Source organism: Ahaetulla prasina, chromosome 1 (assembly GCF_028640845.1).
Source record: "Ahaetulla prasina isolate Xishuangbanna chromosome 1, ASM2864084v1, whole genome shotgun sequence".
Lineage (NCBI taxonomy): Eukaryota > Metazoa > Chordata > Lepidosauria > Squamata > Colubridae > Ahaetulla > Ahaetulla prasina.
The window spans coordinates 376,946,441-377,090,132 of NC_080539.1; the positions used below are offsets into that span (position 1 = coordinate 376,946,441).

At 45.1% G+C, this 143,692-nt stretch overlaps 3 protein-coding genes across 3 annotated transcripts; 2 read left to right on the top strand and 1 right to left on the bottom strand.

Moving 5' to 3' along the window:
* Positions 1-6,374: 6,374 nt before the first annotated feature.
* On the bottom strand, positions 6,375-30,873 carry LOC131188450 (radial spoke head protein 3 homolog). The gene is made up of 9 exons (XM_058163728.1): positions 30,707-30,873; positions 29,252-29,339; positions 26,295-26,436; positions 23,842-23,987; positions 21,602-21,805; positions 19,604-19,766; positions 17,520-17,606; positions 14,292-14,593; positions 6,375-7,243 (listed from the first exon to the last, which is right to left on the bottom strand). Exons 1-8 carry the CDS (start codon positions 30,838-30,840, stop codon positions 14,295-14,297), a joined length of 1,263 nt encoding a protein of 420 aa, XP_058019711.1. The 5' UTR covers positions 30,841-30,873; the 3' UTR covers positions 6,375-7,243; positions 14,292-14,294.
* Positions 30,874-38,700: 7,827 nt separating this feature from the next.
* On the top strand, positions 38,701-92,799 carry ATCAY (ATCAY kinesin light chain interacting caytaxin). Its single transcript, XM_058163733.1, has 13 exons — positions 38,701-38,957; positions 40,982-41,085; positions 60,472-60,530; positions 64,580-64,804; positions 69,238-69,423; positions 69,585-69,687; positions 71,944-72,075; positions 73,289-73,375; positions 76,814-76,912; positions 79,600-79,635; positions 79,765-79,803; positions 83,875-83,907; positions 88,877-92,799. Exons 2-13 carry the CDS (start codon positions 41,009-41,011, stop codon positions 88,884-88,886), a joined length of 1,086 nt encoding a protein of 361 aa, XP_058019716.1. The 5' UTR covers positions 38,701-38,957; positions 40,982-41,008; the 3' UTR covers positions 88,887-92,799.
* A 10,134-nt stretch (positions 92,800-102,933) lies between these two features.
* Positions 102,934-128,953, top strand: NMRK2 (nicotinamide riboside kinase 2). Its single transcript, XM_058163732.1, has 8 exons — positions 102,934-103,088; positions 109,566-109,656; positions 115,325-115,373; positions 115,628-115,799; positions 122,637-122,708; positions 125,087-125,193; positions 128,243-128,328; positions 128,460-128,953. The coding sequence occupies exons 1-7, from the start codon at positions 103,063-103,065 to the stop codon at positions 128,326-128,328; spliced, it is 603 nt and encodes a 200-aa protein (XP_058019715.1). The 5' UTR covers positions 102,934-103,062; the 3' UTR covers positions 128,460-128,953.
* The last annotated feature ends 14,739 nt before the right edge of the window (positions 128,954-143,692 follow it).

The following is a 143,692-nucleotide window of genomic DNA, read 5'->3' on the forward strand; positions in this document are numbered from 1 at the left end:
TGGACTGCCATCTGTCAGAAATGGTGTAGGGTCTGCTGCTTGAGCAGGGGGTTGGACTAGATGACCTACAAGGTCCCTTCCAAATGTGTTATTCTAATTCTTACAAAGAAGAAGGAGAAGAAGAAGTAGTGAAGAATGGAAACTAATCAAGGAGAGAAGCAACCTTGAATTAAATGGAAACTTCCTAACAGTGACAACAATTAACTGGTGGAACTACTTGCCACCAGAAGTTGTGGGTGCTTCGTCACTGGCGGTTTTTAAGACGAAACCGGCCATTTCAGTCTTTTCAGTCACTTGTCTGAAATGCGATAGGAATGCGATAGGGTCTCCTGCTTGAGCAGGGGGTTGGACTAGAAGACCTCCAAGGTCCCTTCCAACGCCATTATTCTTCATCTGTATTCTGCTGGTCGGTGGTAGAAGCGACGAGACACAGAGGGACGGGTGTAAAGTAAGAAGGGCTTGTTGGCCGATCCATCTTCTGCCTGCCTTTTTCCTCGCCAGTTTTTTGGCAGGGCCATTTCGATACCCCCCCCCCTCCCATCCTCCCCACCCATTAGCAGGACCTCAGAGTTGCTATTAATAATCTTGTCAAGGAGATTTAATGCCAGCTTAAAGTACTGGGAAGCCTGCCCCCCCCCCCCGCCCTCCTGCCCTTCATGGGATTGGAGTGGCAGCTGCGGGATGCAATGGCCACCCATTAAGAACTACGCCATCCGTAAACTCGCATTTTGCTCCCAAATACGAGGGGGAAGGGGAGACCCACTCCATTTCCCTTCCTACTCCACCCCCCACCCGCCTCCAGCCTTTGGCTGCTTTCTGCTGGGACGAACCAGCCACGAGGCCAGCGAAGTTTGAAAAATTCATTTTGATTGGCAGCCGGGCATGGAAAAATTCACAATGCGAAGAAGAGCACGCAACTTGGAAAAGATGCGACTGGCTGGGGTGGGGTGGTTTCTTTTGTTGTTGTTTGGAGTGTGTGTGTGTGTGTCTTAAAGCTCTCGCAAACTGGCTGGCCGCTTTGCAAACCGAGGCCGAAGAAAGTGCATGGCGTTTCCCCGGTTCTTGGATTCCAATTCTCTGTCCAAGCAATGAGGGAGCCAAAAATTTGGAATTATCTGCGGTAGAGCGAATTCAGAAAGATGGGTTAGCTCCCGTCTTTGGCCAAGCTTATTTATTGGGTCTAGACTTAGACTTAGAATAACTTTATTGTCGCTTTGAATGTAGACTAATCGGCACGCATTAAAATGAAATTTCGGTGCATTCAGCTCTCAAAGGGGTCCCCACCTCCAATAGACACTAGATAAACATGACAAAAATTCAAATAAATACAACATTATGCATATAGCCACATATATTATATGGCACAGAGACACAACCCTGTCAAGTTCGGATGTCTACATGTACATGGTGAGAAAAACGCATCTTGCAAGTTTGCCAGATGGCTGGCCTAGGGAACAAAGCCGTTACAGAGTCTGGTAGTCCTGCTTGAAATACTTTGAAACCCCCTCCCAGAGGGGAGCGACAGAAACAGACCCTGGAGTGGGTGTGTGGGGTCTCTAACAATGCTTTAGAGCTCTAAGAACGCAGCGCTTATAAGCAGCATCCTGAAAAACGGGAAGCGACCTTCTTATAATCTTCTCTGCTGTCCTCACCACTCTCTGTAGGGACTTTCTGTCTGAGGCACTATGGGCCACCAAACCAAACAGGGATGCAGTTTGTTAAAATGGTCTCGATTGTGCCTCCGTAAAAATGTTATCTGCATCCCCAAATACTTAATACTGTTGACCAGCTCCATGGCTCCTTCCTTGATACCAAGTGGAGAATGACCATGCTGGCTCTTTCTAAAATCTACAATGATCTCCTTTGTTTTTATTATTATTATTATTATTATTATTATTATTATTATTATTATTATTATTATTATTATTATTATTATTATTATTATTATTAATTTATTCATACTTTTATACCGCCCTATCTCCCTAGGGACTCAGGGCGGTGTACAGCCATATAAAAACAACATAAATATACAAAGTAAAACATTAATCTAAAAAACTTATTAAATAGGCCGAATATTTAAAATAGACATATAAATAATAAAACCCAATTTAAAACCAAATCTAAAATTTAACCAATTAAAATTTAAAATTTAAAATTATTAACATTATTAACAGTTTTATTAACATTTAGAACCAGATTGCTTTTATAGCACCAGTCCACCTCTTCTCTTCTCTTCTCTTCACCTCTAGAAAGATTTCACTCCAGGTTTGGAGAGCCACAGATCTGCAGGGCGATTGTTTCGTTTAGTGACCGTTCAAAGTTACGACGACACTGAAAAAAGCGACTTAGGACTCATTTCCGCACGTAAAAACCATCGCAGCATCTCTGGGGGCCAATTGATTCAAATCTAGATGCTTGGCAACTGAGTTTATGACGGTTCCCAAGTGCCCGGTGTGTGTGTGTTGTCACGTGATTCTGTTTTGCAGCCTTCCGACAAGCAATGTCCATGGGGAAACCTGATTCACTTAACAACCGTGTGACCAATTTATTAACTGCAGGGATTCACTTAACAAGGGTGGGAAGGAAGGCCGTAAAACGGGTCAAAACTCACTTAACAAATGTCTCCTTTAACAACAGAAACGTTGGGCCCGATTGTGGTCGTAAGTCAAGAACTGCCTGTATCTTCTCAGGAACTATTATTATTATTTACAGACCACAAGTTTCCATTTCCAAGCAAGACAATTGTAACGGGGGGTTCTGGTGACCAGTCCCCACAAAATCTAACTCAAATGAGGGTCCATAAGAAACTTGGATGTTTGACCGATTGGGCGGTGGTGGTTCCGAAGTTACCAAATTAGCCCCCAAATAAAATGTTTTGGGAAAGAGGGGGGAGGAGGTAGAATAGAATAAAATTGGAAGGGACCTTGGAGGTCTTCTAGTCCAGCCCCCTGTTCAACCAGGAGAACCTATATACCATTTCAGACAAGCGATTGTCCAGTCTCTTCTTAAAAACCTCCACTGATGGAGCACTCACAACTTCTGGTGGCAAGCTGTTCCACTGGTTAATTGTCCTCACTGTTAGGAAGTTTCTCCTTAATTCCAGGTTGCTTCTCTCCTTGATTAGTGTCAATCTGTTCTTTCTTGTCCTGCCTTCTGGTGCTTTGGAGAATAAATTGACCCCCTCTTCTTCTTTGTGGCAGCCCCTCAACTATTGGAAGAATACTGCTATCATGTTCCCACTAGTCCTTCTTTTCATTAAACTAAAAAAGGTAAAGGTTCCCCTCGCACATACGTGCTAGGCGTTCCTGACTCTAGGGGGCGGTGCTCATCTCCGTTTCAAAGCCGAAGAGCCAGCGCTGTCCGAAGACGTCTCCGTGGTCATGTGGCCGGCATGACTCAACGCCAAAGGCGCACGGAACGCTGTTACCTTCCCACCAAAGGTGGTCCCTATTTTTTCTACTTGTATTTTTTACCTGCTTTCGAACTGCTAGGTTGGTAAAAGCTGGGACAAGTAACGGGAGCTCACCCTGTTACACGGCAGCACTAGGGATTCGAACCGCTGAGCTGCCATCCTTTCGATCGACAAGCTCAACGTCCTAGCCCCTGAGCCACCACGTCCCTAGTTCATTAAATTAGACATGCCCAATTTCTGCAACCATTCTTCATATATTTTCATACGACCGGGGGTGAAATCTACTTACCTACTCTACCGGTTCAGAACTGTGCGTCATGTGCACTTTTGGACCCTCTGCGCATGCGCGAAGCCTTCTGCTCATGCGCAGAAGATCAAAAACAGGTTATGTCCTGGTTAAAACCAGGAAGTATCGAGGTCTGGGTAGCTGGGCGGAGCCTTGCACTGCCGCCGCTACAGGTTCTCCAAACCATGTGCTGCTGTTGCTATTGGTTCTCCGAACCATGCGCCACTGCCGCAACCAGTTCAGCCGAACAGGTCCAAACTGGTAGCATTTCACCCCTGCATATGACCCATGAGTCTCTGCCAGAATAAGCCTGATGCCCCCAGAATCCATGAGCCCTTATCTGTTCGTTCCCACGGGAAGGCGAGCAGGCTGGGCACATTCTTATAACTCAGGTGGTAAACAATAAAGTTGCTTTTTCTTAGCTATTTAACATAACGTAACATAACAACAGAGTTGGAAGGGACCTTGGAGGCCTTCTAGTCCAACCCCCTGCCCAGGCAGGAAACCCTACACCATCTCAGTCAGATGGTTATCCAACATTTTCTTAAAAATTTCCAGTGTTGGAGCATTCACAACTTCTGCAGACAAGTTGTTCCACTTATTAATTGTTCTAACTGTCAGGAAATTTCTCCTTAGTTCTAAGTTGCTTCTCTCCTTGATGAGTTTCCACCCATTGCTTCTTGTTCTACCCTCAGGTGCTTTGGAGAACAGCCCAACTCCCTCTTTGTGGCAGCCCCTGAGATATTGGAACACTGCTATCATGTCTCCCCTAGTCCTTCTTTTCATTAAACTAGACATACCCAGTTCCTGCAACTGTTCTTCATATGTTTTAGCCTCCAGTCCTCTAATCATCTTTATTGCTCTTCTCTGCACTCTTTCTAGAGTCTCAACATCTTTTTTACATCGTGGCAACCAAAACTGGATGCAATATTCCAAGTGTGGCCTTACCAAGGCATTATAAAGTGGTATTAACACATCACGTGATCTTGATTCTATCCCTCTGTTTATGCAGCCCAGAACTGTGTTGGCTTTTTTAACAGCTGCTGTTTGAGAGCGGCTGGTACCTAACATCCAAATGTGTTCCCTGCCCCATGGTTCTGCTCCCTCCTCCTTCTCTTAGAGGCAGGCAGTGCAGAGGAGAAGGATGAAGGTCTAGGGGGGAAAGTGAGGGGAGAAGATGACCTGATCTGTCTCTAGAAGGGGGTAGAAATGCTGAGCAACCGAGGGCTACTTCTACACATGAGACATCAATCCATCAGAATAGAGCAGGAAGGGACCTTGGAGATCTTCTAGTCCAGCCCCTTGCTCAAGCAGGAGACTCTATACCATTTCAGACAGGCGGCTGTCCAGTCTCTTCTTAAAATCCTATGACGGAGCACCCACAACCTCTAGTGGCAAGCAGTTCCACTGGGTTAATTGTTAATTTAATTCTAAGTTGCTTCTCTCCTTGATTACTTTCCATCCGTTATTTCTTGTCCTGCCTTCTGGTGCTTTGGGGGATAATTTGTCCCCCTCTTCTTTGAGGCAGCCCCTCAAATATTGAATTCCGGCTATCATGTCGCCCCTAGTCCTTCTTTTCTCTAGACTGGCCGTACCCGATTCTTGTAACCGTTCTTTGTAAGTTTTAATTTCTCCAGGCCTTTAATCAATACTTCAATATTGTTCCTGAAGGCAGAACAAGAAGCAACAGATGGAAGATAATCAAGGAGAGACGCAGAACTAAGAAGAAAGTTCCTGACGGGAGAACAATTAACCGCTGTACCGGAAGTTGCGGTTGCTCCATCACATGAGGTGTTTAAGAATAGATTGGACAATCATTTGTCTGGAATGGAGTAGGGTCTCCTGCTTGAAGAGGGGGATGGTTGTTTTTTTTAATTTGCATTTATATCCCGCCCTTCTCCGAAGACTCAGGGCGGCTTACACTTTGTCAAGCAATAGTCTTCATCTATTTGTATATTATATACAAAGTCAACTTTTATTGCCCCCAACAATCTGGGTCCTCATTTTACCTACCTTATAAAGGATGGAAGGCTGAGTCAACCTTGGGCCTGGTGGGACTTGAACCTGCAGTAATTGCAAGCAGCTGCTGTTAATAACAGACTGTCTTACCAGTCTCAGCCACAGAAGCCCCCATGTTCTGTTAATGACCAGGGGAGACATGTCATGATAGCAATCTTCCACTATTTGAGGGGCTGCCCCAAAGAAGAGGGGGTCAAACTATTTTCCAAGGCACCTGAAGGCCAGACAAGAAATAATGGATGGAAACTGACCAAGGAGAGATTCAACCTGGAAATAAGGAGAAATTTTCTGACAGTGAGAACAATCAACCCACGGAACAGAACTTTGCCTTCGGAAGTTGTGGGAGCTTCATCCCTGGAAACTTTCAAGAAGAGACTGGACTGCCATCGGTCAGAAATGGTGAGTAGGATCTCCTCCTTGGGTGGGGTGGGGGGGGTTGGGCTAGATGACCTACAAGGTCCCTTCTGACTCTGTATGAGATCGAAAAGCAGAGTGCTGAAAGCAAAGGAGGAATCCAAAGATCACTCTAGTCATTTGGTTTCTCTCTTCAATGATTTTTTATATAAAAGAAAACAGAAAATACAGACAATACATCTTGCCAGAGTCGGGCGTAAAATACAGTGCAACTCAGCAAATTCAGTATTATCCTAACATTTGTACAAGGGCTATTATTTATAGATGGGCGTGAGTACACACTCCCCCCCCCATCACTCCTCGAAGATAAACAGAAACAGAACAAGGTGAACTGTAATTCACTATCTAACAACACAACCAGTAACTACGGGCAACCTTCTTCCAACCCAGCGTAAAGAAAACCATTTGGAAAGCGGAAAAAAAAAGGAACGTTGAAAATGAAGTTGTTTTAAGTCGTTCATCTCCTCCTCCCTCCGTGATTAAAAGTTTTAGCAAGAGAAAAAGAACGATTTCAAAATTGCAGGATTCCTTCTTGCTGAAGTCATAAAAAAACAATTCAGAACTTAGAAGGAAAACCACATATACAAACGACATTTTCGTAACGTGTTTTTTTTTTCCCTTCCCTTATCCCGGGTCAACTCCAGCAAGTATCAATACAAAACGAAAATAACTTATTTAACTATGGTTAACTCTTTGCAACAACAATAACAAGAAGAAACAGAATCTAGTTGAATATTATCTGAATCCTCTTAAAATGAAGAACCGTTCGAAGCTCAACTGAAGTCCTATTTTTTTTCTCCCAGTGTTTCCAAATTGACTTAAATAACAAAATAAGGCCCATCAGGTTTTATCCAGGACCACAACCTTTTAAATTTCTGATGAAACGTTTTATACAATAAAGGCAAATATAGAGAGTTAAAAGAGAACCGTTAAGAGGAAGGAAGCTTCCTTTGACTGGAGCTAATAAGCACATAGATATTTTTTTTGAAAAAAAAAAATATCCCTACAGCTTTCCATTTATTGCTTTGTCCATCGCAGTAAAATAAATTTGATAATTTGCCAATTTTCACAGGCTCGTTTAGCGGCTCTGGTCTTCTTCCTGCAACCATTTCCTGAAAAGATATAGGAAAAATAAATGATTATTAACAGTACGTTGAACGCGTATTTTAAGACCTGGGGGTGCTGATTTTAACCCACCAACTTACCAAGGAAACTAAATTCCCTTATCCGGTTTCTGGTTTACCATTGAAGAAGAATTGATTCAGTTCTGGATGCAAATCGGTCTGTTAGACCGGTGAGCAAACTGGGTTTGCCTTGGTTCCTTAATGGGGGCAGAGCTGGAAGGGACCTTCTGGGTCATCTAATCTAACCCTCCCTACCCAAGCAGGAGACCTTACACCATTTCTGACAAGAGGGCAGCCCAGTCTCTTCTTGAAAACTACCATGGATGAAGCTCCCACAGCTTCTGAAGGCAACTTCTGTTCCATTGGTTGATGGTTCTCAATGTCAGAAAATTCTTCCTTATTTCCAGGTTGAATCTCTCCTGGATCAGTTTCCATCTATTATTCCTTGTCTGGCCTTCGGGTGCTTTGGAAAACAGCTTGACCCCCTTCCTCCTCTCTGGGGCAGCCCCTCAAATATCAGAAGACTGCTATCCTGTCTCCCTTCTTCTTCTCTTCACAATTCCTGTAATTGTTCTTCATATGTTTTAGCCTCCAGTCCCCTCATCATCCTAGTTGCTCTTCTCTGCACTCTTTCTAGAGTCTTCCTTGTTGAGTTCGGCGATTGAGGAGACACGAGACCAAGTGAGTGACCACAGCTCTCTTATGTAGTGTGAGACACTTCAGCGACTGTGCCAGGGCGAGTGGCCCTTATATACCCATTTGGCTGGGGCACCAGCCAATGGGCAACGTTTGTTTTTCCCGCCAAAAAAAATCCCACAAATAGCTTCACACGCAACATTCCTAGCTCAGATCCAGTGGTGGGTTGTTCCCGGTTCGGTCTGTGTTGTGCCTCGTCCTCCTCAGCCGGCCCCTCCCGTCTCCTCCCGGGCTTCTTATCAGACTCCGAGTCTGATAATGAAGATGAACAGCATGTCATGCCTCCAGCCCCCGGCCCTGGCTACAGCTCACTCATACAGTGTGTGTTCCTTCGACGCAGCCGTCAGAGCAGGAAGTCAGCCAAGTGGTGCAATTGCCGGGACCTGCTCCCTCTGACCCCTCCCTTTCCCAGATGCCGACAGTAGAGAAGCTGAAGACAATTCAGAGTGGGAGGATCCTCGCTTCCGGAGATCTGAGAGGCGACGCCAGCGGAAGGAAGGGAGGGGCAGGCCTGGATAAATGCTGAGTCATGGAGCCACACCCCACAGCCTATATAAAGGACCTGCTTTTGGCATTCCAACCTTGAGTCAAGCAAAGTCTCATTTAGTTTGCTGAAGTTACAACTTGGACTCCTGCCTGCCCTGAGAAACCTGGAAGGAATTTGGCAAAGCTGCAGAGGCTTCGTTGCCACGCTTGATACGGGCTTTCTAGACCCGGTTGTTGGAGGGGGAGGGTGACACGACCGTTCGGTTCTTGTGAACCGTAGTAAAAGTGGCGGGAGGCTCTGCCTACCGGGCCGGACATCATTATGGACACTCTGCGCATGTGAGTGAAGCAAGCGCACGTGCGTGCGTGCTCCCATTCCAAACCGGTAGTTAAAGGTAAGTAGAAGCCACCCCTGCTCAGATCTGGGGTGCTTTGGGCTGATTGGCAACCACTAAAGGCCTAACACCCCTTCTCCAGCCAAGACGCACAGGAGAGACACACCCATCAAGCTTTGCCGAGGGCTGCAGGTTGGGCGAGCGGAATATGGTTCAGGGCACCTGCCATCAGCTCTCGCAAAAGAAAGGGAGATCTTTGACAAAGTGGGAGATCCGTTTTGGTTTCCCAGGGCTGCTAGTGACATCTAGTGGCCGAGGCAGATATTCGCCTATTCTTTGTCCAAAATAACAGACAAGCGTCTGTCCAGTCTCCTTTTTGAAAACCTGGAGCATCCGCGACTTATGGAGGCAAGCTGTTCCGCTGATTCATTGGTCTCACTGTCAGGAAATTCCTCCTTAATTCCAGGCTGAACCTCTCTTTGATCAGAATAGGATAAAATAGAATAGAGTAGAGCAGGTTGTGTAGAGTAGCATAGCGTAGCGTAGGATAGGAAGGGAGCTTGGAGATCTTCTTATCAAGCCCCCTGCTCAAGCAGGAGACCCTGTACCATTTCAGACTAACGGTAGCCCAATCTCTTCTTGAAAATCTCCAGGGATGAAGCTGCCACAACTTCTGAAGGTAAGTTTTTCCACTGGTTAATTTTTCTCAGGGTCAGGAAATTTTTCCTTAGTTCTAGGTTGGATTTAATATAATATAACAACAGAGTTGGAAGGGACCTTGGAGGCCTTCTAGTCCAACCCCCTGCCCAGGCAGGAAACCCTACACCATCTCATTACTCTTTGTTTAGAATAGTGGTGGGTTGCTACTGGTTTGTCCCGGATCGTGTGAACCGGTAGCGGCAGCAGTGGGAGGCTTCGCCCGCCCAGCCGGACACTTCTGTGTATGCGCAGAAGTGTTGCGCACATGTGCGAGCATGCACATGCCCATGAGCAAACCGGTGACGATGGGTTTTGCAACCCACTACTGGCTGGAAGGGACCAGTAGAGGTAACATAGAACATAGAATGACAGAGTTGAAAGGGACCCTGGAGGTCTTCTAGTCCAACCCCCTGCTGTTGGACCACTTCAGACTAATAATAACAATAACAATAACAATAACAACAACAACAACAACAACAACAACTATTATTATTATTATTATTATTATTATTATTATTATTATTATTATTATTATTATTATTATTATTATTATTTAATTTTTATACCGCCCTTCTCCCGAAGGACTCAGGGCGGTGAACAGGCAAAATAAAAACAACAATCAAATACATACAGTAGAATAAAATATTAATTAAAAAACTTATTTAAATTAGCCCAATCTAAAAATACTTTTAAAATCCCAAAACCTAATTTAAAAATTTAAAACCCTAAAAACAACTAAAAGTTCTATGCCAGTCAGGCACGGATAAATAAGTAGGTCTTAAGCTCGCGGCGAAAGGTCCGAAGGTCCGGAAGTTGGCGAAGTCCAGGGGGAAGCTCGTTCCATAGGGTAGGAGCCCCCACAGAGAAGGCCCTTCCCCTGGGGGCTGCCAGCCGACATTGCTTGGCTGACGGCACCCTAAGGAGTCCCTCTCTGTGAGAGCGCACGGGTCGGTGGGAGGCAAATGGTTATCCAACATCTTCTTTAAGAGCATTTCCAACTTCTGGAGGCAAGTCGTTCCACTGATTAATTGTTCTAACTGTCAAGAAATTTCTCCTTAGTTCTAGGTTGCTTCTCTCCTTGATTAGTTTCCACCCGTTGCTTCTTGTTCTACCCTCAGATGCTTTGGAGGTCATCTAGTCCAACCCCCCCTATCAAGCAGGAGACCCTATATCATTTCAGATAATTAACTGTCCAGTCTCTTCTTAAAAGCCTCCAGTGATGAAGCACCCATAACTTCTGGTGGCAAGTTGTTCCACTGGTTGATTGTCCTCACTGTCAGGAAGTTTCTCCACAGTTCCAGGTTGCTTCTCTCCTTGATTAGTTTCCATCCATTGTTTCTTGTCCTGCCTTCAGGTGCTTTGGAGAATAATGTGAGAAGGACAATCTGATCCAGATTTCAGCGGATGGAAAGGGAAGGAAAACGCTGGCGCTACTTGAAAAGCAGAAAATTTTATTCCCAAGAGTCAAAGCCCACGGAAGGTGGACTATAACAGGGGTCTCCAACCTTGGTCCCTTTAAGACTTGTGGACTTCAACTCCCAGAGCTTTGCTGGCTGAGGGACTCTGGGAGTTGAAGTCCACAAGTCTTAAAGGGACCAAGGTCAGAGACCCAAGGACTATAAAATACGAGACATTCTAGCAACAATATTTACAGTGCTCTACACCAGTTTCTCAATTGGTTTTCCTTGTTTATTTTTTTGGCATTCTTATTCACGGGGAAAAAGAACTGATTAAATCAAGGGATGATTGAATCTTTTCCGTTCAACTACAAGTCTTGTAATTAAGTTTACGGAGTGAAAATTAAGTCTTGTGTGTTGGCTTGTATATAGCTTTTTTTAAATAATTTGTAACAAGTATTTAATTAATTCCCATGTTTGCTTATGAGTTTAAAGGATTTTCCTTTATATTATTGTCTGTCGGCTTCCCCCCCCCTCCCCTCCCCTCCTTATTATCATTAGCAACTTTCTCTCATTGATCGGAAACTTCGTCAATTTGTGATTTCTTATGCAACATTTCTGATACAATTTATATAAATTTATAGATCCTTCCCACAATTCGTTGATCCCCCTCTTTGTGGCAGCCCATTAGATATTGGAAGACTGCTATCATGTCTCCCCTGGTCCTTTTGTTCTTTTAAAGTAGAATAGCAGAGAGCTGGAAGGGACCTTGGAGGTCTTCTAGTCCAGTCCCCTGCTCAAGCAGGAGATCCTATATATGGATTATTACTAGGTTATAGAACAATTAACCAGTGGAACAACTTGCCTCCAGAACGGTTGCAGGAACTGGGTATGTCTAGTTTAATGAAAAGAAGGACTAGGGGAGACATGATAGCAGTGTTCCAATATCTCAGGGGCTGCCACAAAGAAGAGGGTGTCAAGCTATTCTCCAGAGCACCTGAGGGCAGGACAAGAAGCAATGGGTGGAAACTGATCAAGGAGAGAAGCAACTTAGAACTAAGGAGAAATTTCCTGACAGTTAGAACAATTAACCAGTGGAACGACTTGCCTGCAGAAGTTGTGAATACTCCAACACTGGAAATTTTTAAGAAAATGTTGGATAGCCATTTGTCTGAAATGGTGTAGGGTTTCCTGCCTAGGCAGGGGGTTGGACTAGAAGACCTCCAAGGTCCCTTCCAACTCTGTTGTTATGTTATGTTATGTTAAGTTGTGAATTCTCCAACACTGGAAGTCTTTAGGATGAGATTGGACAACCATTTGTCTGAAATGGGATGGGGTTTCCTGCCTGAGCAGGGGGTTGGACTAGAAGACCTCCAAGGTCCCTTCTAACTGTTATTCTATTCTATTCTATTCTATTCTATTCTATTCTATTCTATATTCTGTATTCTATTCTATTCTATTCTATTCTATTCTATTCTATTCTATTCTACTCTATATTCTGTATTCTATTCTATTCTATTCTATTCTATTCTATTCTATTCTATTCTATTCTATTCTATTCTATTCTATTCTATTCTATTCTACTCTACTCTACTCTACTCTACTCTATTCTATATTCTGTTCTATTCTATTCTATTCTATTCTGTATTCTATTCTATTCTATTCTATTCTATTCTATTCTATTCTATTCTATTCTATTCTATATTCTGTATTCTACTCTACTCTACTCTATTCTATATTCTGTTCTATTCTATTCTATTCTATTCTATTCTATTCTATTCTATTCTATTCTATTCTATTCTATTCTACTCTACTCTATTCTATATTCTGTTCTATTCTATTCTGTTCTGTTCTGTTCTGTTTTATTCTATTCTGTATTCTGTATTCTATTCTATTCTGTTCTATTCTGTTCTGTTCTGTTCTATTCTACTCTGCTCTATTCTATATTCTGTTCTGTTCTGTTCTATTCTATTCTATTCTGTATTCTATCTCTATTCTATTCTGTTCTATTCTATTCTACTCTACTCTACTCTATATTCTGTATTCTGTTCTATTCTATTCTGTTCTGTTCTATTTTATATTCTGTATCTATTCTATTCTATTCTATTCTGTTCTATTCTGTTCTGTATTCTACTCTGCTCTATTCTATTCTATATTCTGTTCTCATTCTGTTCTATTCTATTCTATTCTATTCTATTCTACTCTACTCTATTCTATATTCTGTTCTATTCTATTCTATTCTATTCTATTCTATTCTATTCTATTCTATTCTGTTCTGTTCTGTTTTATTCTATTCTATATTCTGTATTCTATTCTATTCTATTCTATTCTATTCTATTCTATTCTACTCTACTCTATTCTATATTCTGTATTCTATTCTATTCTATTCTATTCTGTTCTGTTCTATTCTATTCTATATTCTGTATTCTATTCTATTCTATTCTATTCTATTCTATTCTACTCTACTCTACTCTATTCTATATTCTGTTCTATTCTATTCTGTTCTATTCTATTTTATATTCTGTATTCTATTCTATTCTATTCTATTCTATTCTATATTCTGTATTCTACTCTACTCTACTCTACTCTATATTCTGTATTCTATTCTATTCTATTCTATTCTATTCTATTCTATTCTATTCTATTCTATTCTATTCTATTCTATTCTATTCTATTCTATTCTATTCTATTCACAAAGGGATACAATCAATATCAAGTGAGGTACTACTACCACTCTATAAAGCCCTAGTAAGACCAAATCTAGAATCCTGCATCCAGTTTTGGTCACCACACTATAAAAGAGAGGTTGAGACTCTGGAAAGAGTGCAGAGAAGAGCAACCAGGATGATGAGGGGACTGGAGGCTAAAACATACAATGAACGGTTGCAGAAACTGGGCCTGACTAGTCTGGTGAAGAGAAGGACCAGGGGAGACATGAGATCAGTCTTCCAATATTTGAGGGGCTGTCCCAGAGAGGAGGAAGGGGGTCAAGCTGTTTTCCAAAGCACCTGAAGGCCAGACAAGAAAGAATGGATGGAAACTGACCAAGGAGAGATTCAACCTAGAAATAAGGAGAAATTTTCTGACTGTGAGAACAATCAACTGATGGAACAGAAGTTGCCTTCAGAAGCTGTGGGAGCTTCATCCCTGGAAGCTTTCAAGAAGAGACTGGACTGCCCTCTGTCAGGAATGGTGTAGAGTCTCCTGCTTCGGCGGGGTGTGGGTTGGGTTGGACTAGATGACCTGCAAGGTCCCTTCCGACTCTGTTAATCTGTTAAGACCTCCGAAATCCCTTCTGTTGTTCTGATAGAAAGCGGTGAGGCTTCAACGGCAGAGCTATGGACGCCATCTCGGCCTTTCTGAGACCCCACCCCACCCCACCCCAATTCCTGGGGCCCATTTGTATTTCACAGGCTCACTCACCATTCACTGGGGCTCAGACCCCACGTTCTCCGGCGGCTCGGCTTGACCTTGAACGTCTTCTGGTTGGCTTGGGACTGAGCTTTCGGCTTCGCCGGGAATGTCTGCCTGACTCACCGGAGCCTCTGCTGGGCCTGAGTCTTCAGGCTGGTCGGGAACCCCCAGCAGCCCCGAGAGCTCGGTCGGCAGGAAGGCAGCTGGATCCTCTGCTTCCTCGTCATACAGCTCAGGAAGTTCGGATGGTGGAGGCCAAGCACCCGCTTCGAAGGCCTGCAGCCTCATTTCCATCACATTGCGAATTAAGCCTAGAGGAGGGTTGAGGTCGGGCTGAGGAGGGGTAGCGGTAGCCGTAGCCATAGCTCTACTATGCCGCTTCAACCCTCTCTCAGCGGTTTACAGAGTCAACGTGTTGCCTCCAACAATCTGGCTCCTCATTTTACCCACCTCGGAAGGAAGGAAGGAAGGAAGGAAGGAAGGAAGGAAGGAAGGAAGGAAGGAAGGAAGGAAGGATGGAAGGCCGAGTCAACCTTCTGAGGCCCTTACATGGCCTCCAAAGGATGGAAGGCCGAGTCAACCTTCTGAGGCCCTTACATGGACTCCAAAGGCTGTTTTAGCTTTGCTTCGACTCTTGAAGCAATAGCAAAAGCCCTTCACAGTGTTTTACAGCCCTCTCTGTGTGGTTTACAGAGTCAGCCTATTGCCCACAACAATCTCTGTCCTCATTTTACTGACCATGGAAGGATGGAAGGCTGAGTCAATCGGTCGAACACCTGGCAGTTGGCAGAGTTAGCCTGCAAACCTTCCTTCCTTCCTTCCTTCCTTCCTTCCTTCCTTCCTTCCTTCCTTCCTTCCTTCCTTCCTTCCCAAGCATTAGCCCTTAAACTTATATACCGCTTCACAGTGTTTTACAGCCCTCTCTGAGCGGTTTACAGAGTCAGCCTCTTGCCCCCCAACCATCTGGGTTCTCCTTTTACCGACCTCAAAAGGAAGGATGGAAGGATGAGTCAACATTAAGCCGTTCAGGATCGAACTGTTGGCAAGTGAGCAGAATTAGCCTGCAATACCGCATTCTAACCACTGCGCCACTATGGCTCTTATAATAAATGAATAAGTAAAGAGATAAACAATAAAGCATTTTTCCCTTCAAGGGATCCTGCAAAGGCTTTGGGGATGACCGTAGCCAAACCACGACCTCTCCCCATCTCCTAAGGCAGCCATTTTGCCAAGGAACAAGAGGGCACTTTCTCCCATCCCGGAGCCCTAGAGGCAGGGGTGGGATCCTACCGGTTCGGACGAACCGGTAGCTCCAATGATCAGGTCAGCCCAGCCACCCACCCACACCTGTGCGTTACTTACCTTTATCTTCTCAGCTGATTGGCGAGGGAGAGCGGATTGCCGCACCTCAGCTGTGCTACTCCCAAGTGGTAACACAGAAGGTTAGTATTTGTAAAACTGCGCGTGCGCGCAAGTGCGCAACCACCGAACCAGTTGTTAAACTGGCAGCATCCCACCACTGCCTAGTGACCCTGGAGTAAGAGCCCTTGGGCAGTGAAAACCACGACGGGAGGAGCCTACAAGTAGCCCTCATCTTACAATGGAGCCCAAAATTTCTGTTGCTAAGCGAGACCATTGTTGAGTGAGTTTCATCCCATTTTATGACCTTCCTTGGCCAAGGTTGTTAAGCAAATCTGGCTTCCCCATGGACTTTGCTTGTCAGAAGGCCACCAAAGGAGATCACGTGACCCCGGGGACATTGCAACCGTCATAAATACGAGTCAGTGGCCAAGTGTCCGGATGTAAATCCGCGGCTGACCATTGGTGGCGAGTCACTGGCCCCGATGGAGAGGGTCCGCAACTTAGGCGTCCTCCTGGATGAACGGCTGTCTCTAGAAGATCATCTGATGGCCGTCTCCAGGAGAGCGTTCTACCAGGTTCGCCTGGTACGCCAGTTGCGCCCCTTTCTGGACCGGGATGCCCTATGCACGGTCACTCACGCACTCGTGACGTCTCGCCTGGATTACTGCAATGCTCTCTACATGGGGCTCCCCTTGAAGGGCATCCGGAGGCTACAGTTAGTCCAGAATGCGGCTGCGTGGGTGATAGATGGAGCCCCTCGTGGCTCCCGCATGACACCCATCCTGCGCAGACTGCACTGGCTACCTGTGGCCTTCCGGGTGTGCTTCAAGGTTTTGGTGACCACCTTTAAAGCGCTCCATGGCATAGGGCCGGGTTATCTACGGGACCGCCTACTGTTACCGAATACCTCTCACCGACCCGTGCGCTCTCACAGAGAGGGACTCCTCAGGGTGCCGTCAGCGAGGCAATGTCGTCTGGCGACGCCCAGGGCAAGGGCCTTCTCTGTGGGGGCCCCCACCCTTTGGAACGAACTACCCCCCGGACTCCGTCAGCTTCCGGACCTTCGGACCTTCCGCCGCGGGCTTAAAACATACTTATTTAATTGTGCAGGACTGAGCTAGATTTTAAATTTATGGGTTTTAATTGGGTTTTATTTGTATGTTTTAATTAACGGGCTTTTTGAATAAGTTTTTTAATTGTTTTTATACTGTATTTATGTGTTTTTTAAGTGCCTGTAAACCGCCCTGAGTCCTTCGGGAGATAGGGCGGTATATAAATATGATTAAATAAATAAATAAAATAAAATAAATCACCTGTGACCACGGACAAAACCGGTCAACAAGTCATTGGCTTCAGGGCCATTATGACTTCGAATGGCCACTAAATGAACGATTGTAAGTCAAGGTAGGTGATACTACCTGTATCTTGATTTAGTTGCGTTAGGGGAGCCAGGTTTTGGCCACGACCCTCCAGTGGTCAACCTAAGAGATTCGCCATCCAAGAGACGCCACCCCAGCCCAGTTCTGTATTTACAAGGCTCCTTAGTGGGGAGCAGAGATGGTGCTCAGCTGGTTCAGACCAGTTCGGGTGAACCAGTAGCGGTGACTGCGGGTGGGGGATGGCCCCCCCCCAGCTTAATGCCATCCTATTTATGCCACATTTTTGAGGCCAGGCACATGTGCAGAATGCACGCAGGTGAGCAAAGCCAGGAGCATGCATGGAAGCCCCACAACGTGGTGCAAACTCGTAGTAAGGTGTGAAACCCACCGCAAGTGGGGAGGGATGGGTCAGTTAAGGGGAAGGGTCCTTGTTTCCTTTGGACAACATGGGATGACCCCTCACTGCCCAACGGTTGGGGAATGGACGCCTACTTACTATCAGCAATGATTCGCCCAAGGGCTCGTCTCTCCAGCAAGTGCTCCATCTTATCCATGATCCACGGGACGAAGCCCGTCTCGATGTCTGGGGAGTAAAAGAGAAGACATCACCATTGCAAAGTCTCAGGGATGAAATGCTCCCGGTTCGGACCAGATCGGCCAATCTGGTAGCGATGGCGGCGGGTGGTTCGGAGAACCGGTAGCAAAAATCCCTGCCCCCCCCATCCATGCCCAGCTGAGCCCCGCAATCATCTTCTTCGGCTGAAAAAATGCTTTTAAAAGTAAAAAAAGAGGCTCTGATGAACCTGCACCTCAGCTGGGATGGTCAGAGCTTTTTAAAAGCATTTTTTCTAGAACCTCTTTGGCCGAAGAGGTTGGAGAAAAAAAATGCTTTTAAAGGGATCGGGCAACTCAGCTGGGATCGCCAGAGGAGCCTTTTAAAAGAATTTTTTTTACAACCTCTTGTAGAAAAAATGCTTTTAAAAGGCTCCTCTGGCGAGCACAATTGAGTTGCCTGATCATCAGAGGCTTTTAAAAGAATTTTTTCTACAACCTATTCAGCCAAAGAGGTTATAGAAAAAATGCTTTTAAAAGTTTTTTTTTTTAAAAAAGTTGGCCACGCCCACCCAGTCACATTACCCCCCCAAGCCACACCCACAGAACTGGTAGTAACAAATTTTACATTTCACCCCTGCAAGGTCTCCATTTGCCAAGGGATGGAGCACAAGGCCCATCGTCCCTGGCCACTGTGGCATAGGGCTTGCATAGTACCCTTCCTCTCTGAACTATAGAGAGCTATTCAAGCCACCAAGGAGCTCAACCCTGGGTCAAAACCCAGCAGCAGTAGCTGAGATGACGTCATCCATGTTGTGATGTAATTTCTATAGTGATGTCACGAATCATGTGACATCCATCACCCACATGGTCACATAAGGACAAAGGAGTGTCAACAGAATAACATCTGCATTTCCTGCATCGGAGGAAAGAGGAGAGCACCTCTTTCTCCTTCTGTCCCACCTACAGAGGCATGATCAAGAGCTATTTAACAAACTGCATCCCTGTTTGATTTGGTGGCTGCAGCGCTTCAGATAGAAAGTCCCTACAGAGAGTGGTGAGGACAATGGAGAAGATTATAGGAAGGTCGCTTCCTGTTATTCAGGATGCTGCTTATAAACGCTATGGGCCAGGGGTGAAATCCTACCAGTTCAGACCAGTTCGGGTGAACTGCTAGTGATAATGGGCATCAGTTTGCTGAACCGATAGTAATTACCCCTCCTTGGCCCCACCCACGCCCGGCCAGGTACCGCTCACCTCTTCCAGCCGCTCGATATTCCACAGAATTCAATGTTAAATGCAGCAGAGAGAATGCTAACTCTTCTCCCTCCATTCAGAGCGGAGCTGCTGCAGCCTGTCCCTTTAAGGTAGTCCCCAGGAGGGACGGGGGGAGCAGCTGGAATGGAACCCTTTTTGTGAAAGGCAGGAAAATGGGGAAGGGGATTTTCCTGCCGGTCATCCATTCCTCAATCTCAGCACAGATTGAGGGAAGGAGGGTAGGCAGGAATATTCCCCTCCTCATTTTCCTGCCATTTGCGACAAGGAGTGGCTGGGAGGGGAGGGGCTGGTGAGGAGCCCCTCGATGTGAGTGATGTCGAGTTGGCCACACCCACCCAGTCACATGACACCCTCAACAAGCCACGCCCACAGAACCAGTAGGGGAATTTTTTTAATTTCACCCCTGCTGTGGGCTTAGAACTCAAAGCATTGTTAAAGACCCCAAACACTTTTTTTTATCTGCCTCCCCGTAGACACCCTTAGTGCAAGCCTTTAAAAAAAAAAAATCACTTATAGGAATTGGGATGAACTGAATTTACACGTGGACAAATGAGAAAAATGTTGAATTCTGCAACAGGAAAAGGTTGAAACTGACTGGTGCCTCCGCCTGTGCTAGCACTGAGGATTAAATCAGGATATCAAAGCACAAAAGACCTCAAACGGGGTCTTTTCCAGTTCTTCCTCAGTGCAGGCAATTCCCAGTACTGAGCAGGGAAACCCACTCCCTCCACCACCACACCCCACCGGCACCTCTTTCCACCGGATCGTAGAAGTAGCCGCTGTCCCGCAGGCTGCCGAAGACGGATGGGATGAGATCGGAGAGGTAGCGCTGGGCGAAAGCTCGAGCGGCGATCTTCTCTGCTGTTTCTTTCTCCTTCTGCAACATTTCCATCTGCTGCTTTTTACGGCGTTCCTGCAAAGGAAGAGAGATGGATGACCCAGCCGGGGTTCCTTCGGGGTGTGTCGGGCTGTCCCTTCGGCCTTCCCTGTCCACAGTCAACTGACCGTTGACGCTTGTCTTTGGCTCGATCTGATAATCCCAGGAGTGTCCTCCCCTGTTTTCATGTTTAATCTCTGTAATTCCCAGACCTCAAAAGAAGGAGGGGTGGGTGGGGAGGGGAGGGCATCCAAGACCTCTCCCCAAGGCATCACCTGGTCAGCTTTCTATACATGCTTGCCCTGCACAGTGGAAGCCCCTGGCATACCTGTGTTGTGACCCAGGCCCAAGTAGGTAGTAGGAAACTCAAGTCAGTGAAAAAACAAACAAACTTTATTCGAACCTCTGAGAATTACTTCATTTCCCAGTGTAGTTCAACTAAATTAAAGCAGATTCCTCCCAACACAAATTCCCTCAATCCTATCACCAACCTTGATCCAATTAGGCAAACTGCCAAAGGCCTTTCTTGACAAACGTTCAGAAGACACCGATACGAAATAAATGCAAGAAGACGAAGCTATCACCGTTGTTTTTCAGCAAAGCCCAAACGCTGTTGCTGGTCTTTTAAGCTTTATGGGAGGGGCCAATCATCTCTTGGCCCTACTCCTGAGTCATCCTCTTTGCTTGAGCTGCTTTTGCCTTCTGGCAGCTCTTCTCATGCGTGCATTAGGAACAGGCTCCTCCTGTTCCTCTGCCTTATTACTATCAGCCTCTGGAGGCTCTGGAGTCCGCACATCACTCCCCGATGGCCCTGGCCCCACCTCTGCCTCTGATGCAGAGCCCTCATCCGGGCCTTCCCCAGCCTCCAGGACTGGCCCACGCTCTTCCTCAGCCTCATCGCTGTCTGACTCCGTTGCCAACTCTGCAGGCTGCTGGCGGACCACAACAGTTGGTCACTTTCAGACGGCAGGACTTCAACGCCCAGAATTCCCCATTGCCAACCCCACTGCTGGCTGGGGAATTCTGGGAATTGAAGCCCAGCCGTCTGAAAGTTGAGACACACAGGTCTGCAGTAACCTAGGAGCATTTGTGTTTGGAAGTGTCCTGGGTGTTGAGAGGGCCACGTCTCCTGCAGGACCTGGTGCCAACCCTCAGCAAGGCTTGATGGGTGTGTCTCCCCCATGCATCTTGGTTGGAGAAGGGTGTGTTAGGCCTTCAGTGGTTGCCAAGCAACCCAAAGCACCTTAAAGATGCTGTGGAGTTCACCAGTCTCTCGGATAGTGTCTGTAAGTGGACACCAGAATTGGAAGGAGGAGGAGGAAGGAGAAGGAGAGAAAAAAGAAGAGGAAGGAGAAAAGCAGGAGAAGCAGAAGCAGAGGGAGGGGAAGAGGGAGGAGGAGGAGGAGGAAGAATAAGAAGAAGAGGAAGAGGAGGAAGAAGAAGGAGGAGGAGAAGGAGAAGGAGAAGAAGAGGAGGAAGAAGAAGGAGAAGGAGAAGAAGAGGAGGAAGAAGAAAGGAGAAGGAGGAGAAGAAGAAAAAGAAGAAGAGGAGAGGGAGAAGAAGGAGAAGGAGAAGAGGAGGAGAAGGAAGTGGAAGAAGAGGAGGAGGAGGAAGAAGAAGAAGAAGAAGAAGAAGAAGAAGAAGAAGAAGAAGAAGAAGAAGAAGAAGGAGAAGAAGAAACACTGCAACCGTCATAAATACGAGTCCTGAATTTTGATCAGGTGACCGACCATGAGGATACGGCAATGACCGTAAGTCACTTCTTCGGGTGCCATTGCAACTTTGAATATTCACTTAAATGAACTGTCATAAGTCGAGGACTTAGCTTTAAAAAGAATCCGCTTTCTTTCCCCCCCTGCCCTTGTGGGTACCTTTTCTTCTCGGTGTCTCCTCTCCTGCTCTTCAAGGCGCTGGACCTCAGCGAGTTCCGCCGCCCGCATTTCAAGGAAGGCGTACTGATGTGCCCGCAGATTGGCCAGTTCCTCTTCTTCCATCACCTCCAGCAAAGCCTGTTCGATCGTTTTGCCCACCAAGACCTCCAGCATGGGCCGGACTTCGATATCAAAATCAAAAAGCTGAAATCAAAAAGCGGGAAACATTTATTCTTTTTTTAATTGAAAAAGTTTTAAGAAACAAAAACATTTCCCCCCCTTTCCCCCCCCCTCCCAGAAAACCCCCTCCCCCCCTCCCCCCGGCTTCCCGGGTCAATCACAAGGTATTGTTATACATAAACCAAACATAGAGTAAAATTTTCCCTTCTAATCCAATTAACCTCATCCAAATCTTTTCATCTCCCAACCCCCTCCCCATTACATAAAATAATACTTCCTAATTATTCAAAGGCAATCTGATATTTCTTAATCTGATATCTGTTTTGTAGATAATCAATCCATTTTTTCCATTCAATTAAATATCTTTCCTGCGTATTGTCTTTTAAAAAAGCTGAGATTTTAGCCATCTCAGCCAAATTAATGACTTTCAGTATCCATTCTTCTATTGTAGGTACCTCTTCTTTCTTCCAGTATTGTCCAATCAACAGTCTTGCTGCTGTTATTAAATTCAGAATCAATTTAGTCTCAATCCCTGTACAATCCGTTATAATTCCCAAAAGGAAAAATTGCGGCAGGAACTTTATCTTCTTCTTCAGTACATTTTGAATAATCCACCAAATCCAAAAGGCCTTAATTTTCTTGCAAGTCCACCAAATATGAAAATATGTAGCGTCATCACAATCACACCTCCAACATTTCGCTTGGATATCAGGATACATACATGATAATTTTTTGGGATCTAAGTGCCATCTATAAAACATCTTATAAAAATTTTCCCTTAAGTTCTGTGCTTGTGTAAACTTAACATTTCTAACCCAGATTTTCTCCCATGTTTCCAACATTATTGGTTCCTGAATATTCTGCGCCCATTTTATCATACAGTCCTTTACCAAAGGATCATTTTGCCCACCAAGACCTCCAGCATGGGCCGGACTTCGATATCAAAATCAAAAAGCTGAAATCAAAGAGACCCGAAGCGGGAAACATTTATTCGATTTAAGAGAAGAGGACTTCTGGCGGATCGTTTTCGGCAAATTTCTCAAAAGTTCCTGGGGAAATTTCGAGAGAACCTCGAAATCACAAGGGAAAGCATCTTCCCCTTAACGGCCACCATCGGGTCCAGAACCTTGATCGTTGAACAAAATGTGATCGTTAAGCGAGACACCTTGTGATTGCTTCGCTCGACGACCGTAATCCTGGTTTTTTCCAGCTGCGGTCGTTAAGCGACCCCCATGGGTCTTTAAGTGGAGCTCCGGGGAGAGGGGTCTGGGCCTCCTGGCATTGTGGGGTGGGGAGACCTTCTCCCCACCCCACCACAGCCCACTCCCCATTCTACAGGGGAGAAGGGATTTGAGAACAAGAGCCGTTGTGTGGCGCATGGTCAGAATGCGGTATTGCAGGCTAACTCTGCCCACCCGCCAGCAGTTCGATCCTGAAAACATCTTACGCGGACTTGGTTACAATGGGGGGTGGGCAGCGAGGGACAGTTTAGGTGGGGGGTAAAAGTAGAACTTAGGGATTTTGGCGCGCGACGATCAGTTCTGCCGTTGTGACTTCTCCTAAAACTATTACGGTTCCTGCAACCGTTCTTCATATGTTTTATCCTCCAGTCCCCTAATCATCTTTGCTGCTCTTCTCTGCACTCTTTCTAGAGTCTCAACATCTTTTTTACATCGTGGCGACCAAAACTGGATGCAATATTCCAAGTGTGGCCTTACCAAGGCATTATAAAGTGGCACTAACACTTCACGTGATCTTGATTCTATCCCTCTGTTTATGCAGCCCAGAACTGTGTTGGCTTTTTTAGCAGCTGCTGCACACTGCTGGCTCATATCTAAATGGTTGTCCACTAGGACTCCAAGATCCCTCTCACAGGTACTACTATTGAGCAAGGTACCACATATACGGTACTGGTGCATTTTGTTTTTTTGGCCTAAATGTAGAACCTTACTTATGTTATGTTATGTTATTATCTTTCCCAACAAATGGAACTAAGGATCATTTCTACTTAGAGGTTTTAAACAGTGGCTGGTCTGACGGCAGTTTCCTGAAACCCGTACTTCTCCTTCCCATATCTGCGTTTCCACGTCTCTGCCGGTTTTCGCAGGTATGAAGAGTGGGGTGGCCGGCCGGTCCAGAAAGGCGTCCGTCTGACACTCCACATCCACCTCGATGATGCGGTCTGACAGTTCTTCCAGGTACAATTCTGAAATTGCATTTGGAGAGCTATTATGCCCGGTCTTTAACGTTCAATGAATATCCATTCCTGTTTTAAGCTCTGCGAAGAAGAAGGGGAGGTGTGTATGTATGTCAAACTATTCTCCAAAGCACCTGAGGGCAGGACAAGAAACAATGGATGGAAACTAATCTAGGAGAGAAGCAACCTAGAACTGTGGAGAAACTTCCTGACGGTGGGAACAATCAACCAGTGGAACAGCTTGCCACCAGAAGTCTTGGGTACTTCATCGCTGGAGGTTTTTAAGAAGAGACCGGACAGCCATTTGTCAGAAATGGTCTAGGGCCTTCTGCTTGAGCAATGAGGGCTGGATTAGATGACCTCCAAGGTCCTTTCCAGCTCTATTCTGATTGATTGATTGATTGGTTGATTGATTGATTGAAATGTGTCTCCTGCTTGAGTAGGGAGTTGGACTAGAAGACCTCAAAGGTCCCTTCCAGCTCTATTCTGGGGGATTCATTGATTGATTCATTGATTGATTGATTGATTGAAATGTGTCTCCTGCTTGAGTAGGGGGTTGGACTAGAAGACCTCAAAGGTCCCTTCCAGCTCTATTCTGGGGGATTCATTGACTTACTGACTGACTGACTGACTGATTGATTGATTGATTGAAATGTGTCTCCTGCTTGAGTAGGGGGTTGGACTAGAAGACCTCAAAGGTCCCTTCCAGCTCTATTCTGGGGGATTCATTGATTGATTGAAATGGTCTAGGGTCTCCTGCTTGAGCAGGGGGTTGACTAGAAGACCTCCATGGTCCCTTCCCAGTCTGTTATTCTGTTAAGCCGCTTTTCTGCCTCAGAGGAACTTCACAGGAAAAAATCGGAATGGGAATGCAATTGGCAGGATTGACTAGTCCAGGGGTCTCCAACCTTGGCCACTTTAAGACTTGTGGACTTCAACTCCCAGAACTCTGGGAGTTGAAGTCCACAAGTCTTAAAGTGGCCAAGGTTGGAGACCCCTGGACTAGAGCGGCTTGTTCCCCTTTGCGGATCACAACTCACTGCATCGCACACGCGCTGCCCTGCGGGGGAGGGGGAGATGCATCATCCAGCTTTTGCTGGGGTGGGGAAAGAAGGAAGTGGATGGTACAAGCGCATACACACACACACAAACACAAACACATACACACACACACACACAAACACACCTCCTTCCACTAGGAACTATGAATGAATGAATGAATGAATGAATGAATGAATGAACAGAAGCAGGTGGATTTCAACTGCCAGAACTGTCTCATATCTTAAAGTGGCCCGAATGACAGAGTGGGAAGAGATCTTGGAGGTCTTCTAGTCCAACCCCCTTCTTCAAGAAGGAGATCCTATACCAATGTACACAAAGGACTGTCCAGTCTCTTCTTAAAAACCTCCGATGTTGGAGCGCCCACAACTTCTGATTGCAAGCTGTTCCACTGGTTAGTTGTCCTCACTGTTGCAAATTTTCTCCTTAGTTCTAAGTTGCTTCTTCTCCTTGATTAGTTTCCATCTGTTGCTTCTTGTTCTACCCTCAGGTGCTTTGGAGAACAGCCCGACTCCCTCCTCTTCTTTGGGGCAGCCCCTCAAATACCGGTAAACTAGTTATTAAGTCTGCATTACTATTAATCTTCTCGTCGTTCCTATCACCCAACTCCTCCCACTTGTGACCGTATGACAGTGACCTTGTTGCTGCTATCCTTATAAGAGTTATACTGACTGTTTGAAAGTTTCCCTATGACTGCCACTAAGTGTTGAGCCTTATGATTCTTGACGAATGTATCTTGTCTTTTTAGGTACACTGAGAGCATATGCACCAAAGACAAATTCCTTGTGTGTCCAATCACATTTGGCCACTAAAGAATTCTATTCTATTCTATTCTATTCTATTCTATTCTATTCTATTCTATTCTATTCTATTCTATTCTATATTCTATGACTATCATTAAGTGTTGTACCTTATGATTCTTGACCAACATATGTTGTCTTTTAGGTACACTGAGAGCTTATGCACCAAAGACAAATTCCTTGTGTGTCCAATCACACTTGGCCAATAAAGAATTCTATTCTATTCTATTCTAAACTGCTATCATGTCTCCCCTAGTCCTTCTTCTCATTAAAGTAGACATGCCCAGTTCCTGCAACCGTCCATCGTATATTTTAGCCTCCAGTCCCCTAATCCTCTTGGTTGCTCTTCTCTGCACTCTTTCTGTTTTAAAAACAGTTTCTGCCTGATTGGGAAAAAGATCCTTGATTCCCTCCCCCCATGAGTTAGAGGGTGGCATTTTACTGAAGTCTACTTTACCCGTCTGCACATCTACGTGGCGTCTGCCCTCCAGGGGTTCTGGGGTTCTGGTCCGCAGCTGCTCCTTCGCTCTCTTCCTCGCCAGCATCTTCCGATGGGCTTCACGCTGGCGTTGTAGCTCCAGCGGATCCGGCTCACTGCTCTGGAATGCAAACCCACAACCGTATTGTCAAGTTTCAGGGAGTTCCAAAGACATTTCCTAAGCTGGAGATGGAATGCTGAGGCTCTGGAACAGCCCGATTTCCTCCCCCTCTTTTTTTTTTTTTTAAAAAAAAGAATATCTTAAGAGACTCTCAGTGATGTGGACAGCGCCCACCCCAACTGCGCCCAGAATCTTGATCGTCGAGCGAAAACGTGGTCGTTCCATGAGACACCTTGGGGTTGTTTTGCTTAACGACCGCAATACTGGGCTTTCCATACTTCCACCTCTCACAATACTTGACAACACAGTATCAACAGTAGAAACCTTCAAATTTCTGGGTTCTATCATATCGCAAGATCTCAAATGGACAGCTAACATCAAAAATGTCATTAAAAAAGGACAACAAAGAATATTCTTTCTGCGCCAACCCAGTAAGCTCAAACTGCCCAAGGAGCTGCTGATCCAATTCTACAGAGGAATGATTGAGTCTGTCATTTGCACCTCTATAACTTGTCTGGTTCGGTTCTGCAACCCAACAAGAAAAACACAGACTTCAGAGGATAATTAGAACTGCAGAAAAAACAATGGCTACCAACCTGCCTTCCATTGAGGACCTGAATACTACACGAATCAAGAAGAGGGCCGTGAAAATATTTGCAGACCCCTCGCATCCTGGACATAAACTGTTTCAACTCCTACCCTCAAAACGACGCTATAGAGCACTGCACACCAGAACAACTAGACACAAGAACAGTTTTTTCCCGAAGGCCATCACTCTGCTAAACAAATAATTCCCTCAACACTGTCAGACTATTTACTGAATCTGCACTACTATTAATCGTTTCATAGTTCCCATCACCAATCTCTTTCCACTTATGACTGTATGACTATAACTTGTTGCTGGCAATCCTTATGATTTATATTGATATATTGACCATCAATTGTGTTGTAAATGTTGTACCTTGATGAAGGTATCTTTTCTTTATGTACACTGAGAGCATATGCACCAAGACAAATTCCTTGTGTGTCCAATCACACTTGGCCAATGAAAATTCTATTCTATTCTATTCTATTCTATTCTATTCTATTCTATTCTATTCTATTCTATTCTATTCTATTCTATTCTATTCTATTCTATTCTATTCTATTCCTCTCCTATATTCCTATTCTATTCTATTCTATTCTATATTTATGACTATCATTAAGTGTTGTACCTTATGATTCTTGACCAGCATATGTTGTCTTTTATGTACACTGAGAGCTTATGCACCAAAGACAAATTCCTTGTGTGTCCAATCACACTTGGCCAATAAAAATTCTATTCTATTCTATTCTATTTCCAGGTTGCAGTTGTTGAGCGACTGCATGCTTAACATAATTTCCTTGGGTGGATGGAAGGAGCACGCTGGCTTCCAATGGACAAGCCGGGATCCGTGGCCAAAGAAGAACGTGGAAAGGGCTAATGTGGATGGCTGGGAAGGGTTGGGCTAGATGCCCTCTAGGTCATTCTCCAATTGCTTTTAAGGACAACATATTCCTCACCCTCACAGCAAAACCTCTTCCCCAAACCCCTGTCTTGTAAAAAAAAAAAGGCCAGGCTGAGGTAGATTTGAATTCAGATCTCCCCATGCCAGTCCAATCCCACCCAGCTATGCCGCCCGGACCCCTTAGTTAACATAACATAACATAATAACAGAGTTGGAAGGGACCTTGGAGGCCTTCTAGTCCAACCCCCTGCCGAGGCAGGAAACCCTACACCACTTCAGACAAATGGTTATCCAACATTTTCTTAAAAATTTCCAGTGTTGGAGCATTCACAACTTCTGTAGGCAAGTTGTTCCACTTATTAATTGTTCTGTCAGGAAATTTCTCCTTAGTTCTAGGTTGCTTCTTTCTTTGATCAGTTTCCACCCATTTCTTCTTGTTCTACCCTCAGGTGCTTTAGAGAATAGTTTGACTCCCTCTTCTTTGTGGCAACCCCTGAGATATTGGAACACAGCTATCATGTCTCCCCTAGTCCTTCTTTTCATTAAACTAGACATACCCAGTTCCTGCAACCGTTCTTCATATGTTTTAGCCTCCAGTCCCCTCATCATCTTGGTTGCTCTTCTCTGCACTTTTTCTAGAGCCTCAACATCTTTTTTACATCGTGGCGACCAAAACTGAATGCAATATTCCAAGTGTGGCCTTACCAAGGCATTATAAAGTGGCACTAACACTTCACATGATCTTGATTCTATCCCTCTGTTTATGCAGCCCAGAACTGTGTTGGCTTTTTTAACAGCTGCTGCACACTGCTGGCTCATATCTAAATGATTGTCCACTTGGACTCCAAGATCCCTCTCATAGGTACTACTATTGAGCAAGGTACCACATATCCGGTACCTGTGCATTTTGGGGTTTTTTTGGCCTAAATGTAGAACCTGACTTTTTTCACTGTTGAATTTCATTTTGTTAGTTAGCGCCCAATGTTCAAGTCTGTCAAGATCCTTCTGTATCTTGAGCCTATGGAATCCTTCCCAGATCTAGGGCTGTGTCTCCTCCACCTCTCTCCTCCTAGCAGTATTGGGGCTTGTGTAGCTCTGAGAGGCATGGAGGATGCTGCAAACTCAGCTCCCAAAGTTGGCATCTTCTTGGGCATCCCTGATCAAAAGCAGAAGCGGAGCTGGCTCACATTTTCCCACTTAAGGACGCAGTGCCACCTTGTTCCAAACATTTCCTAAACGATCTTCTGAGCAGGCCTATTTTAAAAATGGACACCTCCCCTCCCTGCCCTTGCAAAGTAAAAGACAAGCTTTAGGGAAGAAAGACCCACCCAAGGTAACACGTGGAGGGCATACGTGTTGCCACGGACCACTCTCCTCTCGTACATGAGGTTGGCATAGCGAACAGGTTCCTCTTCCCTGCAGTGGTAAAATTAAAGAGAATGTTAACGAGGAGGTTGAAAAATGGTGAAGGCAAAGGGTGGGGGGGGGGTCTTTGCTCTCCTGCAAATGGTTTGACCGAGTGGGCATCTCCTGCCTTCCAAAGTAATGCTGGACAGCCCCCTCCCCTCAGAAGGCTCCCTGGTGCCCCCATCTTGCACTTTTTTTTTTTTATAAAAAAGTTTTATTTTTACAATCATATCAAATAATTCATCCAATGTACAATTATATACAATTAGTCGGGCTTGCCCAGTCACCCCCCTCCTTTTTAACTCTCTTCCCTCTTCTACCTTCTTCTACCTTCTTTCCAAACCTTCCTCTCCTTCTCTTATCTACATCCTTTCCTCCCTCCACCCTCCACTCCTTCTCCCTCTTCTACCCCTCTTCCTTCCTCTTCTCCTCTTTCCTACCTCCTACTCTCTCTTTTCTCCCTCACCACCGTTCTAAAATGGTAACTGGGCAGACCCGACCCTACATTAATTCTTCAATAATCCCTGTACATTAACCATCACTCCATCTCTACCTCAAACCCCCAGTTCCCTCCCCTTACCCCCACCCCCACCCCGACTTCCCAGAACAAAATGCAGGGTATCAAAACTAACAATCATAATCCAAAATAATTCCTAAATTATAATCTCTAGTCACTCCACACTTAATCACACTCTCAATTCCCCTCTCCTTCAGAAATATATCTAATACAAAATATTTCCTAAATTTACTCATATGCTATTTGATATTTTTTTATCTGATACTTATTTTGAATATAATCAATCCACATTTTCCATTCTAAAATAAATTTTTCTTGTGTATCGTCTTTCAAATAAGCAGAGATTTTAGCCATTTCTGCCAGATTTGATACTTTGAGTGTCCATTCTTCAATTGTAGGTAATTCTTCTTTCTTCCAATATTGAGCAATCAAAACCCATCTTGCACTTTTAACAGAATAACAGAGGCGGAAGGGACCTGGTAGGTCATCTAGTCCAACCCCCCTCCATCCAAGCAGAAAACCCGACTCCATTTAACAGAATAACAGAGTCGGGAGGGACCTTGTAGGTCATCTAGTCCAACCCCCCTCCATCCAAGCAGAAGACCCTACGCCATTTCTGTCAAGACCCCAAGAGAGAAGAGGCTCTCTGGATTTTGAAAACCCCTGATCTGGAGCTGAGTAGTGGGAGGGAGGAGAGAGAGAGCAAAGCTGGAGGGTTTGGGTAGCAATGCCAAGGGGGCACCCCCTTACCCGCAGAGAAGGGCAACACCCCACCCTCTTTGCCTGCCAGCCAGCCGAAAAGCCTTGGGGGAAACTGGAGACCCTCCTCAGCTGCCCCTTCTGCCTGGCTGGTACTCACAGCTCATTGGCCTCCAGGGTCGTCCGGTACCGCTGTCGGTTGGGCACGGCCCGAGGCTGGCTGCAGTACGAGTAGGTGCCCGTGGCCACCCCGCCCGCCTCCTCCCGGTTGACCAACACCGAAGTGGACGCCATGCTGACCCGCAGCCGCCTCCTGGCTCAGAGAGGCCTGGCTGGCTGGCTGGCCGGCTGGCAGGCCTGGGCAACACTCCTCCTTGGCAACCGTTGCCCGGCGACCCGGGCAGGCTCCTAAGCAACGGTCGCCAAGGTAAACTGAGCCCGGTAGCACCGCGCCCCTCCCATCCCTCCCAGCAAACAGACAACGGGAGCCAGGCAGGCAGAGGGCAAGCGGGCACCCGGGTGGCGAAGGGTGGGGGGGACGATAGGGGAGGGAATGCCAAACTGGGCACCCCTGTTCTGCCAGGGGACGGATCCTTTTGGGTTCGACTGGCAGCCCAGCCGAAAGGGAGTGGGTTGGGTGTGCTGATCTGCACCTGTTGAACAGGAGGCTGCAGGATTCTGCTTTGACGCACACACAAACAGTCACACCCACCTCCTCTGGATTGTCACATTTCCCTTCCAGGAAGAAAGGATTCTAGTCCTCATGGAGAAGGGCAATCTCAAGAGGAATCCACCTCTTCCCCCCCCCCCCGCTATTTCTTCAAAATGGGCTGTGATTTAACATCTGTAGGCATGACCTGTGTTTAACTCACAGAATCATCTGTTACAGCGTCCTTCCTGTCGAAGACGACTTCAGCTTCAATCGCAACAATACACGAGCACACATTAGATTTAAGCTTAATGCGAACCGCTCCAATCTTGATTGCAGAAAATATGACTTCAGTAACAGAGTTGTTAATGCCTGGAACGCACTACCTGACTCTGTGGTCTCTTCCCAAAATCCCCAAAGCTTTAACCAAAGACTAGAGGGAGTCGGGCTGTTCACCAAAGCACCTGAGGGTAGAACAAGAAGCAATGGGTGGAAACTGATCAAAGAAGGAAGCAACTTAGAACTAAGGAGAAATTTCCTGACAGTTAGAACAATTAATAAGTGGAACGACTTGCCTGCAGAAGTTCTGAATGCTCCAACACTGGAAACTTTTAAGAAAATGTTGGATAACCATCTGACTGAGATGGTGTAGGGTTTCCTGCCTTTGCAGGGGGTTGGACTAGAAGGCCTCCAAGGTCCCTTCCAACTCTGTTGTTATATTATATTATTATTATCTACTGTTGACCTCACCCCATTCCTAAGAGGTCTGTAAGGGGCGTGCATAAGAACACCAGCGTGCCCACCATTCCTGTCCTAATGTTCCCTTTGATTGTATCCAATTCGTATAGTTATTTCATGCTTATACTTATATATACTGTTGTGTTGGACAAATAAAAATAAATAAAAATAAATATTATAGATATGTGTGCGTGTGTGTGTGATATGTATATGCAGGTCGTTCTCGACTTACAACCGTTCACTTAGTGACCATTGGAAGTTATAGCGGCACTGAAAAAAAAAAGTGACTCAGGACCGTTTTTCACACTTAACGACCGTCGCAGCGTCCCCACGGTCACGGGATTGAAATTTGGACACTTGGCAGCCGACACGTTTATGACGGTCACAGTGTCCTGGGGGGTGGGGGGTGGGGTGGGGGGTGGGGTGTCACGTGACCCCCCTCTTGTGACCTCCTGACAAGCAAAGTCACCGAGCCGGGTGTCTTAATGTCTTAAAGAACTGCCGTGAATCACTTTTAACAACGGTGGCAGAAGAAAAGTCGTAAAACGGGTCAAAAATAAATCAATTCATTTCCACGCTGCCCATTCTTTTTTTTTTTTTTAATTTGCATTTATATGCCGCCCTTCTCCGAAGACTCAGGGCGGCCTACACTATGTCAAGCAATAGTCTTCATCCTATTTGTATATTTCTATACAAAGTCAACTTTTATTGCCCCCCCAACAATCTGGGTCCTCATTTTACCTCCCTTATAAAGGATGGAAGGCTGAGTCAACCTTGGGCCTGGTGGGGCTTGAACCTGCAGTAATTGCAAGCAGCTGCTGTTAATAACAGACAGACTTACCAGTCTGAGCCACCAGACGCCCACCTTGTTCTCCTTTACAAGGTGATTCTGGGTGATTCTGGGCACCTTACAAATGATAGAAACAAGAGAATTTCAACTGAACCCCACAGTCGTCGTCCTCCACTCTGCAAACCCACTCCCTTCTAGTACTGATGGTGTTACCTAGTTGGCTAATGAAACGTCAAAAAGAAAACAAGCAAGCTCAGGGAATGCCAAGGATCCCACAGTCGCTGTCCTTCCCTTCCTCTTCTTCCTCTTCCTCCTCCTTCTCTTCCTCCTCCTCTCCACAAGACCCCTTCCCTTCTTGTACTGATGGTGTTACCTAGTTGGGGAATGAAATGTTTTTAAAAAACCCACCAAGCTCAGAGAACGCCAAGGGCCCACAGTCCTCCTTCCCCTCCCCCTCTTCCTGCCTCACCCCCTCCCCCTCTTCCTCTCTCTCCCCCTCTTCCTCTTCCTCCTCCTCTTCCCCATCTCCTCCTCAGAGCACACCAAGGACCCCACAGTCGCTGTCCTCCTCCTCCTCTTCTTCCTCTTCCTCTTCCTCTTCCTTTTCCTCTTCCTCTTCTTCCTCCTCCTCCTCTTCCCCATCTCCTCCTCAGAGCACACCAAGGACCCCACAGTCGCTGTCCTCCCCCTCCTCCTCTTCCTCCCGCTCTTCCTCCCTCCTCCTCTCCACCCCTTCCCTTCTAGCACTGATGATGTTACCTAGTTGGGTGATGAAACGTCTGGTGAACTGGTAGTAAAAAAAAAAAAACAGCTACCAGTTCATCTGAACCGGTATTTCCGACAATCCGCTGTGCTACGCGATTAAAAACTGCTAGAAAGCAGGAAATCCTGCTTTTGGTGCAACCTGTGCGTGCAGCACGTATTTGGCGCTCACTGTGGAAATGAGTACACCGCACATTTCCCATGCACCATGCATGGGCGGGCAGCAAACTGGTGGCAATCCACGGAGGATTTCACCACTGGATCAAATGCCCCTTGCTGGACTGGGAAATTCCTCCATGCCTCCGGCTAGCCTTGATGGGCCACCGAAGGCTGAACTACATCTTGAGAACAGTTCTAGCCTGAAAGCATTTTTTGGATGTTTGAATTCATGCTTTCATGAACCAATCTTATTACAGGTTAACAGAGTCGGAAGGGACCTCGTAGGTCATTTGGTCCAACCCTCCCTACCCAAGCAGGAGACCCTACACTGTTTCTGACCGATGGCAGTCCAGTCTCTTCTTGAAAGATGATGAAGTTCACATAACCTCTGAAGGCAACTCCTGTTCCATGGGTTGATCGTTCTCCCTGTCAGGAAATTTCTCCTTATTTCCATGTTGAATCTCTCCTTGGTCAGTTTCCATCCATCAATCTTTGTTTGCCTTCAGGTGCTTTGGAAAACAGCTTGACCCCCTTCCTCCTCTCTGGGGCAGCCCCTCAAATACTGGAAGACTGCCCTCAATTGTGTTGTAAATGTACCTTGATGAACGTATCTTTTCTTTTATGTACACTGAGAGCATATGCACCAAGACAAATTCCTTGTGTGTCCAATCACACTTGGCCAATAAAATAGAAATTCTATTCTATTCTATTCTATTCTCATGTCTCCCCTGGTCCTTCTCTTCCCTAGACTAGCCAGGCCCAGTTCCTGCAACTGTTCATCATATGTTTTAGCCTCCAGTCCCCTCATCATCCTGGTTGCTTTTCTCTGCATTCTTTCTAGAGTCTATTTTTTATAGTGGAGTGACCAAAACTGGATGCAGGATTCTAGGTGTGGTCTTACTAGGGCTTTATAGAGTGGTAGTAGTACCTCCCTTGATCTTGATTGTATCCCTCTGATAATGCAATTTAGGATTGCATTGGCTTTTTTGTCTGCCACCGCACACAGCTGGCTCATAAGACTCCAAGATCCCTTCACAGTTGCTGCTAATAACTTCCCCCAGGACTCCGCCAACTTCCTGACCTTCGAACCTTTTGCCGCGAGCTTAAGACACATCTATTTATTTGCACAGGCCTGGACTAGAATTTCAAATTTCAAATTTGGTTTTAACGGGGTTTTATTATCTTATTGTAATTTTTTAATATTCGGCCTTATTTAATAAGTTTTTTAATTGGTGTTTTATTTTGTATTTATATGTATGTTTTTATTAGGCTGTAAACCGCCCTGAGTCCCTTGGGAGATAGGGCGGTATACAAATGCGATTAAATAAATAAATAAAATAAGTAAATTAAGCCTGGTTTCACCCAGTTTATATGTGTCCTTTTGATTTTCCTTCCCTAAGTGTAAGACTTGATTTTTCTCTATATTGAATTTCATTAGTTAAATAGGGCCCTGGGTTCAGGTTTGGAGGGAAGGGAGACTCATTTAATAGGAAAAACAATCTAGACCTGGTACCACCAGATGTAGCAGCCTCATCCAGTAGTGAAATCCAATTTTTTTTACTACCAGTTCCGTGGGCGTGGCTTGGTAGGCGTGGTATGGGAAGGATACTACAAAATCCCCATTCCTTCCTCACTCCTGGGGAAAGGATATTGCAAGATCTCCATTCCCACCCCACTCCTGGGGGAAGGATATTGCAAGATCTCCATTCCCACCCCACTCCTGGGGCCAGCCAGATGTGGTATTTGCCGGTTCTCCGAACTGCTCAAAATTTCCGCTACCGGTTCTCCAGAACCTGTCACAACCTGCTGGATTTCACCCCGGCTTCATTCTCCTAGAGAATGCCACACTGCATGAAATTTATTTTTGATGAAGAGGCACCATTCCAGGGTCAGTTTATAAGCTGAGACCTCCGGAGGAGCTTGGGGTACATGCAGTGGTGGGATTCAAGTCATTTAACAACCGGTTCTCTGCCCTAATGATTTCTTCCAACAACCAGTTTGCCAAACTGCTCAGAAAGTTAACAACCGGTTCTCCCCAAGTGGTGCGAACTGGCTGAATCCCACCATTGGGTACATGTGCTGAGTCACAGACTTTATTTAAAGGCAGAAGTTTCAGCCCCCACCCAAAAAAACAGGTTTACAGGACTCCTGATTTTTGACCACCGTGGACTAACCTGGTGCTAAGAAAGATTAGGCCACCGCTCCAATATCTCAAGGGCTGCCACAAAGAAGAGGGGGTCAGATTGTTCTCCAGAGCACCAGAAGGCAGGACAAGAAACAACGGATGGAAACTCATCAAGCAGAGAAGCAACCTGGAACTAAGGAGAAATTTCCTGACAGTAAGAGCAATCAACCAGTGGAACTGCTTGCCACCAGAAGTTGTAGGTGCTTCATAACTGGAGTTTTTAAAGAAGAGATTGGACAGTCATTTGTTTTGAATAGAATAGAACAGAGCAGAACAGAACAGAACAGAACAGAACAGAACAGAACAGAACAGAATAGAATGACAGCGTTGGCAGGATCTTGGAGGTCTTCTGTTGTGCCTCGCTCGCCCCCCTCTCCTCAGCCGGGCCCTTCTCATCTCCTGCCAGACACTGATAGTACAGGAGAATGTCCTGGCATGCCTCCAACCCCCAGTCCTGGCACCATGCCCAGACAGTCCGAGCAAGACGAATGGCCTGACATGCCTCCAGCCCCCAGTCCTGGCACCATGCCCGGACAAACAGAGCAAACAGAGCAACTAAACCCCTCCCCCACAGCATGTGAGCCTGAGGAATATGAAGCCAGTCATGAGCTGGTATTACCGACAGCTGGAGGCTGGAGAGATCCCCGCTTCCGGAGAACGGAGAGGCGACGTCAGCAAAAGGAAGGGAGGGGCAGGCCTGGATAAGTGCTGAGTCACAGAGCCACACCCCATGGCCTATATAAAGGATCTGCTTTCTGGCATTCTCTGAGTCAGGCAAAGTCTAATCTGGATTGCTGAAGTCACACCTTGGATTCCTGCCTGCCCTGAGGACTCTAACAGGACTTTGGCAGAGCTGCAGAGGCACGCCTGATTCGGATTTCCCTGACCCGGCCATCAGAGGAGGAGTGGGACACAACATCTTCTAGTCCAGGCAGGAAACCTTATACCATTTCAGTTATGGGTGCTACAACACTGGAGCTTTCCAAGAAAAGATTGGACAGGTCTCGTGCCATAGCAGGGGGTTGGACTAGAAGACCTCCAAGGTCCCTCCCACTTCCGTCATTTGCTATTCTTAACCAGGGCCATTTTAAGATGTGGGAGAATCCTGGGAGTTGGAATCCACCCAGTCTGTCCTCCTATAATGTGAGGGGGGTGGTGGTGGCTCTCCCTCCCCCCTGCTCTCTAGCTCCTAAGCTCTGCATCCTGTGTTTTGGCAGAAGGAAATGCCCCTTAAGGACACACCTTCCTCCATGCAGGAAATCCTCTCAAGGCCAGACCCCTGACCCAGGGGGGCTGGCCTTTATTTATTTATATATTAAACACCATTTATATGGCTTACACAGAGAATGTCCCTGGGCCATGTTCCACATTTGAAATCCACATTAAAAACCGCACATCACCCCTCCCCCCATGGCAGCAGCATCACAATCCAAACCCCAGAAGTCTCTCTTATGCCCAGGAAGCCTGGCATCGAGGCCGTTGCCTGAGTCAGGGGTGCCAGCTCAGCAGTGCCAAGGCCAGACTGGCATAGCCTCATCCTCATGTCTCCAGAGGGGGTCTTCGTGCTCATCCTTGGTCTGAATGGCAGGTGGCATCCTGAGACAACCCACTCCTGGGGTTGCCAGCCTCCCATCTCCCCCTTGCCCATCTGGCGGCCAGCAGCCGCTGCCAAGTCTAAGCTGGGTCTAAGACAATTCGCCACAGCCAGCTCACCGCAGCCAACTTGCAACGGCCAAGATGCCACAGGCAAATCGCCATGGCCAACTTGCCATGACCATCTCATAATGGCCAACCTGCAAAAGCAAACTTGCCATGGCCAACTCACCATGGTCATCTCATCATGGCCAAATTGCCATGGACAACTCATCATGATCATTTTATCATGGCCAACTTACCATGACCAACTCATCATGGTCATCTCATCATGGCCAACTTGCCCTGGCCAACTCATCACGGTCATCTCATCCTGGCCAACTTGCCCTGGCCAACTCATCATGGTCATCTCATCATGGCCAACTTGCCCTGGCCAACTCATCACGGTCATCTCATCATGGCCAACTTGCCCTGGCCAACTCATCACGGTCATCTCATCCTGGCCAACTTGCCATGGCCAACTCATCATGGTCACCTATCTCATCATGGCCAACTCATCATGGTCATTTCATCATGGCCAACTTGCCATGGCCAACTCATCATGGTCATCTCATCCTGGCCAACTTACCATGACCAACTTACCATGACAACCTCATCATGGTCATTTCATCATGGCCAAATTGCCATGGCCAACTCATCATGGTCATTTCATCATGGCCAACTTACCATGACCAACTCATCACGGTCATCTCATCATGGCCAACTTGCCATGGCCAACTCATCACGGTCATCTCATGATGGCCAACTTACCATGACCAACTCATCACGGTCATCTCATCATGGCCAACCTGCCCTGGCCAACTCATCACGGTCATCTCATCCTGGCCAACCTGCCCTGGCCAACTCATCACGGTCACCTATCTCATCATGGCCAACTTGCCGCGGCCGACTCAGCGCAGGACAAGCGGGACGCCAATCTCAAAGACTCCGTGGAATAGCGCCCTTAAAGAAAGGATGCCGAAGGAGGGACAGAATGACACGTTGAATGGAAAAAAAATCACCATATGTGGGTTTTTTTAAACATGTATTTGAAAGAAGGACATAGCCTTGTTCCATTGTCCCATTCCGCTGGGGGGGGGGGGAGTGTTGGGGCGGAGGGGGGAGAGCTGTGGGGAGGAGGAGGGGTCTTTGTGCCTCCGCTGCCCGGCTGCGCTCGTCCTCCTGCAGATGTTGCTCAGCCCCTCGGCTGGCTTGGCAGGGCGGGGACGCGGCGGCGGATCGCGCACGGGGACGCGCCTGGGGCTGCCTGCTTGCCGCGACCGGGCTGGGCGCGGAGCATCCTCGGCGTCGGGAGCAACGGGACCGGTCGGAGGGCTCGTCCCGGGACGGCTTCCTTCCAGCGGGGCACTCCGAAGAGCCCGGGCAGGCCCAGCCGCAGCCAAGGGGGCATGGAGGCCGCCGGGCCGGAGGGGCAGCCGCGCCTGCCGGGCAACGCCGCCTGAAGACGCCCGCGGGGAGAAGCGCAGCCCGGCTCGGTAAGGCGCGCTCCGTCCGCAGCAGGATCTGCTCCCCCCGCATCCCGCGGAGGAGGGCCCGGAGGGCGGGGAGAAGGGCTGGCGGGCTCCGGCCTCACCTGGGCAGGCCTGGCCGCGCATCTGCCCAGCTGTTCAGAGACGCTGGCTGGCTCGGCCTGCCTCCCTGCCTCCTTCCCTTTTCTTCCTCCCTCCCTCCTTCTCTTCTTCCTTTTTCCTTCCTTCCTTTTCCCCCTCCTTCCCTCCCTCTTTCCTCCCTCCCTCCTTCCCTTCTTCCTTTTTCCTTCCCTTCCCTTCCCCTCCCTCCCTTTTCCTTCCTTCCTTTCTCCCTCCCTTCCTCCTTCCCTTCTTCCTTTTTCCTTCCCTTCCCTTCCTCTCCATCCCTTTTCCTTCCTTCCTTCCTCCCTCATTCCCTGCTTCCTTTTTCCTTCTTCCCCCTCCCTCCTTTCCTCCTCCCCGTCCCTCCCTCCCTTTTTCCTCCCTCCTTTCTTCCTTTCATTTTTCCCTCTCTCCCTCCCTTTTTCCTTCCTTCCCCTCCTCCCTCCTCTCTTCTTCCTTTTTGCTTCCTTCCCCTCCTCCCTTTTCCTCCCTTTTCCTTCCTTCCTTCCCCTCCCTCCTCCCCGTCCCTCCCTCCTTCCCTTCCTTTTTCCCTCTCTCCCTTTTTCCTTCCTTCTTCTCTCCCTCCCTCCCTCCCTCCCTCCGTCCACTGAGCCTTGCTTCTTCCACAGCCCCTCTGCATCCCAGGGTAGCCCCCCTCTCCCCCGCACGCTGGCCATTCAGCCCAAACGCCAAAGTAGCCTAATGCAGTGCCCGCTGACTTAGCATCGCCCCCGGAGCTCATCCCTGCTGGGCGTTTTCCATTCAGGAAGCTACCTGCTCTGACTCAGCCCCAGCCGGCCCCCCCCCTTCCCCCCCTTTCTCATCAGTGTCTGTTATATTCTCCCCCCAGCCCCAAAGCTGGGTGATGAGATGCTTGTTTAAAGATGTCCGTGATGAAAAAGGAGGAAAGATATCTCTGGGAGGGGGGGAAAACCCGATTACAGAGCAGGGGGTGGACTAGAAGACCTCCGAGGTCCCTCGCAAGGCTTCTGTCTTCTGCCTGACCAAACGCTTTTGAGTCCCACCCACAAGAGGCAGCAATGAAAGAAAAAATAAAAAAATAAAGGTGAGGCCCCTGCATAAAAAAACCGACCAAGTCAAGCAGATCCTGGACAGCCATCAAAGTCGGCCAAGACCTGAAACTCTCCAATTCGTGTTTCTCAGAGAGCTGCTTATTCATTCATGGCTCCCTTCTCTTCCTTCCTACCAAAGAATCTATGGGGAATGCCTCGGCCGCAAGGCCACTCTCTGCGTGGCCTTCTTGGCCCCACCACCAGCCTGATGAAACCAGAACCAGCCCCCACCCACTTCCTTGGGGTCTTAATTCCGCCCCAAAGCACATTGCATCCAAGTCCCTGCATGAGGAAGTCGCTCCTTCGGCCCTTGCAGGCTGGACTTGGATCATCATCATCTTCATTTAATGACGGGAGGGAGTCTGGGCCCCTGAGTGGAGCAAGCAGAGTATTTTACTGGCCGGATGCCCTTCCTGTCACCAATGCGGAGTTTTGTTTAATGGATATATTCTCATCGTGGCCAGAGAGAGAAATATCTGCCTCTACCTAGGACCGAGCTCACAGCCTCCGGATTGTAAGGCGAGAGCTCCACCTCTAGACCACTCTTGCAGTCCAGACTTAGATGATGCTAGCATTTTTTTGGTGGGGGGAGTTTCCAGGAAGCCTCTGTGTGGATGGGATAGGACGGGTGAGGGGCATTTCCTCTTGAGTCCTTTGATTCCAGAAGGAAGGATCAACTGCAGGGGAAATAACCCAGAAATCGGAGAGATTTTCTTGGGCTTCGGAGCGTGTGATCCTTCGGGCGCGGGAAAGGGTCCAAGAAATCCGGGAAGAAAGTCGAAAGTTTTGGGGTAAATGGAGGAGTTTTTTCGGGTCTGTGTTGTTCTCTCAAGGTCTGGCGCCTCCTTTCCACAGGTGAGGGGACTTTCCAGCGAAGGCAACATGGGCACCACTGAAGCCACGCTGAGGATGGACAACGTGGAGGTCAAGGAAGAGTGGCAGGACGAAGACTTCCCCAGGTTGGTGCTCGCTCGGGGGTGGGGGTGGGGAATTGTTGGCCCCCCCTCTTCCCAGAGAAGGAAAACCTGGTAGTGCCATCCCAAAGCAGGGGTGAGGTTGAGGGGAGGGTGTCATTCCAGGCAGTGAGCGTTCCAACTGGGACACCCGTCACTCGGGGGCCCACGAGGCATTTTCTTCATCCTTGCGAGTTTCTGTGGGCCACGGAAGTTTTTCTCCCTCGCTTTTGAGTTGGTCTTGAACTCAGTGCTCTGGGAAAAGGAGCATCCTGCACTCCCTCCCTCGGGACCACGAGGATTGGAAACCTGGATGGGAAAAATAATGTTTCTTGAGATGCTGAATTGCTACCGGTGCTTGGTCATTGGACAAACTGCGTGGACACTGCGAGGAATGTTTTGGCCTGGGTGCTGGTCTGGCCACTGGAGGTTCAGATAGATAGATAGACAGATAGATAGATAGATGATAGATAGATGATGGATAGTTAGATAGATAGATGATAGATGATAGATAGATAGATAGATAGATAGATAGACAGACAGACAGACAGACAGACAGACAGACAGACAGACAGACAGACAGACAGACAGACAGACAGAGACAGAAAGACACAGATGATATAGATAGTAGATAGATGATAGAAAGATGGTGGATAGACTGACAGATAGACACAGATGATAGATAGATAGTAGATAGATGATAGATAGATAGACAGATAAATAGATAGGCACAGATGATAGATATAGATAATAGACAGATGATAGCTAGATAGAGATAGACATCATAGATAGACAGATACTGGTAGATAGACAGATAGATAGACATAGACACAGATGATAGAGATAGATAGATAGACAGACAGACAGATAGATACACAGATGATATAGATAGAAAGACATAGATAGATAGATAGATAGATAGATAGATAGATAGATAGATAGATAGATAGACAGACAGACAGACAGACAGACATACAGACAGAGGCAGACAGACAGACATAAATAGACACAGAGATAGATGATGGGATAGGATAGGATAGATAGATCAATAGATCGATAGATTCAAAGAGATTTCAATAGATAGTTATAGATGATGGATGGATGGATAAGGGAGAGAGAGAGAGAGAGAGAGGAAAATAGGAGGGAGGAGCACTGCAGATGTTCGCATTGAGTTATTTGTAAAAATAATAAAAGGGGGATACAGATGAATGAACGAACGAACCAATGAACGAATGAATGAACAAACGAATGAATGAATTTCATTCATTTCAAATGAATTTCGCTTACCGCTTTGGCTAGAGACTTCCGACAATAATCTCCAAAACAGTGGTTCCCAACCTTTTCTTGTTTGAGGCACCCTTGGAAAGCCTTTCAAAAGTTCCCGGCACCCTTATAAGGAAATAGATATTTAAAATCTCCGTAGCTCAAAAGTTCCCGGCACCCTCAAAAGATCTCACGGCACCCCTTAGTGCCGCGGCACACTGGTTGGGAACCACTGCTCCAAAACCATAATTCACACCTGGAGTTCAGGCCAAATATCCAGAGGTTGATCTGCAGACATCCTGGCAGGGAAATTGCTGATTGCAGGCAGGAAGTTTGATGTTCACGTTGTTTGTGCAGCTGGGGAATTTTTTTTCCATGTCTTTTTCACTGCTGGGATTGAAGGCCTTCCATTTGGGAATCTAGTTGACGGCTGTGTTTGTTTGTTTTTTTTGTTGAGAAGGAAATCTTTGATTAATAACGAGGCCGGAAACAAATTGATTGCAGGTCAGAAATGTTCTTTCTGATGAATGTGGGACTCCAGCTAGAATTGTTACACCCTGGTCAGGCTGCCTGTTACGGATAGTCCTCGACTTATAACAGTTCATTTAGCGACCGTTTGAAGTGACAACGACACTTGAAAAAGGAACCAATGACCGGTATTCACACGACCGCTGCAGCGTGGTGGCTTGATCAAAATTTGGGCTGCCTCACATTTATGATGGTGGCAGTGTCCTGCGGTCACTATTTGTAGCCTTCCCTAGCCGGCTTCCGACAAGCCGTTAATAGGGGAAGCTGGATTCGGTTTAACGACCATGCGATTCGCTTAACGATTGCAGGGAGCCACTGGAGCAAAATGGGTCACAAACGAGGCAAAACTACTCCTTGAACAACTGCCGTGCGTAGGAGTGGACTTTTTGGGCTCAGTTGCGGGTTGTGAGTCAAGGACTACCTATATCCGTGATGGCGAACCTTTGGCATGCGTGCCACAGGTGGCACGTGGAACCATATTGGTGGGCACGCGAGCTCAGCTCCGGCCAGTTGATTTTTGGACCTTCTGGGCCCAACAGAAGTCATCAAACGAGCCATTTCTGGCCTCTGGAGGGCCTCCTGGGGGTGGGGAAGGCCGTTTTCGCTCTCCCCAGGCTCCTAGAAAGGCTCTGGAGCCTGCGGAGAGTGAAAAACAGGCCTACCAGGCCCACCATGCCTTTGTGTGCCAAAAGCAGGGGCCGCGGGAGTGGGTGGGTGTGTCGCACGCACGTGCAGGGGCGGGATGCATAGGATTATGGGTGTGGGCATGCATGCGTGCGACCCCTCCCCCACGCTCCCCCCCCCTGCTTTTGGCACAAGATGGCAAAAAGTTTAGCCATCACTGACCTATATTGTTGATGCTTTCTTGTTTATTACCAAGAGTGTTTGCACAATCGTCGTTCGGCTATCGTAACGGGGATATGATCCTCGGTTGGAATTCCGGGAAATTCAGAATTCGGGCACCTTGATAGGGGAAAAATAAATAAATTAAGGAGCATCATACAATGAAACAGGCCCCCATTGTCCGCCTAGTTGGCTGTTGGGCAACCTGGACTGTATCAAAAAGGACTTTTTTCAGTTTTGGCAGGATTCTTGCAAAGGATCCACAGGGAGCTTCTGTTCTCTAGACAGTAGATTCTCTGTCCAGGGCAGCTGCCGGAGCGGACTGGCGGTTGAATCAATCTGTGTGGGTTCCCCCCCCCCCACTGTACGCCCCCCCCCGGATTTGAACACTGTCTCTGGGAGTCACAGCTGCAGAGAAGGTTGGTCTGATAAAGGACTCAGATGAGGGAATAGATGGGGAACTCATTCAAATTTGCAGAGGACACTAAGCTGGCAGGAAGAGCCGACACCCTAGAAGAGAAGCTCAGGATCCAAAAAGATCTTGGCAGACTTGAACAACGGGACCTATCCAACAAATACGAATTTTAATGTGGAGAGAAGCAAGGTTTTACACCTGGGCAGGAAAAACCAAAAGTACAGGTTACAGATTAGGCCAGGGGTCTGCAACCTTAAACACACAAAAGAGCCATTTGGACCCCGTTTCCCACAGAAAAGAAAAGACCGGGAGCCACAAAACCCTTCCCATGCCTGACTATTTCTTGAGCAGCCACAAAACCAGCATATGTAGTTGAATTAAACGTTCTGTTTTCTCCTGAAACTTTCCTTTTCTTGGATTTATTCATGGTTGGCCTACCAGGGGTTGAAAAGCTCAATAAATCGTGCGCCGGCGGGTGTCGCACATTGGTGGTTGTGATGCATATTTTGAGTGATAAGGAGCCGCAGCAGAGGGGTGAAAGAGCGGCTCCAGAGCTGCAGGTTGCTGACCCTTGGATTAGGTGAAAATTGGCTCAAAACCAGTAACTGTGAGAGGGACTTTGGCGTCCTAGTGGACGATCCTTTCAACAGGAGGCAGCTGCCCCCCAAAAAAGTGAATACGATCCCTGGTTGTATAAACAGAGGCATAGAATCAAAATCATGCGAAGTCTTAGGACCACTTCGTAAATCCATAGTAAGGCCACACCCAGAGTACTGCATCCAGTTTTGGTCCACCACATTACGAAAAAGGATGTTGAGACTTTGGAAAAAGTGCAGAGAAGAGCAACGAAGATGATCAAAGGCCTGGAGACTAAAACATACGAAGGACGGTTGCAGGATTTGGGGTTTGGCCAGTCTAGAGAAAAGAAGGACCAGGGGTGACATGATAGCAGTCTCCCAGTATTTGAGGGGCTCCCACAGAGACGAGGGGGGTTAACCCAGGGGTGAAATGTACAATTTGTTACTACTGGTTCTGTGGCCGTGGCTTGGGGGGGTGTAATGTGATTGGGTGGGCGTGGCCAACTTTTTTTTTACTTTTTTAAAACTTTTTTTATTTCTATTTTCCAACATCATATTTATGTACAAACTATTATCCATCATTAATCGTTAATTTTTATTTATTGCTGATTCGGGCCTGCCCGACTGCCACTTCCTTTCTTCACAACCTCCCTCTACCCTCTACTACTTTCACATCCTTCATCTCCTTCACTTTACTACTTCCTCTCCTCCTTCTCCACTCCTCCCTTCTTCCACCCTTTCTAACCTTCTTATTCCCCTCCTCCTTCTCAACTCTTTCCTACCTACTTTCTTCCCTCCTTCTACTCCTCTCTCCCTTTCTTTCTGAAATGGCAGTCGGGCAGCCCCAATATCATTTTAAATTTTACTTTCATATCTTCAAACATTACTGTACATTAATAACCAATCCATGTATCATTTCCCCCCCCCTTCCCCCCCTCCTCCCCCTTCCCCCCCCCGGACTTCCCAGAGCAAATACCGGGTATTATGACCAACAATCACAAGCTAAAATATACAAAATATACATAAACTCCCACCCTCAAAACCTTAAAACTTTAAATCCCCTCACAATAAAAATAAAGAGATAAGAAAGAATAATAAAAAAACAGGGATTGAGACTAAACTGATTCTGAATTTAATAACAGCAGCAAGACTGTTGATTGGACAATATTGGAAGAAAGAAGAGGTACCTACAATAGAAGAATGGATACTGAAAGTCATTAATTTGGCTAAGATGGCTAAAATCTCAGCTTTTTTAAAAGACAATACGCAGGAAAGATATTTAATTGAATGGAAAAAATGGATTGATTATCTACAAAACAGATATCAGATGAAGAAATATCAGATTGCCTTTGAATAATTAGGAAGTTATTTTATGTAATGGGGAGGGGGTTGGGAGATGAAAAGATTTGGATGAGGTTAATTGGATTGGAAGGGAAAATTTTATTCTATGTTTGGTTTATGTATAACAATACCTTGTGATTGACCCGGGAAGCCGGGGGGGGGGGAAGGGAGGGGGGAAGGGGGTTTTCTGGGAGCGAGGGGGGAAAAAAGGGGGGAAAATGTTTTTGTTTTTTAAAAACTTTTTCAATAAAAAAAAAAGAAAGAATAATAAAAAAGAAAAGAAACAGTACCAACTTCACATATTATTTCTTCTTACAATCCATTTTTAAAATTAATCCATCTTCTCAAATTCAAATTTTTTTCACTTGTATATTTCTTAAAATTTCATAAGTCCATTTCTTAAATTACAGTCCAGCTTCTCGAACTCAAATTCTCATCACTTACATATTTCTTCAATTGTCATAACATTTAATGTCCGTTCTTCTTACAGTCCATTTTAAAAATTAGTCCATCTTCTCAAATTCAATTTTTTCCCCCACTTGTATATGCCTTCAAATTTCATAAGTCCATTACTTACCGTATATACTCGAATATAAGCCGATCCGAGTATAAGCCGAGGTCCCCAATTTTACCCCAAAAAACTGGGGTAAACTGGGGACTCGAGTATAAGCCGAGGGAGGGAAATGAGGCAGCTACCGGTCAGGGAAAGCCTCCCTCCCTCAGCCGAGAAGGCTGGCGGGTCCCCCGCCCCGCCCTCTCACTGCACCGGCAGGGCTTCCCCGCGCTAATGCAAAAGCCCGCCAAGTTTGCACCATCCGGTATAATGTGAAAAAAAGAAGAAGAAAAAAAAACTCGAGTATAAGCCGTATATACTCGAGTATAAGCCGAGGGGACGTTTTTCAGCACAAAAAACGTGCTGAAAAACTCGGCTTATACTCGAGTATATACGGTAAGTTACAATCCAGCTTCTCGAACTCAAATTCTCATCACTTATATATTTCTTCAATTGTCATAACATTTAATATCCGATCTTCCAATACTACTCCATCAGTCAAATATCATTACTCAATCAAGGAGAGAAGCAACCTGAAATTGAGGAGAAACTTTCTAACGGTGAGAACAATTAGCCAGTGGAACTGCTTGCCACCAGAATATTGCATCCAGTTTTAGTTGCCACAATATAAAAGAGATGCAAAACAGAGCAACAAAGATGATTAGGTTTTAAGCATAAGTGTACAAGTGTTCCTAGATTTGCAACAGTTCATTTAGTAACCAGTCAAAGTTTGGCCCAAAGGTGTTTTTTTTTCAGGAGGCAACTGGACTTTCTTCTTTGCAGATTACCAGCAGTCTGCAAGGAATCCTTTTTTTTTTTTTTGAACTGTTACCATCTGGCAGACGGTACAGGACAATAAAAACAAGGACAAATAGGCTGGAAAACAGCTTATTTCCCAGGGCAGTAACCGTATTGAATTCTACTGTATAGTGCAATATTAATTCAATATTAATTCGATTAAGTTTCAATTCAATTGTACAGCATGCGAAGGAGGTGTGTGTTCTCTTCCCCCTCGCCTCCGTCCGAGTGATGGCTTAATTAGCCGGCACTATCAGCTCTGGCAGCAAACTAGCGAGCGTCTGCCAAGTGTCTCTGTTATCTCCCTCGATGCCGATGAGTCAGGTCTTAGTTAAGCAGTTGATTTGCCTGCTACGAAGAGGCACAGCAGCTCTCGCTGCCTTTATATCCTGTGGGGTGTGGCTCCATGACTCAGCACTTCCTAGGCCTGCCCCACCCCTGCTTCTGTTGTCCCTCCTCTCCTGCCTATGAAACCTAGGGTCCAGCCAGGCCTGATTGCCATCAGCCGGGTCTGGAGGCGTGGAGTGAGAGCCGTCCCAAAGCTCCTTATATATCCTGTGGGGTGGGGCTCCTGCCCCACCCTTCCCTTTGATGACGTCGCCTCTCTAATCTTCCGAAGCGCGGGTCAAGCCAAGCTTGATTATTATTATCAGCTGGGTCGGAAGGCGTAGCCAGGGGAAGGGAGGAATCAGGGGATGACGGCCTCATTACGTCCTCCGACTGGCCTGGTTCTGGCCCCTGGAGCCGAGCCACAGGAATCGGTGCTCCCGAGGTAAGCCTTACTGGCCCTTCCCCCTCACTCTCGGAGTCACTTTCGGGCATGGGGCCAGGTTTGGGGGCTGGAGTCACAACACAAAGCCAGATTCACTCGACAACCAAAGTTACTAAGGTAACAACTGCAGGGACTCACGTAACAAGCACGTCAGGAAGGGTCCTAAAACGAGGCAGAACTCAACTGTCTCGCTTAGCAACAGAGGTTTTGGGCTCAATTGTGGTAGTAAGTCAAGGATTTTTGCCAGGCCTGAAGGCCCAATGCATCCAGGCCTGACAGATTGCTTGTGTTCCTATGGCCAAGGGATGATTATGAACATAACTCTCCCCGCAGACGCGACGGGAAAAAAATAAATAAATTAGAAATACAACAGAGGGATTCAGGATCTGTGATTTTTCACAGAACGGTCATGATGGAAGTGATGTTGCTGGCTCTTTTTAAACAACACCTTGAATAAACAGCTGGAGGGTTTGGCTTAGTTTTGGCTTCCTGGTACATAGTCCCAAGGGACGTGGTGGCTCAGGGGCTAGGACGTTGAGCTTGTCGATCGAAAGGTCGGCAGCTCAGCGGTTCGAATCCCTAGTGCTGCCGTGTAACGGGGTGAGCTCCCGTTACTTGTCCCAGCTTCTGCCAACCTAGCAGTTTCGAAAGCACGTAAAAATGCAAGTAGAAAAAATAGGGACCACCTTTGGTGGGAAGGGAACAGCGTTCTGTGCGCCTTTGGCATTGAGTCATGCCGGCCACATGACCACGGAGACATCTTCGGACAGCGCTGGCTCTTCGGCTTTGAAACAGAGATGAGCACCGCCCCCTAGAGTCGGCAACGACTAGCATATATGTGCGAGGAAAACCTTACATAGTCGCAGTTAGAAAGGATGGAAACTGACCAAGGAGAGATTCAACCTGGAAATAAGGAGAAATTTTCTGACAGTGAGAACAATCAACCCATGGAACAGAAGTTGCCTTCAGAAGTTATGGGAGCTTCATCCCTGGAAGCTTTCAAGAAGAGACTGGACTGCCATCGGTCAGAAACGGTGCAGGGTCTCCTGCTTGGCCAGAGGTGGGTGAGGAGCAGGGGCAGACTAGATCAGGGGTCTCCCAATTCTCTGGGAGTTGAAGTCCACAAGTCTTACAGTTGCCAAGGTTGGAGACCCCTGGACTAGATGACCTTCAAGGTCCCTTCTGACTCTGTTAAATGGTGTAGGGCCGTGATGATGAACCTGTCACAGGTGGCATGTGGAGCCATATTGGTGGGCACACGACCGTTGCCCTAGTTCAGCTCCAGCGCACACTGATTATCAGGCCTTCCGGGTCCACCAGAAGTTGGAAAACAGGCTGTTTCTGGGCTCCGAAGGGCCTCCGCGGGTGGGGGTGGGTGGGACAGGCCCATTTTTTGCTCTCCCCAGGCTCCAGAGCCTTTCTTGGAGCCTGGGGAGGGCGAAAACGGCCTTACCCACCCACCCAGAGGCCCTTTCGAAGGCTGCCCATTTGCCAACTTCCAGAGGGCCTCTGGGTGGGTGGGGAAGGCCGTTTTTGCCCTCCCCAGTCTCCAAGAAAGGCTCTGGAGCCTGGGGAGGTCAAAAAACAGGCCTACCGGGCCCACCATGCCATTGTGTGCCAAAAGTGGAGGGCATGGCGGGGGGGGTGTTGTCGTGTACGCATGTGCTGGGAGGGGCAGGACCTATTGAATTATGGGTGTGGGCATGGGCGTGCGTGATCCCCCCCCACCCTACCCACGCTTTTGGCATGCGATGGCAAAAAGGTTGGCTATCACAGGTGTAGGGTGTTCTGCTTGAATGAGTGGGTTGGACTAGATGACATTACAAGGTCCCTTCCGACTCTGTGAATCTGTGACTCTATAGTGTTGAGGCTCTTGGTCTGAGGAAGAGAGCAAGAAGGATGTGAGAATAAACAAGCAGGGGACGGAGGCAGAAATCTCTCCGGTTGCTTGTCAGCTCCTGACGTCATCGTGATGCTTCAGGTTGGGATGCACGGAGCATGCTCAGTGAGGCAGCCGGAGGTGACTCATGCAAGGCTCCGTCTACGGAGGAGAGAGACAGAGAGAGAGAGAGCATCATATGATCGAGACAGCCCAGGATGGGGAGGGGATCAGCCGCATCGTACTGGAAGGAGAGTAAAAGGGAGGGAAGGAGCAAGAGAGCAAATGAAAGAGAGCAGGGAAGAAAATCCGAGACGGGCAAATTAATATATTTAATATAATAACAGAGCTGGAAGGGACCTTGGAGGTCTTCTAGTCCAACCCCCTGCCCAGGCAGGAAACCCTACACCATCTCAGACAGATGGTTATCCAACATTTTCTTAAAAATTTCCAGTGTTGGAGCATTCACAACTTCTGCAGGCAAGTCGTTCCATTGATTAATTGTTCTAACTGTCAGGAAATTTCTCCTTAGTTCCAAGTTGCTTCTCTCCTTGATGAGTTTCCACCCATTGCTTCTTGTTCTACCCTCAAGAACTTTGGAGAATAGTTTGACTCCCTCTTCTTTGGGGCAACCCCTGAGATATTGGAACACTGCTATCATGTCTCCCCTAGTCCTTCTTTTCATTAAACTAGGCATACCAAGTTCCTGCAACCGTTCTTCATATGTTTTAACCTCCAGTCCCCTAATCATCTTTGTTGCTCTTCTCTGCACTCTTTCTAGAGTCTCAGCATCTTTTTTTCACATCATGGTGGTGACCAAAACTGACTGCCATATTCCAAGTGTGGCCATCACACTTCCCGTGATCTCGATTCTGTTCTCGGTGACTTTTAAGACGAGCGGACGTCAACTCCCAGAATTCATGGCTGGCTGGGGAATTCTGGGAGTTGAAGTCCTAGACTCAAAGGTTTGAAAAACCTTGCTTTAAAAAGGGAAGGCAGAATGCAATGTCTATTTTTTTTTATTTCTTTTTGTCACAACAGTATACACAAACATGCTCATAAATAAAACAACATATCTTGAACAAAATATATATATATATAAGTAAAAAAATATGCATTAACTATATTAATTTGATATAATGAAGGGAACAATAGGACAGGAACGGTAGGCACTATTGTGCTCTTATGCACGCCCCTTATAGTTCTCTTAGGAATGGGGTGAGGTCAATAGTAGACAGTTTTTGGTTGAAGATTTTGGGATTTTGAGTAGAGACTATGGAGTCAGGTAATGAGTTCCAAGCATTAACAACTCTGTTACAGAAGTCATATTTTCTGCAATCAAGTTTGAAGCAGTTGACATTAAGCTTGAATCTATTTTTTGCTCTTATAATATTGCGATTGAAGCTGAAGTAGTCTTTGACAGGAAGGATATTGCAATAGATGATTTTGTGTGTTAAACCCAGGTCATATCAAAGTCGACGGAGTTGTAAGTTTTCAAGTCCCAGGATTTCAAGCCTGGTGGTATAAGGTATTTTGTTGTTTTCGGAGGAGCGAAGAACTCTTCTAGTAAAATATTTCTGAACTCGTTCTATTGTATTTATGTCAGAGATGTGGTATGGGTTCCAGACGGATGAGCTGTGTCCAAGAATAGGTCTGGCAAATGTTTTGTATGCTCTAGTTAGTAGTGTAGAGTTTTGGAAAAGAAGCTGCGTAAAATTAGGTTTACAACTCTTAGGGCCTTTTCTGCTATGTAGTTGCAGTGGGCTTTGGCATTAAGGTCATTTGATATGAGAACTCCAAGATCTTTGACAGGGTGAGGGTCGTCAGTAAGGTAATGACCATCAAGTTTGTACTTGATGTTGGGGTTCTTTTTTCCAAAATGTAAGACTGAGCATTTGCTGGTTGAGATTTGGAGTTGCGAAGTTTTAGACCAATTGGAAATTAAGTCGAGGTCTTCTTGAAGGGTAGAAGTATTATTAGTGGTATTAAATAGTTTGACATCGTCAGCAAAGAGAACACAATAACTTGAGATGAGGTCGCAGAGATCATTTATGTATAGTATGAAGAGTGTTGGTCCAAGAACGCTACTTTGGGGAACGCCACTTTTGACAGGAACAGGATTTGATAGAGCATTGCCAATTTTGACTACTTGTTGTCTGTTTGACAGGAAGGCATTTATCCAATTGTGAAGAGGTCCCGAAATGCCGTAGGATTTTAGTTTGAGGAGTAGTTTATCATGTACTACTGAATCAAAAGCTTTGCAGAAGTCTATGTAGATTGCATCTATTGCTTTTCCTTGATCAAGGTTGGTAGTCCATATGTTTATTTGTATTTATATTATAATATATTATATAATATATAACACAAGAACTCATTCAAAAAAAAGAGGAACCAACTTCTTCCCTGGTCCAACACTTTAAAGTCACAGGACATGATATTGACTTTAAAAAGACCAGAACTATCGCCAAAACTGAACACTTTAACAACAGAATAATCAGAGAAGCCATCGAGATAGAAAAACGCCCACACAGCATGAACAAACGAGATGATACCTCCCGCCTACCAGCCATTTGGAAACCTGCCCTTATTGACAAACGAGTCCCTAACACGAGGAATGACACCAGACCCACACTCACGAGGTCCACACAGGATGTCACCACCGCACATCCACCCAGAAAGCAGACCCAAACCCACACTGATCATGAAGCACGACCAAGGACCAGAAGCCAGACCGCAGCTGCAACATTAGCCATTTCAAACCCCTCCAATCCATTCATGCAGCAGACTGACACCCACTATGAAGATGTAGCACGACCACAAAGCCAAACAACAGCTATGCAGCTCACCAGCTCAAATCCCCCTGCAGCACAGACTAGACTGAGCACAACCAAGCCCTCACCAACACAGGACACACCCCCAGCCAATCAGAGCACAGAAAAAACCCCATCCAATCAGAGCACAGCCAAGCTCCCACCCAATCAGTTCAAACCCCCACTAGCAGTTAAAAGGAAGAAACAGCTGCGATCACACATTGCTCCCAGAAGCACGAAGCTGAAGCCTGAAGATGACGAATGAGACTTCATCGAAACGTCGCCAAGACACTTCCAATTTTACACGGGAGAAAACCCGAACAACCAAAGACCTATATACAAACACCCGTGAAAACCTCAGAAAACAAATATATATATATATATATATATATATATATATATATATATGTATGTATATATATATATATATATATATATATATATATATATATATATATATATATATATATATTATATATATATAATAATATATTATAATATATATATATATTATATATATATATATATATATAAATTAAACATATATATATTTGTTGTGTGACACCCTCTCCCCTTGGGTGCAGGCCTGTAAACACTGACGCAAGCGTGAAACAGCCTTTTGTCCCTGTTTCTAAAAATAGCGGAATGAAGTAAACCTATTTTCATGATATATACCAAGCCTCGGCTTCCAGAGGAGGCTTCCCCCCCCCCCTATAATCTAAGTAAATCCACCGATTATTTTCCTTCGCTCGGCTCAGAGGTTCAGGCATGGCCAAAGCCAGGCAGGAGGCTGGGCGCCTCCAGCTTTGTGCAAAATCGGCGCTCGTCTTTCCTGCTTAATTAGAAAAATGCCCGGCCTTCTCTCGATCAGAGGCATTTGAGGGCATACGAGCTTTTGATAAGGAGATTTCCTCGCCGAAAATCCTGGCGGAGCCCTTCGGGATTCTAGCAACTGCTACATTTCCAAGGCAAGCCTTATTTTTAGCAAGGCGAACATATTCAGGTTCTTGCATCCAGCCACCGAGTGCAAGAAGTTAGAAATTTCCGGTGCCTCAGAGGAGGCTTCCCCCTATAATCTAAGTAAATCCACGATTATTTTCCTTCGCTCGGCTCAGAGGTTCAGGCATGGCCAAAGCCAGGCAGGAGGCTGGCGCCTCAGCTTTGTGCAAAATCGCGCTCGTCTTTCCTGCTTAATTAGAAAAATGCCCGGCCTTCTCTCGATCAGAGGCATTTGAGGGCATACGAGCTTTTGATAAGGAGATTTCGCCGAAAATCCTGGTGCCTCCAGAGGAGGCTTCCCCCTATAATCTAAGTAAATCCACCGATTATTTTCCTTCGCTCGGCTCAGAGGTTCAGGCATGGCCAAAGCCAGGCAGGAGGCTGGGCGCCTCCAGCTTTGTGCAAAATCGGCGCTCGTCTTTCCTGCTTAATTAGAAAAATGCCCGGCCTTCTCTCGATCAGAGGCATTTGAGGGCATACGAGCTTTTGATAAGGAGATTTCCTCGCCGAAAATCCTGGCGGAGCCCTTCGGGATTCTAGCAACTGCTACATTTCCAAGGCAAGCCTTATTTTTAGCAAGGCAAACATATTCAGGTTCTTGCATCCAGCCACGGAGTGCAAGATGTTAGAAATTTCGCTCCGGTGCCTCCAGAGGAGGCTTTCAAATAATTTTACCACCGGTTCGCCACACAATTTATTATTTTTTTTATTTGCATTTATATCCTGCCCTTCTCCGAAGACTCAGGGCGGCTTACACTATGTTAGCAATAGTCTTCATCCTATTTGTATTTATATAATAATATATTAAACATATATATATTTGTTGTGTGACACCCTCTCCCCTTGGGTGCAGGCCTGTAAACACTGACGCAAGCGTGAAACAGCCTTTTGTCCCTGTTTCTAAAAATAGCGGAATGAAGTAAACCTATTTTCATGATATATACCAAGCCTCGGCTTCCAGAGGAGGCTCCCCCCCCCCCCCTATAATCTAAGTAAATCCACCGATTATTTTCCTTCGCTCGGCTCAGAGGTTCAGGCATGGCCAAAGCCAGGCAGGAGGCTGGGCGCCTCCAGCTTTGTGCAAAATCGGCGCTCGTCTTTCCTGCTTAATTAGAAAAATGCCCGGCCTTCTCTCGATCAGAGGCATTTGAGGGCATACGAGCTTTTGATAAGGAGATTTCCTCGCCGAAAATCCTGGCGGAGCCCTTCGGGATTCTAGCAACTGCTACATTTCCAAGGCAAGCCTTATTTTTAGCAAGGCGAACATATTCAGGTTCTTGCATCCAGCCACGGAGTGCAAGAAGTTTGAAATTTCGCTTCGGTGCCTCCAGAGGAGGCTTTCAAATAATTTTACCACCGGTTCGCCGCACAATTTATTATTTTTTTTATTTGCATTTATATCCTGCCCTTCTCCGAAGACTCAGGGCGGCTTACACTATGTTAGCAATAGTCTTCATCCTATTTGTATATTTATATACAAAGTCAACTTATTGGCCCCAACAATCTGGGTCCTCATTTTACCTACCTTATAAAGGATGGAAGGCTGAGTCAACCTTGGGCCTGGTGGGACTCGAACCTGCAGTAATTGCAAGCAGCTGCTGTTAATAACAGAGTGCATTAGCAGTCTGAGCCACAGAGGCTCACAATGAAAATGTGAGCGTGCGTGGATGTGCGCTCGCTTCGCTCTCTCTCTCACCTTCTGCGCATAGGGCCGTGGTGGCTCAGGCTGTAAGATAGCCTGTTATTAAAACACAGCTGCTTGCAATTACTGCAGGTTCGAGTCCCACCAGGCCCAAGGTTGACTCAGCCTTCCATCCTTTATAAGGTAGGTAAAATGAGGACCCAGATTGTTGGGGGGGCAATAAGTTGACTTTGTAAAAATATACAAATAGAATGAGACTATTGCCTTATACACTGTAAGCCGCCCTGAGTCTTCGGAGAAGGGCGGGGTATAAATGTAAACAAAAAAAAAAAATGTAAATAAAAAAATAAATAAAAAAATACGCCCGGCCTTCCACGCTTGCACTTTGTTCATGCGTGCTGCTTTCACGCATGCGCACGGCTTAGAAAACGTGGTTAAATAGGATGGCATAGTGCCAGGGTGGGTGGGCGGCAGAGGTGGGTTTCGGCAGGTTTTCGGGCCAGTTCTGGAGAACCGGTAGCGGAAATTTTGAGTAGTTAGGAGAACCGGTAGTAAAAATTCTGACCGTCCCCGTCCCCACCTATTCTCTGCCTCCCAAGTCCCAGCTGATCGGGAGGAACTGGGGATTTTGCAGTAACCTTCCCCTGGATTGGGGAGGGAATGGAGATTTTACAGTATCCTTCCCCTGTCATGCCCACCAAGCCACGCCCACAGAACCGGTAGTAACAATTTTTGAAACCCACTACTGGTAGGTCGCCACTATCGGTTTGCACGAACCGGTCCGAACCGGCTGAATGCCAACACTGACTGGGGCTCTGCAATTATTCTATTTAAAAAAACAAAACACTTTTAAATTCCAGAATAAAGAAGATTAGTTGGAGAGAATTAGAAAGAGAACGGGTATGGCCAGTCTAGAGCAGGGGTCTCCAACCTTAGCAACTTTAAGCCTGGAGGACTTCAACTCTCAGAACTTTGCTGGCTGGGGAATTCTAGGAGTTGAAGTTCTCCAGGCTTAAAGTTTCCAAGGTTGGAGACCCCTGGTCTAGAGAGAAGAAGTGGAGGAGGGGGGAGGACATGATAGCAACCTTCCAGTATTTGAGGGGCTGACCTAAAGAGGAAGGGGTCAGTTTAATTTTTTAAAGCACCAGTGAGCAAGACAAGAACAATGGATGGAAATTAACCAAGGAGAGAAGAAACCTGCAATTAAAGAGACACTTCCTGACAGTGAGGATAATTAAGCAGTGGAACAGCTTGCCACCAGAAGTTAGAGACTGGGCAGTCACTTGTCTGAAATAGTAGAGGGTCTCCTGCTTCGGGAAGCGGTTGGACTAGAACCGCTTTTTATCGTTGTATGTGTTGTTTTTTGTATTTTATTGTGGCTGTGAACCGCCCTGAGTCCTTCGGGAGAAGGGCGGTATACAAATTAAATTATTATTATTATTATTATTATTATTATTATTATTATTATTATTATTATTATTATTATTATTATTATTATTATTATTATTATTATTATTATTATTATTATTATTATATGTCCAAGGTCCCTTCCAGCCCTATTCCGATTCTAAAATCCCCACCGCTTTAAGATGGTTTGTTGACTTCTCTGGGGTCACTCAGAGGACTAGAAACATGTTTTTTTCCCTTTGGTTTTAATTGAACCCTTCAATGGGGATTCAGAGATGTTCTTTAAATAGCTGCAGTTTCTTCCACCATCCGGTGACTGGTTTATAGGCAGGAGAGTGGGATAGAAATAGCAAATTAAAAAAAAAAGAATCATCATTTAGTCATAATCTCTCTCTCTCGCTCTCATTTTCCCCTCCCCACCTGGCAATAAAATCTGTGTTGTAAATTGGGCACAAACCAATTAGGGGGTGTTTGTGAAAGTATTTACACCTTAATCAAATAATTAAAGTTTTGACAGAAGAGAATATTTGTAGCTCAGGGTTGTCCTGTCAGGTCCTTGCACGTCCCCACGATTCATCTTGTTTTAACGACCCCATAATCCCTTGCGGGGTGGAGTCTGGGCAACTAAATGGAGTTAGCAGAGTGTTTTAATGGCCGGAAGCCCTTCCTGTCTACAATGAGGAGTTTTGTTCAGCAGATATTTTCTCATAGAGAAATATAGAATAGAATAGAATAGAATAGAATAGAATAGAATAGAATAGAATAGAATAGAATAGAATAGAATAGAATAGAATAGAATTTTATTGGCCAAGTGTGATTGGACACACAAGGAATTTGTCTTGGTGCATAGGCTCTCAGTGTACATAAAAGAAAACATACCTTCATCAAGGTACAACATTTACAACACAATTGATGGTCAATATATCAATATAAATCCTAAGGATTGCCAGCAACAAGTTGTAGTCATACAGTCATAAGTGGAAAGAAATTGGTGATGGGAACTATGAAACGATATCTGCCCCTACCTAGGATTGAACTCACAGCCTCCTGGTTGTGAGGTGAGAGCTCCACCTCTAGGCCACCGCATCACTCGCACATCCATCACCGTGTTCTGATTTCTGTTGCCAATGTGTAAGACAGAGCATTTGTTAGTTGAGGTTTGGAGTTGCCAATTGGAGTTGGCCACTCCAAACAAAGTCCTCATTTCACTGACCTTGGAAGGACAAGAAGGCTGGCTCAACCTTGAGCTGGTCAGGATCGAACTGCCAAACTGCTGGCACCCAGCAGTCAACAGAGGTAGCCTGCAGTACAGATTTCTAACCACTTCGCCAGTGTGGCTCCTTATGGTTGACTGAATGAGTGGATGGATCTTTATAGGTTTCTGTGACTTTGAAGTTTGAACTGTGCTGGGGATTGTGCAATGAAGAGTCATTTGTGTCTTTCACTAAATGGTGTGTGGGGGGGTTTAATCCTAATGCATCCTACAACAGGGGTCTCCAACCTTGGTCCCTTTCAGACTCGTGGACTTCAACTCCCAGAGTCCCTCAGCCAGCTTTGCTGGCTTTCAGACTCTGGGAGTTGAAGTCCACGAGTCTGAAAGGGACCAAGGTTGAGACCCCTGTCCTAAAAGGTCCTGTCTTCTCCTACTTAATCCCATCATCCTGGAGCTGAAGATGTTTCATTTATGATTAGATTGGCCTGGTTTTCTTAATTAATTAATTTTAATTAATTAAAAAAAGAATCATCATTTAGTCATAATCTCTCTCTCTCGCTCTCATTTTCCCCTCCCCACCTGGCAATAAAATCTGTGTTGTAAATTGGGCACAAACCAATTAGGGGGTGTTTGTGAAAGTATTTACACCTTAATCAAATAATTAAAGTTTTGACAGAAGAGAATATTTGTAGCTCAGGGTTGTCCTGTCAGGTCCTTGCACGTCCCCACGATTCATCTTGTTTTAACGACCCCATAATCCCTTGCGGGGTGGAGTCTGGGCAACTAAATGGAGTTAGCAGAGTGTTTTAATGGCCGGAAGCCCTTCCTGTCTACAATGAGGAGTTTTGTTCAGCAGATATTTTCTCATAGAGAAATATAGAATAGAATAGAATAGAATAGAATAGAATAGAATAGAATAGAATAGAATAGAATAGAATAGAATAGAATAGAATAGAATTTTATTGGCCAAGTGTGATTGGACACACAAGGAATTTGTCTTGGTGCATAGGCTCTCAGTGTACATAAAAGAAAACATACCTTCATCAAGGTACAACATTTACAACACAATTGATGGTCAATATATCAATATAAATCCTAAGGATTGCCAGCAACAAGTTGTAGTCATACAGTCATAAGTGGAAAGAAATTGGTGATGGGAACTATGAAACGATATCTGCCCCTACCTAGGATTGAACTCACAGCCTCCTGGTTGTGAGGTGAGAGCTCCACCTCTAGGCCACCGCATCACTCGCACATCCATCACCGTGTTCTGATTTCTGTTGCCAATGTGTAAGACAGAGCATTTGTTAGTTGAGGTTTGGAGTTGCCAATTGGAGTTGGCCACTCCAAACAAAGTCCTCATTTCACTGACCTTGGAAGGACAAGAAGGCTGGCTCAACCTTGAGCTGGTCAGGATCGAACTGCCAAACTGTTGGCACCCAGCAGTCAACAGAGGTAGCCTGCAGTACAGATTTCTAACCACTTCGCCAGTGTGGCTCCTTATGGTTGACTGAATGAGTGGATGGATCTTTATAGGTTTCTGTGACTTTGAAGTTTGAACTGTGCTGGGGATTGTGCAATGAAGAGTCATTTGTGTCTTTCACTAAATGGTGTGTGGGGGGGTTTAATCCTAATGCATCCTACAACAGGGTCTCAACCTTGGTCCCTTTCAGACTCGTGGACTTCAACTCCCAGAGTCCCTCAGCCAGCTTTGCTGGCTTTCAGACTCTGGGAGTTGAAGTCCACGAGTCTGAAAGGGACCAAGGTTGGAGACCCCTGTCCTAAAAGGTCCTGTCTTCTCCTACTTAATCCCATCATCCTGGAGCTGAAGATGTTTCATTTATGATTAGATTGGCCTGGTTTTCTTAATTAATTAATTTTAATTAATTAAAAAAATTAATTTCTTAAAATCTCCATCTCGAAAGCGTTCTGCTGGAAGTTGTTTTTCTATGCAGGAAATTGGAGCATGTTTCTCCAGTGGTGGGTTGCTACCAGTTCATTCCACATTGGGCGAACATGTAGTGCCGATGGCAGGCTCCGCCCACCTGCCTGGACGTCTCTGCACATGTGAACCAGTAGCGGTTGAAATCGAAACCCACTACTGCATTTCTCTTTTGGAGAAATAAAATATTCTGCCTCTTTTAATATCCTCCCCAAATATTTTATTCTTCTGGTGGGAGCGGGAACGGGAGCTTCCCAAACCTGCAACTGTCTTCAATATTTACTCCTGCGTTTATTCGAAGCCGCTATCTTCAACTTATACTATATTTATGAAAGCGAAGACCTCACAGCAGTCTGAACTTTGGTTCCTTGGTCTCATCCCCACCTCTTCCTCACTGTCTCCTCTCCAGGCCTCTCCCAGAAGAAGCAGGCATGGAGTCCTTGGGAAGTCCTTCCGGGAACGTGTTGGGTGAGTAGAAGTGGACGTGTCCTGTTTCCCCCTCCCAATACTCCCAACAAAAAGTCAGCCAAAGGCCTTCTCCAAGTTTATTTACACTTGGCTGGATTCCTTCTGGCACAGAGATGTTCTGGACATGTCTCCCCACGCGCCTGCCAAAATCCCTGTAGATAACCAGAAAATTATAGATAAAGCAAGAGTCACTCACGAACAGATTCTTCTATCCATGACACAGTTTGCCCACGCAAATTCATTGCTTTGTCCAACACAAAAAGCCAGGAAGCTCTGCCTCCTGTTTTATATCCCCCTTTGCTCCGCCCTTTGCTTTTATCCCCTGTGGGTGTCGCTCCGTGACTCATCATTCTCTGACCCTGTCCCAAAGCCGGTCACGTCTGCGCAGTCTCGCATCAAGCCAAGATTGTTCTTGGGGCGTTACCAAATCCGAAGAAGGCCTGAGGGAATCAGGCCTTGCCAGCCCCTCCTCCTCTTCCTGGGTCAGTGCCAGGGAGGGAGAGGGCCCAGGGGAAGCAGGACTTGCCAGCTCCTCCTCCTCACTCTCTGAATCCTCCTCCTCCAGGAGTCCGAGTCCGGAAACCTGGGTCACAACAGGACGTTCAGTGGAATGGGCCTCTCTTCCCTTCGTGGAAACGTGGAGATCTTGAGGCCGTTCCTCCAGTGGAGATGGAGAATCTCTTGGTCAGCGATGGCAAACCTTTTTGGCACCGTGCATGCTCGTCAGGGCCGCAATCCAGAAGAGAAGCTGCCCAGGGCGCATGCGCAAGCCTGAAAATGAATTACCGGTTTCCGGCGTGCGCGCGCACGCAGGAAAGCAGCTCTTCCGAGTTTTGGGCGTGCCTGTGTGCACGACGATCAGCTCACGCAGGAAAACGAAAGACCAGCTCTTCCAGTTTCCGGTGCTGCCGCACACAAAAAGGCTAGCTGATCGTCACGCGCGCATGTGCGCTAGGAACCCGGAAGAGGAACAGGTAATGCCGCACGTGCTGGCTGACATGGCTCTGTGGGCCACTTCGGGCATGCGTGCCATAGGTTCGCCATCTCAGCTCTAGGTCTTGGTTCTCCTCTGGGTTTGCAGCTGGAGGACTTTCAAGGATGGCTCTACCCTCTCCAACCCTGATGGAAGGATTAAATTTGGGGTGAGCCAAGAGCAGGGTTCCATATCCTTGCATGTGCGAATGGGAGGGAAAAATCCACCATCCAGGAGGGTGTCTGGAGGTTCTTCTGATCCCCACACATTAGGAGTGGGGCAGTCTGAGCTTTACCGGGAATAATTAAGAGAAGAGAGACTTGGGGTAGTTTGGGATTGAATGTCCCTTAAGCTCTTAAAGTCCCTTTCTCAGCGTGGTGCATGAGATGATTTCGGTAGGAGAAGGAATGGCAGAAGCTGGGCTGGAGTGAAACGAGGGATCAGCCTAGAATCCCTATGTGGCCACCAGGAAACTGGATTGTTTAATATGAGATGAACAATCAAGAAGCAAACAATACCCCAATCAGGGAACCACGAAACAAGCTAACAGTAAACAACAGCACACTCAAAGAAGCAGCAAGACCCCTCCCACCAACACTGATGGGGTAAGCCACTAGATAGACTATAAGAGGAGGGCAAACCCTCCTCCCTTCTAGCACGGATGATGTTACCTAGTTTGGTAATGAAACGTCTGCAAGAAAACAGCCAAGCTCAGAGAGCATCAAGGACCCCACAGTTGTTGTCCTCCTCCTCCTCCTCCTCCTCCTCCTCCTCCTCCTCCTCCTCCTCCTCCTCCTCCTCCTCCTCCTCCTCCTCCTCCTCCTCCTCTTTCTCTTCCTCCTCCTCTCCACAAACTCCACTCCCTTCTAGCACTGATGATGTTACTTAGTTGGATCATCATCTGCAAGAAAACAGCCATGCTCAGAGAGCATCAAGGACCCCACAGTCGTCCTCCTCCTCCTCCTCCTCCTCCTCCTCCTCCTCCTCCCCCTCCTCCTCCCCCCCCTCCTCCTCCTCCTCCTCCTCCTCCTCTCCTCCCCCTCCCCCCACACCCCACTCCCTTCTAGCAGGGATGATGTTACCTAGTTTGGTAATGAATGCAAGAAAACAGCCAAGCTCAAAGAACACTAAGGGCCCACAGTCCTCCTCCCCCTCCCCCTCTCCACAAAACCCACTCCCTTCCAGCACTGATGAGATTACCTAATTTGGCAATGAAACGTCTCCCAAGAAAACCACCAAACGGTGGTCTGAGAACACCAGAGACCCTAGAGTAGGGCTGGGCAACTATGGCCCCTTTATGACCTATGGACTTCAACTCCCAGAATTCCTGAGCCAGCATGCTGGCTCAGGAATTCTGGGAGTTGAAGTCCATAGGTCATAAAGGGGCCATAGTTGCCCAGCCCTGCCCTAGAGTATATTATACATATTGACTGAAATGTCCATACCTCGTGTGACAACAGCCTGAAGACGGCTGGATGTATATTAGGTGAGTTATCTCCTAATTCGGGACAATTGAAGAGCCCTGGATTAGCACCAGGTATAAACTGTGATTTAGAAGAAATCTCCATGTGTTTACATAGTGATAAGAGGAAAGTTTAGAAGCTATACTATACTAGAAGTGCATCTTAACAAGGGTTTTCGTACTTGGGAGAAACTCCTCTTTTTAAAACTGGTCATAGTTTTTAAATTAATTAACCGTTGATCAAACTCTGCAGGCCTTTAAAATATACTAAACTGCATTTATATGCCACTTTTTAAACCACTTTTAACCAGTTTTTAACAAATTAACCACTGGAGCTCCAGTGATTAACATCACTGGCGGTTTTTAAGAAGAGATTAGACAGCCATTTGTCTGAAATAGGCCAGGGCAGGAGTCTGCAAACTTGGCTCTTTGAAGACTTGTGGACTTCAACTCCCAGAGTTCCTCAGCCAGCAAAGCTTTGCTGGCTGAGGAACTCTGGGAGTTGAAGTCCACAAGTCTTCAAAGAGCCAAGTTTGCAGACCCCTGGTCTAGGGTCTCTTGCTTGAGCAGGGGGTTGGACTAGAAGACCTCCAAGTAGTGGTGAAATCTGAACCGGTTGACTACCGGTTCGCTGGCTGCGCATGTACGCTGCGTGCCAAACACATGCTGCGTGCCAAATGTGGGCTGTGTGCACACATGTGCAGTGTGCACCAAATACAAGAGGCACACACTCATGCGCAGTGCGTGCCAAAAGGAGGCTTGGGAAGGTAAATAGAACAGTGCGTGTGTGTGTGTGTGTGTGTGATCAGCTGTGGTGTGTAATCGTGGGAACCTTTTAAAAAACTTTTTAAAAGCATTTTTCACTACTGGTTCCAGCAAATAGGTAGTAAAAAATGCCTTAAAAAAAGTAAAAAAAAAAAAAGGTTCCTACGATCATAGCTGTGCCGCACGATCGTCGGAACCTTTTTTTTTTTTTTTACCTTTTAAAAGCATTTTTTTATTCCCAGTTTGGCTGAATAGGTAGTTAAAAAAATGCTTTAAAAAAGTAAAAAAAAGGCTCCGATGATCGCACGGCACAGCTGTGATCGTCGGTGCCTTTTTTTTTTTTTACCTTTTTAAAGCATTTTTTTTACTACCTATTCCCCCAAACTGGTAGTAAAAAAGTCCCTAAAAAGTAAAAAAAAAAAAAAAAAGTTCCAACAATCAGCTGAGCAACACACGATCTTCGGTTTTTTTAAAAAAAACTTTTTAAAGCATTTTTAACTACCGGTTCCAGAGAACCAGTAGTAAAAAAAAAATGCTAAAAATTTTTTTTTAAAAAAGTTCCAAAGATCAGCTGAGTGATGCGCAATCTTCGGAACTTTTTTTTTTTTACATTTTTTTTTACTACTGGTTCAGAAAAACCAGTAGCATTTTCTACTACCGGTTCGGGTGAACTGGCCCGAACCGGTAGCATTTCATCCCTGCCTCCCAGGTTCCTTCCAGCTCTATTCTGAATTGAAATCGGACATGTTCGTTACACTTTTTGCAAAATTAAAAATGCAATAAACTTTTCTTTTGGACTGCCTTACTTTTTTTTTAATTTTTAAACTTTTTGTCCTTAATACCCCACAGCTCCTCCAAGCTCCTTACATTTTAGTAACGGAGCTCACCACAAGAGGAAGACTTTGGTTGCTCCGGAAATCAACATTTCTTTGGATCAGAGCGAAGGTTCCCTCCTGTCCGACGATTTCCTGGACACGCCGGATGACCTGGATATAAACGTCGATGACATTGAAACGCCGGATGAGACGGATTCGCTGGAATTCCTGGGAAATGGCAACGAGCTGGAATGGGAAGGTAAGAACTGATGGATGGTTTATTCCTGCTGTGTTTCCTACTGTTTGTGACCCAGGCCTAATTAGGTAGTAGGAAACTCAGTCCGTGAAAAAACAAACAAACTTTATTTGAACAGCTGAGAATTAGTTCATTCCCAGCATCGTTCAACTAAATTAAAGCAAATTCCTCCCAACACAAATTCCTCAGTCCTATCGCAAACCTTGGTCCAATTAGGCAAACTGCCAAAGGCCTTTCGTGGCAAAAGTTCAGAAGTCATAAAAATAAAAGCATCCATAGCTACCAACATTGTTTTCCGGCGAAGCCCAAACGCCATTGCTGGTCTGTTTTAAACCTTATGGGAGGGGCCAATCATCTCTTGGCCCTACTCCCGAGTTGTCCTCTCTGTCTGAGCTGCTCTTGCCTTCTGGCAGCTCTTCTCATGCGTGCATTAGGAACCGGCTCTTCCTGTTCCTCTGCCTCACTACTATCAGTCTCTGGAGGCTCTGCAGTCTGCACCTCACTCCCCGATGGCCCTGGCCTCACCTCAGCCTCATCGCTATCCGACTCTGTTGCCAGCTCCGCAGGCTGCCGGCGAACCACAACACTGACCAGGAGCGGCTGAAGTTGAAACCAGCGATATTTTGCGGAATAAATTAGAATATTCATCATTGGTCGGTTGCGATTTGGAAACACAAGAAATTTGTGTCGAAGTGCAGAAGTTCTCAGCGTACATACAAGCCACAAAAGATAAGTCATGATCATAATCTATATATATAAAAGCGAAAACCAGTCACACATTAATCACGAAATCTCCAGAACCGTAAAGCCTACAAACTTGAATTTTGCCACGTATGTTCCTCTTGGCTTCTAAGTGCTCACTAAGGAAGGTTTTTTCGAAATGACCATCAGAGCATTAATATTTCCTATATTATTATTAACACGCTCTGACGCTAAGGAGTTCTACTGCCCCGCCCCACCTGAAAAGAAATCTGTTCCAAATGCTAAACACAAGCAGAGGAGAGGAGTTTCACTTTCAGTTTTACTTTCACAACAGCAATCAGCTTTAATACAGAACACTTGAGCTAAACCACAGCCAGGCTCCTTCCTGTCTCCTTCTTGCTCACACAGCAAATACTGTTTTAGTTTCCAAACAGCCCTCAACTTTCTCACTCACTGACAGGATGCTAGGCAGATGAATACCGATGGATGCTGCGGGCTGGGACATTCTACTCCCCCTCCCCCTCTGTTCCAACTCCCAGTTGCATTATAGTAACACACTCTGATGCTACAGAGTTACACATTCTATATTAAGTTTCAGGCTGCAAGTGTCAATTTATCAAGCCCGAGCACATAATTCCATAGCGAAGCACGGGGGTCCAGCTAGTCGTAAAATACAATTGTCATTGTAACCCCCTCCAATATACACTACATAGCCATGACAAAATAAATAAATAAATAAAAAATTAGGCATGTACCCACATATATTATGTGACACAAAAAAAACAACACAAGCTAGTTCGGATATTGTTGTGCCTCGTCCTCCCTCCTCTCCTCAGCTGGGCCCCTCCCACCTCCTCCCAGGCCTGCTATCAGATTCAGAGTCTGATAATGAAGAGGAATGGCCTGGCATCATGCCTGGACAGAATGTCAGGAATGAACAAACAAACCTCATTCCTACAGGGTGTGAGCATGGAGCCAGCCACGTGCTGGAATTACTGGCAGCATATCCAGAGGAAGAGAACCCACAGTGGGAGGATCCCCGCTTCCGGAGATCTGAGAGGCGACGTCAGCAGAAGGAAGGGAGGGGCAGGCCTGGATAAGTGCTGAGTCATGGAGCCACACCCCACAGCCTATATAAAGGATCAGCTTGAGTCAAGCAACTTTGAGTCAAGCAAAGTCTCATCTGGTTTGCTGAAGTCACAACTTGGATTCCTGCCTGCCCTGAGAAATCTGAAAGGAATTTGGCAAAGCCGCAGGGGCTTCGTGGCCGCACTTGATATGGACTTCCTAGACCCGGTCGTCGGAGGGGGAGGGGGACACGACAGATATATACATGTACATGGAGAGAAAAATGAATCTTGCAAGTTTACCAGATGGATGGCATAGGGAACAAAGCTGTTACAGAATCTGTAAGTCCTGCTAGAAACATTTTGAAACCCCCTCCCAGAGGGGAGCAGCTGAAAGAGACCATAAAGTGGGTGTGTGGGGTCTCTAACAATGCTTTGAGCTCTAAGCACAGAGCTCTTATAAGCAGCATCCTGAATAACAGGAAGCGCCCTTCCTATAATCTTCTCTGCTGTCCTCACCACTCTCTGTAAGGACTTTCTATCTGAGGCAATACTGCCAACAAACCAAACAGGGATGCGGTTTGTTAAAATGCTCTTGATCGTGGCTCTGTAAAAAGTGGCCAAAGTGATAGTCATAAGATGCTAAAGGAAGAGATAGTAGGAAAGATGAGAAGGATAATATTAATACAGCCCCACCAGTTGGTTTGACACAAGACGGGGCATAAGACAGTGTTGTGGAAATTAGTTGTTTAGCAGAGTGATGGCATGGGGGGGAGGGCAGAAACTATCTTTGTATCTAATTGTTTTGGTATGCAATTTTTCCTAGTTGAGATGCCTTGGAAGAAGGGTAGGCGGTGGGGGCAAACCATTGAACAATTTTAAAAAAAAACAGAATGTGGTTTAATTTTATTAGATTTGATGAATTAAAAACATATTGCGCAATAAAGAAGGCAGGTTGCATCAACAGAGAGATCGCATCAAGATCACGAGAAGGAATGAGACCTGTTTCTACTAGTGAGGTAGTAGGCACAGGCAAGAAAAAACCAAATGGACAGGTACTGAATAGAACAGGTAGTACCTGGCTCAACTAGTAGTAAATGTGAGACGGATCTTGGAGTCCTAGTGGACAATCATTGAAACATGAGCCATCCGTGTGCAGCAGCTGCCAAAAAAGCCAACACAGTTCTAGGCTGTATTAACAGAGGAATAACATCAACATCATGTGAAGTCTTAATACCACTTTATAATGCCCTGGTAAGGCCACACCTGGAATCCTGCATCCAATTTTGGTCAACACGATGTAAAAAATATGTCAAGACTCTAGAAAGAGTGCAGAGAAGAGCAACCAGGATGATGAGGGGACTGGAGGCTAAAACACATGATGAACAGTTGCAGGAACTGGGCCTGGCTAGTCTAGGGAAGAGAAGGACCAGGGGAGACAGGATAGCAGTCTTCCAATATTGGAGGGGCTGCCCCAAAGAGGAGGAAGGGGTTCAAGCTATTTTCCAAAGCCCCTGAAGGCCAGAGAAGGAACAATGGATGGAAAATGACCAAGGAGAGATTCAACCTGGAAATAAGGAGAAATTTTCTGACAGGGAGAGCAATCAATTGATGGAACAGAAGTTGCCTTCGGAAGTCGTGGGAGCTTCATCGCTGGAGGCTTTCAAGAAGAGACTGGACTGCCATCTGTCAGAAATGGTATATAGGGTCTCCTGCTGGGAGGAGAGGGGTTGGACTAGAAGACCTCCAAGGTCCCTTCCAACTCTATTATTTTGTTATTCTTGCAATAAACTATGGAATAGAATGGAATTAGAATAGAATAGAACTAGAATTAGAATAAGAGAATAGAATATGTTAAGGGTAATCTGGGTTCACAACCAAGGTTGTGGACTGTTGAGCAGAGTACCCTACGCATGAAAACGACTGAGACTGGTTGTATACAATAACAGTCACTTGCAGACAAACTGGGGTTTGATATTCCTTTACTTTTAGGGAAAAGGCAAAGTCATAGTCCAAAAACAATTCAGGTCATACACATATAAAGTCAGTCAGTCAGGGATGTTACGATGTCTTCCTACCAACGTAGACTTGCACAACAAACAAGATCTTCTTTCAGTTTGGCAAAACACAGTTCAATTCACAACAGTCAGTATCTTGAGGAATCAGTAACTAGCCATGATCAAGCAACGATCATAAAGCTCAAATATACAGTTGCAGCATGTCATCAGGTTACAATGCTGTAGCGTCCCTGTAGATTCCCCCCAAGCCATAATTTAGGAGTCCTTTTATACATTGGCTACAGAACTCAACCAATCAAGATGCTTGCATGATGCAGCACAGCCTTAAAGCAATATCATGCCTTTCTTACTGCAAACATACATAGTTAGTTTATATATTGCCTGGCCAACTAGTTAGGCAAATAATAATTTCCTGACAGAATAGAATAGAACAAGGATAGAATTAGAATTAGAACAGAATAGAACAAGGATAGAATTAGAATTAGAATAGAATAGAACAAGGATAGAATTAGAATTAGAATAGAATAGAAACCCCCTGCTGAGGCAGGAAACCCTACACCACTTCAGACAAAACTGACTCCTAAGAATGTGTGATTTTGTGTCAGCCTAGGCTCGTGACTCATCGCGTCTTCCTGGTTCTCTTTCTCAGACGATACTCCCGTGGCCACAGCCAAAAACATGCCCGGAGACAGTGCAGACCTATTTGGAGATGGAGGCGGGGAAGACGGAGGTGCCCCCAACGGCCGTCTGTGGAGGACGGTCATAATTGGGGAACAGGAGCACCGCATCGACCTGCAGATGATCAAGCCGTACATGAAGGTGGTGACCCATGGAGGTGAGAAGCGCCGGAGACACCCAAGAGGTCTCCAACGAAGCCTTTGGAGGAGAAGGGAGCAGGTCCATCAAGTGGGGAAGGCCCTTGTATTTCAGGAAAGGGATTTCGTGGCCAACCCAGTGGGTCAATTCCTTCCATGCTTCTGTGTCTTTCTCTCTTAGGTTACTACGGGGAAGGCCTCAACGCCATCATTGTCTTCGCGGCTTGTTACTTGCCGGATAGCAACCTGCCCGACTACCATTACATCATGGAGAACCTCTTCCTGTAAGTGGGGGGCTCTTCCTGTATTCTGCAAAGGGGAGGGGGAGGAGATGTTGCTAAGGCCCACCTGGGGCAGCTGCCTGAGTCATCTCTAACATGGGAAATTTCACACGGGGGTGTGTGACCTGAAAAAGGATGGGTTTGCCACATTCCTGGCCCTTTGGGGGTGTTTAAAAAGAGGGCTGCTTTGTCCTCCCGGACGTCAGCTCCCAGAATTCCCCAGCCAGTATGCTTGAAGATGGGTGGACTTCAACTCCCAGAATCCCCCAGCCAGCATGCTTGAAGATGGGTGGACTTCGACTCCCAGAATCCCCCAGCCAGCATGCTTGAAGATGGGTGGACTTCAGCCCCAGAATCCCCAGCCAGCATGCTTGAAGGCAGGTGGACTTCAACTCCAGAATCCCCCAGCCAGCATGCTTGAAGGCAGGTGGACTTCAGCTCCCAGAATCCCCCAGCAAGCATGTTTGAAGATGGGTGGACCTCAACTCCCAGAATCCCCCAGTCAGCATGCTTGAAGGCAGGTGGACTTCAGCTCCCAGAATCCCCCAGCCAGCATGCTTGAAGATGGGTGGACTTCGACTCCCAGAATCCCCCAGTCAGCATGCTTGAAGGCAGGTGGACTTCAACTCCCAGAATCCCCCAGCCAGCATGCTTCAAGGCAGGTGGACTTCAACTCCCAGAATCCCCCAGCCAGCATGCTTGAAGATTGGTGGACTTCAACTCCAGAATCCCCAGCCAGCATTCTTGAAGGCAGGTGGACTTCAACTCCCAGAATCCCCCAGCCAGCATGCTTGAAGATTGGTGGACTTCAGCTCCCAGAATCCCCCAGCCAGCATTCTTGAAGATGGGTGGAGTTCAGCTCCCAGAATCCACCAGCAAGCATGTTTGAAGATGGTGGCCTTCAGCTCCCAGAATCCCCCAGCTGGCCTTGGGGGATTCTAGGAGTTGAAGTCCACCTGCCTTAACAAGTTTCTAAGGCGGGGAAATCCCAATCTAAAATAATACTCCAACCTTGCAGTTTTCTAGGCTCCCTTTTTCCTCACTTCTCTTCTTCTCTCTTAGGTTACTACGGGGAAGGCCTCAACGCCATCATTGTCTTCGCGGCTTGTTACTTGCCGGATAGCAACCTGCCCGACTACCATTACATCATGGAGAACCTCTTCCTGTAAGTGGGGGGCTCTTCCTGTATTCTGCAAAGGGGAGGGGGAGGAGATGTTGCTAAGGCCCACCTGGGGCAGCTGCCTGAGTCATCTCTAACATGGGAAATTTCACACGGGGGTGTGTGACCTGAAAAAGGATGGGTTTGCCACATTCCTGGCCCTTTGGGGGTGTTTAAAAAGAGGGCTGCTTTGTCCTCCCGGACGTCAGCTCCCAGAATTCCCCAGCCAGTATGCTTGAAGATGGGTGGACTTCAACTCCCAGAATCCCCCAGCCAGCATGCTTGAAGATGGGTGGACTTCGACTCCCAGAATCCCCCAGCCAGCATGCTTGAAGATGGGTGGACTTCAGCTCCCAGAATCCCCCAGCCAGCATGCTTGAAGGCAGGTGGACTTCAACTCCCAGAATCCCCCAGCCAGCATGCTTGAAGGCAGGTGGACTTCAGCTCCCAGAATCCCCCAGCAAGCATGTTTGAAGATGGGTGGACCTCAACTCCCAGAATCCCCCAGTCAGCATGCTTGAAGGCAGGTGGACTTCAGCTCCCAGAATCCCCCAGCCAGCATGCTTGAAGATGGGTGGACTTCGACTCCCAGAATCCCCCAGTCAGCATGCTTGAAGGCAGGTGGACTTCAACTCCCAGAATCCCCCAGCCAGCATGCTTCAAGGCAGGTGGACTTCAACTCCCAGAATCCCCCAGCCAGCATGCTTGAAGATTGGTGGACTTCAACTCTCAGAATCCCCCAGCCAGCATTCTTGAAGGCAGGTGGACTTCAACTCCCAGAATCCCCCAGCCAGCATGCTTGAAGATTGGTGGACTTCAGCTCCCAGAATCCCCCAGCCAGCATTCTTGAAGATGGGTGGACTTCAGCTCCCAGAATCCACCAGCAAGCATGTTTGAAGATGGGTGGACTTCAGCTCCCAGAATTCCCCAGCTGGTCATGGGGGATTCTAGGAGTTGAAGTCCACCTGTCTTAACAAGTTTCTAAGGCGGGGAAATCCCAATCTAAAATAATACTCCAACCTTGCAGTTTTCTAGGCTCCCTTTTTCCTCACTTCTCTTTCTTCTCTTCTTCTTCTTCTTCTTCTCTCCTTTTCTGAAAGGTACGTGATCAGTAGTTTGGAGCTGCTGGTCGCCGAAGACTACATGATTGTATATTTGAACGGCGCCACTCCGCGGAGGAGAATGCCGGGCATCGGCTGGTTGAAAAAATGCTACCAGATGATCGACAGACGGTAAGGAGGGTTGATCCCACCCAAAACGGACCCTAGGTCACCATTGGCTACCTTGTGCCTGTTCATTTGCAGCCATGCAGGGTGTGGGGGCGGGGGAGGTCTGTATTTTCTCACATCTCAGCATTTGACTTACCTCCTTTTTAAATACGTTTGGCCTGGAATCCTCAGAGCAAGGGATTTATAGCTGGGTCTTTTGGCTGTAAATTTGATATATCTATGTATCTCCATTTCCCTCCCTCCCTCCCTCCCGTTCTCTCTCTCATCTATCTATTATCTATCATCGCTATCATCTATCATTATCTATCTATCTATCTATCTATCTAGCTAGCTAGCTATTCATCTATCATCTATCCATCTATGATCTATATCTATCATCTATCTATCTATCTATCCATCCATCATCTATCCATCTATCTATCCTTTATATCTATCATCTATCTATCTATCCATCCATCCATCCATCATCTATCCATCTATCTATCCTTTATATCTATCATCTATCTATCTATCCATCCATCTATCATCTATCCATCTATCTATCCTTTATATCTATCATCTATCTATCTATCTATCTATCTATCTGTCTATCTATCTATCTATCCATCCATCTATCATCTATCCATTATCTATCCTTTATATCTATCATCTATCTATCTATCTATCCATCTATCATCTATCTATCTATCTATCTATCTATCTATCTATCTATCTATCTATCTATCTATCTATCTATCTATCTATCTATCTATCCATCCATCCATCCATCCATCCATCCATCCATCCATCCATCTATCCATCTATATCTATCATCTATCTATATATCTATCCATCTATCATCCATCCATCCATCCATCTATCATCTATATCATCTATCTATCTATCTATCTATCTATCTATCTATCTATCTATCTATCTATCTATCTATCTATCTATCCATCCATCCATCCATCCATCCATCTATCACCTATCCATCTAACATCTATATCTATCATCTATCTATCTATCCCTACCTACCTACCTACCTATCGTGTTTTCCCGAAAATAAGACCCTTATAACTTTTCTAGCTTGGTGCCTTAACTGCTACCCCAACCTGGATCTCTTTTAAGATTTATAGTGGTGCAGAATTATTATCTCACTGAGGTGTAATTGCTTCAACCTAATTTTTTTTATTTTATTTTTCCCCCCAAACTGCATGGTCTCCATTTTTCGCAGGTTACGGAAAAATCTGAAAGCGTTAATAATCGTTCACCCTTCCTGGTTCATTCGGACGGTGCTGGCGATATCCCGGCCTTTTATCAGGTAAAGGAATCAAAAGCTGGAGCGAAACCCAACTGACCCCTCCCAGCCCCTCCCAGGAATCTCCACCTGGCCCGTTTTGGATGCCAGGTAAGTACAGTGCCCACGCGGAGGCTCTAGGAAGGCGAAAAGTAGGCCTTCTGGAAGTTCTGGAAGTCCAGAAACAGGTCCGTTTCTGGTCTCTGGAGGGCCTCCAGAGCCCAGTGGAGGCCATTTGAGTGTTTAGTGGCCGGATGATCTTCCTGTCACCAATGCGGAGTTTTGTTCGGCAGATATATTCTCACTGTGCCCAGGGAGAGAAATATCTGCCTTTACCTAGGATCGAACTCACAGCCTCCTGATTGTAAGGCGAGAGCTCCACCTCTAGGCCACCGCACCACTCTGAGTGAAACCCAGCTTGATACTTTGAAAGGATTGCTTTCTTTGGGTCTCTTGCTTTCAATATGCCTTATAGTAGTGACTTTAACCCTTTCCTTGTTTCTGGATGGTTGGAGAAGTCCCGGAATGCTCCAATTCAGCTTTCTTTCATCTTGTTGACATGTTGGACTACAACACCCATCACCCCTGGTTGCCTGAACCCTCCAGCCAACATGGCTGAGGATTGCAGGTAGCCCTGCACTCACAACCATTCATTCAGCGACTGTTCGAAGTTACGACAGCGTTGAAAAAGAGCGACTTATGACCGTTTTTCGCAATTATGACCGTTGCCAAATTTCCCCATGGTCACACGATCAGAATCCGGATGCTTGGCAACTGACTCATAGTTATGACGGTCGCAGTGTCTCAGGGGGCCGGGTTGTCACGCGATCCCCTTTTGCAACCCTGATGGGCAGAGTCAACGGGATTTGACTTTTTAGATTCGCTTAACGACCGTGTGTCTAACTCAACGACTGCAGTGCCTCTCTTAACAACCAGGGCAAGAGAGATCGTAACATGGAGCAAAACTCACTTAACAGCTGTCTTGCTTAGCAGTGGAAATTTGGGGCCCAAATGTCGTAAGTTGAGTAATGAAACGGTGAGCATTTTTTTCCTCCTAACCTTTCAAGTTATCTTTAAAAGCCATTTAATCATCTTTGCCTTCACTTTGATTGAGGTTGTTTGCAACATCCTGTAAACTTAACAGCTACAAAGGGAGTCCTCAACTTGCAACCAGATATGGTTTGGGTTGCTAAGCAATGTGGTCATTAAGCAAGTCATCACATGACCGGTTCCGATTTTACAACTGTTTTTACTGCCGTTGTTAAGCAAATCAGGGTGGTTACTAAACGAATCAAGCGGTTGTTAAGTAAATCCAACTGTTGTGTCTGCGCCCACCGAGCCGGGCCCCCTGCCAGAAAGTGACTTGGAAAGTGAGGGGGAAGGGCCATTGGGAGCACCGGCTTCCCTGGCTCAGCTCCAGGAGCCAGAGGCAGGCCAGGTGGAAGAGATAACGAGGCCTCCGTCCCCTGACTCTTTCCGCCTCCCCAGGCCACGCCTCCAGACCCAGCTGATGGCAGTCAGTCCTGGCTGGACCCTAGGTTTCATAGGCAGGAGAGGCGGGAACAACAGAAGCAAGGGTGGGGCAGGCCTAGGAAGTGCTGAGTCATGGAGCCACACCCCACAGGATATAAAAGCAGCGAGGGCTGCTATGCCTCTTCGTAGCAGGCAAATCAACTGCTTGACTAGAGCTGAAGTACTGTTTGTTGACTCATCGGCGTCAAGGGAGATAACAGAGACACTTGGCAGACGCTCGCTAGTTTGCTGCCAGAGCTGATAGTGCCGGCTAATTAAGCCATCGCTCAGACGGAGGCGAGGGGGGACAGAACACCAACATACAGAATACCAGAGTTGGAAGGACCTTGGAGGTTCTCTAGTCCAACCACTTGGTCAGGCAGGAAACTCTACGTCAGACAAGTGACTGTTCAGTCTCTTCTCAAAACCTCCAGTATTGGAGCATTCACAACTTCCCCAAATGACTTTGCTTGTTGGAAGCTGACTGGCAAGGTCAATCAATCAATCAATCAATCAATCAATCAGAATAGAGCTGCCCACACCCATAATTCAATGCGCCCCAACCCCCCCCCCCACACACATGGGCGCACAACCCCCCGCGCTCTCCCCGCTTATGGCACGTGGAGGCACAGTGGGACTGAATGGCCTGTTTTTCGCTCTCCCCAGGCTCCAGAGCCTTTCTAGGAGTCTGGGGAGGGCAAAAATCAGCTTCTCCCCCGGGAAGGCCCGAAAATCAGCAACGCTCGCATGCCCATTGATATGACACCTGTGTTACGTGTGCCGTAAGTTCGCCATCACGGCTCTAAACCATTCGGGACAGATGGCTGTCCAATCTTCTGAAAAACCTCCAGTGTTGCCAACTTCTAGTGGCAAGCTGTTCCACTGGTTAATTGTCCTCACTGTTAGGAAGTTTCTCTTTAATTCTAAGTTGCTTCTCTCCTTGATTAGTTTCTATCCAGTGCTTCTTGTCCTGCCTTCTGGTGCTTTGGAGAATAATTTGACCCCGCTCTTCTTTGGGGCAGCCCCTCAAATCCTGGACTGCTGCTATCATGTCCCCCCAGTCCAGACCCTAGTAAGTCCCACGCCTGGAATCCTGCAACCAATTTTGGTCACTACACTACAAAAAAGATGTTGAGAGTTTGGAAAAAGCACAGAGAAGAGCAACTAAGATGATCAAAGGCCTGGAGACTAAAATAGATGAAGGACGGCTGCAGGATTTGGGTTTTGCTAGTCTAAAGAAAAGAAGAATTAGGGGTGACATGATAGCAGTCTTCCAGTATATGAGGGGCTGTGAGAAAGGAGTGGGGGGTCAAATTATTCTCCAAAGCATCAGAAGTCAAGACAAGAAACAATGGTTGGAAACTAATCAAAGAGAGAAGCAACCTGGAATTAAGGAGAAACCTCCTAACAGTGAGGACAATTCATCAGTGGAACAGCTTGCCACCAGAAATCATGGGCGCTCCATTACTGGAAGTTTTTAAGAAGAGACTGGACAGTCCACTTGTCTGAATTGGTAAACGTTGTCCTGCTTGAGCAGGGGGCTGGACTAGAAGACCTCAAAGGCCCCTTCCAGCTCTATTCTATTCTACCCAATTCCTGCAACTATTTCCTGTCGCAAAGGATGATCACGTATCCACAAGGCTTCAACCCTTGTAAATCCAACTAGCGTCCGGGGCCTTAAATTGTGATCTGGTGACGATCAGAAGTGGTGTGACACCTTGAGGATGAGCCTCAAGTCACGTTTGCCAAGGCTGCGGAGACTTCGAACTGTTGTTACATGAGCGCTTGTTAATTCAGGTTGCGACTGCCTATAGAATAATAATAATAATAATAATAATAAAAACAGAGTTGGAAGGGACCTTGGAGGTCTTCTAGTCCAAACCCTTCACCACTTCAGACAAAATGGTTATCCAACATAGCTCCAGCTAAGTCTCTCTCTTCTTTTTCCAGTGTGAAATTCATCAGCAAAATCCAGTACGTCCACACCTTGGAGGAACTTGCTCATACGATTCCCATGGAGCACGTCCAGATCCCAGATTGCATCCTGCAGTAAGTTTTGTTGTGATTCGGAGGTCCTCAGGACCCTCAAACCCTGTGAAATAATTATGTCGTCGTCATCATCATCATTTAACGACCCCATCATCCCTTGCGGGGTGGAGTCTGGGTAACTGAATGGAGCTAGCAAAGTGTTTACTGGCCAGATGCCTTTCCTGTTGCCAATACAGAGTTTTGTTCAGCAGATGTATTCTCATTGTGCCCAGAGAGAGAAATATCTGCCTCTGCCCAGGATCGAACTCACAGCCTCCTGATTGTGAGGCAAGAGCCTCTAGGCCAGGGGTCTCCAACTTTGGCAACTTTAAGACTTGTGGACTTCAACTCGCAGAGTTGTAGTCCAGCCATCTTCGGGTTGTCTAGATTGAGAGATACTGTGATAGACCGTGCCAAGCTTAACTGCTCTGCTCAATTGATAGAAGTAGCTTCAGGTGTATTGCTATCAATAGTAGCAATAATAGTGGTAGCAATCTCCTTCTTCTCCTTCCCCTTCCCCTTCCCCTTCCCCTTCCCCTTCTCCTTCTCCTTCTCCTTCTCCTTCTCCTTCTCCTTCTCCTTCTGCGTCTTCTTCTCCTTCTCCTTCTCCTTCTCCTTCTGCGTCTCCTTCTCCTTCTGCATCTTCTTCTCCTTCTCCTTCTCCTTCCTTCTCCTTCTCCTTCTGCGTCTCCTTCTCCTTCTGCATCTTCTTCTCCTTCTCCTTCTCCTTCTCCTTCTCCTTCTGCGTCTTCTTCTCCTTCTCCTTCTCCTTCTCCTTCTGCGTCTTCTTCTCCTTCTCCTTCTCCTTCTCCTTCTGCGTCTTCTTCTCCTTCTCCTTCTCCTTCTGTATCTTCTTCTCCTTCTCCTTCCCCTTCCCCTTCTCCTCCTCTTCCTCTTCAGAAATCCCAGGTTATTTCCTGCCCTTCTGTTATCTACAGAAAATCCATGTTTTTAGTTAGAGGAAACATTTCCATCTTGAGATTCAGAATCAGAATGGAGCTGGAAGGCACCCTTGGAGGTCTTCTAGTCCAGCCCCCTGCCCAAGCAGGAGATCCTACACCATTTCAGACAAGTGACTGTCCAGTCTCTTCTTAAAAACCTCCCGGGATGAAGCACCCTCAACTTTTGGTGGCAAGCAGTTCCCCTGGTTAATTGTTCTCACCATAAGGAAATTTCTCCTTAATTCCAGGTTGCTTCTCTCCTTGATTAGTTTCCACCCGTTGCTTCTCGTCTTGCCTTCTGGTGCTTTGGAGACTAGATTGACCCCCTCCTCTTTGGGGCAGCCCCTCAAATACTGGAATGTTGCTATCATGTCCCCCCTCGGTCCTTCTTTTCTCTAGATTGAAATTGATTTTTTTTTAATTTGCATTTATATCCCGCCCTTCTCCGAAGACTCAGGGCGGCTTACACTATGTCAAGCAATAGTCTTCATCCATTTGTGTATTATATACAAAGTCAACTTTTATTGCCCCCAACAATCTGGGTCCTCATTTTACCTACCTTATAAAGGATGGAAGGCTGAGTCAACCTTGGGCCTGGTAGGGCTTGAACCTGCAGTAATTGCAAGCAGCTGCTGTTAATAACAGACTGTCTTACCAGTCTGAGCCACCAGAGGCCCTCTGAGCCACCACTGATTGCGAATGTACTGGCATAACTTATCCCTGACTGCAGTGAGCTACAAGGCCACCTTCCTCGTGTCTCCGCTTACCTATTAAACATTTATGCTGAGATGGATAAATTAACGAAGGAGATAAAAGAAAAGGAAGATATGGAATACTATATAGTAAGGAATAAATGGTATAATTGGATAGAAATGGTAAATGACGAAAAATGGGAAAAGGCCATACACACATACACACACACACACACACAAAAGGGTTAGTGCATGAAAGAAAACGAATTGTTATAATGATAGGTATGATGGAATATATACAGAAATAAGGGACAACGGGTCAAAAAAGATAAGTATAATTAAAGGAAACAAGAGGGGAAAAAATGTAAATAATAGAGGAATACCAAAATGAAGCCGATGTAAAGACGGAGTATACGTTTTAGGAACTGGGTATGTCTAGTTTAATGAAAAGAAGGACTAGGGGAGACTTGATAGCAGTGTTCCAATATCTCAGGGGCTGCCACAAAGAAGAGGGAGTCGGGCTGTTCTCCAAAGCACCTGAGGGTAGAACAAGAAGCAATGGGTGGAAACTAATCAAGGAGAGAAGCAACTTAGAACTAAGGAGAAATTTCCTGACAGTCAGAACAATTAATAAGTGGAACAACTTGCCTTCAGAAGTTGTGAATGCTCCAACACTGGAAATGTTTAAGAAAATGTTGGATAACCATCTGACTGAGATGGTGTAGGGTTTCCTGCCTGGGCAGGGGGTTGGACTAGAAGGCCTCCAAGGTCCCTTCCAACTCTGATGTTATGTTGTGTTATGTTAGTGTTGGTTATGTCTTGTTGTTTTTTCAAAAATAAAAAGTATTTATATATTGTTTTATAAATAAAATAAAAAAACACATTTGTCTGGAAATTTTTAAGAAAATGTTGGCTAGCCATTTGTCTGAAATGGTGTAGAGTTTCCTGCCTGGGCAGGGGGTTGGACTAGAAGACCTCCAAGGTCCCTTCCAACTCTGTTGTTATGTTATGTTAAAAGTGATTTTTCCCGTACCCAGCAAAGAACCCTTTAACGTTCTCCCTGCCTTTGCTGTAGGTTTGAAGAGGAGCGAAACCAGGCCAGGAAAGAACGGTACGTCTCCTTCGGGTGGGCTGGGCTGGGGGGGGAGGAAGGGGGTCCCCTGGAATCAGTGGGGGGGGGGGGCAGGGGCCATTTGGGAAGGGACCGCTTCATCCAGCCAATGCTCTTATTTCGTTCCAGGGCGGAAGGAGTGAAACAGGACACGGCTGAGAGAGAGAGGTGAGCTTCCCACTTTTCCCATTTCCCAATGCTACCCTGTTTCCCAGGGGTTGGAATCTAAAAATTTCCCCTACCGGTTCTGTGGGCGTGGCTTAATTGGTGGGCGTGGCTTGGTGGTCAGGTGACCGGGCGGGCGTGGCCAATAACAATAAATAATAAAAATAATAAACAAAAGCACACAAAACAATAAGAGGTACCAAAAACCAACTTTCACGCTTTACACACAACACAACACAACACAACTGACTCGCACACAATGTAAAAGCAGCTGCACCTCACCCAAAATGGCCCCTGCAACAAGCAGGAACCTCACACAGCCACAAAAAGCTCAAAAACCAACTTTCAAACTTTACACACACACAACACAACTGACTCACACACGTACCACGTGCCACGTACAGCTTTGTGAGATTTTGTGTGCCCGCGTAGTTAGAGCGAAACACTAGAGAAACACACCAAATCTCACAAAGCTGCACAAATATTTTATTTTATTATTTTATTTAATTTATATTTTTAGATAAAAGCAGCTAAATTTAAAACTTTCTTAACTTTAAATTGCTATGTCTAAAAAAATAAAACTCCTAAAAACAACCCCAATTAACTATTTTCTTAAAGCTCCCCCCCCCCAGTTACTTACCCAATCGAAGGCAGGCAGATTGAGTTGCTCACCGATGAGATGGATTGCAGGCAGGCAGATTGAGTTGCTAGCTGATGCTATTGATTGAACTGAACCAAGGCAGGAGCGAGCCCGAAAGAAGCAGCAAACTGCCAAGTAGGCAAGTGGGGACCGGGCGATTGGGTGGGCATGGGCTGGGGGTGGGCAGGGATTTTTGCTACCGGTTCTCCAAACTACCCATCCCCATCGCTACAGGATCACCCGATGTTCTGTTCCCCGCCACCTCAGTCCGGGAAACACACGAATAGACTCAATTAGCCAGCAATGTAGTCCACGGCAGCTATCAGCTCTGGCAGCAAACCAGCGATCGTCTGCTAAGGTTTCCTTTATCTTCCCTGATGCTGGCGTCACAGAAGCTCGTTACTGGAGCAACCAGGAAGTCCGGAACAAACAGCAATTCAGGCCAAATGCTCAGTCAAATAGTTCAGCTCAAGTTTTCACCAGTCAGTTTGTTTTGTCCGTCACGAAGTAGTAGAGCAGCACCTCCTGCTTTTATACCCTGTGGGGTGTGGCTCCGTGACTCAGCACTCTCTATAGACCTGCCTCATCCCCTTTTTTGTTGTTCCCGCCTCTCTTGTCTATGAAACCTGGGATCTAACCAGGACTGATTGTCCACAGCTGGATCTGGAAGCGTTGCCTGGGCTGGGGGGGAGATACAGGAGACAGAGGCCTCGTCACCTCCTCCACCTGGCCTGCCTCTGACTCCTGGAGCTGAGCCAGAGAGGCCGGCCCTGCAGAGGGGAGCCCCGACGGCCCTTCCCGCTCACTCTCTGAGTCACTTTCTGGCAGGGGGCCAGGCCCGGGGTGTGTGCTGGAGCCACAACACCCGATCCGGTCTGAACTGGGAGCATTTCACCCCTGCTGTTTCCTCATGCCAGGGTGGGTAGGAAGAAACCCAGAAATTTGTGGGAGGCGGGAGCCCCCTTTCCAGTCCCAAAGGCTATTTGAAGGTATCTGAGTCCTGACAACATCCCCATGCTGGCTGTGGAATTCTGGGAGCTGAAGCCCACCCGTTTTCAAGTTGCCACAATTGGAGAAACTCTACTCTAGCCCCTCCGGCTAGAGTGGAGAAGATTCTCCAAAAGTCTGCCTTGGAATAAAACGGTTTCATTGGAAAAGGGGCTCCCTCTGATCCTTTTGCTGCTGCGGGCAGGTCAGGCTCTCCTCCCACAGGACAAGGGGGACTTAGGGGTGGCCAGAGCAGTGAAGAAGAGAAAATTCGTAGCTCAGGGTTGAATCCTGGATGGTCTCCGAGCTTGGCTGTCTTCTTGAAAGATGTTTCATGACCAAACGAGGGAACACCATCAGTGCTAGAAGTGGAAGGGGTTTGTGGAGAGGAGGAGGAGGAGGAGGAGGAGGAGGAGGAGGAGGACAACGACAACAACAGCACTGGGATCCTAACAGTGGGATCTCTGAACTTGGTGGTTTTCTTGCAGACATTTGATGACCCAACCAGGTAACATCATCAGCGCATGTTGATGCTACTTAGTTTGGTCATGAAATGTCTGAAAAAAACCCACCAAGCTCAGCGATCACCTACAACTTCACAGCCAATGTCCCCATGGACTTAATCCAAAAGCCGGATTCTTCCTATTCTTCTCCGTTTTATTTTATTTATTTATTTATTTGTCACAACAATATATACAGGTATCACACAGAAAGATTATACAGTATATAAACATATATATGAGGAAATATTAGGAGGTATAAGCATATATATATATATAGAATAGAATAGAATTTTATTGGCCAAGTGTGATTGGACACACAAGGAATTTGTCTTTGGTGCAGATGCTCTCAGTGTACATAAAAGAAAAGATACCTTCATCAAGGTACAACATTTACAACACAATTGATGGTCAATATATCAATATAAATCATAAGGATTGCCAGCAACAAGTTATAGTCATACAGTCATAAGTGGAAAGAGATTGGTGATGGGAACGATGAGAAAATTAATAGTAGTGCAGATTTAGTAAATAGTTTGACAGTGTTGAGGGAATTAATTGTTTAGCTGAGTGATGGCCTTCGGGAAAAAACTGTTCTTGTGTCTAGTTGTTCTGGTTCATCTGACTGAGATGGTGTAGGGTTTCCTGCCTGGGCAGGGGGTTGGACTAGAAGGCCTCCAAGGTCCCTTCCAACTCTGTTGTTATGTTATGTTATGTTATGGTGTGCAGTGCTCTATAGTGTCGTTTTGAGGGTAGGAGTTGAAACAGTTTATGTCCTGGAGATAGATAGATAGATAGATAGATAGATAGATAGATAGATAGATAGATAGATAGATAGATGAAGAAAAAAAAAGTTTTTGGTTAAAGCTTTTAGGATTATGGGAAGAGACCACAGAGTCAGGTAAAGTATTCCAAGCACTGATGATTCTGTTACAGAAGTCATATTTTCTGCAATCTAGATTAAAGCGGTTGACATTAAGTTTAAATCTATTGGTTGCTCTTGTATTATTGTGATTAAAGCTGAAGTAGTCTTTAACAGGAAGGACATTACAATAGATGAGATACAATCTATCAGATACAATAGTTTTGAGTCAAACGAGCCTCTTTTGTGAGTTTCGTGGTACAACAACTAATAATAATAATAATAATAATAATAATAATAATAATAATAATAATAATAATAATATCAGAGTTGGAAGGGACCTTGGAGGCCTTCTAGTCCAACCCCCTGCCCAGGCAGGAAACTACACCATTTCAGACAAATGGCTATCCAACATTTTCTTAAAAATTTCCAGTGTTGGAGCATTCACAACTTCTGCAGGCAAGTCGTTCCACTGATTAATTGTTCTAATCAGTGTTACCTTTGCAAGCTTCAGGAGCTACCTTCTCTGTGGGGGAATACCCTTGCATTTTCTTTCCTAAGGCTAGTTCTCCTGCTTGAGCAGGGGGCTGGACTAGAAGACCTCCAAGGTCCCTTCCAGCTCTATTCTTTATTTTTATTTATTTATTTTATTTATTTTGTCACAACAATATATGTAGGAATCATACAAAAGATTATATAGTATATAAACATACATGGGTAAATATAAGGAGGTATAAGCATATATATAGAAAGAAGAAAAGAAAAACAATAGGACAGGAACGGTAGGCACGTTTGTGCGCTTATTCTATTCTAAACTCCGTAGTTACTTCAACAAGGTCTACCACCACCTACCAATTATTATACATTAGATATATATTACTATATATAATTATATAAACGGGTTTTTTTCTGCCTTGTGTCCAAATAACATTGCCATGTCAAAGGTCTCTGTGTGAGAAAATTAACTTCTCTGCTGGAGGACTCCAAATATCTAGGGCAGCCCTTGGTGACTTTGGTGTTTCAAAAAAATAAATAGATCCGTTTCAAAACATCTATCAATACTTTGTCTTTGTCTTCCCAAACAGGACTGTCTTTCCTTCAGAAGATCAGGAAACAAGGTTTGTTTTTAATTAACATTCGCCTCTTTTTAATTGATTTTTCAGGCGTCACCAGTTTTATTTTTGTGTTTTGCTCTCCTTTGCTGGTTTTTTTTTGTGTGCTTCATCAATTATTTATTGCCTTTTATCAACATGCACAAACACTTAACAGCAGAGATGTTCAGACTTTATTAAGTAATTAGTTCAAGACTAAAACTATAATTGCATAACTAACACTTCGATATGAATTACATCTTTTTTTTTTAAAATTTTTTTTATTAAACACAAAAATTATGTTTTTATGTTTCGCTGTGTAATAATAATAATAATAATAATAATAATAATAATAATAATAATAATAATAATAATAATAATAATAATAATAATAATAATATCAGAGTTGGAAGGGACCTTGGAGGTCTTCTAGTCCAACCCCCTGCCCAGGCAGGAAACCCTACCCCATTTCAGACAAATGGCTATCCAACATTTTCTTAAAAATTTCCAGTGTTGGAGCATTCACAACTTCTGCAGGCAAGTAGTTCCACTCATTAATTGTTCTAACTGTCAGGAAATTTCTCCTTAGTTCTAAGTTGCTTCTTTCCTTGATCAGTTTCCACCCATTGCTTCTTGTTCTGCCCTCAGGTGCTTTGGAGAATAGTTTGACTCCCTCTTCTTTGTGGCAATCCCTGAGATATTGGAAGACTGCTATCATGTCTCCCCTAGTCCTTCTTTTTATCAAACTAGACATACCCAGTTCCTGCAACCATTCTTCCTATGTTTTAGTCTCCAGTCCCCTAATCATCTTTGTTGCTCTTCTCTGCACTCTTTCTAGAGTCTCAGCATCCTTTTTACATCGTGTTTAATTAAGCTGGGGCATCATTGTTGCTTTTAAAAGATTGCAATCTTGTGTCCTAGGCTAAGAACCAAGAAACCCCTTGGTTGGTCAGTCTGTGTGATATGACCTCGAGGAAGCAGGGGGCGGGGGCTTCAAAAATTTTAGCAAGGGGTTCTCTGCCCGGTTGCTTGGTGGGCGTGGCCATGGTGGGTGTGGCCTAGTCGGCCTCCTGCACCATGGTTTGGGGGGAGGTGCCCTCCCTAGGCTCCAGAGGTTTTCCTTGAGCCTCTGGGAAGCAAAAACAGTCTTCCCAGGCTCTGGAGTCCAGAAACGGGCCCATTTCTGGCCTTCCCAAACTTCCAGTAGGTACGTTTTTCGCCCTCCCAGAGCCTCTGTGTACGCTCTGCACTTACCTGCATTCAAAACAGGCTGCATGGGGGACTTCTGGGAGGGGCGGGGCGGGCGAGGCCAGCCAGGAGTGGGATTTTGAGATTCTCCAAACTGCATAGAATCTTAGCTAGTGTCAGGGTTCCTATTTTTTCTAACTACATTCCCTCTCCTAAATCCCCCCTTCCTACTTTCCCACACACGAGAAGGTGACAGCGTGGAAGTTTCCGGGGCTAATATGGCTTCCAAAGCTGTATGTAAGCTAGGAGTTCTCCCGAACCCCTAACAGCCCAGCCCTGCAAGGAAGCCTTTGCCTGACTTGCAAAATATAAAGTGTCACAGATTTATTGTTACTGCAAAGTTAATACATACGCCCTTTAAATATTTTAAAACTCCCATATCTACAAGTAGTGGTTCAGTTCACTAACTGGATTATTCAGTTCCATGATGGACTTTCTTTTTAATATAACAACAGAGTTGGAAGGGACCTTGGAGGTCTTCTAGTCCAACCCCCTGCCCAGGCAGGAAACCCTACACCATCTCAGACAAATGGTTATCCAACATTTTCTTAAAAATTTCCAGTGTTGGAGCATTTACAACTTCTGCAGGCAAGTTGTTCCACTTATTGATTGTTCTAACTGTCAGGAAATTTCTCCTTAGTTCTAAGTTGCTTCTCTCCTTGATCAGTTTCCACCCATTGCTTCTTGTTCTGTCCTCAGGTGCTTTGGAGAATAGTTTGACTCCCACTTCTTTGTGGCAACCCCTGAGATATTGGAAGACTGCTATCATGTCTCCCCTAGTCCTTCTTTTCATTAAACTAGACATACCCAGTTCCTGCAACCGTTCTTCATATGTTTTAGCCTCCTTCTTATTAAAGGTTGATTCACCCTCAGTTTAAAATAGGTTTTAGTTTAACATTAGGAGGACCTGTCTATGGAGATTCTCCACCATCCAGGTCCTGGTTGTCCCAAATGTGCTTTTTTCCAAGAGGCAACTGGACTTGCTTGGTTTTTCCTTGAAGACGTTTCGCTTCTCATCCAGGAAGCTTCTTCAGTTCTGACTGTTTATACTGCTTGCAGACCAGTGGCGGGTTTCAATTTTTTTTTTACTACCGGTTCTGTGGGTGTGGCTTGGTGGGCGTGGCAGGGGAAGGATACTGCAAAATCCCCATTTCCTCCCCATCAGCTGGGACTTGGGAGGCAGAGAATAGATGGGGGGTGGGGCCAGGCAGAATTTTTACTACCAATTCTTCGAACTACTCAAAATTTCCACTACCGGTTCTCCAGAACTGGTCAGAACCTGCTGAAACCCACCCCTGTCAAGGGCAGCTGGTCATTTGTGTTATTTTAGAGGGTCGTTGAGGCCACTTGGAGGTTGAACCAATTGGCTGCAGCCCAGAAGGCTCCACCCCCATTTGCACCACTCGGGTGACCCTGAGGACACAGACAAACCTTCAAGTGGTCTCAGTGACTCCCTAAGAGGATGCAAATGACCAGCTGCCTGCAAGGAGTATAAATCCTTCCCTTCCCCACCACCCAGTCAAAGCTGAAGAAGCTTCTTGGAGGAGAAGCGAAACATTTTCAAGGAAAACCCAAAAAAGTCCAGTTGCCTTTTGAAAAAGCATATTTGGGACAATAGGAGCATCTGGCATTGACAGCTGTTCTACTGTGACATCAATATTTATTTTTTTATTTTTTTATTAAATTTTTATACCGCCCTTCTCCCGAAGGACTCAGGGCGGTGTACAGCCAAAAAATAAAAACCCAGTATATATACAATTAAAACAACAAATTTAAAACAGAGCATATTACAAGATTGGCCAACATTAAAAAATTTAAAATTTAAAACCCTGAAATAATAAAACCCCCAATTAAAATTTAATAAAACTGTTAAGCCAGTCCCGCTTAAATAAATAAGTGTGTTTTCAGCTCACGGCGAAAGGTCCGAAGATCAGGCACTTGGCATAGGCCAGGGGGAAGTTCGTTCCCCCTGGCCAATAGAATGGTGGCCTCTCTTTCTCTACTGGAGATCTTCCTGTCTGAAAATATTGTTTGATTTCCTGTGTCTTAAGTCCCAAAGGTGCTTTTTCAACTGGACTTTGTGTGGTTTTTCTTTGAAGACGTTTCGCTTCTCATCCAAGCAGCTTCTTCAGCTCTGACTGGATGGTGGAGGAGACAGCTGGTGCTTTGCATCCTTTTTTAGAGGGTCGTTGAGGCCACTTGGAGGTTTATCTGTGTCCTCAGGATCACCTCTGGCCTCAAGGATTCTCTCAAAGAACGCAAAGGACCAGCTGTCTGCAAGGATGCGAAGTGAAACGCCTTCAAAGAAAAACCACACAAAGTCCAGTTGCCTCTTGAAAAAGCACGTTTGGGGCAAACAGCAGAAAGACATTAGAAAATTACAGTGGGATTAGTAATAAGAAAGGTTAGTAAATAAAAATAAAATAAAGTAAGGTTCTACATTTATGCAAAAAAACAAAAAACAAAATGCACAGGTACCGTATATGTGGCACCTTGCTCAATAGTAGTACCTGTGAGAGGGATAATAATAATAATAATAATAATAATAATAATAATAATAATAATAATAATAATAATAATAATAATAATAATAATGTTTTAATTTGTATACCGCCCTTCTCCCGAAGGACTCAGGGCGGTGAACAGGCAAATAGATCTTGGAGTCCTAGTGGACAACCATTTAGAGATGAGCCAGCAGTGTGCAGCAGCTGCCAAAAAAGCCAACACAGTTCTGGGCTGCATAAACAGAGGGATAGAATCAAGATCACGTGAAGTGTTAATACCACTTTATAATGCCTTGGTAAGGCCACACTTGGAATATTACATCCAGTTTTGGTCGCCACGATGTAAAAAAGATGTTGAGACTCTAGAAAGAGTGCAGAGAAGAGCAACAAAGATGATTAGGTGGCTGGAGGCTAAAAGATATGAAGAACGGTTGCAGGAACTCGGTATGCCTAGTTTAATAAAAAGGAGGACTAGGGGAGACATGATAGCAGTGTTCCAATATCTCAGGGGTTGCCACATAGAAGAGGGAGTCGGGCTGTTCTCCAAAGCACCTGAGGGAAGAACAAGAAGCAATGGGTGGAAACTAATGAAGGAGAGAAGCAACCTAGAACTAAGGAGAAATTTCCTGACAGTTAGAACAATTAATCAGTGGAACAACTTGCCTGCAGAAGTTGTAAATGCTCCAACACTGGAAATTTTTAAGAAAATGTTGGATAACCATCTGACTGAGATGGTGTAGGGTTTCCTGCCTGGGCAGGGGTTGGACTAGAAGGCCTCCAAGGTCCCTTCCAACTCTGTTGTTATATTATATATTAAGAAAAAAGAAATCTTTAAAAAGGGAATGAGGAGATTAAATGGAATAGTATTGTAAATAATATGGGTCAAAAAAAAAAATCAAGGAAGGGAGGAAGAGAGACAAGGAGAGAAAAAAGGGAAGAAAAAAAAATACAAAGCCAAAAGATAACTTAGGGATCAACAGAGAAAAGATAAAAATGGAGGAAGGGAAGAAAAGGAGAGTGGATGGAAAAGCTACTCCCCTCCCCCCCCCCCCCCGCAAAAACTGGACATGCAGAGGTGTTTGGGAGGCCTGCAGAATGCTCCTGGGGGCCGGGGAGGGCAAAAACCTTTTTTTTTTTTGTTCTTCTTTACCTCTTCAAAATCTTGGTGCGTCTCATACTCCGGTGCGTCTTATAGTCCGAAAAATACGGTTAACTCCGTCTAACTTTCTCCTTCTCCCTTCTAGCATGTCCTGAATCAGGATGGAGAGAGGCGGAAGAAACCCTCCACCCGATAAGAACCACCCAACCCGCCACACGTTCCTTTCCTGGCCTTCCGATCTTGTCAAGACACCTCATCTTCGGTCCATCAGAAGAAGCATCCCCACTGTTTCTCCATCCCCAAAGGCGAAGTCAACTAGGGAGACGCCATCCCACCGCTCGGTTTGCAAAGGAAGGCGTCCGTTCCAGGAAAGGCATCGAGCACGCTCTGGATTTCCAGAGAGACTCTATCGTAATGTACGATCTTGGGAGATCGATCGCATCTACTCCCCCCCCAAAAAAAGGAGATCTGGATTTTTGCACGGCAAGGCCTTTCCTGCAGTGGCTGCAAGTCAGAAACCAGCAAAGCGATGCCAACCGTGGAAAGCACGTTTTTCGTACCGGATCATCATATAAAGAGATGTTCCCCTGCATCGATTTGTCACGAACAGCTTAAGCCTTCTTCTCCTTTCAGAGGTAGTTTGTGTAGGCCTGTTTTAACAAACACGGAACGTCGATCCCTCCTTACCCCTTGAATTGTGGGGGGCGGGGGGCTCGTGCTGAGACCACCTGCGGCAGATAATGTGAAAAGCAACTTTTGATCCCAACCTCCCTTTTCAAGGATTCTCTCTCCCTCCCTCTCTCTCTCTCTCTCTCTCTCTCTCTCTCCATCCTTAAATTCCCCCAGAATTTGAAGAATGTCCTTCAACCATCAGCATCAAAATAGGGCTTCTGATTGTTTTTACGATACTGGACAATGATCCTTTCCGATTGTATCTGGATGCGATAGAAGTTCACACCAAGATTTCCCAGGACAAGCAAAACAAACAAACAAACAAACAAACAAACAAAAAAACGCAGGAAAGGAAGCAGACTTTAATCAGCCGGGTCAGAAAATAAACACGCTTACAAGATGTATGTTTTTTCCTGAAGGAAGAAATCGCAGTTCAGTACTGCTATAATTTCCAGCACAATAAACAATGAGGACTACCCGGTGGGAATAAAAACGCCGACAAAGTGATGCTTGGAACGATTTAGGAGCTTAATGAACTATTAATAGACTTGGAAACCCCACGGATCCATCCCTCCCTTAAAACAAGATACGAAAATCTTTTTTTTCCCTTACCTACATCCACCGGTGGGATTCAAATAATTTAACAACCTGTTCTCTGCCCTAATGATTTCTTCCAACCACCAGTTCATCAAACTGCTCAGAAAGTTAACAACCGGTTCTCCCGAAGTGGTGCGAACTGGCTGAATCCCACCACTGCTTACATCTCTTTGGATGTTACAGGAACTAGGCCTGGCTAGTCTAATGAAGAGAAGGACCAGGGGAGACATGAGATCAGTCTTCCAATATTTGAGGGGCTGCCCCAGAGAGGAGGAAGGGGGTCAAGCTGTTTTCCAAAGCACCCGAAGGCCAGACAAGGAAGGATGGATGGAAACTGATCAAGGAGAGATTCAACCTGGAAATAAGGAGGAATTTCCTGACGGTGAGAACAATCAATCAATGAATTGCCTTCAGAAGTTATGGGAGCTTCATCCCTTGAGGCTTTCAAGGAGAGACTGGACTGCCATCTGTCAGAAATGGTGTAGGGTCTCCTGCTTGGGCGGGGGCGGGCGGGCGGTTGGACTAGATGACCTACAAGATCCCTTGTATAATAATAATCGAAACATTATTGCAATCCGCAAAGTTATAAAAAATGGAACTTGGGCAAAGAAAAGTGAACAGCAGAAGCCAACCAAAGGAGAATTCACTTGTTGGCGTGTCGCAAACAGGAAAGTAGCATCTCTATTGGAAGACCATCCTCCATGCTGGTCCGTTCAGGTGCAATCATTGAAGAGAGAGAGAGAGAGAAAGAGAGAGAGAGGAAAGGAGAGAGAGAGAGTGGGGAAAGAGAAAGAATGAGAGAGGGAGAATGAGACAGAAAGAGAGAGAAGGAGAGACTAAGAGGGAGAGAGAGAAGGAGAGAGAGTGGGGTGAAAGAGAGAGGGAGAGAGAGAAGGACAGAACGAGAGAAAGAAAGAGAGAATTAGAGAAAGAGAGAGAAAGAAAGAAAGGCTTCACAATCTACTGTAAACATTTTCAAAGTTGCTTTTTCTTTTAATGTGTTGTAAATAAGCAGCAAAACAACAGTGAAGACAAATTTGGAACTCTTACAATGTCGCTTGGACAAATGGCAAAAGGAGACCGACAATTTCCGAAGCGGTTGTAGGTCGCTGTTCTGTTTTAGCCAGGACTGCTTCATCCGTCTGAAAAGGACCGGCTTTTTGGGAATGGGGGATACAGAGAAAAGGGGCTTTCCTAGCTCGCTGACATCCACAAGGTGGGAAATGCCAGGGATTATAAATTAGGACTTGGTACGTGTAAAGCTGTGCCGCGGAGCTTCACAAAACCACGCAAAAGATGTACCACGGCAACCCAGCTTGGAAACCCAGCCCTGCAGAAGCATCTAAAAGGAACTTGCCATTCTTCCATTTTTAATCATTTTACAGGATGTTTTGCCTGCCTTCTGTGCATGCGACTTGCGGTCCGTTTAGTGTTTGAAAGCACGGGAGGGCCTTGGAATTGCTGGGATTGGGGAAAAAGATTGGAAAGGATTAGCAATCCGCAGCCTTCCAGATGTTGAGCTGCGTCTCCCATCAAAACCCTGTTATTAGCCACCCTGGCTGGAGTTGACGCGCTTTGCTGGTCCGACATTCACTGGGGTGAAGGCTTACGGCCCTCCCATCCTTCTCGCTGAGCTGGGAAGAAAATAACAACGGACCCAGTAGATGTCTTCTAATGCAGGGATCTCCAACTTTGGTCCCTTTATGTTGTGACTCCAGCCCCCGAACCTGGCCCCATGCCCGAAAGTGACTCCGAGAGTGAGGGGGAAGGGCCGGTAAGGCTTACCTCGGGAGCACTGATGCCTTTGGCCCGGCTCCAGGAGCCAGAACCAGACCAGTCGGAGGACGTAATGAGGCCGTCATCCCCTGATTCCTCCCTTCCTCAGGCTATGCCTTCAGACCCAGCTGATAATAATAATAATCAAGCTTGGATTGACCTGCACTTCAGATTAGAGAGGCATCATCATCAAAGAGAAGGGTGGGGCAGGAGCCCTACCCCACAGGATATATAAGGAGCTTTGGGACTGCTCTCATTCCACGGGAAGCAAAAATTAGCTGAATCGTTTCAAAGAGAGCTGAAAGTCTTGCTACGTGAGTCATTTGTTTGAACTTTGGCAGGCAGCTGCGATTGCTCTGCCAGGACTGATAAGAGCCGTGAATCCACTGGCTGAAGGCCAGCTCGTTGCTCTGAAGTGGGGAAGGAGACAAGAACACTTTAAGACTTGTGGACTTCAACTCCCAGAGTCCCTCAGCCAGCTAAGCAAAGTTCACAAGTCTTAAAGGGACCAAGGTTGGAGACCCCTGTTCTAGTGCTACCTCTGAGAATTAAAAATTGTTTGTCTGCAATTACCTGTCTTTTACTAACCGTTCGTATATTCATACAAACAGTTAGTAAAAGACATGTAATTGCAGACAAACAACTGTGGTAGATCACGCACACCGAATGCAAGTGCTTAAAAATTCAACAACGGACTTAAAAGAGTTGCAGCTTGATCAAAAACAACAACAACAACAACAACAACAGAGAAAGTGAAGTGGGTGGATTTCCCAGTGCAAAACTCTGCTTGTTTGGATTCGGGCTAGTAAATAGTGCCAATTTACACCACTTGTAGGGATCCGCCGATTTAAGGCCCGCAGGAACTTTTAACGAAATCAGAAAAAGGATTTTAGAAATCCACTCCGCCAAGTGTGAACCTTGCCTTGCTTCAGTTCAACATGGTTGCGTTGCTTCATTTCCAGATCTCATCGCAAAATACCTGTGGATAGATCCCAAAGAGATCGGGTCTGATCAGAAAGTGGATTTAGACCAATGAATGGGGTGGGGTGGGGGGGAAGATCACGTCTTCGAATAATGCTGTTAAATCGTTACGCTCCTATATCTGCCGTGTGTTCGCAGGCAGAGTCCGAGTTGCATTGGTCTTTTAATAAATTTTAGGAGGGTTGCTGTGACTTGTCCTCCGTCCTCTCCTCAGCCGGGCCCCTCCCGTCTCCAACCAGGCCTGTTATCAGACTCCGAGTCTGATAATGAAGATGAATGGCCTGTCATGCCTCCAGCCCCTGGCCCTGGCCCCATGCCCGGAGAGGATTCAAGGAGTGAAAGGACAAGCCCGATAAACCTCACTCATACAGTGTGTGTTCCTTTGGCTCAGCCTTCAGAGCAGGAAGCCAGCCAGGTGGTGGAATTACTCGGGCCTACTCCCTCTGACCCCTCCCTTTCCCAGACGCTGACAGCAGATCCAGCTGAAAACAATTCAGATTGGGTGGACCCTCGCTTCCGGAGATCTGAGAGGCGATGCCAGCAGAAGGAGCGGTGGGGCAGGCCTGGATAAATGCTGAGTCATGGAGCCACACCCCACAGCCTATATAAAGGACCTGCTTTTGGCATTCCAACCTTGAGTCAAGCAAAGTCTTATCGAGTTTGCTGATATCGGACCCTATCGCTGAAGTCACAACTTGGGACTCCTGCCTGCCCTAATAAACCTCGAAGGAACTTGGCAAGCTGCAGTGGCTTCGTTGCCAAGTTTGTCACAGACTTCCTTGACTCGTTCGTCGGAGTGGGAGTGGGACACAACAAGGGTTAAATGTCTATGGAGACCCTCCGTCATCCTGGCCGTGGTCATCCCAAAGGTGCGACTGGACTTTCTGGTTTTTCTTTTGAAGATATTTCGCTTCTCATGCGAGAAGCTTCTTCAGCTCTGACTGAATGGTGGGGAAGGGAAGGATTTATATTCCTTGCATTGTTTTTTTTAATCCTTCCATTCCCCCATCATTGGATGAGAAGCGAAACGTCTTCCAAAGAAAAATCAGAAAGTCCAGTTGCCTCTTGAAAAAAAAAAAACTTTTAGGAGGGTTACTGACACCAGGGAAAATAGATGAGTCAACCTTCCCTTAAATCAAGGGAAAAAATACTGAAAAAATCCCTTAAATACTGAATTCTGAATACAGTAGTGGCCAGAATTGTGGAAATCTTTTGGGAAAAGTGTATTTTCTAAAACTAGCTAATAAAACCACTTTTTTTGTCTTTTGGAGTAGTACTATAAAATTATATATCAATGGAAAGATAATTTAATCAAGAATGTAATGCAATGACTTTTATGAAGGACTTGCTATTAGAATAGCAGTTGCAGTATAAAGAGTGAAACATGTAGAAAAAACAAGATGCACAAAAATTATCACCATAAAAAAAAAGAGATTTACAAAAATGATCACAATGTCAGTTAATACTTAGTTGGGTAACCTTTAGCATGAATTACGGCCTTACAGCGTCTTCCCATGGAGTGAACCTAGTCTTAGTTCTGCAGCTGTTATCATGTGAAACCAAGACTGAAGGATTGCTTCTATTAACTGGGTTTTATTGCTGGGTCGCTTCTGACTAGACTAGACTAGACTAGACTAGACTAGAATAGAATAGAATAGAATAGAATAGAATAGAATAGAATAGAGTAGAATAGAATTTTTATTGGCCAAGTGTGATTGGACACACAAGGAATTTGTCTTTGGTGCATATGCTCTCAGTGTACATAAAAGAAAAGATACCTGCATCAAAGTACAACATTTACAACACAATTGATGGTCAGTATATCAATATAAATCATAAGGATTGCCAGCAACAAGTTACAGTCATACAGTCATAAGTGGAAAGAGATGGGTGATGGGAACGATGAGAAGATTAATAGTAGTGCAGATTCAGTAAATAGTTTGACAGTGTTGATGGAATTATTTGTTTAGCAGAGTGATGGCCTTCGGGAAAAAACTCAACTTGTGTCTAGTTGTTCTGTTGTGCAGTGCTCTATAGCGTCGTTTTGAGGGTAGGAGTTGAAACAGTTTATGTCTAGGATGCGAGGGGTCTGTAAACAATTTTTTTTAGTCGGCTCCATAGATTTTCAATTGGGTTAAGGGCTGGGCTATTCCCAGGCCATTCCAGCAGTGGAATATGATTATTTTGAAATTCCAAAAAAAAAAAAAAAGTGGTGTTATTAGCCATCAAACCTCAAAAATACACTTTTCCCAAAAGGTTTCCACAATTTTGGCCACAGAACGGTTTTCTTGCCAAAAATACGGAAGGGTTTTTTCCATGCCCCTGCCTCCCCTCCCCCAATCTCCCTCCCTCTCTTTAAACTTCCCAGTCTAGTTTAACAACCCTGGAATTTTTGGGTGATACCCATCCGTCTACCAGATGCTTCCAACATCAGGCAAAGGTGATGGAGGGCCACCATGTGAAAAACTATAATCTTTGGAAGCTTGTGCAAAGAATCTCCCTGAGACATGCTTTGCTCTGCGTTGGGAGCCATGATGCAAGAAGGGAAGGGAAGGGGAGAAGAAACAGTAGACCTTTGATCATGCCAAGGTCAGGGTGTCTTCTCCAGCTGTTTTGGTGCCTGGCTTTTGGGAAACACCTGGATGGCCTGATCTAGTCTGTGTCCACAACGGGTGGCCAAAAAAAGTCAAGACTTATGAAAGTTTCATGAGCTATCAAGAGTTTCAACCTAGAATTAAGGAGAAACTTCCTTAACAGGGAGAACGATCAACCCATAGAACAGGAGTTGCCTTCAGAAGTTGTGGGAGCTTCATCACTGGAAGCTTTCAAGAAGAGACTGGACTGTCATATCTCAGAAACGGTGTAGGGTCTCCTGCTAGGGTGGGTTGGACTAGATGACCTACAAGGTCCCTTCCAACTCAATCTGTTAAAAACCTCTTTTCCAAAGCACCTGAAGGCACCTGAAGAAGCAATGGATGGAAAGTGACCAAGGAGAGAGTCAACCTGGAAGTAAGGAGAAATTTCCTGACCGTGAGAACAATCAAGTTGCCTCCGGAAGTTGTGGGAGCTTCGTCGCTGGAGGCTTTCAAGAAGCAACTGGACTGCCATATCTCAGAAACAGTGTAAGGTCTCCTGCTTGGGCGGGGGAGGGGGGAGGTTGGACTAGATGACCTTACAGGGTCCCTTCCAATTCTTGTTATTCTAATTCATCCCGTGTTCCCTCTAGCTTCGGAGACTTGTCGCTGGTGTTATCTCTATGTCAGTGGAGAACTATGTACACGTGTAAAGTCCAGGTGTAAATACCCATGGTTTTTTTTTTTGTACACTCTCTGTAATCATCAACGGAGCATGCCAAAATATCAAAATGAACCCTGGTACCAAGGCAGGGGGCAAGACCTGTGCATTTCTCTCCCCCACCCCCACCCCCCCACCTCTCTTAAAGTGGATGCCTTCTGTTGAAAAAAACACACAACCTGTATCGTTCAATAAGAATAACTTAAAACATGTTTGTATTTAGTTGGCAGAACCTCTGTGAGATATACCGATTCCTATTAAGTATGTTACGTTATCGTTATTACGATTTATTTTATTTTGGGGTGTCTTTTTTTTTTTGCTGTTCGAAGCCAAGAAAATTCAAAATATTTAATTAAAACTTCTGAGCCTTCCGCGAGACGCTTCTTTCCTGTCATAAGTTTAAAACGTGCCGTGTTGGTTCCTCCCGTGTTTCCTTTCGTAAATTTTAGCAGCGACGGCGGCTAATTAACAGAGAGATTCAATCAAGATCACATAAGGTACTAACGCCACTCTGTAAAGCCCTAGTAAGGCCACACCTGGAATTATGCACCCAGTTTTGGTCACCACGCTATAAAAAAGATGCTGAGACTCTAGAAAGAGTGCAGAGAAGAGCAACCAGGATGATGAGGGGACTGGAGGCTAAAAGATACGATGAACGGTTGCAGGAACTGGGCCTGGCTAGTCTAGGGAAGAGAAGGACCAGGGGAGACATCAGGGCAGCCTTCCAATATTTGAGGGGCTGCCACAGAGAGGAGGAAGGGGAGCCAGTGAAATGTGGCTGAATCTATCTGGCTCCGTCCACCCACCGGAATGTCATTACGTCTCAATTTTGACCCTCTGCGCATGGGCAGAAGGCTCTGCTCATGGGCAAAAGAGGCACTCGTGCTCACACATTCCCAAACCAGTAGTGAAGTAAGTACATGTAAGGGTATGTGCGTATCAAACTATTTTCCAAAGCCCCTGAAGGCCAGACAAGGAACGATGGTTGGAAACTGACCAAGGAGAGATTCAACCAGGAAATAAGGAGAAATTTTCTGACAGTGAGAACAATCAACCCATGGAACAAGAAGTTGCCTTCGGAAGTTGTGGGAACTTCATATGAAGAACGGTTGCAGGAACTGGGTATGTCTAGTTTAATAAAAAGAAGGACTAGGGGAGACATGATAGCAGTGTTCCAATATCTCAGGGGTTGCCACAAAGAAGAGTAGACTAGAAGGCCTCCAAGGTCCCTTCCAACTCTGTTGTTATGTTATGTTATGTTAAGAGATTGGGCTGCTCTCTGTCAGGAATGGTATAGGGTCTCCTGCTTGGGTGGGGGGTTGGACTTGATCAGGGGTCTCCAACCTTGGTCCCTTTAAGATTTGTGGACTTCAACTGCTAGAGTTCCTCAAGCCAGCTTTGCTGGCTGAGGGACTCTGGGAGTTGAAGTCGACAAGTCTTAAAGGGACCAAGGTTGGAGACCCCTGGACTAGATGACCTGCAAGGTCCCTTGTATAATAATAACCGGAACGTTATTCTAATCCACAAAGTTATAAAAAATAGAACTTGGGCAACGAAAAGTGAACCGCAGACGCCAACCAAAGGAGAAGTCACTTGTTGGTGTGTCGCAAACAGGAAAGTAGCATCTCTATTGGGAGACCATCCTCCATGCTGGTCTGTTCAGGTGCAATCATTGAAGAGAGAGAGAAGGAGAGAAAGAGAGGGAGAGAGAGTGGGGAGAAAGAGAAAGAGAGAGGGAGAGAGAGAGAGAGAATGAGACAAAGAGAAGGCCAGACAAGGAATAATGGATGGAAACTGACCAAGGAGAGATTTGACCTGGAAATAAGGAGAACTTTTCTGACAGTGAGAAGAATCAACCCATGGAACAGAAGTTGCCTTCAGAAGTTATGGGAGCTTCATCCCTGGAAGCTTTCGGGAAGAGACTGGACTGCCATCGGTCAGAAATGGTGTAGGGTCTCCTGCTTGGGTAGGGGGTTGGACTAGATGACCTACAAGATCCCTTCCAACTGTGTCATTCTAATTGTTAAAAAGAAGAAGAGGGAGAGAAAGTAGTAGTAGTAGTGATGGATGGAAACTAATAAAGGAGAGACTCAACTTTGAATTTTTATTTTTTTATTTATTTATTTTTATTTTGTCACAACAGTATACACAAACATAATATGTAAGCAAAAGTATGCAACAACTATATTAATTTGATATAATGAAAGAGAACAATAGGACAGGAACGGTAGGCACATTTGTACTCTTACGCACGACCCTTATAGTCCTTTTAGGAATGGGGTGAGGTCAATAGTAGACAGGTTTTGGTTGAAGTTTTTGGGATTTTGAGAAGAGACCACAGAGTCAGGTAGTGGGTTCCAAGCGTTAACAACTCTGTTACAGAAGTCATATTTTCTGCAATCAAGATTGAAACAGTTAACATTAAGTTTGAATCTATTGTTTGCTTTTTATTTTGAATTAAGGAGAAACTTCCTAAGAGTGACAACAATTAACCAGCGGAACTGCTTGCCACCCAGAAGTTGTGGTTGCTTCATCACTGGAGGTTTTTAAGAAGAGACTGGTTATTTCAGTCTTTTCAGTCACTTGTCTAAAATGCTATATTTATTTATTTTTATTTATTTTATTTTGTCACAACAATATATGTAGGTATCATACAAAAAGATTATATAGTAAATAAACACATATATGGGTAAATATAAGGAGGTATAAGCATATATATAGGAAGAAGAAAAGAAAAACAATAGGACAGGAACGGTAGGCACGTTTGTGTGCTTATGCACGCCCCTTATGGTCCTCTTAGGAATGGGGTGAGGTCAATAGTAGAAAGTTTTTGGTTAAAGCTTTTAGGATTATGGGAAGAGACCACAGAGTCAGGTAAAGTATTCCAAGCACTGATGATTCTGTTACAGAAGTCATATTTTCTGCAATCTAGATTAAAGCGGTTGACATTAAGTTTAAATCTATTAGTTGCTCTAGTATTATTGCAATTAAAGCTGAAGTAGTCTTTGACAGGAAGGACATTACAATAGATGATTCTGTGAGTTAAGCTTAGGTCTTGTCGAAGGCGACGGAGTTCCAAGTTTTCTAAGCCTAGGATTTCAAGTCTGGTGGGATAAGGTATTTTGTTGTTTTCAGAGGAATGGAGAACTCTTCTTGTAAAATATTTCTGGACACGTTCAATTGTAGAGCAGAGGTCTTCAAACTTGGCAGCTTATAAGACTTGTGGAATTCAACTCCCAGCTAGGCTGGCTGGAGAATTCTGAGAGTTGAAGTCCACAAGTCTTATAAGCTGCCAAATTTGAAGACCTGGTATAGGGTATCCTGCTTGAACAAGGGGTTGGACGAAGACCTCTAAGGTCCCTTCCAACTCTGTGACTCTGTCGTTTGCCGTGCCCCCCTCCCCTCCTGCCCCCCCCCCCCAATTTGCTGTTTCAAGTCCTTCATGGTCTTTAGTTCATCATAGAAGGTCAGTCCTTGAGAAGGGGTGATCATTGGGGGGGGTGTGATGGCCTCTGGGCGCTGTCTGGCTCACCCATCCCTTCTGACTCTGAGGAACATGACCAGGCAATGCACCCGTGACCCTTTGAAGCATGCCGTGTCGTAATAAGTGTGACTTACCGAGCGAAAGCCGGATTAAGTGATACTTTCAGACAAATATAAAACGTGCAACCCAAAGACACATGGCTTTTGTGACACGCACGTGGTCGTCTTGAGGGCTGCGGTGATTTTCCACAAGAACTCTATTCTTGTTAGTCTAGATTTCCCACCCGCCTTTCGAGAGTCTCACTAGCTCCCCATTTGTTCAGATGCAGCCATGTTGGGGGGAAAAAGGAAGAGAAAAGGAAGGAGAAAAAAGAAAGGGAAAAGGAAGGGAATAAGAAACGAAGGAAGGGGAAGAAAGGAAGGAGGGAGGAATGAAGGGGAAAGGGAAGGAAAAGGAAAAAAAAAGGAAAGGGAGGGAGGGAGGGAGGGAGGGAGAAATAAAGAAAAGAGAAAAGTAAAAGGAGCAAAGCAAAGGAAGGAAGAAAAAGGAAGCAGAAGGAAGGAAAAGAAGGAAAAAGAGGGAGGAAAGAAAGAAGGGAAGGAGGGAGGGAGGAAAAGAAGAAAGAAAGAGAACAGAGGGAAGAAAAGGAAAGGAAGGAAGAAAAAAAGGAGGGAGGAAAAAAGGAAAAGAAGGCAAGGGAAGGAAGGGAAAAGAAAGCAGAAAGAAGGAAAGAAAGGAAGGGGGGAAAAGGAAAAAGGAGGGAGGAAAGAAGGAAGGAAGGAAAAAAAGGAAGTGGAGTGAAGGAAAGGAAGTGGCCGGAGGAAAGAAAGGGAAGGAAGGAAGGAAGGAAGAAAAAAAAAAAGGAAAACAATAAGGAGAATACATGATTTGGAAGACTGGGGGAAGGGTCTTTGATGGCCCCATATAGACTTGTCTATTTTTCCGGGCCCCATTTATGAGGGAAAGCTGCCCAGCTCTGTGCCGTTCCCAAGCATTCCAAAGGCAACTTCATAGGGAGGAGATGAAGATCGTGACTCAAAGAGTGGACACAGCTGGACAATGAGAGCCCTCTCTTTTGGTGTCTCTGCAACACATATTCAAAGGGGACAGGGGACCACTGCACACCCACGATGTTATTCATATTTAACAAATGTATACGCTGATGCAATCACAACACACTTAACACACAAAACAAGTAGAATTTAGAATAGAATAGAACAGAACAGAACAGAACAGAACAGAATAAATCAAATTAGGAGAGGAGAGGAGAGGAGAGGACAGGAGAAGAGAAGAGAAGAGAAGAAGAGAAAAAATGGAATGGAATAGAATAGAATAGAATAGAATAGAATAGAATAGAACAGAACAGAATAAATCAAATTAGGAGAGGAGAGGAGAGGAGAGGAGAGGAGAGGAGAGGAGAGGAGAGGAGAAAAAAATGGAATGGAATGGATTAGAATAGAATAGAATAGAATAGAACAGAACAGAACAAATTAGGAGAGGAGAGGAGAGGAGAAGAATAGAACAGAACAGAACAGAACAGAACAGGAAAGGAAAGGAAAAAGAAAAGAAAAGTAAAAACAAAAAATATGGAATGGAATAGAATAGAATAGAATAGAAGCTGGAAGGGACCTTAGAGGTCTTCTAGTCCAACTTCCTGCTCAGGCAAGAAACCTTACCATTTCTATTCAGTTGCCTTTTGAATAGAGTAGAATAGAATTTGAAATAATGAATGGAGTAGAGTAGAATAGAACAGAACAGAATAACAAAGTTGGAAGGGAATTTGGAGGTCAACTAGCCCAACACTCAACCCCCTGCAGGAGACGCTGTACCGTTTCTGACAGAGGGCAGTTCGGTCTCTTCTTGAAAGCTTCCAGTGAGGAAGCTCCCACAACTGTTGAAGGCAACTTCTAGTCCCTGGAGATCTAGTCCCATCTTAGCCATGAAAGCCAGTTTTAAGCGACATTGAGCCAATCATCAGGAGTTTGGGAGTTCTAGACCCACCTTAAGAATGAAAGCCCGCTAAGGGCCTCTGGGGGCTCAGACTGCTAAGACAGTCTGTTATTAACACAGCTGCTTGCAATTACTGCAGGTTCAAGTCCCACCAGGCCCAAGGTTGACTCAGCCTTCCATCCTTTATAAGGTAGGTAAAATGAGGACCCAGATTGTTGGGGGGGCAATAAGTTGACTTTGTATATAAATATACAAATGGATGAAGACTATTGCTTGACACAGTGTAAGCCGCCCTGAGTCTTCGGAGAAGGGCGGGATATAAATGCAAATAAAATATATATTTTTTTTAAAAGTGACATTGGGCCCACCAGGAGATAGGAAATTCTAGTCCCTCCTGCTTCATGAAAGCCAGCTGGGCGACTTCTGGTCATTTGCTCTTTCTCTTTCAGCCCAGCCCACCTCACACGGTGGTTGTTGTGGGCAAAATAGGAGGATGGAAGGTGTGCTGGATACATTTGTCCACCCTGAGTTATTTGTAAACGTGAAAAAAAAACCACCCAGGATGAAAATGGGCCGTGGATAGCTCAGGCTGGTAAGAAGCCTGTTATTAGAACACAGCAGCCTGCAATTACCGCAGGTTCAAGCCCGGCCCAAGGTTGACTCAGCCTTCCATCCTTTATAAGGTAGGTAAAATGAGGACCCAGATTGGGGGGGGGGGCAATAAGTTGACTTTGTAAATATACAAATAGAATGAGACTATTGCCTTATACACTGTAAGCCGCCCTGAGTCTTCGGAGAAGGGCGGGATATAAATGTAAATAAATAAAAATAATAATAAAATAAAATAAATAAATAAAAGATTAATCAGATCCCTTCCAACAGATATTCTGCAAAAGGGGAAGGGCGAATTCGGCCATGGAGGGAGAAGAAAAAAACAAACAAACCAAAAACGGGTGACCCTTATATTTCCCCAGGACTAATTTAGGCAAAGGGCAGCTGGCCAAGGGGGCTATTTATAACTAAACCACACTTGTCTGTTTGTGTGTGTGTGTGTCTGTGAGATTGAAGGAGCTGACAGGTGTAGCTGTGGCGCGAATGACCGCTCCCTGGTGCTGGGGAACATGATGGGTTTTTCCACCCGTAACCAGGGCGGGGAAAAGGGGGCAGGCTTGCGGGGCGGGGGGAGAGGGCGGGTGCAAGGGTAGATAAGGCGCAGGCAGGACTTCCTTCCTCTTCAGTTGAGGAGAGAGATTGAGAGAGAGAGAGAGAGAGCTAGATAGCTAGAAAGAGAAAGACAGAGAGATAGAAAGAGAGAGACAGACAGAGAGAGAGAGAAAGAAAAAGAAAGATAGCTAGCTAGATAGCTAGAAAGAGAAAGAGAGAGAGATAGAAAGAGAGATAGAAAGAGAGAGACAGACAGAGAGAGAGAGAAAGAAAAAGAAAGATAGCTAGAAAGAGAAAGAGAGAGAGATAGAAAGAGAGAGAGACAGACAGAGAGAGAGAGAAAGGGAGAAAATCTCCCATCCTTTCACTGAATTGTAATAAGCCGTCTTGCTCACCCCACTCCTCCGGAAAAGATGAAATACATCATAGGAATAGGAGGGTAAGTCATTTCTCCCTTTCCTTCCTTTCCCTTTCCCTCTTTTCTTTCCCCTTCCCTCCCCCTTCCCTTCCTTTCCGTGTGAAACAGACAAAACTGACCTCCGGAAAAAGGCCCAGCGGTCCATCGGAGTTTGCCCTTTCGAGTTTGGGTTGGCTTTTGTTCCTTTTTTTGTTTTCTTGGAAATGTATTCATTTTTTATTTTTTTTAGAATAGGATAGAATTCTTTATTGGCTAAGTGTGATTGGACGCACAAGGGATTTGTCTTTGGTGCATATGCTCTCAATGTACATAAAAGTGTACATTAAATTTCCATTCTCGACGCTTTAAGCGTTGATTCCTTAGTTTGCTTCAGAATTTCTGTGATGTTAACGCTTCGCGCTTTCGTTTATTTTTTAAAATTTGATCAGAGAGAGAGAGGGAGAGAAAGTGGGGGGGGGAGTGAAAGTGAGAGATATTTTTTTTCGTGGGTCGATAGATAAGGCGTTCATTCCGAGCGGGGCTTAATAAATTCAGTTTCCCGAGGATGAATTTGAAGGTTGCTGGCGAAGGCAGGGAGAACAAAACGGATAAGAGAAACCCAGATAGGGTTGAGGTCAAAATTCAGGCGCTGAAATCTCTCCAGACGTTGGTTGGTTTATATGCGTTCATTCATTCGTTCATTCATTCGATTTCTACAGCCGCCTATTTCAATGAATGAGTCCGAGCGGCTTAAGAATTCAATGTTGCTGTTGGATAGGCTGTGAAGGCTTGGAAGTGACGGGATTTCTGGAAAACGGGAATTGCGATCAGGATTGGATGAAAACAAGAAAAAAAAATATATCCCTAACTCTGCCAAGAAGCTACAAAGATAAAATACAGAATTATAGCGTTGGAAGGAACCCTCGAGGTTTTCTAGTCCAACGCTCCCCCACACCCCGCTCAGGAATAAAATACGTTTTTTAAAAAAAAGTTTTGAAAACTCTTGGAAGAGTTTCTCTTTCAATCAGACGGGAAAATATTTTAATCGGGATAAACGTGGAAGGGACCTTGGAGGTCTTCTAGTCTAATCCTCTGCTCAAGCAAGACAAATAGCCGTTTTTAATATACATGGTTAGGCTGAGTCTCTTCCAAGACAAACAATTATTACCTTTTTGGTCACTGATGGCCAGGAGAGAAACCAGGGGAGGGTCTTGCCCGCTGGGGGCGGACGGGGGGGGGGGGAGCTAATAGAACAAAGGCCATTCTAAGGCTTTGCCGCCAGCCTCTGATCTCATTGACAAAATGTATTGATTTGTTACATTTATCGGGGGACTCTGGGCTGCTTATGGGCCCGATACAGCAATCTTCTCAAAACTTAAAACAAGTTAAGACAATAAATGTAACATTCACCAAGAAATAGCTCTTCTGGAGTGTTGGGTCCAATGCAAGCTTTTATACAGGAAATCTGCAGAGGATTTTGCAAAATTAAAAAACAAAACCGGATAAAAGTGTTATCCCTTCAAGCTCTTCGCACTGTAAAAAAAAAATTGTCGTTTCTTGGCAGTTTAAGCAACATGAAGTTAAAAGAGCAGCGGCAACATTTGCAACAACTGTGTTAAAACAGTGTCTGGGTTTTTATGCGTGTTGCGTAACCTCAGACCGAGGGGGTCTTCTTGTTTTTTTTAAAATTTTATTTGCATTTATATCCCGCCCTTCTCCGAAGACTCAGGGCGGCTTACACTATATTAAGCAATAGTCTTCATCCATTTGTATATTATATACAAAGTCAACTTTTATTGCCCCCAACAATCTGGGTCCTCATTTTACCTCCCTTATAAAGGATGGAAGGCTGAGTCAACCTTGGGCCTGGTGGGACTCGAACCTGCAGTAATTGCAAGCAGCTGCTGTTAATAACAGACTGCATTAGTCTGTTGAGCCACCAGAGGCCCAGCTGTGGAAAGCCCCACCACCCTTGTCTCCAAATGGGCCAGTGGCATTGAAGCTCCTTGAGGAGAAAGTCCCAAAGATGCTTCTATCTCCCCTCCTCCCTCCCCCGAAAATTGGACTTTCTGTTGTTTTTTTCTTTGAAGAGGTTTCGCTTCTCATCCCAAGAAGCTTCTTCAGTTCTGACTGAAGAATGGTGGGGAAATGGCTTCAAAGAAAAAAACAACAGCAAAGTCCAGTTGCTTCTTGAAAAAAACAAAACAAAACACCTTTGGGACAACCATGACCTGGATGGCCGAGAACAGAAAGTTTTCTGAGGAAGGCAGTCAGGGCTACTGGTTAGATGGGATTTCGTGGGGGGGAGGGGAGAAGAGGGGCTGATGCCGTTTTTCACCCTAGTCTCCCTCCCTCTCTTGTAGGAGAGCCAGATGGATGTATGCGGGCTGGTCTAGGGCAGGGGTCTCCAACCTGGGTCCCTTTAAGACTTGTGGACTTCAACTCCTAGAGTCCCTCAGCCAGCTTTGCTTTGGGAGTTGAAGTCCACAAGTCTTAAAGGGACCAAGGTCGGAGACCCCTGGTCTAGGGGATCCCCGAATAAAATAAACCCCTTTTTCTCAAACTTCCTTTAAAGGCAGAATGTTGAGCGCCATTTTTGTATAAATATTTGTTTTATTGTTTTATATCACACATTCCATTTCTATATTGAACAGTGTGCTTTCTAGATGTCCCAATTTTTTGGGGGTGTGCGCGCGCATGCATTTTACTCTTCCGTTTTCAATTTGCTGTCAAGGCAAATTTTAACAATTTGAACTGATTCCCAGAGACCAAGAGCAGAAGACTCCCCCCCATCCCGCCCCCCCAATACAGGTTGCCAAAGAAACAAATAAATAACCCCCCCTCCCTCCCTGTAGCCTTCCCTTTTCCCAAGAGAAATCGCCCGCTCCAAGCTTCAGAAACAGTCGGGAGGGAGGGTAGTTATTATTCCCTCTCCCCGTGGGCGTTAACAGTCGCCCCCCACCCCCCCAAATTGGCCGGCCGGATGGAAAAAATACCGATGTGGACTTCAAAAGAAAAGGTCTCGTGGCAGAATGAAGGAGAGCCAAGCCCAGGCAGCTCGGGAGGAAGGGAGCTTTTTTAGCCGTTTATTCCCGTAGATTTTTTTTTTTTTTAGAAAAAGGCCCAGATTTTAATATTTTTCATCATTTAAAAAAAATGCAAGAAGAGCTCTGAATTTTGTAAGGGAGATGGGAGGCAAAGACGTTTAATAAATTAAGAATAAAGAAACTTGATTGCAGAAAATATGACTTCTGTAACAGAGTTGTTAACGCTTGGAACTCATTACCTGACTCCATAGTCTCGAAACCCCAAAACCTTCAACCAAAAACTGTCTACTGTTGACCTCACCCCATTCCTAAGAGGACTAGAAGGGGCGTGCATAAGAGCACAAAAGTGCCTACCGTTCCTGTCCTATTGTTCCCTTCATTATATCAAATTAATATAGCTGATGCATATTTTTTTTACATATATATATATATATATATATTTATTTATTGGCCAAGTGTGATTGGACACACGAGGAATTTGTCTTGGTGCATATGCTCTCAGTGTACATAAAAGAAAAGATACCTTCATCAAGGTACAAGGTATATATATATATTCTTCATATGTTGTTTTATTTATGACAACGTTTGTGTATACTGTTGTGACAAAATGAAATAAAAAAGAAAGAGAGAAATGGATGATACGCCTTCACACCCCCCCCAAACGGATGCAACAGCATAGGAGGGCTCGTCCACTCAACCCCGCCCCACATTTTCTCCTGTCCCCCCCCGACGCCCCCAGCCCCAAATCCGATACGCTCCCTTGCACCCCCCACTCCACCGGTCGCTCTTTGCATTAAAAGCCATTAACGGGGTTCAGAGAAACAAAAGGAGACCCCCCTCCCCCCACGTCCAGAATAAAGGGGAGGGGGCCTTTTTTCCTCCCTGCCTCCCCCTCCCTCCCCGCTCCGTTCTTCCCGCCTTCCTTTCCCGCGCCCGCCAAGCTCATTCAAAAGAAAAGCCGGGAAGAGCAAGAGAAACAAACAGAACGTTTAACCGACAGGGCGGGAAAGTCCGTTCATTCATTTTTAATTTGTCATTGCGTCATGGCTTTCATTCATCCCCGGAGCCAATCCGGCCGCGCGGCCCACCGCCGGCCGGCCAATCATCAACGCGCTGGGGGAAAGGCGCGCGCTTTTTTTTGTTGTTTTGAATTGGCGCTTCTTTTTCCTCCCTTCTCTTCTTCCCGCCCCAGCAATAGGACTACTGCTCCCATCTTCCCCAGCCGAGAGCATCCAAACCCATTGGGTGGGCTCCGGATTTATTTTTTTTGGGGGGGGGGATGGGGAGGGCTCCCGGTTAAATTTTCTGCTTTGTTGCTTGCTCTGAAGAGAGAGTTCAAACCTGGATTTAAAAAATGAAGGAAGGAAGGAAGAGAAAGAAAGAAAGAGAGAGAGAGAAGGAAGGAAGGAAGAAGGAAGGAAGGAAGGAAGGAAGGAAGGAAGAAAGAAAGAAAGAAAGAAAGAAAGAAAGAAAGAAAGAAAGAAAGAAAGAAAGAGGAAGGAAGGAAGGAAGGAAGGAAGGAAGGAAGGAAGGAGGAAGGAAGATACTCCATCGTTGGAACTGAAATAAAATGTGTTTTTCTAAAAATAAAAATAATTCAAAAAATAACCGGTGTCACTCAGCATAAAAGAGCTTTTACAACTTTTATTGTTAAAAAACGGAACATTTAAAGCAAAGGATTGGCATATTTTGGGCCCCAATCAGTAGCTTTCTGGGAACACCACTTTTAACAGATTAACAGAGTTGGAAGGGACCTTGTGGATCATCTAGTCCAACCCCGCCGCCCAAGCAGGAGGCCTTACACTTCAGACATCAATTAATAATACTGGAATAAAATTAGTCATAAATAATAAGTCTAAAAAGGTTTCATAAACATTACATCTTGTCTGAAGAATGATTTGGAGTTCCAATGGGAGACGGAATGGCACAAGAATAAATACAAATGAGATCTAGACAGGAAAGAAGAAATATTTATTCCTAAAAGCAAAATAGTTTGCCTTTAGAGGGCTCAGGCTGCAGAGAATTGGGGTACAGTGGCAAACGTTTTCAGGGAGAGCTTGTCACGTGTTGATTCTGGGATGACACTTGAGGGGCGTGTGTGTCTGCGTGTATAGGCATGTTTATTGTGAACATGCCATTCCGCTGGGAGACCCAATTTAATTAACTCTGTGTTTGCAGACCTTATCCTTTGATATGTGGATTAGGATCTGGGTAACTTATTTCCGGGTTTGAGGAAGTCTGCTAATTTGATTAATTTGGAGACAGAGCATTGTTAATATTTCAAGGGGAAGATGAAAACAGCGTAAAGAATAAAATACATTTGGATATAAAACCTCTCAAAATATTAAATGTATTTATTGAATGCTTATGACTAATTCTTTTTCAAATTTATTACAGTATTAAGTATTTATTTACTTCATAGGATTATTTGTTTATTAGAACAGTACTCTTTATTGAGTCTGAAGCAGTGTGAAACTGCTGAAAAACTAAAAAAGGAATCTTGGCACAGTCTAATGTACCTGGAGAATTATGGGATGGAAGAGAGAATGGTGGATCCTATATGAATGCTGGCCAAACATGAGCTACTTAATAACTGAGTTAAGTGTGTTGAGTGAACACAAGAGTGAAGGGTTTCTTGCAAGTAATGTTTTCTCAAGCTCAAGCATATCTAAGATGCATGGATTTCAACTCCCAGAATTCCCCAGCCAGCATTCTAGCCAGGGGAATTCTGGGAGTTGAAGTCCATTCAGATGTTGACTTCTGTTAAGATGAAGTCTGTTAAGATGTTGGTCCATTGAGATGCTGAAGTCCATTCAGATATTGGTCCATTAAGATGTTGAAGTCTGTTAAGATGTTGAAGTCTGTTCATATATTGGTCCATTGAAATGTTGAAGTCCATTCAGATGTTGGTCCATTCAGATGTTGGTCCAATCAGATGTTGAAGTCTGTTAAGATGTTGGTCCATTCAGATGTTGAAGTCCATTCAGATATTGATCCATTGAAATGTTGAAGTCCATTGAAATGTTGAAGTCCATTAAGATGTTGCTCCATTAAGATGTTGGTCCAATCAGATGTTGAAGCCTGTTAAGCTGTTGGTCCATTGAAATGTTGAAGACCATTAAGATGTTGAAGTCCATTCAGATATTGGTCCATTCAGATGCTGAAGTCCATTCAGATGTTGAAGTCTGTTAAGTCCATTAAAATGTTGAGGTTGAGATGCATTGCTTGAAAGCTCTTTCTTTCTGAAGTAGGTCCCCCTACAAGCCAGAGAGTTCTGGGGCAGGCAGAGAGAAGAAGCTGGTCTGGGATGGATTCCTGGGGATGTTTGGGGTCCTTGATTCTTGAAGGCAGGAGAAGCTCCAGCTTCTTCTAGGAGAAGGCCACCCTGGTCCTCATCTCACCCCTCGGCTCCTTCCTGAGTTGCTTATCCTAATCTCGTTTTTGCTCTTCTGCTCCACCTTCCTTCCTCTAGTGTGACCAATGGGGGCAAGACCACTTTGACCAATAGACTTATCCAAGCCCTCCCCAACTGTTGCGTGGTCCACCAGGATGACTTCTTCAAGGTAGGTTGAACTTTCTGCCTTGGGTTGATCTTCTAGGGGTTGAGTGAATGGAGAAAGCTTGGCCAGGTACCTCCAGGGTGAATCTTCTTCCTCCTTAGGAAGCCAAATGTGATTAGCAGAGGTGGGTTTCCAGGGCGTCTCAGTTGAAAAAAATGGGAGATTGGGATGGAACCAAGCACAGAAACTGCCCTATTGACTCCAGATTGATGGACCCACGGTCAAAATTCCCCCTCCCCAGTTTGGGGGGGGCACAATGGCTAACGTGATTAGGGGCAAGAGGACATTTTGAGACCCTTGGCCCAATCTGACTTGTCTTCCCACTAATGAACCATAAATACCCCTAGTCTCTCTATAAATCAGTGGTATAAATCAAGTTTTCCAACCTTGGCTATTTTAAGAGATGTGGACTACAATTCCCAGAATTCCCCAGCCAGCTATGCTGGCTGGGAATTCTGGGAGTTGAAGTCCACGCATCTGAAAGTAGCCAAAGATGAACAACAGTGATATAAAAATAACTTGCCTTTTATCCACAGGTCGTAAGAAATATACAGGTGATTTCATTTGGAAAAATATAAATATAATTATATATAATATTTATAAATATAATCTAAAGAAAATAGATTGATTGGCATGTCTACATATTTGACAGTGGGTTTGTCCCACCCACCCCCTTCCCAAAAAAACTACCTCACTCCCCTTCTTCTTTTGAGCCCACCCCCTGTAAGGATTTCCTGCAGTGAATGGACATAATAGCAGAATAAATAACAGAGAACGAAGGGACCTTGGAGGTCAATTAGTCCAGCCCCCCCTTCTCAAGCAGGAGGCCCTATAACATTTCAAATCAGGGGCTGTCCAAACTCCTCTTAAAAACCTCCAGTGTTTTAAAACCAAGTCTTCTGCCTTCCCTCTTTAAAAAAAAATCAAATCAAATCAAACCCAAGCGAATATATTGGCCTTTTGGGGAATTGTTCTCTGCGTGTAGCATGCTACTGTCCCTCGATATATATGTGCAAATTTTCAAAACTGTGCCTAGTTGAATGGTGTATAGCTGAAGTTCGTTTTGTGCATTGGTATGCGTGTTGGATTTTATTTCAGAGGGGAAAAAAAAGAAATTAGCAGAGAAAATGCAAAGGGTTGCAAATTCCAAATATTTCCCTTCTTGAGTCCTTTTATTTCCCAAATTACCCCTTTCCGGTGCTCTTAACTTGCCGGAACCTCGTTCTCGCCCTTAATCTAATATTTTCTCTACGTGGCCCACAAACCAGCCGTCCGTCCAAATGAATTAATCAGGAGCTCACTTAACATAGCTGGTGTGTCGGATAAGACATGCCTGTCTCGATAAGGGTGCCTATTTTTGCCAGTGTGTGCCTGGCTGTCACAACTCTGTCACTTGCAAAAATAGGACGCCGAGAGGCCTCCGTAGAGATTGACAGGGCATGTGACATTGCCCAGTGAAGGAAAGGCAAGTAGATAGAATCATGACAGAATAGCACAATTGGAAGGGACCTTAGAGGTCTTCTAGTCCAACCCCCGATCCAGGCAGGAAACGGTATCTCATTTCAGATAAATGGCTGTCCAATCTCTTCTTAAAAACTTCCAGTGTTGAAGTTTAGCTTGGCCAAATACAGCAGGGATTCGACCCGTTTCCCAACCTTGGCAACTTTTAAGACCTGTGGACTTCAACTCCCAGAATTCCCCAGCCAGCCATGGGAGGGTTGAAGGGTCAACATCTTTTCTATCTTCCCGGCCCTTTTTTCCCTACACTTTTCTTTCCCTTTTCCTTCTGTTTTTTTTATTTTTTATTTTTTATTTGCATTTATATCCCGCCCTTCTCCGAAGACTCAGGGCGGCTTACACTATGTCAAGCAATAGTCTTCATCCTATTTGTATATTTATATACAAAGTCAACTTTTATTGCCCCCCCAACAATCTGGGTCCTCATTTTACCTACCTTGTAAAGGATGGAAGGCTGAGTCAACCTTGGGCCTGGTGGGACTTGAACCTGCAATAATTGCAAGCAGCTGCTGTTAATAACAGGCTGCATTAGCCTGTTGAGCCACCAGAGGCCCTCTTATTTTTCCTATGATTTGCTTTTGCATTTTTTTACAAAACTAAGAAAAAGATATAGTCGTAACTCGTAATCATTGTAAAGTGGATCAGTTTTATGACCTTTTTTTTTTTTTTTGCGGGAGTTGTTAAAGCAAACCCTGCAGCGGGTTTTGTTAAAAACCTGAAAATAGATGCCATTTTGCGGGGAGAGAGGGAGCAAAACCGTCGTAAAATATACAATCACTCTGATAGTGGGACAGTCCAACTAGATCAGGGGTCTGCAAACTTGGCTCTTTTAAGACTTGTGGACTTCAACTCCCAGAGTTCCTCAGCCAGCAAAGCTAATCCTAACCCTAACCCTAACCCTAACCTGGCTGAGGAACTCTGGGAATTGAAGTCCACAAGTCTTAAAAGAGCCAAGTTTGCAGACCCCTGGGCTAGTTTGAAATATGCTCCCCCCCGTTGCCGAGCAAATGAACTGTGGTCATTTGATTGTGGGGGTAGGAAGTGACTGACAGCCAAAATTTTGAATTGGCAAACCTCCCCCCCACACTCCAAGTAGATCCTTTGTAACATCAATCAGTCACTAAGCGATCAGTCATAAGTCGAGGACTGCCTATAACGATCGGATTCTGAGATAGAAGCTAGGGCAGCCATACCTTCCCACAGTACATGATTAAAATTCCATCCGAAATCGACGAAGTCTCATTCGTCATCTTCAGGCTTCAGCTTCGTGCTTCTGGGAGCAATGCTTTGCTCCCAGAAGCACGCTCCCAGAAGCTCACATTGCTCCCAGAAGCACGAAGCTGAAGCCTGAAGATGACGAATGAGACTTCGTCGAAACGTCGCCAAGACACTTCCAATTTTACGCGGGAGAAAACCCGAATAACCAAAGACCTATATATATATATATGTAAATAGAATGAAATGGAATAGAATAGAATAAAATAACAGAGTAAGAAGGCACCTTGGAGGTCTTCTAGTCCAACCCCTGCTTAGGCAGGAAACCCTACACCACTTCAGACAGATGGTTATTCAACATCTTCTTAAAAACTTCCAGTGTTGGAGCATTCACAACTTCTGGTGGCAGGCTGTTCCACTGATTAATTGTTCTAAGTGTCAGGAAATCTCTCCTTAGTTTTATATATATATCCCTATCAGCAGTAGCCTTCATTGAAACGAGCCATTCCCTGACTGAATTTTGTTCTCTAACATCTTATATTCGAAGATGTGGGTGCAGCGTTTCCGAGGCATTGCCCCCCAAATTCCAACCTTTTCTTGCCACTGAAGTGGGACACATAATAGATACTACACAATCCATACAGTAGTAGATTAATTAAGGCTATTTAATTGATCAATTAAGGCTAATAAAGGAGAATATTCGTAGCTCGGGGTTGAAAATGAAGGGGGTCCTTGGTGTTCTCTGAGCTGGGTGGTTTTCTTGGAGACGTTTCTTGACCCAACTAGATAACAACATCAGTGCTCTGGTAATGAAACATCTGCAAGAAAACCACCCAGTTTAGAGAGCACCAAGGATCCCTAAGAGTGTTTTAAAGATCAAGAGAAGAGGAAAAAGGAAGTCAGAAACTTCCAGCTACCATGTTTTCCTGAAAATAAGACCCTGTCTTATATTTTTTTGAACCCCGAAATAAGCGCTTGGCCTTATTTTCAGGGGATATTATTATTTTGGGGCACATGGAGCAAGATGGGACTCCTCTTGCCATCTTACCTGATTTCCAGCTCTGCATTTAAATATTTTTGGGGAGGGCTTATTTTTTTGGGGGGGGGGCTTATTTTAGCGCATGCACTCAAAAGCCCGATTGGGCTTATTATCAGGGGATGTCTTATTTTCGGGGAAACAGGGTATTATTTCAACTACTGTTTCTATAATAGTTACAATACATAGAAATAGTCCTGAGGGCAACTTGTAAAAAGTATATAAACAGAGAGCAAACCCTACTTCCTTCTAGCACTGATAATGTTACCTAGTCTGGTCATGAAAAGTCTGCAAGAAAACCACCCAGTTCAGAGAGGACGAAGGAATCTCCTCTTCCTCCTCCTCCTCCTCCTCCTCCTCCTCCTCCTCCTCCTCCTCCTCCTCCTCCTCCTCCTCCTTCTCCTCCTCTCCTTTGCAAATCCCAAGTCCTTCTGTTACTGATGGTATTCCTTAGTTGGGTCACGAAACGTCTGCCAGAAAACCACCGAGCTCAGAGACCCCCACCAATAAAACAAATCTACTCTATTTAAGCAACACGCCTTACTATGTATTATTTGTTCTTTCTGGTCCCCAGTTGCCAATGCAAGTAGTGTAAATCCATCTGATCCTTTCAGATTGCCCTGGGGCCAGAAAAATCAAACCTGTCGAGCAATGACTTAAAACGAAATATCTGTTCTGACCCAGCTCCCCAAACACGACCAAACCCTCTAAAGTGAACTCAAGAAATCCCTTTTTAGAAAATTTCTCTCTCATCACAGGCTAACAAGTCCAGCTGGCTGGAAGATGAATAGTTGCCTGCCACATCTATTCATCTCCGCCCCCTGCCTTTTATCCCCAGAGCTACGGTGGGGCTTCGCTAGCAGCGGTGGCTCTTCCGTCCCAAGGACCGGCCCATAGATTTCCACTGCTCTCCTCTCCTCTGCCTTCTGCGCATCCATATGTTAGGCACAGGACCCAGCTGTTCCTCTCTTCCTCATCAGCCACCTCCAACCTGGGGGCTGTTGACTCTCCATCTGAGGACTGATGGACTGGCGCAGGATCCGCCTCCCGCTCTCTCTGTCTGTCTGGCAGCTCCATTCCCGCTTCCCCCTCTGCCACGCCTCCTCCTCCTGATTCGGCTGCTGGAGGGTCCGGTGGCCGACAGGCCACCACATTATCTTACTCAAATAAACCAGCCAAAGTCCATTGTTGTACTTTGTTGTACAACAAAGCTGTGAGACCATGATGCTCCATGCAGTCATTCTAGCCCAGTGGTTCTCAACCTTTATAGTGTTGCAACCCCTTTAATACAATTCCCCCACGATGTGGTGACCCCAACCGTAAAATTATTTTCGTTTTGAATTTATCGCGCCTGAAGCCGTATTGGCTAGCGATCTGAACTGCTTGCAATTGCCTTGAGGACGGAGGCATTAAAGCGGAGACTCCTCCCCTGTTAAGTTTATCGCGCCTGAAGCCAGATTAGGCTAGCGATTGGGAGTGATTGCCGCTGGCTTGAGAGGGAGACATCAGAGCAAAGATTTCTCTCTTTTTTAATTGATCGCGCCTGAAGCCGAATTCGGCTAGCGATTTGAAGAGCCTGCAGCTGGCTTGTGGAGTCGACCATTGGAGCGTGATTCTTCGACTCGCAAGTATACTTCCCATATTTCCGATGGTCTTAGGCGACCCCTGGCAAATTGTCATTCGACCCCCAACGGGGTCCCGACCCACAGGTTGAGAACCGCTGTTCTAGGCCACTTTTGGGACGTGGGGTGGATGGTTGGGTGTTTTGCTCAGACAGCACTTGCCTTTGCGTGTGAGTGTGTGTGCATATGTGCGTTGTGTGTGTGTCCAGGCTGTGATCGGATCTTAATTAACTGATCAGCCTGCATTTCTAGCATTGTTTTATTGATCAATATGTTTCAGCCACAAGATCAAATACAAGTCGGGGAAGACGGCTTTAAGCAATGGGATGGTAAGAACGGTGTTCCCTATAGGATGCAGTAATGTATATTTTCCTAAGTATATATATATATTTTTATCCCTATTCTATCATTATTATAAAAAAACAAACAAACAAACAAACCCGAACCTTAATAGTAAAACTTAAATAACTTTTCCATAAATTCACTTCTTTAAATTATACACTTTCACACGGAGTTTCATATTTTTTTTTTTAAACGGGCGTTTCCACGATGTTCTTTATATGAAGCTGTTTCTTCTAACTAGTTTTGGCTTCCCTCGATATGGAGGCGATGGTCAACACCGTGAAGGCCTGGATAGAGAACCCCGTCAAGTTTGCCCGGTCGCACGGAGTCAGCCTCTCGCGCCCATCGAAGGTGCCCGACTCGGACGATATCCACATATTGGTGGTGGAGGGATTTCTGCTTTACAACTACAGGTAGAGAGAGAGGGGCCTGGCACGTTTCAAACAGGATGTGCCCTTGAGTGTTTTTTTTAATTAGTTCTTGGGTCATTTTTGTTAAAGTTTTGTTAAAAAACTTCCGGCTTCTGAAGTTTGCACGGCAGCCTTCATATACGACATTTATCACTCTCCAGTTTTCCTGTTTTTGCAAAATGATTATGGTTAAAGGAGAGTAGTCCAAATTTTCTCCTTCTCCTTCTTCCCCACATCTGTCTCTTTCTCCTCCTCCAGCTCCTCCTCTTCCTTTTCTTTCTCCTCCTCTTCTTCTCCTCCTCCTCCCTTCTTCCTCCTCCTCTCTCCTCCTCTTTTTCTCTTCCTCCTCTTCTTCCCCTCTTCCTCCCTCCTGCGTCCTCCTCTCCTCCTCCTCCTCCTGTTCCCCTCCTTCCTCCTCCTCCTTTCTCCCTCCCTCCTCCCCCTCCCCTTCTCATCCTAATGAACAATTCATTAAAACAATTCATTCTCCAAAGCACCTGAGGGTAGAACAAGAAGCAACGGGTAGAAACTAATCAAGGAGAGAAGCAATTTAGAACTAAGGAGAAATTTCCTGACAGTTAGAACAATTAACCAGTGGAATAACTTGCCTGCAGAAGTTGTGAATACTCCAACACTGGAAATTTTTAAGAAAATGTTGGATAACCATTTGTCTGAAATGGTGTAGGGTTTCCTGCCTGGGCAGGGGGTTGGAGTAGAAGACCTCCAAGGTCTCTCCCAACTCTGTTGTTGTTGTTGTTGTTGTTGTTGTTGTTATTATTATTATTATTATTATTATTATTATTACAATACATTCTTTCTTATTCCTCCCACACATTAATATATTCATCTGTTATAAAACAATTATGCTTCCTCGGTTAGCATGTTATTAAATCAGACAGTATTTTTGAGAAGGGTTTAACTGTAGCTTCATCAGAGCACAGGGGAAGAGTGTTGCTCAATTTCTCTGCTATGCATTACAAGTAGTCCTCAATTTACAACTGATTGCTTAGTGACTGGACAGTTAAAATGGTCATTGGGTATGCAACGAAATTTCATTTTAATGTATGCTGATTGTACATTCAAAGTGACAATAAAATTATTCTAAGACTCTAATGTTTGCTTAACAACCACTGCAAAAAAGGCCAAATCAAATCAGCCAAGGTCCCATACTGTCCTGTTTAATGACCGCCATGAGTTATGACCGTAATTCAGGGCTCAATTATAGTCATAAGTCGAGGACTATCAATGTATTGCCATACAATGCCAATGTATGGCAACCAGAGCTCTGATTCCATATTTTTATCTTTCCAGTATTAAGCTGTGGAGATTTTAGCAGGAACCAACAATTTTTAAAAAAATATTTATGTTAAACTCTTAAAATATGTTCAGCAAATGAAATTGTGGGCGCGTCCTTGGTCTTCTGTGGATTTTACTTTAGTCAGTGAGTCAAAGAAATAAATGAACCTTTTCTGAAGAGTTTTCATTACGAAGTGATTCACAAGTTAAATGAATGAATAAAAGAATGAAAGAATGAATATAAATGAATGAGAGAATGAATGAATGAAACAATGAATGAAAGAGAGTAAAAAGAGAGGACCTTTCGCCGCGAGCTGAAGACGTATTTGTTTACTCTCGCGGGACTGGCTTAGGAATTTTATATCTTGATATTTTAAGGGTTTGAATTTTAATTTTTGATACAAATTTTAAGGGGTTTTAACTGTTATAATTGTTTTAGAATTGGCCAACTGTATAATAAGTTTTTTAAATTTCTTTTTACCTGTATATTGTGTTTTATTTTATTGTGGCTGTGAACCGCCCTGAGTCCTTCGGGAGAAGGGCGGTATAACAATCTAATAAAACTAAACTAAACTAAAACTAACTAAATGAATGAGAATGAATGAAAGAATGAATGAAAGATAATGAATGAATGAGAGAATGAATGAAAGAATGAATGAATGAATAGAATGAGTGAATGAAAGAACGAATGAATGCTTGGATGCTGAAACTGTACGGATAGTCCTTGACTTGCGACCACAATTGAGCCCAGAATTTATGTTGTTAACTGAGAAATTGGAGCTTTGACCCATTTTGCTAGCCACAGTTGTTAAGTGAACCACTGCAGTTGTGAAATTAGTCACACAGTCTTTAAGTGGAACCTGGCCATTGACCTGGCTTGTTAGAAGGTCACAAAAGTTGGTCATGTGACCCCGGGACACTGCAATCGTCATAAATATGAATCAGTTGACAAGCTTCCGAATGTAAATCATGTGACCGTGAAGATGCTGCAATGTACCGTTGTAAGTACCGTTTTAACTTTGAACTGTCACTAAGTGAACCGTTGTAAGTTGAGGACCAGCTGTACAAAGTATCACAAAGGAAAATACCCATCTTTTGAAGTCACTTAACAATCAGATGCTCACTTCCTTACCAACAATTTCTTCTTGTGATTCCAATTTTGGAAATCACTGTTGCATGGTTCCCCGAAGGAGAAATAGAGAATACATGTTCTTAAAGGCAGAAAGTAAGCCCCTGTCTTTGTTAACAACCTCCAGCAGATGCCTGAAGTCTTTAGAGATGGAGATTTTGTATCCATTCGGGAAGACTGGGCCAATCTATTCACAAACAAAACACCAGGACAGATGGATTGAACAGTATCTTTAGGACATAATAGGATTAACCCAACACCATTGAAATAATAAAAGACACAAGGCTGACTACATTTCACAATCCCCAGGAGCATCTCAAAAAATCCACCCATTCCTAAGCCACCTTAGGAACCCCAGAAAAATTGCTTCTGTCACTAACGTTTCTGGCAACCAAATAAATAGAGTCTCGGCCTTCTTTCCTGCAATTAGCCTCCATTTTATTTCCAGCGTCTTTCTCTCGGTATTTTCTTCCCACATTACCTTAACACTGCAAATATAGATGAGAAACTGGATTTAGCAATAATCCAGCTCTGGCTGCTATCGCAACCGGGGACTTGACAGTTGGCAGCTATTAATTTTAAAGACTATAATCTCTGCTAGGTGACCGAGCCAATTACTGTCCAGCTCTAATGCAATGCAAGGCACACTTATTTTGCGGCTTGTTGGTTATTTGATTTTTCCGCAAAACGGTTGAACCACGGCAATAGCCCAGCCATCTTAACATCTGTGTTCTTAAATTGAGCTGTGCGACTCCTTTAACTGCATTTAAAAGGTTCAATCGTTGCAACCGGATCAAAATGTGTTAATCTGAGACTCATCCAAGCAACTTCTTCAGTCAAAAATAAAAAAAATAAAAAAAAATAAGATAATTGTTGGGATGTACCGACTCTTTTTGCCGTACCAATTTCAGGAATCCAACGTCTCCGATTAACACGTTTTGGTTCAGATGCCACGATTTAACCGTTTGGCCGAGGTGATTTGAGTCTTCCTTGATCTATTGCCAATACATTTTGGGGAGAAACTCCTGAGGTTAATAATAATAATAATTTAATTTTTATACCGCCCTTCTCCCGAAGGACTCAGGGCGGTTCACAGCCAAGTAAAAACAACAGTAAATAAATGCAATACAAATAAAATCAATAATTAAAAAACTTATTCAATTTGGCCCCGATTAAAAAATACATTTAAAACCATAAAACCCATTAAAATTTAAAAACCCAATAATAAAAATTCTATGCCAGTCCTGCGCTGAAGAATAGATACGTCTTCAGCTCACGGCGGAAGGTCCGAAGGTCAGGAAATTGTCGAAGTCCTGGGGGAAGTTCGTTCCAGAGGGTGGGAGCCCCCACAGAGAAGGCCCTTCCCCTGCGGGTCGCCAGCCAACATTGTTTGGCTGACGGCACCCTGAGGAGTCCCTCCCTATGAGAGTGTACGGGTTGATATATATATATATAAAAGAACTATAACTGTTTTATATCAGATGAATATATTAATGTGTAGGAGGAATAAGAAGGAATATAACGTTTTCATGAATTGTTCATTAGGATGAGAAGCAAGGTTTCCCAAGGTTGGTCATTTTCAGATGGCAGGACTTCAACTCCCAGAATTCCCCAGCCAGCATTGCAGGACTTCAACTCCCAGCGTTGCTGGCTGAGGAATTGAAGGAATTGAGTTGAAGTCCAGCCATCTGAAAGTTGAGAAACACAGATCTGGAGCAACCCAGCAGCCCTTTGTGTTTGGAGATCAGGAAGTCTCCTGAGTGGTGAGAGGTTCCCAAACCCTGTGGGGAGAAGAGAAGCCTTGCAGGACTGGCCACATGCGGCTTGGGATTCCAACCCTTGAAAGATGCTGCAGAGTTTGCCAGTCTCTCCAATAGAGACTGTCTGGGAGCAATGCCTTCCCTCGACACCAAAACTGGGAGGAAAAGAAAGAAGAAGAGTGGGGGCGGGGAAAGAAGGAATTGGGGAGGAGGAGGTGGAGAAGAAAGAAGAAGAGGAGGAGGAGGAAGAGAAGAAGAGGGGGAGGGGGAAGAAGGAAGAGGAGAAGAAAGAAGAAGATGAGGAGGAAGAGAGGAGGGGGAAGGGAGGGGAAGAAGAAGAGGAGGAGAGAGGAGGAGAGAAAGAGGGAGAGGGAAAAAGGAGGAGGAGGAGGAGAGAAGAAGAAGAAGAAAAGGAGGAGGAGGAGGAAGAAGAAGAGGGAAGAAGAGGAGAAAGAAGAAGAGGAGAAGGAGAAAGAAGAGGAGGAGGAGAAAGAAGAAGAGGAAGAGAAGGAGGAGGAGGGGAAGGAGGAGAAAGAAGAAGGAGAGGGGGAGGGGAAGATGAGAGAAAGAGGGAGAGGGGAAAAAAGGAGGAGGAGAAGAAAGAAGAAGAAGGAACAGGAGGAGGAGGAGAGTCCCTGACTCTCTGCCTAGCTAATTTTTTATTTAGACTGATGAAGTTGCTTGGATGAGTCTCAGGTTAACGAATTTTGGTCCGGTCACCACAATTTAACCTTTTAGATCAGGGGTCTCCAACCTTGGTCCCTTTAAGACTTGTGGACTTCAACTCCCAGAGTCCCTCAGCCAGCAAAGCTGACTCTGGGAGTTGAAGTCCACAAGTCTTAAAGGGATCAAGGTTGGAGACCCCTGCTTTAGATGAAAGCAGTCGCTGCACTCAATTTAAGAACCCGGACGGTAGGATTTTTCCTGTTTTGTTTTAATGCGACCGGAACAAAATCCAGGCGAGTTTTTCCCTCTGGGCTGGTTGGTAGAAGGGTATAAAAACAGTGCCCTCCTCGACCCGCTCAAAAGCCAGCTGGAGGCCTTTAAAAAGGTTGGGATAGGGACAGTTGGGAGTTATTTTGAGACTTGACGGAGGGGGGGGATGGCTAGCTGCTGTAATCCTCGAGTTACAACTGTAATGGAGCTGGGCGTAAGCCATAATGGTCATAAAACGAGTGGGACGCGTAACCGATCCCATTTCATCCCAATTTTTGTGACCGTGGTGAACGCTGCAAGTCGTAACCACGAAGCCATTGTTCGCTACGGTTGTGGGTTTGCCAAAACTAAAAATAAAGGTAGTGTTGTGTCTGCGCTCCCTGAGCTGAGCCCACTGCCAGAAAGTGACTCGGAAAGTGAGGGGGAAGGGCCATCAGGACTTACCTCTGGAGCACCGGCTTCCCTGGCTCAGCTCCAGGAGCCAGAGGCAGGCCAGGTGGAGGAGATAATGAGGCCTCCGTCCCCTGACTCTTTCCCCTCCCAGGCCATGCCTCCAGACCCAGCTGATGGCAATCAGGCCTGGCTGGACCCTAGGTTTTGTAGACAGGAGAGGCGGGAACAACAGAAGCAGGGGTGGAGCAGGCCTAGGAAGTGCTGAGTCATGGAGCCACACCCCACAGGATATAAAGGCAGCAAGGGCTGCTATGCCTCTTCGTAGCAGGCAAATCAACTGCTTGACTAGAGCTGAAGTACTGTTTGTTGACTCATCGGCATCAAGGGAGATAACAGAGATACTTGGTAGACACTCGCTAGTTTGCTGCCAGAGCTGATAGTGCCAGCTAATTAAGTCATTGCTTGGACTGAGGCGAGGGGGACAGAACAGGTAGGTTTGGGAGAAACCGTTGTAAAATGGGGTCATGTGACCATGGAATTCCACCCCCCAAATGACCACAAATGTAACCGTGTTGCCGAATGCCTCCAGTGTGGTGGGGGATCATTGGATCGTTTTTCAGATAGTTCATAATTCTGAACAGACGCTAGGCCGAGGACTACCTCTACATGGAAGTACCCCAAAGAATTATATAAATGTTCAATTATGAGGATAGATGTGCAATGGGTAAAATTGAAAAGAAATTGAAAAGGAAGTATATATTAATAGAAAATCGGGGCTCCTCGGATACCAAACAGAGGAAATATTGGACAACAAAAGAGAAAGAAAGGAGAGAGAGAGAGGAGTAGAGGGTAAGATAGGAGAGGAGAGGGGGAGAGAAGAAGGGAAGAAAGGGAAAAGGAGAGGAAGAAAGGGTAGAGGAAAAGAGTAGGAGAGAAGGTTAGAAATGGGGAGAAGAAGGGAGGGAAGAGGAAGGAAGAAAGTAGGAGAGGAGAGAAGAAGGTAGGGAACAGAAAGAAAGGAGGCGAAGGACTGTTGTAAAATGAGGGAAAAGAAAGGGTAGAAGAACAACCACGAATGTAATCAAAAAAATTTTTTTCTTTATGCTTTCTTTAGAAACTATATGTATATGTGTGATCAATTATGAATAAGAGAATATATATTTATAATATGTGTAGCTTTGCTGGCTGAGGGATTCTGGGAGTTGAAGTCCACAAGTCTTCAAGTTGCCAAGGTTGGAGACCCCTGGACTAGAGGACCTCCAATTCTAGGATTCTGTGATTCTCTGCCGAATGTGAAAGACTCCGGTCGTGTTTTCTTTCCCGTAGGTCTCTGGTGGACCTGTTTGATAAGCGCTACTACTTGGCCGTCCCTTATGATGAGTGCAAACGGAGGAGGAGGTAAGGACCATTTAGCGATCTGAAGCGTAGAAGGCTAAACTGTCGCTTCTCACCCAGGGGTGAAATCTACTTACCTTCCTTACTGTTCGGAAGTGCGTATGCGCGCAGGCCTTCTGTGCATGCGCAAAAACTTCAGCCCATGCGCGGAAGGTAAAATACACATTACTTCCTGTTTAAAACCAGGAAGTAATGACACCCAGGCAGGTGGGCAGAGCTTTGCTCCGCCATCGCTACCGTATCGCTGAACCACCGGCCATGATCGCTACCAGATCGCGCAATCCGGTCCGATCCGGGAGGATTTCACCCCCTGCTCCCACCAACTGTTCCTTGGCAGTCACGGACCTCGTAGAAAGAGGAGGATTTTATACGGAGGTGGCATTCCCAAACACCTCTTGGGGAAACAGATAAATGAATTGATGATGATGAGGACGACGATGTAGATTGATTAGAGCCAGGGGCGTCAATTAATTTGTGACCTGCAGCCATTTTGCAACATCTGTCCCAGTGCCCAGCTGGCAGGGTGGCAGTTCATGGCAGGACATGGCTGACCAAGGCTGGTGCCCATCACAAGCACCATATTGGGGAAGCCAAAAAGGACAGGATATATTTAACGTAGAGGGTCTGGTCAGGAGACCAGGTAAAGCTCTCCTCTCCAGAAGCTCCCCTCCAACTGTTTATTTATTTATTTATTATTTATTAATTAAATTTTTATACCGCCCTTCTCCCGAAGGACTCAGGGCGGTTCACAGCCAAAAAAAAACAAAAACAATGAATAAATACAGAATAAAATCAATAATTAAAAAACTTATTAAATATGGCCCCAAATTAAAATGCATTTAAAACAATAAAACCCACTTTAAATTTAAAACCGAATAATAAAAACTTCTAAAAATCCTATGCCAGTCCTGCGCGAATAAATAAATACGTCTTCAGCTCGCGGCAGAAGGTCCGAAGGTCAGGAAGTTGATGAAGTCCTGGGGGAAGTTCGTTCCAGAGGGTGGGAGCCCCCACAGAGAAGGCCCTTCCCCTGGGGGCCGCCAGCCGACATTGCTTGGCTGACGATACCCTGAGGAGTCATTCTGTGAGAGCGCACGGGTCGGTGGGAGGCAAACGGTGGCAGTAGGCGGTCCCGTAAGTAACCAGGTCCTAAGCCATGGAGTGCTTTAAAGGTGGTAACCAACAGCTTGAAGTGCACCCGAAAGACCACAGGCAGCCAGTGCAGCTTGCGCAGGAGTGGGGTTACATGGGAGCCACGAGTGGCTCCCTCTATCACCCGCGCAGCTGCATTCTGAACCAACTGGAGCCTCCGGGTGCTCTTCAAGGGGAGCCCCATGTAGAGAGCATTGCAGTAGTCCAGGCGAGAGGTAACAAGAGCATGAGTGACTGTGCATAAGGCATCCCGGTCAAGGAAGGGGCGCAACTGGCGGATCAGGCGTACCTGATAAAAAGCTCTCCTGGAGACGGTCGTCAAATGTTCTTCAAAAGACAACCGCCCATCCAGGAGAACACCCAAGTTGCAGTAGCTGTAGGGATTAGATCCATGGGCTTAACCTTACTATTTATTTATTTATTTATTTATTTATTTGATTTTTATACCGCCCTTCTCCCGAAGGACTCAGGGCGGTGTACAGGCAAAATAAAACAAGCAATACAAAATACAATTAAAATGCAATTTAAAAAACTTATTAAATTAGCCTGAGAATTTAAAAAATTACCTTACACTAAAAACCCCATTTAAAATTAATAAAAATTTACCATTTAAAATTCAATTCAAGCCAGCCCCGCGCGAATAAAAAGGTGTGTCTTCAGTTCTACTAGAAGAGTAGCTTTGCTGTGGCCAAAGAACAAAGACTGCTGGGCCCAGAAGATCTGTCCCCTGCAGAGTAGAGGCCTTGAGTGGTCTAAACTGACAAGCCAGTGGACTTTGAGCCATTCTTCTCCCCAGCTTGACCTTGGCAGATCTTGGCTCCATGTTTATGCTGCAATTCCAGGAAGAGGAGGAGGGTTACTTGCCTTGCCGGTTGCAGCTCTTAAAATTTTGAATTTGATGGATTGTTTTGATTTGGGTGATTTGTTGATTATTCTCTAGTGTACAGCTGAACAGTTTGATTTTTCTCTCCTCTCCTCCTCCCCTCCCCTCCTTTCCTCCACACGTATCCCCTTTTCCTCTCCTTTCCTTCCTACCTCCTTTTTCCCTCCCGCTTCCTCCCTCTCTCCCCTTCTCTCCTGCCCTCTCCCTCTCTCTCTCTCCCCTTCCCATCCCTTCCTCCTCCCCTTTCCTCTCCTCTCCTCCACACCTCCCTCCCTCTCTCCCCTCCCCACCCTCCTCTCCTTTCTTCCTCCCTCCCTCCCCTCTCCTCTTTTTTTCCCCTCTTTAGTACACGTCAATACACCGTTCCTGACCCTCCTGGTCTATTTGACGGTCACGTTTGGCCCATGTATCTTAAACACCGGAAGGAAATGGAGGCCAGTGAAGTCAACGTTGGTAAGGAACTTGACTGTAATGAAGAAGGGTTGGGTCAAATAAATGTGACTGAGCGGAGCGCCAGAAATCCGATCCAGGAGCCCTCAGGCGATCGCTTTTACGACAAACTATTTTGTATCAAATATATTTTGCTGATAAAGGAGACTAGTATAGATCTATTTCAAGCTATTTAATTCTCACCCGCTAGCCATACCTTTATTCAGATTCGAACTTGGGCTACCTGCATATTAGGCAGTTGTATTAACCTCTGAGCCACAAGTTCTCCTCCCTTTATCAGCTGAACCAAGGGAGAGATTAAGTGTTTTTCTGTCGAAGCACCTGGCGTATATACTGACAATACAAGTAACCCTTGTTTTATGTTATATTTTAGATTATGTTTGTTAGTTACAATACCCTGTATTCTGTTCTGGGAAGTCTTGGGGGGGGAGGAGGGGGGAAATGGGGGGGGGGAAGGGGAAGATTATAAATTGATTGATTGCCATTGTACAGGAATAATGGTAGAATTAAACAAGTTGGAATGGTGTAAAGTCGGGACTGCTCGGTAACCACTCCCGAAGGGAAAGGGTAAGGAAAGAGGAGTAAAGAAGGAAGAAAGTAGGTAGGCAGGTGGGTAGGTAGGAAAGAAGGGAGGGAGAAGAAAGGATAGGAGGAGAAGAAGGAGAAGATAGAGGGTTAGAAAGGATGGTAGTGAGAAGTGGGAAAGAGGTGGGGAAGTAGGAAAGCGAGGAGAAGGATGGTGGGGAAAGTCGAAGAAGGATGAGAAGGGTAGAAAGGATTAAAGGGGGGAGTGGCAGTCGAGCAGCCCTGATTGAGTATAATTTGAGTATAGGATCGATTGTTGGATAAGTGATTGTATTGTACACTGGTCAAATTGTGGGAATTATTATGGGAAATAAAAAATTTTGCCCTGGGGAAAACAACAACAAGAAGTAACCCTTGACCTTAGAACCACAACTGGAAGCAGAATTTCTGTGGCTAAGCAAAGCCGTTGATAAGGGAGTTACCCCTGATTTAACAACCTCTTTTGCCATGGTTGTTAAGTGAATCACTTGCTCATTAAACCAACCCAGCTTCCCCGACTGACTTTGCTTGTCGAGGAACGATGGCTATCACACGATCCCGTGATGCTGGAACCCGCATAAATACATGCCAGTTGCCAAGCAAGAACCTCAGTTTTTTTGGGGTGACTGTGAAAGACAGTGTGATGGTTGTTTTTTTCAGTGCTGCTGTAACATCAAACTATCGCTAAATGAATAAGCCAAGGACTATGACTTACTAAGGGGCGCGGTGGCTCAGAGGCTAAGACAGCTGAGCTTGTTGATCGAAAGGTCGGCAGTTCGGCGGTTCAAATCCCTAGTGCTGCCGTGTAGCAGGCTGAGCTCCCGTTACTTGTCCCAGCTTCTCCGAACCTAGCAGTTTCAAAAGCACGTAAAAATGCAAGTAGATAAAAATAGGGACCACCTTTGGTGGGAAGGGAGCAGCGTTCCGTGCGCCTTTGGCGTTGAGTCATGCCGGCCACATGACCATGGAGATGTCTTCGGACAGCGCTGGCTCTTCGGCTTTGAAACGGAGATGAGCACCGCCCCCTAGAGACAGCAACGACTAGCACGTATGTGCGAGGGGAACCTTTATCTTTATGTTTTTATGAGTTACTAACTGTACAGTAAAGCCAACAATGTGGTCCATGGAGATTCTCAGCCATCCAGGTCCTGGTTGTCCCAAAGGTGCTTTTTTCAAGAGGCAACTGGACTTTCTTGTTTTTCTCTGAAGACGTTTCGCTTCTCATCCAAGGAGCTTGGGGAACGGAAGAATTTATACTCCTTGCAGACAGCTGCAAGGATCTTCAGCCAATACAACATATGTGCACACTTCAAACCTAAGAATACATTAAGGCAGAAGCTAGTCCTGTCAGGCCTGGAAACCATACTGACTTTAGGGTTCCAGACGCTGCCACATTTTTCCCCTGAGGGGAAGAAGGGGGGTTGAGGGGTATGGTAACATTCTTCAAGCGGTCAAGGTCGGATGGTGTTCACTTCTGCAGGAGGAGTGGCGAGAAGATATTCGAATGAACTGGGAGAACGTGGGACTATGTGACCAGCAAAGGGGTCAGGGGGGTGGGACTCTTGGGGTTTGTATAACTGGGAAAAGAATCCGGAAGTTCAGTTTTGGAATTTCACTCATCGTGTGCCAGTTTCCTCGTGCTAGTAAAGAACTCTGAAAGACAATGGCTTCTGAGTTTTTTTTATGCAGAAGAGGTTTTTCTGGAACCATGACATGTCCACCCTAAGGACAAAACACCCGGACACAAACTGAGCAACGTGGTATATGCAGCACAATGCAGTGAGCCATGTGCAGATCTGTACGCTGGGAAAACAAAACAGCCACTTCACAAACGCGTGGCACAACCTAGGAGAACAAACCCACCTGGACTATATTCAGCAGTCCACCTGCATTTGAAAGACAAAGGTTGTTCTTTTGGAGATAGCAAAGTCCACATTTTGGACAGAGAGGACCACTGGTTTGAAAGAGGGGTCAAAGGGGTCATCTACGTCCAAATTGAACAGCCTCTGTCAACAGAGGGGGAGGGATATGACAACATATATCTCCATTCTACAACACGGTCCTTTCAGCAGTTCCAAGAAGGCTCCACCCCCATTTGCTCTACTCAGGTGACCCTGGGGACATAGACAAACCTCCAAGTGGCCTCAACGACTCTAAAGAGGATGCAGATGTCTAGTTGTCTGCAAGGAGTATAAATCTTTCCAATCCACCACCCGTCCAGTCAGAGCTGAAGAAGCTTCTTGGGTGAGAACCGAAATGTCTTCAAGGAAAAAACTTTTGGGACAACCATGACCTGAATGACTTGAGAATCTCCGTAGACCTTTAATCTTGAGGACATCTCCTTGAAACTTTTTCTAGAAATGACACTGGAAGCATCGTGTTACCTCTTGACTAAATACTGGGCTAAATCTCTACTTCTGCCTGTTGAAAATTCACTCTCAGCATAATGACATGCAAACGTGGTAATTTCCCCCATTCTTATTTTCAGTTTATTTGGACGGGCTGAAGTCCCGAGATGATCTTTATCTGCAGGTCTTTGAAGAGATTCACAACACGCTCCTGAATTCTTCATAGGTGAATACATTCATGATGGATTCGTTGGGAAGGGGAAGGGGAGAGAGAGGAAGGGATTTCTACCTCTTTGCAATAAAATAGTTACCTGTTTCCATGGTTTAGATGTTAACGTCTTACTCTTTGCTTTTCAGGATCTGTGGGAAAAGATCCATGTACAGATTTGATGTAAATACATTTTTTTAGCAGAAGCATGGAGGACTGACTTTTTCCAGCACCGGCTGGAGACTCTTCCTTTAGGAAGCAATTTATGTATATAATTGAATGCTAAGATGACTTATTTACCACACAACTGTGGGCAGTTGTGTTTTTAAAAATAATCTTATTTTATATGCTACCAATCTTATGTTTTTCAGCTGCGTTTTTATACCTGGATGGCGTTTGTAAAATACTACTGCTTAGGCCCTTTAGCAGGAATAGCTTCTGTAACGGCGGGATTTGTGTAATAAAGACCGCAATGTATATTCAATAAAGATTTGAGAGATTTCGTATCGTACCCACTACAAAGATGGTATGAAGTCAGTTTTAGTCATTCCAGGATTAAACAGTTCTCCTCCCAACAGAATTTGATGGATGGACACGATGAAAGAAATTGGATGATTCAGCTCCAGTGTTGGGATGCGATTGTGGCTTGCGTGCCGTCTAGTTTGTGCTCCAGGAGGGTCTGTTTCTATCCTTCAGGTCAGAGGTCTCCGACAAGGGCCACTTTAAGACTTGTGGACTTCCACTCCCAGAATTCCTCAGCCAGCATGAGGAATTCTGGGAGTGGAAGTCCACAAGCCTTAAAATGGTCAAGTTTGAAGAGTCCTGCTTCAGATCTTCTAACAGGATAGCCGTTGGAGCAGTAAGCAAGTCCGTCCATCTTTTTTTTTTTTTTAATTTGCATTTATATCCCGCTCTTCTCCGAAGACTCAGGGCGGCTTACATTATGTCAAGCAATAGTCTTCATCCATTTGTATGTTATATACAAAGTCAACTTATTGCCCCCCAAACAATCTGGGTCCTCATTTTACCTACCTTATAAAGGATGGAAGGCTGAGTCAACCTTGGGCCTGGTGGGACTTGAACCTGCAGTAATTGCAAGCAGCTGCTGTTAATAACAGACTGTCTTAGCAGTCTGAGCCACACAGACCCGTTCTTGCTGAATGTCTGTGGAGATTCTCAGTCATCCAGGTCCTGGTTGTCCCAAAGGTGCTTTTTCAAGAGGCAACTGGACTTTCTGACTTTTCTTTGAAGACGTTTTGCTTCTCATCCAAGATGCTTCATTCCAAGAGCTGAAGCAGCTTCTTGGATGAGAAGCGAAATGTCTTCAAAGGAAAATCAGAAAAGTCCAGTTGCCTCCTGAAAAAGCCCCTTTGGAACAACCAGGACCTGGATGACTGAGAATCTCCACAGACATTCCACAGTTTGACGTCAACACTTTCAAAGGATTTCTGCTTTTTAATTTTCTCTCTCTCTCTCTTAGGGTTTTTCTTTCTTTCTTTCTTTCTTTCTATCTATCTATCTATCTATCTATCTATCTATCTATCTATCTATCTATCTATCTATCTATTTATATCTATCATCTCTCTATCTATCATCTATCTATCTATATCTATCATCTATTTATCTCTATCTTTATATCTATCTATCTATCTATCTATCTATCTATCTATCTATCTATCATCTATCTATCTATCTATCCCTATTTATCTCTATATCATCTATCTATATCAATCTATCATCTATTTCTATCTATCTATCTATCTATCTATCTATCTATCTATCTATCTATCTATCTATCTATCTATCTATCATCTATTTATATCTATCTATCTATTTATCTCTATATCTATCTATCTATCTATCTATCTATCTATCTATCTATCTATCTATCCCTATTTATCTCAATATCATCTATCTATATCAATCTATCATCTATTTATATCTATCTATCTATCTATCTATCTATCTATCTATCTATCTATCTATCTATCTATCTATCCCTATTTATCTCAATATCATCTATATCAATCTATCATCTATTTATATCTATCTATCTATCTATCTATCTATCTATATCTATCTATCTATCTATCTATCTATCTATCTATCTATCATCTATTTATATCTATCATCTATCTATTTATCTCGATTTATATAATAATATAAATATTATTATAAATATAAATATATTTATATAAATATAAATAGATATTTATATATAATATCGATTTATATTGATATATTGATCATCAATTGTGTTGTAAATGTTGTACCTTGATGAACGTATCTTTTCTTTTATGTACACTGAGAGCATATGCACCAAGACAAATTCCTTGTGTGTCCAATCACACTTGGCCAATAAAATTCTATTCTATTCTATTCTATTCTATCTCTATCTATCTATCTATCTATCTATCTATCTATCTATCTATCTATCTATCCCTATTTATATCAATATCATCTATCTATATCAATCTATCATCTATTTATATCTATCTATCTATCTATCTTTCTATCTATCTATCTATCTATCTATCTATCTATCTATCTATCCCTATTTATCTCAATATCATCTATATCAATCTATCATCTATTTATATCTATCTATCTATCTATCTATCTATCTATATCTATCTATCTATCTATCTATCTATCTATCATCTATTTATATCTATCATCTATCTATTTATCTCGATTTATATAATAATATAAATATTATTATAAATATAAATATATTTATATAAATATAAATAGATATTTATATATAATATCGATTTATATTGATATATTGATCATCAATTGTGTTGTAAATGTTGTACCTTGATGAACGTATCTTTTCTTTTATGTACACTGAGAGCATATGCACCAAGACAAATTCCTTGTGTGTCCAATCACACTTGGCCAATAAAAAATTCTATTCTATTCTATTCTATTCTATTCTATTCTATTCTCTATCTATCTATCTATCTATCTATCTATCTATCTATCTATCTATCTATCTATCTATCTATCTATCTATCTATCTATCCCTATTTATATCATCTATCTATATCTATCATCTATTTATATCTATCTAGCTAATCTGTCTATCTATCTATCTCATCTATCTAAAGCATTAAAAACAGAAAATCCTGTGAAAGTGTTGATGTCAAAACCGTGGAATGTCTATGGAGATTCTCTGTCATCCAGATCACGGTATATATATTTAATCATCTGTCTGTAAGCTGCTCAGAGTCACTTTCTCGGTGAGCGGGGCAGGCTTATAAGGTCAGCAAATTTAATAAATAGATAAATAATCCACAAAGCATACATGGCTTATAAGAGGGACAAGGCTGAGAGAGCGTTTGCAATAAGCATTTGCTCTGCGCAGAAGGTCAGTTTCAAACCCATGCTTGCAATCTATCAGCTGGGCTATTTTGGGACACTGGTGCTCCCTTTCCAGAGAGTCCAAGACGGGTGTTCAGAAATAGCCCGACCGACTAGTAGCAGGTGCAGAGAACTTTTGAGAACTGCCACCTGTTAGTCACCTGTAAGGCAGGTATCTCAGGCAGGGGCTCCGTTCTCTCAGCTCTGCTCACTTGTTCCGAAGAGCAATGGGTGCTGGCAGGTGAGGCTCAGCGTGTCTCTCCTTAAACGGTAAGGAGGCTGCCCCTTGGCGCTCGGGGGTCAAAGCAGCAACTCAATTTGCCTGGCAGGCTTTTGGGTGGCTCAGGGACCAGAAGTGGCACGAGAATGTGGCTTTCAGGAAGGACGCAGGGACCCAGAGGGACAGTTGCTTCTTGGAAAGGCTACAGCCATTGTTTCCTTGAGCAAGTAATTTGTTAAGACAGCCATCAGTAGGAACAGGTGCTCAGCTGGGAGATCTGAATGCAGCCCTAATCAAGAGATAGCCTGCTCGGGGAGATCTAATGGCTGCCCAGCCATTGTTTCCAACATCTGGCATATAGAAATTGAATTGAATTAGAATAAAATAATAGAATAGAATAATTTAATTTCTATACCACCCTTCTCCGGAAGGACTCAGGGCGGTTTACAGCCAGGTAAAAAACACAATAAAAAACATACAATATACAGCTAAAAACCAATTTTAAAAAACCTATTCAATTTGGCCCATTAATTAAAATACATATTAAAACCATAGAAAACCCCATTAAAATTACTAATAGTTTCTAATTTTATGCCAGTCCTGCACAGAAGAATAAGTACGTCTTCAGCTCGCGACGGAAGGTCCGGAGGTCAGGGAGCTGTCGAAGTCCTGGGGGAAGCTCATTCCAGAGGGTAGGTGCCCCCACAGAGAAGGCTCTCCCCCTGGGGGTCGCCAGCCGACATTGTTTGGCTGATGGCACCCTGAGGAGGCCCTCCCTATGGGAGCGCACGGGTCGATGGGAGGCAAATGGTGACAGCAGGCGGTCCTGTGAATTGAATTGAATAATAATAAGAATTGAATTGAATATATGATTAGATTAGATTAGAATGTAGATAGAATAGAGTAGAAAATAAAATAGAATAGAATAAAATAGAGTAGGAAATTGGAATTTGAATGGAATGCAAGACAATGGAATGGAATAGAATTTATTATTGGTCAAGTGTGATTGGACACACAAGGAATTTGTCTCCGGTGAAGACGCTTTCACTGTGTCTACAAGCAACAAGTGACAAATCATGATCATAAAATACAATTGTCATTTTTTTAAAATTTGCATTTATATCCCGCCCTTCTCCGAAGACTCAGGGCGGCTTACACTGTGTCAAGCAATAGTCTTCATCCATTTGTATATTATATACAAAGTCAACTTATTGCCCCCAACAATCTGGGTCCTCATTTTACCTACCTTGTAAAGGATGGAAGGCTGAGTCAACCTTGGGCCTGGTGGGACTCGAACCTGAAGTAATTGCAAGCAGCTGCTGTTAATAACAGACAGACTTAGTCTGCTGAGCCACCAGAGACCCTACATCATACATCATAAGAGACAACACTCGGCAATAGTCGTAAGATACTAAATAACAACAATCGATATAAATCACAAGATACAACCAACAAAGCGATAGTCACAAGATGCTAAAGGAATAGGTAGAAAAAAAGATGAGAAGCATAATAGGTAATACAGCCCCATCGGGTGGTTTGACGTCCAAGGGCATTAGACAGTGTGGTGGGAATTAGTTGTTTAGCCGAGTGATGGCATGAACCAGTGGAACATGTTGCCTTCAGAAGTTGTGGATGTTCCATCACTGGAGGTCTTCAAGAAGAGATTAAACAGCTATTTCAACACCGAGCCGAGGTGGCGCAGGGGTTAGAGTGCAGTACTGCAGGCTATTTCAGCTGACTGCTAGCTGCAGTTCGGCAGTTCAAATCGCACCGATTCAGCCTTCCGTCCTTCCGAGGTGGGTAAAATGAGGACCCAGATTGTTAGGGGGGCGATAGGCTGACTCTGTAAATTGCTCAGAGAGGGCTGTAAAGCCCTGTGAAGCGGTATGTAAGTCTAAGTGCGATTACTATTCCTTTCTTGAGCCATGGTGGCGCAGTGGTTAGAGTGCAGTACTTCAGGCTACTTCTGCTGACTGCTGGCTGCCTGCAATTTGGCAATTTGAATCTCATCAGGCTTAAGGTTGACTCAGCTTTCCGTCCTTCCGAAGTGGGTAAAAAGAGGACCCAGATTGTTGGGGGGCTGTAAAGACGCTGACTCTGTAAACCGCTTAGAGAGGGGCTGTAAAGGACTGTGAAGCGGTATAGAAGTCTACACGCTATTGCTATTTATCTGGAATTTTATAGGGCTTCCTGCCTGAGCAGGGGTTGGACTAGAAGACCTCCAAGGTCCCTTCCAACTCTGTTATTCTAAATTCTGAAAACTACCTGCATTCCATCTGAATCTACCTTAAATTTATCTTGTTGATCGTTATGCTGTTCCTTCTTTTCACAGAAAAGAATCCTCTCTTTTGGACATCTCCCATCTCAGTCCTCTTGTCTGTATGTGTGTGTGTGTTGAACATGACCTTGAATCACTTGTTTGGCCTTCAGTATGGCTTGAATGTAGCCTGCATGGTTGGGTTGAGGTGCAGCAGATCCACAAAGCAAATGGGGGTTTCCTCGGTAGCCAGTTATCAAATTAACCACGAGCCAATCTTCTGTGTTGAAGACAGTCCTTCTGGGGAAAACGTACTTCCTGCGCAGAACCAATATTTTTACCTAAGTCACCTTAGGTCAGTAGTTCTCAACCTTTATAGTGCTGCGACCCCTTTAATACAATTCCCCACGATGTGGCGACCCCAACTGTAAAATTATTTTTGTTTTGAATTTATCGCGCCTGAAGCCGTGGCCTTGAGGACGGAGGCATTAAAGCGGAGACTCCTCCCCTATTAAGTTTATCGCGCCTGAAGCCAGATTAGGCTAGCGATTGGGAGTGATTGCAGCTGGCTTGAGAGGGAGACATCAGAGCAAAGATTTTTCTCTTTTTTAATTCATCACGCCTGAAGCCGAATTCGGCTAGCGATTTGAAGAGCCTGCAGCTGGCTTGTGGAGTCAACCATTGGAGCGCGATTCTTCGACTCGCAAGTATACTTCCCATATTTCCGATGGTTTTAGGCGACCCCTGGCAAATCGTCATTCGACTCCCAATGGGGTTGCGACCCACAGGTTGAGAACCGCTGCCTTAGGTGCTCCAAGATGTGTGAGACATGGATAATGTCAATCTGGTGGCAATGGTTTTGGGGTGTGTGTGTTGTAGATAGAAGCTTAGGGTTGACTTTGACTTGATATCCCCCAATTGTTTATCTGTCAAGACTGAACTGCTTTGCCTCTTTCATAATTAAGGCTTTTCAATTTGCCAATGAGCTGGGGAGAAGGAAGGGGGAAATAGAATGCTGAGAACGTGTGCATGGGCCGTGAGAGCCTTGGCAACCATCAAGGTCCCCACTGCAGGTGCTTGAGAAAGAGATGGACTGTTCCCATAACGAAAGGATGTCTCATAACTGGACAATGTGATCACCCAGCGGTGGGGAGAAAGGGAAGCTATTGTTTAACTAAACAAGCATTTGTGCAGGAAAACCAAAGCCGGTTTTGATTCCTCACTACAAAAATGGTGTATCCAATCAAGTTTTACTTTTGGGAATTCAAAGCTCCCGGGAATGTTTCCTTATTTTGGATTCCCTAGTCGGACAATTGACACTTATTACTCTGTCGGCTTTGCCAAAATAACTTCTAGTTTCGCCTCAATTCTGCTCTCCTTCCTGGGATCTCACAGATGTCTTCCTGCGAAGAAGGAACTGACTTTTCCCTGCCACTCCCCCCATCTATGAATTTCCTTAAAGAAACCTTTTTTTTTATTTGAAAAGTTTTACAAAAAGAAATAAGTTTTTCTCCCCCCCTCCCCCCTCCCTCAAAACCCCCCCTCCCCCCCAGACTTCCCGGAGCAAACACAAGGTATAGTTCAAAAAACTAATATTCATACATTAAATTTTTAAAGTCTAACACAATTATAATCCTTCTCTTTCACCTTTTAAAAAGAAACCTTTTTATTAAATTTACAAGTTTGCCAGCAGAAAGCAACCAAAACCCCTTCAGGAAGAGTCTCGGTGGAAATTTATTGCTAGTCAACTATGTTACAAGAATCTCGTCGGACTAACTGGAAAAAGCTGGCTTAGAGCAAGGTTCCCCAACCCCTGGGCCACAGCCTGGTGCCCCTTGGAGGAAGCACAAGCACGCAAAGCTGCATTTGCATGTGAAACCATCCGCTCTTCCCACCACCATCACTGCCATCACCATCACTGGTCCACAGAGCCGGAAAGGTTGGGGAACACTGGCTTTGGGGCAGTGGTGAAATCTGAACCGGTTTACTACCGGTTTGCTGGCTGCACACGTGAGCTGCATGTGCAATGCACACCACGCACCAAATGCAAGGTGTGCACGCAAGCAGTGCACACCAAAAGGAGGCATGGGGGTAAATGGAACAGCACAGGTGTGTGTGTGATCAGCTGTGGCACGCGATCCTTTTTTTTTTATTTTTAAAAGCATTTTTTTACAAGCTATTCAGCCGAATAAGTTGTTAAAAAATGCTTTTAAAAGTTAAAAAAAGGCTCTGACGATCGCATGGCTCAGCTGTGATCATCAGAGCCTTTTTTTTTTTACCTTTTGAAATAATTTTTTAAAAGCAGCAAGCGGGGAAGCGGGTGAATGGGCATTGAGTGGGCATTGGCAGGGGCCCCAGGGATTTTTGCTACTGGTTCTCCAAACCACCCACCACCATCGCTACCAGATCGGCTGATCCGGTCTGAACCGGGAGCATTTCACCCCTGCTCTGGGGAGATCAGATTTTTGCCACTTCTTGCTGTGCATTGACTCCAAACTTGGTCCTCTCTTAACCCCTCCCTCCAGCCTAGATGGAGATTTCATCAGAACCACAGAGTTCGAAGGGATTTTGAGGTCTCATAGTCCAAGCCCCTGCTCAAACAGGAGACCCATCTCTCCTCCTCCTCCTCCTCCTCCTCCTCCGAATAACAGAGTTGGAAGGGACCTTGGAGATCTTCTAGTCCAACCCCCTGCTTAAGCAGGAGACCCTTCCCCCATCTTCTCAAAATAACAAAGTTGGGATGGACCTTGGAGGTCTTCTAATCCAACTTCCTATTCAAGCAGAAGACCTTCCTACCCCCTCCTCCAAATAACAGAGTTGGAAGAGACCTTGAAGGTTTTCTAGTCCAACCCCCTGCTCAAGCAGGAGACCCTTCCCTCTTCCTCCTCCTCCTCCTCCTCCTCCTCCTCCTCCTCCTCCTCCTTCTCCTCCTCCTCCTCTCCCTCCAAATAACAGAGTTGGAAGGGACCTTGGAGGTCTTCTAGTTCAACTTCCTACTCAAGCAGGAGACCTTCCTCCCCCCTCCTTCTGCTCCTCCTCCAAATAACAGAGTTGGAAGAGACCTTGGAGGTCTTCTAGTCCAATCCTCTGCTCAAGCAGGAGATCCTCTGCTATTTCACCACAAAATTGTCGTTTTGCTACCCCCTTGCTCAGGGTGGATTCCTCCAATCCAGAAACAGTCTCAAAACGGTTCACTGCCCCTGAGAGAACGAATGCTTTGCATGTGTGTGCGCGCGTGTCTCTTTTTCACACTTTTCCTGTTTTCAGAGCAGCTGCTGTGTAGGAGCAGTGACTCTCGTACAGTATCATGAGAGCCTGACTAACATCGTACGAAGGACCTGAGTCCTGGGCAATTTGATCCCCGTCTCCTTCCTGCAGAGCTGCTGACCTTTCTACTTATGGCTCTGAAGTGAGGTTGGCACTGTCACCAGAGATTTGAGAAATGTGGACAGGGAAGTTGCCTGGTCATTCCAGGTCATTGGAGAAGGGGGTTTGCTTCTGCCTTTCTCTGTCTCTCTGTCTCTCTCTGTCTCTGTCTCTGTCTCTCTCTCTCTTTAAGGAGTTAGAGAAGACCCCCCCTCTTCACCCACTACTCAAATCACAATTTTTCTAGATATTTCTGGACCTTTCCCAGCATTTTCAATCCAGAAATGAGCCTTCAATGGAAGACCTACAATTTTACTATGACTAAGCTCGTTGCAATTGGGATCAGCTTAGTTACTTGCCGGCGTAATATCAACCGCGGCAGCCTTGTAAAATCGCTGCTATAGTTTCCGACGGCCAAAGATTTGATGAAGATCCCGGTGAAAGGAGGAATTTTGCTGGGATCTCTGTGGATTTGCTCAAGATCCCCACTCAGCAGGGAGCCTGTGGCCTTCCCAGGGGCAGGAATCTACACAGGAAGTGATGGCATGCAGTTACGAGGAGCGTTATGTCATTGGTGTACAGTCGCCAAGTCGTGCCCGACTCTTCTCAACTCCACGGACCACAGCACACCAGACATCCTCCCCCCAGGTCCTCCACTGTCTCCCAGAGTCCTCCAAAATTCATGTTCGTTGCATTGATCAGCCTACCCAACCATCTCATCCTCTGCTGTCGCCTTCTCCTTCCATCTTTCCCATCATCAGGGTCTTTCCCAAGGAATCCCCTCTTCTCCTTTGGTGGCCAAAGTATTTGAGCTTCAGCTTCAGGATTTGTCCTTCCAAAGGACAGTCAGGGTTGATCTCTTTTAGGATCAACTGATCGGATCCTCTTGCAGTCCAAGGGACGCTCAAGAGCCTTCTCTCCCAAACCACAATTTGAAAGAATTGATTCTTTGGTGCTCAGCCTCCCTTATGGTCCAACTCTCACAGCCATACCTTACTACTGGGAAAACCATAGCTTTGTCAGCAAGCTTATGTCCCTGCTTTTTAGTCAATAGAATAGAATAGAATAGAATAGAATAGAATAGAATAGAATAGAATAGAATAGAATAGAATAGAATAGAATAGAATAACAGAGTTGGAAGGGACCTTGGAGGTCTTCTAGTCCAACCCCCTGCTCAGGCAGGAAACCCTACACCACTTCAGACAAATGGTTGTCCAATCCCTTCTTAAAAACTTCCAGTGTTGGAGAATTCACAACTTCTGGAGGCAAGTCATTCCTCTGATTAATTGTTCTCCCTGTCAGGAAATTTCTTCTTAGTTCTAGGTTGCTTCTCTCCTTGATGAGTTTCCACCCATTGCTTCTTGTCCTGCCTTCAGGTGTCCTTCAGGTGCTTTGGAGAATAGCTTGACTCCCTCCTCTTTGTGGCAGCCCCTGAGATATTGGAATACTACTATCATCTCTCCCCTAGTCTTCCTTTTCATTAAATTAGACATACCCAAATCCAGAACTGTTCTTTATATGTTTTAGCCTCCAGTCCCCTAATCATCTTTGTTGCTCTTCTCTGCACTCTTTCTAGAGTCTCAACATCACCATCATCAATCATCCCAGCCGTTGTCTGTCCACTGCAGGATAGAGGCCTCTTGTGCATGTTTCCAACCAGTATGGTTTTGAGCTTTTCTTTGCCAGTTGGGCCCACGATAGCAATAAAAATAGTGCCTTATACTTCTATACCGCTTTACAGTGCTTTACAGCCCTCTCTAAGTGGTTTACAGAGTCAACATATTGCCCCCAACAATCTGGGTCCTCCTTTTACCCACCTCGGAAGGAGGGAAGGCTGAGTCAACCTTGAGCCAGGTGAGATTCAAACTGCCAAATTGCAGGCAGCCGGCAGTCAGCAGAAGTAGCCTGCACTCTAACCACTGCGCCACCAAGGCTCTTGCTGATGTCATCACTCCATCTTGTTCTAGGATTCTTTTGGGGATGCTTTTGATCAAGTGGGATCCAGTCTATGACCGCTTTGGTCCACCTGCTGTCAGTTCTTGCTACTGTATGTGACGTACCCATTTTCATTTCAGTTTCCAGTTGAAATTTCCATTCCTTTCAACATTTATTTATTTATTGAGAGGTGGGGTGGCGCAGTGGTCAGAATGCAGTTCTGCAGGCTAATTCGCTGCTCACTCCAGGAGTTCAATCCTGACCGGCTTAAGGTTGACTCTGCCTTCCGTCCTTCCAAAGTTGGTAAAACAAGGACTCAGACTGTTGGAGGCAATATGCTAACATTGTAAACCGCTTAGAGAGGGCTGCAAAGCACTACGAAGTGATATATGTAAGTCTAAGGCAGGGGTGTCAAACTCAATTTCATCGAGGGCCACATCGAGGTTGACCTTGGGGTAGCCGGCCCTGCATGGCCAACTGGGTGGGTGTGGCTGACTGGGTGGGCATGGCCAGTTTGACACCACGCTGGCCCAATGTTTCCTCTTCACATTGGGTAGACCAGGCCGAAGCCATGTGGGCCGGCCCCTTACATTTTCCAGGACGGCCCCACGGGCTGGATCCGGGCACACTGTTGCCTGGATCTGAGCACATCGGGGGCCAGATTCGGCCCGTGGGCCTTGTGTTTGACACCCCTGATATAAGGGCTATTGCTATTAAAAGCTGTGGTGGTGCAGTGGTTAGAGTGCAGTATTGCAGGCTACTTCAGCTGACTGCTAGCTGCAGTTCAGCAGTTCAAATTTCACCAGCTCAAAGTTGACTCAGCCTTCTATCCTTCCGAGGTGGATAAAATGAGGACCCAGATTGTTGGGGGAAAAAGAGGCTGACTCTGTAAATCACTTAGGGCTATAAGTCTAGTGCTATTGCTATTGTGGGCAGTGGTGGGATTCAGCCAGTTTGCACCTATTCGGGAGAACCGGTTGTTAACTTTCTAAGCAGTTTGGAGAATCGGTTGTTGGAAGAAATCTTATTTTGTTTTCCCCCCCACTTAACAGGGCTAATCCTGTAAGGAAGGCAGGAAGGAAACATTCTGGTGGTATTTCTAGCCTAATCTTTGTTTCCCTGCTTACAGAAACTGCCTCTCTGGTTAACCCTTAGTACATTGTAACAGCTAAGGCGAAGCACCCATTGACCTGAGTGACGTTGAGTTGGGGACTCCCACACGGTCACATGACCACTGAGCCATGCCTACCCAGCCGGCCATTAGGGCAGAGAACCGGTTGTTAAATGATTTGAATCCCACCACTGATTGTGGGCCTTAATAGAATAAAATTCTTTATTAGTCAAGTGTGATTGGATACACAAGGAATTTGTTTTTGGTGCCTAAGCTCTCTGTGTACATAAAAGCTATAAGTGATAAATCATCACCATCATCATAAATACATTTATCATGAATCATAATATACAACACAGTGATAAGTTGTAGGATACTAAATAAGCAATCAACATAAATCACACTAGGAAACTAAATAAAACTAAATAAATTGTAAAGAGACAAACAACAAAGTTATAGCCATAAGTAGAAAAGGAGATAGGTAATAGGAAGGATGAGAAGAATAGTAATACAGCCTTACTAAATAGTTTGATGGTGTTGTGGGAACGAGTTCTTTAACAGAGTGACGGCATGGGGGGTGGAAATTGTCCTTGTATCTAGTTGTTCTGGTGTGCAGTGCCCTATAGCGTTGTTTTGAGGGTAGGAGTCAAAACAGTTTATGTCCAGGATGTGAGGGGTCTGTAGATATTTTCACAGCCCTCTTTTTGACTCGTGCAGTATACAGGTCCTCCATGGAAGGCAGGTTGGTAGCCATTGTTTTTTCTGCAGTTCTAATTATCCTCTGAAGTCTGTGTTTTTCTTGTTGGGTTGCAGAACCAAACCAGACAGTTATAGAGGTGCAAATGACAGACTCAATAATTCCTCTGTAGAATTGGATCAGCAGCTCCTTGGGCAGTTTGAGCTTTCTGAGTTCGCACAGAAAGAACATTCATTGTTGTGCTTTTTTGATGACGTTTTTGATGTTAGGTGTCCATTTTGAGATATTTTTAAGGGTTGAGTTAACCATCCCTTCTGGCTTGCAAAGTTTCTTTTGGAGCTCTTTGATGCTCTTCATTTTTTTCAAAAATCACCCTTCGGGCATTTGTCCCTATGAATAAAAATTAGCCCCTGTTCACTTTCACTGCCTGGAGCAGGATATGAAACCAGTAGCAACTTGCTGATTGCAAGAAAAGGTCTCTAGGCAGGTGCTTTTGATCCAAATACAACCTTCTCTTTCATGGTCAGATTATCATGAGGTCTTTTCCCCTGTGACTGTTGCAAGAGGCTGGTCGTATGTGGCCGATTAGGAGTGTGTTTGTTGCATTATCACACCCTTAGCTGTCTCTTTCATCAGCAATTTCACGTAGCCAGCTGAGATCTCTGACTGACCGCCAGCTTCCTGAGTCTTTAACCAAAGTTGGGAGAAAGGTAAGAGGGACAGGTCCCTGCTAATAATAGCTTGTGGCTTGTGTTTTCCCCTCCTCAAAATACACAACCCCGTGTTGCCCAGCTGATTGGAAAATTAATCCCTGCCAAGAAGCAGAGAGAATGTTTGGTGTGTGCAGGAATAACACTCAAATCCATTCCTTCTTCTCTTATGCTCAACTTGTCGTTCGGTTGCTAAATTGTGTCCGACTTCACAACCCCATGAACCATAGAATGCCAGCCCTTATGGGTATAAAGGGCCTCTGTGGCTCAGACTGGTAAGACAGTCTGTTATTAACAGCAGCTGCCTGCAAATTACTGCAGGTTCAAGTCCCACCAGGCCCAAGGTTGACTCAGCCTTCCATCCTTTACAAGGTAGGTAAAATGAGGACCCAGACTGTTGGGGGCAATAAGTTGACTTTGTATATAAATATACAAATAGGATGAAGACTATTGCTAACATAGTGTAAGCCGCCCTGAGTCTTCGGAGAAAGGCGGGATATAAATGCAAATAATAAAAAAAAAGTAATATTGTTCTTTACAGCATTGGATTTTACTTTCATCTCCTGACACATGCACAACTAAGTATCCTTTTGGCTTTGGCCTGTACTGCAAACCCAAGAAAAGCCTGTCCATAAAACACCCAGGCACAAATTGAGCAATGTAGTATATTTATTTATTTATTTTGTCACAGCAATATATGTAGGTATCATACAAAAAGATTATATAGCATATAAACACATATGTGAGTAAATATTAGGAGGTATAAGCATATATATATATAGGAAGAAGAAAAGAAAAACAATAGGACAGGAACGGTAGGCACGTTTGTGCGCTTATGCACGCCCCTTATGGTCCTCTTAGGAATGGGGTGAGGTCAATAGTAGAAAGTTTTTGGTTAAAGCTTTTAGGATTATGGGAGGAGACCACAGAGTCAGGTAAAGTATTCTAAACACTGATGATTCTGTTACAGAAGTCATATTTTCTGCAATCTAGATTAAAGCGGTTGACATTAAGTTTAAATCTATTATTTGCTCTAGTATTATTGCAATTAAAGCTGAAGTAGTCTTTAACAGGAAGGACATTACAATAGATGATTCTGTGAGTTAAACTTAGGTCTTGTCGAAGGCGACGGAGTTCCAAGTTTTCTAAGCCTAGGATTTCAAGTCTGGTGGGATAAGGTATTTTGTTGTTTTCAGAGGAATGGAGAACTCTTCTTGTAAAATATTTCTGGACACGTTCAATTGTATTGATGTCAGAGATGTGGTGAGGGTTCCAAACAGGTGAGCTGTATTCTAGAATTGGTCTAGCAAATGTTTTATATGCTCTGGTTAGTAGTGTGGTGTTTTTGGAAAAGAAGCTACGCAAAATTAGGTTTACAACTCTTAGAGCTTTTTTTGCTATGTAGTTGCAGTGGGCTTTGGCACTTAGATCATTTGACATGAAAACTCCAAGGTCTTTAACGGGATGGGGGTCGTCAGTAAGGTAATGTCCATCTAGTATGTACTTAGTGTTTGGGTTCTTTTTCCTATATGTAAGACTGAGCATTTGCTGGATGAAATTTGGAGCTGCCAATTTTTAGACCAAGCGGTTAGATGATCAAGGTCGTTTTGAATGATAGAAGTGTTGTTTGTGGTATTAAATAGTTTGGCATCGTCAGCAAAGAGAACACAATTACTTGATATGTGGTCATATGCAGTACAATGCAATGAGCCATGTACAG

Excerpts from the sequence above, each read along its gene's own strand:
- LOC131188450 (XM_058163728.1), bottom strand. The coding sequence starts at position 30,840 with ATGGCGTCCACTTCGGTGTTGGTCAACCGGGAGGAGGCGGGCGGGGTG. Across the intron at positions 19,767-21,601 it reads GGAGACACCGAGAAGAAAAG|GAACGCCGTAAAAAGCAGCA; the intron begins GTACCCACAAGG and ends CTTCCTTTGCAG. Across the intron at positions 17,607-19,603 it reads CTACGATCCGGTGGAAAGAG|ACATCGAGACGGGCTTCGTC; the intron begins GTGCCGGTGGGG and ends TTTACTCCCCAG.
- ATCAY (XM_058163733.1), top strand. The coding sequence starts at position 41,009 with ATGGGCACCACTGAAGCCACGCTGAGGATGGACAACGTGGAGGTCAAG. Across the intron at positions 41,086-60,471 it reads CAGGACGAAGACTTCCCCAG|GCCTCTCCCAGAAGAAGCAG; the intron begins GTTGGTGCTCGC and ends TCTCCTCTCCAG. Across the intron at positions 69,424-69,584 it reads GAAGGTGGTGACCCATGGAG|GTTACTACGGGGAAGGCCTC; the intron begins GTGAGAAGCGCC and ends TTTCTCTCTTAG.
- NMRK2 (XM_058163732.1), top strand. The coding sequence starts at position 103,063 with ATGAAATACATCATAGGAATAGGAGG. Across the intron at positions 109,657-115,324 it reads ACCAGGATGACTTCTTCAAG|CCACAAGATCAAATACAAGT; the intron begins GTAGGTTGAACT and ends AATATGTTTCAG. Across the intron at positions 122,709-125,086 it reads GAGTGCAAACGGAGGAGGAG|TACACGTCAATACACCGTTC; the intron begins GTAAGGACCATT and ends TCCCCTCTTTAG.